The sequence below is a fragment of the Alosa sapidissima genome, chromosome 3, assembly GCF_018492685.1.
Source record: "Alosa sapidissima isolate fAloSap1 chromosome 3, fAloSap1.pri, whole genome shotgun sequence".
In the NCBI taxonomy this organism is placed as follows: Eukaryota; Metazoa; Chordata; class Actinopteri; order Clupeiformes; family Clupeidae; genus Alosa; species Alosa sapidissima.
The window spans coordinates 8,716,933-8,854,432 of record NC_055959.1 but is presented as its reverse complement, the minus strand read 5'-3'; the positions used below and the strand labels follow the sequence as shown (position 1 = coordinate 8,854,432).

Sequence of the window (137,500 nt, the reverse complement as noted above, 5' to 3'; positions counted from 1 at the left end):
CAACTAACTCCCCTCTCTTGAGTGCAGAATTAATTGAAAATACAATCAGCAAGTAATTGAAGCTCTGGACTGAGTGTGTGTGTGTGTGTGTGTGTGTGTGTGTGTGTGTGTGTGTGTGTGTGTGTGTGTATGTGTGTGTGTGTCAAGACAGGAAGACAGAAGAGAAATCTTTGCTTTTTCGTGCATTAAATTAATCCAACCCAACAATTTGTGCTCAATGCCATGAGATAATATGACACACACGCTTTAATCACACTTGTCGTGCTTGGCGTAAAGTATTATTTTCCTGCATTATCTTGCATAACAACAATGACCCCCCCCCCCACCCACCCCTCACTGACAAGTGGCTTCAATCATCCACACGGCTGCCTGGCCTAGCCTTATGCTCAACGCATTCTGATGGCAAGTAACCCACATCAGAGGAATGCGCAGATGGCAAGGTCACCACCAGTGAGCGTGTTAGCTTTCACACTAGAGAATGGGGGGGGGGGGGGGGGGGGGCACAAAGGAACCACCCGCTATGTTTACCAGTGGCAGTCGCCGCGTGCACGCCAGAGGAGCTGTCTCTCCTGTCAGTCCTGTCTTACCTCATGAGACTCAGGAGCAGCAACACCTACTGAGAGCAGGTTAGCATGTGAGATATGCTGCTATTCACCAGTGGAACGCCAAGGGGATTACATTGTCAATCCTGGGTTGGGATGCTAGGAGCAGTGTTATATTATAACAGTGTTATTTTCTGTGGTGTCATTTTTTTTCATTTATTTTCTGTATTTCTTTCTGTGTTCAAGTAATAAGAGAAGCTCATAGTACAGTATACAGTCATAGGCTCGTAGCCTAGCTTCCATTCATCCAGTGTTTGACGATGGTGTGTCAACCTCAAAAGAGGCAACAACAAGAGGAGTGAAGACATAATGAAAACACTCTTGCACGCACTCATGCTTGCCTTTTGTACACATGCAGACATGCAGGCAGATAAACAGGCTACTATTCAACTCTTCCCCTGACTTCCCACTGAAAGGCCCTAATTACAGGGAGAGAAAACAAAACACCAAACTCTCCCATGATGCAACAGTTCCTGTGCTCGTGTGAATGGCACGACTGTGTGCGGGGGGGGGGCGCGTTGTCGTTCTGCCGCACTACTGCTCTCATGGATAACAATCATAACACAGTCGCTGCCAAAGTCAAGCTGCGAACACGACCCCCATTCACATGCACACACACGCATACACACATCACTGTATGCTACTCCACTGGACACACCTTCGAGTCAGGAAGGTGCTTAGATTAACAGAACAGAAAATATCGTCAACATAATATCCAAAAAAACGGAACGACACACATTACACACACTTCTTTTGGGAGGCGGGTAAAGACCATGCGTTTTGACAGTCCAGAGCTCGCTTGAGCAAACCGCTCCACACAGAGGACTTATTACATCAAGAACCCCCCCCCCCCCCCCCCACACACACACACACACACTCTTCCCCTCTCCCTCCTCTCTCTCTCCTTTGAGGCCTGGTGGTGACGATATCAGTGAGCTTCTTCTCCCTGAGAGAGCGGGGGCCTGGACTGTGACGCGCCTGCTCAGAGCGCACTCGGGCCCAGGAGATAAACAATGGAGAGCAGGATCTATTTCAGCGCTCCACTCTAACACTTACTGGCTCTATTTCTGGCCCACAGGCTGTGGAGGGGATGGGACTGCGAGGCAGGGTCTCTGGAGGGGAGGTGGGGTGGGGGCAGTGGAGGTGGCATTTGATCTAAATGCACGTGTGTGTGTGTGTGTGTGTGTGTGTGTGTGTGTGTGTGTGTGTGTGTGTGTGTGTGTGTGTGTGTGTGTGTGTGTGTCCGTCCACATGGGTATGTAAAATGGGCCTGAGTCCATGTGAAAGCATGTGTGTGTTTGAAGGTCGTATGCCACACACATGACTTGTGAGAATACCCACTCTTACTCATACAATATCCTCTCTTTCTACACACACACACACACACACACACACACACACACACACACACACGCCTTCAAGCCTGACCTGCCACTCATTCTCTCACTTACACACAAACACACACACACACACACACACACACACACACACACACACACACATGCCTTCAAGCCTGACCTGCCACTCATTCTCTCACTTACACACAAACACACACACACACACACACACACACACACACACACACCTCCAGAGCTCTCAGAGAGGAACTCTCTGGTCCCATTATATTGAGGTGTGGCAAAACAACTCGGTGAAAGTGAATTGTGGTAAAAGGTTGAAAACAAATTGCCTTCACACACACACACACACACCACACATCTCCCAGAGATTTACAATCAGAGGAAATGAGTTTGTGGACATACCCCCCAGTGCTGACGCAACCCTCACCACCAGCCCTGTCACCCGTCCAGAGAGTAATCTGCTGCGGCTCAGCCAAAAACATAAATAAAAAAACAGAGATAAAGACCTGAGGGAAGAGGAGAGACCTGAGACCCTCTTCATGTTTGCTCTGCATTGGGAAACAAAAGCCCCCTCACCCCACCCACACACACACACACACACACACACACACACACATACACACACCAGGACAGGGATCCTTCCCGTCCTTCCCTCTTTTGGACGCAAGTCCACTCCTGTGGGGGTCAGGGCCAGTCCACTCATTGCACATTGACAGCCGTTTTCCGAAGAAAAAAAAAACTATTTTTCTTGGACTACTTTCCCTTTAAACACACAACCTGGACGATGAGATAAGAGCCGAAACGTCCCAGTCTTAGGCCTGAGAGTGAGAGAGAGGAAGAGAGAGAGAGAGAGAGAGAGAGAGAGAGAGAGAGAGAGAGAGAGAGAGATACAAGAGAGAGAGAGAGAGTAAGAGGCAGTCTTAAGACCAGGAGGAGCTGCAGTAATGAAAGTCCTCTGGTCTGAGGGGCCAGGCCAGTGAGATGGATTAAGCTCAGCCATCCATGTAATGAAGCGGTATCAGGGCATCATGCTGCATCAGCAGGGGCCTCCCATAAACACAGCTGATTAATCGTCCCCTCCCACAGCTGCAACGTGGTCCTCATCAAGACCCCGCGCAAGGCAAGCACCACACCACGTCACACCTCCGCTAAATTAGCTGTGATCTTGGAGAGAGAGAAAGAGAGAGAGAGAGAGAGAGGCTGGGCCGTTTCAAGCAACAAGCCTGGCAGAGCATTAATAATAATGTTCTTTTGTTTCCTAAAGCATGTGATGTTGTAGCTGCCCCCCACACACACTTCTCCCCCACCCCCACCACTATGCACATACAACTTGTCCATTCTGAAATAATAGCCTGATTCCCCCACTCCCATGTCCCATAAAGGATTAAAGACTACAAAAATGAGTATACACGCGCGCGCTGTGTTTTTATAAATAACCCATTTTTATCACAGAGCTGACAGGGTGCAACACACACCAAGGTTGTAACCGGATGCCGCCTCTCAGCAACCCGGCATTTCCAAACCCACCATTATCTCGCTTTGCCATCTAGCACAGAGATTATCTCTCTCTCTCTCTCTCTCCCTCTCTCTCTCTCTCTCTCTCTCTCTCTCTCTCTCTCTCTCTTTCTCTCTCTCTCTCCGAGATACAGCTGCTGGGGAATACCACATGCTCTGATCAACAAAATCTGTCAGACCTACATCAATTGACTGTGCCAGCTAATCCCTGTTGCCTGTGTTCAATGATAACACTCAATGATATTCCCATCCAAATACAAGGGTCATAAACAGATAGATATCTGGATATCCGTGGCCCAGGGCTATTGATTTTTCCACTGAGGCACGTGGTGCTGCTGCTGGTGGTGGTGGAGCACAAACCCACGGAAGACTGCTCGGGGCTGGGGGATGCTGGGGGTTGGGGTGGGGGGTGGACATGGAGGTGGGGGGGGGCAAGAGGCCCGTGCAACCCAGACAAAGCAGGATTATTCTGCAAAGCTGGACGGACAGGTTCGCACAATAACCTAGTTAGCATGCAGGGTATCTCATTAGAGGGCCTTGGGCGAGAGGAGCAAGGCATTATGGTCAGACAGCCAGAAGAGAGGCTGCCCCGAAGGTGCTGGTGCTTTAGAAGGCTAACGGCACCGCTGAATGCTAAAACACTCTTCTCTCATCCCCATTCCCCTATTTATATATTTATATATCCTATTTATATATATATATATATATATATATATATCCTATTTTAAACACAGCTGAAGGCAAGATGGCAGCTGAATGGTAAGCGGTTCTGGACAGGTTCAGGTCTAGATCTGGTCTGGATCTGGCTCCATACCCTGCAGGTGAGACTGGGTGCTATGTGGGAGGTCCACCCCCCATGCTAACAGCACCCCATCAACCCCTCTCCAGAGGCTAAAACGGCTCGGACAGCTCTCACAAAGGGGTATGGTCATACATATGTACACGTATCCCCAGTAACAATACCCTCACTGTGGGCCATTGTGCCACAGGCATGACAATTAAATGATAGATGGGGGCTTTTGTGTATCACCACATGCTGTCTGTTTACGTCCAAAAGATCTCTTCTGGGACCATTTTGAGCCTTTTGCCGACTATATTATCACATGAATAACATTGCAACTATAACAACTATTCATGTTATTCTCCCATATTTTCAGCGCTGTGTGCGGCGTTGCACACGAGGAGTATCTCCTGTGCGCTGGGATCTCCGTACGCCCGCATCTCAACGCTCCGCAGCCCTGTTGTTGAAATAGCCGGTACAGTTACACTAGGAACAAAAGCTGTGCTGTAACTGAGAGTGAAGTAGACCTGTCTGCCCCAAGGGGGGGGGGGGGGGGGGGGGGGGAGCTTCTTTGCCCTTATTGTATGAAGAAGAGCCTCTGACCCCACAAGAAAAGAGGACTGAAATGGATCACCTTGAGACTTGGGTGGACTAGCTCACTAAGTGCACTAAGGGCAGTGCAGGTGAAGTAGTGAGGAGGACCCCTATTTCTGAAGAGGGCACAAATCTGGGTTTTTTTTTCCCCTGTCTAATCTTTCAGATGAGTACAAATTTAGGTCTTTGAGGGATAGGTGAGATTGCTTTGAGGCTGATCGATCTTTCAGCTGATCAATAGTATGCCTCTGCAAGCACCGGAGAAAGGCAGCAGATGTAAGGGAAGCGGGAGGAGGGCACAAATGGCCCCCATCCTGTGGCGTCCCATCGCGCCGCGTCCCGTATGCTGCTGCTGCGTGCGCTGGAGGATGAGTCAGTGTTTCCTCTCTGACAGAGACGGAGGGGCCCCGAGTCGTATGTGCCCACATCGTGATGAAAAACGTCGATTGTCCTGTCCACCGTAGGGCTCCTGCAGCGTCCTGGAAACAGGACAGCTAACAAACAAGTCTCTCTCACTCTCTCTCTCTCTTTCTCTTGGCTGTGGGCCACCTCATCGGCCCAGTCAGACAGCCCCACCGCAGGACGGCTTTTAGCTTTTATCTCGCTTCCACTAACCCCCAGACTTGCGGCACGGGAGCACCTAGCTACTGGCCTCTGGTGCCCAATTAATGCCAAGCTGAAAGCTCTGGTCATGCCATCTCTTTGCCCTTGTGCCATCTGCCTGGCTCCACCCTGCTGGTCACCATTAACACATGCAGAGGCCATCCATCCATTTCCTGTGTGTGTGAGTGTGTGTGTGAGTGTGAGTGTGTGTGTGTGTGTGTGTGTGTGTGTGTGTGTGTGTGTGTGTGTGGCAAACTACACTGTTGACAGCAGCACTGACATACAAGCCATCAGATAAGAGGCTTGTTCAATTTTGAGAGATTTGACAGACTAGGGGTATATGAGAGCAACTGGTTTTAGATGTTAACATGATGGGTCAGAGTCGGTCTGTGGTAACTGCCACACTGCTGCCATTCACTGCCATCTGGCCCGATGACAGTAAATGGCAGAGCAGAAGAGGGATTAAATGTTTTACTAACCGTCAAACAGTATAATTCATATATTTACACCATATAAACACACACACATGCACTGGAAATATGAAAGTGATTCCGGGACAGAAACTGCAGCACGCTCAGTCAAAAGCTCACTGTGCTGCTTCCAAACCTTCCCCTGACTCCTGAACAGGGTCGGCTGTTAGCATGGCATTAAATCCAGGAAGGAGGAATTTCCGCCCTGCATCGCAGAGTTAAGAAAATCTGGGTAAGAACAGAGCCTCTGTGAAGAGGAGGAGAGTCCTGTTACTCTCTCTCTCTCCCTCTCTCTCTCTGAAAACCCCAAATGCAGCGTGCTGGCGGTTTGGCCCCCTTCGGAACAACCACACGGAACCACTACTGCCAAGCCACATGCAGTCCATATGCTGGAGGCCCACACTGGCTACACACACTGTCTCAGAAATAGAGCGGAGGCCACCCCCCCCCCCCCTCCCCCCCTTTGGAGCGCTTACAATCAAATTTGCATTGACATGGAATATGAGATGTATGGAAACAAACAGGGTCGACGGAGGGTGGGGTGTGGTGGGGGGGGGGTTGATGGAGGGGTCTGGAGAGGAGGGGGTCAGACACAGTGGGAAATCTTGTGTGAGATGCCAGTGGGAGATTCTAGTCAGTGCTCTAATGTTTTCCTCCATTTCTTAGCAGACTCCTGTGATGCCATGGGATAAAGTGGGCAAGACATCCATATTGAATCAGCATCTCTTCACTTCGTTCTGGTCTGCGAGCGGTTAAAAAAAAACAACATATCTGTTTGTGCACAGTGCCGGGAACATCCGCAATGATGAGGGAGACGGGAAGAGGCAATATCTCCTGAGATAGACGCGAATGTAATATTACAGACAACGTCCTGCCCAAACAGAATTACTATGATTTACACACCAAGCACTAGCGTGCCACGGCAGCACACGCAGGAGCGTTTATTCTGTTACAATACAGAGGAGCAACGGGGCACTTTCGGCTTCACAAAAAACACACAGTGCCCGAGCTTCCCTGCCTTGTTTCAGCAAAGATCAATAGCCATGCTTTAGACGATGCCTTGGTGGCTGGGGAGACACACACACACACACACACACACACACACAGAGTAAAAAGAAGCCTAGAAATATAATGGGTATGAATGTGTGCTGCGGGAGGGTATATTTTCTCCCCATTACCAAAAGGGCTGTTTAAAAACATTGCCAAACAACAGAGTGCAATTGTTGCCGCTGTTTGTTAGCAATTTTATCGGAGGCGACACAAGCACACACACACACACACACACACACACACACACAAATCCAGAAATTAAGCCCCCCCATCCAGTCCGGAGAGATTAATTCATTTGTGTGTGTGTGTGTGTGTGTGTGTGTGTGTGTGTGTGTGTGGAACCACTGCAGCATGCTCCTTGCTGAGGAGAGCAGGGTTATGAGTTATGAGTTTTGGGTTATGATACATTGAAAGCAGACTGGGGTGGAAAGAATCAATCCAGCGAGTGGAATGAATTGAAATAAGATGGAGCTGCTTTGTGTGTGAGAGATTAATCTCCGAGTCATGGGAGGGGGAAAGGGAACAAATACAGTTTCCTTTCACAGACATGGCACATGTTCCCACTTGCCACAGTCTAATGGAAGTGGGAATGACATGTGACTTTGGCTCAAAGGACCTGAGAGAGGTGGTGAAAACAAATTACCACAGAGAAATGAGTCGTTTCATCATCACAGCAGTCTGAGGGAGGGGGAAAAACGTGTTTGATGGTGACAGACGACATTCCAAGATCCCAAGTTAAGCATGTGACATCAAATCAAGGTTCAAAGGTCGAGTCAAGGAACATCAAAAGTATACATGCACACAAATAGAACCATGCACAGATGTGTCGTTCCGGTGGCTCTATGAAGTGACCCTGGGGCCCCCTCTGTCTGTTGGCTTATCACACTTGATCTATCCAGGAGCTCCACTGGATCCTGTTTAAGTCCACAGCTCCTTTTTACCTCCTGGTACATACCGCATCTTTCACTCATACAACCCACTTGTCCATCCCACCCCATTCCTACACACACACACACCCAATCACACACACACACACACACACACACACACACGTGCCCACACATGCACACACACATGCACGCACAGAGCTTCCATTCTCTCTCATTCCATGAACAAAACACACAAACATCCTGTGAACAGAGCTGGCAAGAGCAATAGAGGTCCAGACACCACACAGCTGTGCAACTGCTGTCCATAGAGCCAAGATGGCTAATTCCAGCCCCATCCTCTGGCTTAGTCCTCCATCCACATACTTCCATGACTATATCCTCCTCCTAATATATGGCTGCAGGAGGCTGCCGTGACACATCACATTCAGAGCTAATCAGCATGCTGCACAGAGCTGCACAACAGCAATGGCTGAATTGTAACAAATGTATGTATGAACCCAGTAGACTTATACCAAACATCTGCAACCAGCTTTCTGCAATGTTCACTTCTCCCATATTGAATGAATACAGTGGATATTTCACACTGAGAGATAGAGATGTATTCGTTTTGATATTGGATAGCTACAAGGTGCTAGGGGCACACATTTTTTTTGTCTTTGAACAACAAATGAGGCGATTAAGGGACAGATGAGCGCCTCTCTGCCTCCCCTCTGTGTTTCATTATCTCATTTGCCAGACAATGATGCGTCTGAATATTCTGAACTTGTAACGCATGATTTAATAGGCGGCCAAAGAGAAAAGTCTGTCATGCAAGGTTCTCGTGCATGAACTATAGCTATCGTTTCGCATGTGGGAGGATGGAGCGGACATGTCAATATTTGCGCTTAAGATCTTACTCGCAGTGTTAAATAAGTAAATTGATTTTGCCTTGTTATTAAAATAGCTTTAGTTAGACTTAAGACTTTGCACCTTGGCCAACATTCAAATTAGGGCTCTGGAAATTGACATGACATGAAGGTGATCCAATTAAAAGCAGAGTACTCTGGTAACCTCCATTTATTAATGGCCGCGTTTCTGGCCAGAACCTCTACTTGGGTGTGCATTCCTCCTCCATGATTTTTCATGGCGTGAAGGTGACCCATGAATGAACGACAAAGAGTTGATTACCAGGGCTGCACGATTTGGGGAAAATATCTAATTGCGATTATTCTGACAGATATTGCGATTGCAATTTGCGATATGATTTTTGAATGTCAATGAATTGATTCAGTTCAATATTCCAAATGTCTCTTAAATTTGCACCACCCCTGATTGGTGAGCATGCCCATTGCACAAGCACAGAAGCACAGCACCCCCCAGCCAACTGTGAAGCTCACCAATTAGAATTTCAGTGCCCCTCATGCACCAACCAGAAGTGGCATAGGATGAAATTAATATAAACGTGAGAAATGTGACAAAATTAACTGTGCGCGATTATTTCTAGCTTCTGCAATTGTATACCTGCTGTAGCCTACCCATCCGCAAAGCAAGCACAGCCTCCCCTCACCTCACCTCAAGTGGTTGCTGAAGACACTGCTTTTTGAGACTGGGACAGCATGCCATATGCCTTCGTTTAAAAAAGGAGCCTGAGTTGTTGCTCAGCTCAGATGCATCATTCATTCATGCAGAATGTGGATGTGGCACTGGGACATCCTTGAAAGGCGGCTATGGCAGCAGCAGCACACGGTTTGATTTGGCTGATGGGAATTAGCCGTCGTCTGTCAGTTGTGTGATGATATGCGCTGAATTAACTTTTGAAACTGCACGCTCTTAATTAAAACACATAACTGCACTGTTTTCAATTATTTGAGCATATGAATTGTTTCGTCAAAAACACTAGCTCCCAAACATTTGTTTTCACCAGAGAACACTAAGCAATTCAATTAATTTATTCTTTAAAATAAGTCTTCATTTCATAAGTATTCTTATGAACTATTCACACGATGTCCCATAATTATAACCAAGATATATTTAATCCCCAAATCCATATTAATATATCCTGAATCATTCTCCCTAAAATAAAGATTTCTCTGTCATCATCACACATGTAAATCCCCCCTTTATAGACTATGCTGCTATGAGTGGTGCAAGTTCAGCTTTATATTTTTCCACAAAGCAATGCACCAAAGCTGAGGCCCTAGCAATCATAGTCCACTCTGTGACCCCCCCCCCCCCCCCCATTCACTCACACATCTTTGTGTGAGGTTACATAATAGCCCTTCCCCTGCTGCTTCTTTCCGCCCCCCACCCCCCATCACCACAGACATTCATGCCGCCTGGCAGCACCTCACTGTCATGAGGAGTGCAAACGAAGTGTTTCTCTTGCGCTGCTTCACAGTTCTGCGTATGCCACTCGTGTCAGTTTGTTCCTTTCCAAACACTTCGATTTGTTGTTTTGTTTTGTTGTTGTTTTGTTTGTTCTTGCTGTTGTTTGTTTCTCCCCATCCATTGGCAGGCTGGGCTAGACAGGACCTTGAGTGTAGAGGGATGCAGATCACACGCAGCTGAGCCGAGGGCTTCAAATTAGGGTATCCTCACCCAAACAACAAGCCGGAAGACGGGGTTAGAAACTTTGAATGCTCATGTGGGCACACCGCATGGTTAGTCGCATGTTTACTTCGTTGGGTTTTGCCTGGGTGGTCTCTTGCTACAGTGGAAAATAGCAGGGTTAAACATGCATGCCCGCTCCCTGTCTGTTTTGCAGCTTGCGAAGGACAAGATTGAGGTCAGATGTGTAGTAAGTGTCACAAAAGGAGCGCAGAACTGTTGTAAATGCCCCTTCTGTAGCGTATCCACCCGCAGTGAGGCAACCTTTGGATGCTGGAGATCATTGCCATGGAAACCAGCTACTGGAGCAGGAGCGGAAGCAACAGAGATAGCCAGGGACGCCTACGAACACCAATCAGCAGCAGAGAAATCTGCACACCCAGATGAGCTCTCTGACCTGCTCCCTCCTCCATTCAATCCTGCCCTAACTTACATATGCACACACACACACACACACACACACACACACACACACACACACACACACACACACACACACACACACACACACACACACATACACACACACACACACACACACAATCACATGAACAACGTTCCACTATCCATCCCACACAATTGTCACAATGTGGAGTCGAGCAGCGCATTTATCAGCTCTCTGCCTCAGGCTTTCATTCTCACATCGAACTGTTTCAACAGAACTGCAGTATGGCGAAGTGGGAGCCAGAGAGATAGAGATAGAGAGAGATAGAGAGAGAGAGAGAGTGGAAGAGAGAGGAAGAGAGAGAGAGAGAGAGAGAGGGGAAGAGAGAGAGAGTAAAACTCTCCCTCACAGCATACTGGCCTCCAGTGGGAGAACAGCAGAGATGTTAATCACATGAGTAACTTCCCTGCTTTCAGCTTCCAGATGTTCCCTCCCCTCCTTCTAAGCTGTCATGTCTAAGTCCAATTAGCATCAGGACGCCTGTGCAGGTGGAAGAGGAGGTGGTGAGATGGTGTGAGAGAGAGAGAAAGAGGAAAAGAGAGAGAGGGAGACAGTGGAAAGGAGGAATCTTCATTTCTTCGTCTCCCGTCGTGGCTGTTTAGCTGGCTCGTGAGAGGACGATGGCGGGCTTTCAGCTTCTCCGAGAAGGCAGGGCGGGGCAGGGCAGGGTCGGGTAATGGCTAACCTCTGACCAACAGTCCCAGGCGTGTAATGTCCCTCTAAACCTGCCAATTTTTTAATCCAGTCACTCTTAATCGCATGTTGGCTTGTCCAAGGGGGGGCTTTGGCTTTGGAGAATTAAAGCTGAGTTTTAATTACACACTTAATGTCCTCATAAATGTTCCTTTTTTTTGGCCGAGAAATGACCCCTCCATATGCCTGAACTCAAAGATGCACTGGCACAGCACTACATAGCTCCATCCCCACAGCTCCGTTAACACTTACCAAAAAGCAAATCCTGTAACTCTTCAACAACCTGTAATTGCATGCAAGGCTGACACTGTCCTGTGATTTATTTCAATGTATAGGTCACACAGAGATGAAAGCAACCAGATGTGCACCCCACAATACTGGGCTGAAACTGAGGACCTCGTGTCATGCTTTTCTCCCCTTCACACAATGTGTTCACCAGGAACCTTAATCTCTAGTGTGCTTTGATATAGCGCAGTCCAATACAAACACAGCTTCCTCTGCAGCAACCCCCCTCCCTCAACACACACATACACACACACACACATGCACAAATACACACACACACACACACACACACACACACACACACACACACTGGGTTTAAGTGTTGGCCAGAGGAGCAAGGGCTTTACGGTGGACAGAGGGGAGAAAGGGGATGATCTGGAGAGTGAGAGCTGGCAGGCAAAGGTTACATAAGAGGCAGTCACAGCGACAGAGAGAGGGGAAAAAACTGCTTTTGATGTCTACCCTCCGCTCAGGCCTATGTCATTTAGTTCATCTGAGTTTCATTTATGTAATATATCCGACTGAGAAAGGGGAAAAAAAAAAAAAAAACAAGAACAGACGATAAATGCTTGTGTTGATCTTAGTGATGCACGATATATCGGCCGCCGATATAATATCGGCCGATATGGTCATTTTTTTACACATCGGTATCGGTCCGATGTCAAAATAGGGCCGATGTGAACAGGCCGATAATCATTCCTGTGTATTTGACGTGTGTGTAGCGATCCAAGCGTGTTATCTGTCTACACTGAATCCGTTAAATATGCCCTTCTATTGCATCATATTTCTTATTTAAAATAGCAGGGCAACAAGACTGACAGAAAGAAGACACATCAGCATCTGACAAAAGTTCTTTCAAAACGTTGCGTTGTATCGCGCTGCTCGCGTTGCTTGCAGTCAAGTTGATGGCTGGCTTGCATGTCATGTCACGCCTAGCACATCTCTCGCGGTAGGCTAAATATAACTGTGTCAGGCAGAATGTAGTTATATGGTCGTAATAGGAATTTAATAGGGCTGTAACAATATGCGATTCAAAACTGAAATCGCAACACTCATATCCACAAACCTGTGTCGCGGTGTGAAAAGGCAGAACCGACACACCCTTTCTAGTGTCTAGCAGTGCTTTGCAGCTTACGCGGCCGCATAAACAACACACATCTCCCGCTTTACTTGGCGGTAGCCTACGTTGCTTTCATTGTAGACTTTACCAAACAGTATAAACCCCCTGTTAACCTTTCCTGCTTTGTAGTCAGAAACGCAGGGGAGATTCGTTATTCGAGGGCCGATGTTATAAGATAAAATAACGTCGGGGTCACGGTCCCATTTCTGATGAGCAAAATACACGAGCTGAACTTTATGGAGTTTTATTTCGGACAGTAACACCGCTCACACTGTGTACAGACTCCAACTTGAACTTCCACACTCTCTGCTCCAGTCGCATGCATACACTTCCTCACTCTATCTCCCTCCTTCCCAGCTTCCCCCCCACACACACACACACGGAGCTCTCTTAAAGGAGCCGCAACACCATTTTACAACACCCCTCTCTTTGCCCCGCTCTCTCTCGCTCACTCAATGGACACGCGCGACTGGGCCAACGCAATCCAAATAAAACATTACAATCGTGAAAGCAAGGACTCATAGAAGACGACTAGCTAAATTACTATTAAATCTGCTTAGCAACATTAGCATGCTGCACATATTTGTTTAAAACTCTTGGTTTCAAGTTGACTGATCATCTCAATACCAATGTTTCCCAAAAGTGCCTGTACCAAGGAGAACAAGTATTACCTTTAAACTTAAACACACATGGGGAAACTGAACAGTCCAATCAGTAGACTATGATAAGCTAGCCAACTATGCTACTATGCTACTTTGTTTACAATATTTCCAGGCTTCAACCACACAGCTGAATTAAAGAGGGAGAGTTGTAATATAAATAGTAGGCCTATAGTGTGCCATACCTACCTAGGCTAATCTGCATAAAGTGCTGTCATAAATATCAGACATTCAGTATTCTCTCTTTTTATATCAGGATATAAAATAATACAGATATATTCTATTATATTGTAATCCTCTGGTGTTCTAAGGTAGGCTATTGAAACGTTATTTAAAAAAAATGCATTTTGGAAAATAGCTCTTTATTTGATTATCATAAGAATGTGTTTTCTATACAGATATATCGACATCGGTAAATATCGGTATCGGCCATAACAGCAAAATTAATATCGGTTATCGGTATCGGCCACAATTTTCACATCGGTGCATCACTAGTTGATCTGGAAAAGGTTTTCTGGGAAAATGGCTGTGTCTGTGTGTGTGTGACAGTGAGAAGTTTCATTGTGATGCTCAGCTCCCAATTTTAGGCTACCGTTGAGCCCAAGGGGGCTGGGAAGACACAGGGCGGATGTGACCGCGATGTGATAATACAAGATTGATTTGACATCCTCCCATGATGCCTCCTGCTTTCCACCTCTCTCCTCCTTCCATCACTCTCTCTCTCTTTCTCTCTCTCTCTCTCTCTCTCTCTCTCTCTCTCTCTCTCTCTCTCTCTCTCTCTCTCTCTCTCTCTCTCTCTCTCTCTCTGCCATCTGCTCAGTAATTCAATCATCACACAAACCGTTGGGAGTAATGATTCCTTGGATTAGGCGCAGGGACTCTTGCCAAAGTCGGAATATTGACTAGAAATGAGTGCAGCGATATGAACTGATGTATGTGAGGAGAGGAGGAAACTCCCCTGGCTATTGAGCGGCTCCTGCCAGTAATGCCCCAAACAGGGGTATTACTCTTCCATCCACTAATCCACCACTGTGGTGGGTTTCAAACGTAATGTGACAACCGCTGCAGTTCCTAAAATAGGGATGAACTGAGTTTTGCAGCAAACAGACATTTTTTAAGCATCTGATGTGTAACAACAACAACAACAACATCAGCAAGGCTCTAATCCAGATGTGCTCTTAAAGATGGCAGGTCAGGAACATCCGCATGCAGTTTCAGAAGTGAACCTGTTTACATAAAAGAGGATTTTTTTTTTGTGGCCAGTGCACTGAACTTAATTTTCAGGAGTATTTTTGGCTTTTGCATTAGTATTGTTCCTGGCCTTACATAAAAGCTGTGGGATTTTCCAACTCTTTCTCTAAACAAACAAGATCTCCAGCAGATAACAAACAACAAGGCTTATTTCCTGACATGTGTTTTGGCTACACATTCTTTGACCCTACCCCTGCCACATGTTCTCTTTAATTTGAGAGCATGGCTGTCTTTGAGCTGCAGTTCATTAGCCAGACTTAGCATAAACACCACTCCACAGGCTAATTTCCCCACATGAGAACTGATGCCCAGTCTCCCAACCCTTATATGATGTGGAAATTAAATGTAGGTGGTGGGGGGAAGGAGCTCAGCCTGTCTTTTTGCTTGATTGAAGACAAATCTCATAGTCATACAGTAATAAGTAGTAGGGTTGTTGTGCTTAGTGTGAGGAGATAAGTTAATATTAATGAGATATAAAATGATAGCCACTAGCTATTAATCTGGTAAGGTTATTTTATACTTCTTACTGTATGGATATGGAAAACCTTTCAAATGCAATATGCAATAAATTACTGCTTACTGTGAATTATACTCTTGATAAATGCTCATCAGCAGAAATATTCTGGCAATAGGTCAGACTTCCACAAACCAATCAAGCTAAATCACTGCTTCCCAGCTGAAAATCAATCAGCAACGTGCTTCAAAAACTGGCACTTCTAAAGGCTCTGTGAATCTCAGGAGAACTGGCCCCACCCTCACTGTAAATGCAAAAGCATATCTGGGTCATGGGCACATGCCTCATTCAAGATAATAGTGTGTGAGAGGTTGGGTTACACAATATGGATGAAAACAACACAGTGTGTCCACATTCTTTGGCGCCAGACTTGTCTCTTTTTGGGACCAGAACAAACAGTGCCACCAGAAGGACAAACACAACGCGTTCTTCTGCTCACGTGCTGGCAGCACAGCGAGTGGAAGGCCTCTGTGAATGACCACGCCGGTCGCTCAATGGTGTTTTAAGCCTGACCGTGGACTTCAAGGCAGGGCTGCGACCGTGGACTTCAAGGCACCTAACTCTAACCCTAACCCTAATCCTTGCCTAACCCGCCTTCCATGCAGCGCTGCCTGGAAGACGACGTTAGGGGCTTAAAACACCATTGTGCACACCGGTCAGCATGGAAGGCTACTACCGCACATGTTGCATGGCTCCCTGTCAACATCACATTCTCACACACTCGGCCTGGGGATAACCACGAATGCTTTTTCCTCTCCACCTTTTGTGAAAGTGCACTGATGCGGATGCACCCTTGTGTTGGCAGCACCAGGAGGGTCTTGCCGTGCTGGTGTGTGGAGCAGGAAAGGAAGGGAAAAGAAACAGCAGCAGCACAGCGAGAGATGATCAAGCTCTGTCTTTTCACGTCATGTGGATGACGTAATTCTCTGCTCTTCTACTCTACTCTACCCAGAACCCCTGAGGGGGGTGGGGGGGCTTCCCTTATCCTGGGAGAGTGGTGCACAGGGAAAACAACACCAAAGATCAAAGCAGCCAGGCACGGCGGCTGTTACAACGGGAAAGACATGCAGAAATGATTCAGACAATGATGTGCTGATGTCCTGCAGAGTAATTGTGTATGTGTGTGAGGATGCAAGATAACTGAGCTTTCAAAAGCTTTCAAAAACTAAGTATGTGCACACCTTAGGAAGGCTCTACAAAAGGGCTAGGAGATACTGAACTTACAGCTGCAAATTCTTTCTGTGCAGCTTTGTGTCTGTCGGAGTATTCCTTGCTGATCACTACAGCTGTCTAGAAAATCCACAGATGATTCATCAGTACTGTGCCACGTGAGGACTCTGGTCCACTGTCAATTCAGTATGATTAAACGGAGAAACAGACAGAGACAATCAGGATGATTACCAGTGTGTCCTAAAAATTGAATCAGTATGTCTGATGTGCATTTCAAACACAATCCAATTTAGTTTTGTTCAAACAAGTAATAGCCTCATGACCCACACACACACACACACACACAAGGGAACAATACAGATGCAAAAGCTAATTGGTTATGTTAGTAGCATCTATCCTCACTGCATGGACCATTCAAAACCAAAACAGACACTATGTTATTGAGCATGAATAAGGGGATTTAACCCCAAAAACATAGACTAAACAATGAGCATTGACAGTAGCCTACTCCGTTCACGACGACTCCAGCTGTATTCTAACTTGGGGGCGTTCACCTCCACTGAACCGTCATACACAATACATTTTCTGATAGCCTACACTAGGCATCTCTTCTGAAGATTATTGATGCGTTTTTCAAACGACCATGGGAGCGCTCACGGAACGCCTGGGAGAGCTATATGATTATATGACTAATGACATTTAGAGATATCATTTTGAACCTTAAATAAATATAAAGGTTTCATTGACGAATGTAAAGGTTGGCTCAGATATTAGACCTGCCCTCCATGTGGAAACAGCAGGCATATCACCCACAGTAATGCTCGCAATCAATCAGTTTGTAGGCCTACAGCACTGGCCTGTTTGATACGCCAAACATAGGCTAGCCTACTACACATTTCAACACACCCACACACCGACGAGTCGTAAAGGCATTTCGACGTGATCCTGATATTGGAACAATGAAACTGGCTGATTGGATGCCACAGCTTTCAACCCCCCCCTTTAAGCTTCAGGCTTCACGAAAACATGCATTCATTTCAAACACTCAAAATTCCCTACTTGCTTTCCCGGGCTTGGGCCTCTGCAGGAGCTTCTGCACCGTAAGCAGGTCCTCCGTCTTCACTGCTTGAAGCAATTCCTGGTCTTTCCCCATCTTCACGTTATTTATTTATTTAGTTTTACATCCAAAACATCGTCTGTGTGGAGTGCGTTCTAGCCCAAGCGAGTTCTCTGCCGTTTCCTCCCTATATTGCGGTGTGGTTTTGCAGGGTGCAAAGAGGCTTGAGTGCTCTCGGATGGAAGGATGCTCGGATCCCGAGAGCTGGTTCACACACAGCGTGACGAGCAGAACAACAGATGCAATTCCAGTTGAAAGCGATGAATGATCACTGTGCTCATACGCGACGTACGCCCAAAGTGGAGAATGTCTCACACTTTTGCTGCAATTTTCTTACAATAGGTATTCAGATGATAAGGCTGACGGCTTCCACTCCACTTCAAACAACAATGCTTCCCATCGCAGAATCAGCTGCACGCATGATTCTGGCTGCAACAATGCAAGTAAAAACAATGCATCATTAAATAGCGAAATAAAATACCTAAAATATACTAAACGTGTTTTCAAAAGCCCTTTCGCCGTGGTTGTTTCTTCATGAAATTCGGAGCCTGCATTAGATAAACAGAAGTCAGCCCTGCCATTGCTGCGTGAGCGCCCCAGTCGGCTATATTCGCTGCTTCGTCTCGCCAGTATAGTCTCAGTGCTATGATGAATCTACATGGAGCAGGCTGTGCAATCGCCCCGCCGTGAAGCTGGCTGAGATTGCAATGTTAAATGGCTCCGCTGCATCCATAGGGCGGATCCAAAGGCACAGGACCACCCCTCCTCCCTCTGCCCGGCACTCAAAGGCTGCCAAACGGAGGGGATGCGGAGGTAGGTTCACTATGCCGCTACCATGGATACAAGCGGTGAGAAACGACGCTCCTCATCATATTCCTGTAGGCTACGTTTGCGTTGAACTCAGAGCCCATTGATTCTGCTTTCAGCACCAGTGGCATTTCTCTCCAGAATTATAGCTTAGTCTTACTCCTTCGATCTGCTCTATAGAGCGCACAGGTCTGGCATAGGCTAGGCTATGTCATAATTATTGGACCATGCTTCCCACCGAGGTTTTGACACCTTGATTGTAGCCTAACACCACTTAATTGATTGTCTTTTTGTGCCCTCTGATCGGCAAGACCTAATTTACGTCTGCTGAGGAGGTTTATTCTGGGGAAATAATTAGAGCACCGTCTGTTTCCATGTTTTCATCAAATTCATAATATAATTTGCAAATGCAGACTGAAATAGGCCTATGCTTATTCTTCAAGAGGCCTATCGATATCACCATAGGCCTATAGCCTCAGTCGATGCCTCCCACCTGAAATATGACAATATTTTGACGATGGCACATTGGCCCTCTTCTTAAATTCCTCTCTTTATGTGATTCCATATTTCAATAGCATTATATGAATGTGTGCGCATGTAGGCCTAGACTAGCCTACTTGAATATTAGGCTATGTGAAGGAGACCTATAGTGAAACAGCGTTTTGAACTTTTTTAAATTACATTTTGAACTCTCAAAACAATTGATCCTTCAAAATGAGACTTTATGGAATCAGATAAGGCTTACTAAAAATAACAGTAGCCTACTTTGTCGTTTTTGACGACATCTTGTGGTCAGGTTGAACGATGTCACACGACAAACCAGCTGTGACAAACTGATCAACAGTGACCTCTAGTGAAAGGCTAGCAGATTGTTAGAGAATCCGATAAATATAGTCGTGTATCAGGGTTGATCATCCATATTTTATTTTGGACGGAATGTTGTCGACTATCCATCTTACTTTCCTCACTGCAAATGCAAGTGGTCTACCAACATACATGGCAATACGTTTGTAAGTCTGCCAAAGCGCCATTTTGGTTTCATGACATTTACGTCATTCTTACGGCTTTCGCAGAAGTGTGTTGATTGGTTGAAACTCGTTGGTTTTGGTTGGATAACAGCAGAACAGGTAGAGAGGGTTGCTTCTCCAGGGTAGGCGAGGATATTAAACAAAGAACACAAACTGGTAAGAATTCAATTAAACTTTTCTTTTTTAAATTATTTTAAGGACAGTTGGGCGTAAGTAAATTTTAACGCACCAGTACTTTAGAGAAGCGATGCTGTCCTCAACTGAACGTGAGGATGTGGTGAAGCTCATGCATTAGACATAGAAAATGTTCTTAGCAATAGCTGATGTTAGCTAAGGTTAAGAGAGCTTGTTTCATCTAATGGTAGTGAAACTACTTCTCGTTAACACGTCGGTTTGGTACAGAATTGTAGCCGTGGTGTCTAGGCTCTTATTCATGCGTCTTTCCATCACGCAATTGATTACTGTCAGTTAACTAGCATGTCACGAGGAATGCGTTAGCGTTAGCTTCCTAGTTAACCGCCGTGTGAATGAACAACAGTGATTAGCTACTAGCTAGCGATGTAACGGTAACACTAGCCAGTAGCCACCACTGTGCAATGGCCCAGGCTACTAGCTGGATAGCTTTGCTACAAGTATGGTGGCTTTCATCTTTCCCTTTTTGTACCTGAGTTCAGTTGTTATTTTAAAAACAGCAACAGTGCTTAAAGTGAGATAATGGCTCACAAGTTAGCATTTTCTTACTGTGAAATCATGAATTAATTAGTGTCATTGCAAACGAGAGACGCTTGACATTAGCTGTCTGCGTTAACAGGAAGGGCTCAGCAGTGCCTGGGCGCCCAGGGAGCCACTGCCTGAGTCTGTGGAGGCGGTTTCGAGGCAACGAGTGGACATGAACGCGACGAAAGGAGGCCTGGTCATCTTCTCCGCCAACTCAAACCCCGCCAGTCGGGAGTTGGGCAAGAGGATTTCAGAGTAGGTACTTTTTGTAAATATTGTTTTCATTTTGTCTGAGTAGATTCGTTTAATCTTCAGTGCACACATAATATCTGATGCTTTAGATATCATGCCCTCCTCCCCACAACTTTGTGACCACTTGACCATTAGTCATCGTTTTAGTCAGAGGTCGGTATGGCTTGATATAGGCTGTATAGTTGTCTTGATTTGCTTTCATAACACCATGTCCCTCATGACTTGCTTTGTGGTTGTTGAGCAGAAACGACATGATGTAACAGTAACAGGCCTTGGCCATGCCCATTGTCCTGTTAGTTTACTTATGAAATGTTACATTACGCCTGACCTGTCTTGAGAACAATTTTGCCAATGTGAATTCAGTGAGGAAGAGCCAAACATGCCATTTGATTCATATGGTCTACCTGGGCTACATATTTGTAAGAAGCAAATTAGCTAATTTTCCTATGATCTTTTTCATGAAGTTAATCATCTCTGCCCTTCTGAGTTGTAAGGCAACTGGCAAATTTCTCTTCACTGTCATCATGGACTGAAAACCACCCCCTTGTCTAACAAAGTGGGGTAAGGTAACATTTTGTCTCAGACAAAATATCCTTGGATACTGGAAAAAATCTACACTGTCTTCACAACAAGAGGAACCACTTCTTGTTCTCAGGCGCTTGTCGAAAAAAGCCCACAGTGTCTTCCATTCATTTAGTGTTGAATTAAAAACAATTGTCGCAGCACTTAATCATAATGTCTGTTTTTGGGGAACAGATGGCACATGCCATGTGTGCCTCAAGTGAGTTGAAATTTACTGGAACTTTTGTCTAAAGTGACTTACAAGTGAGGAATAACATTCAAGCAAAAATGTAACCAGGGATGTTAGAGTGACAATAAATACTATCTTACCAACTTTTATCTGTTGTTGGCTAACTACTGCTTCAGTTGTCATTTGCTGCATGAAGGTTGAAAGTGTTTGACTTTAGCTGTGTGTGTGTGTGCGTTTCTTTACAGACGGCTGGGGGTGGAGCTGGGGAAGGTGCAGGTGTATCAGGAGGCCAACAGAGGTGAGACTCTCAGACTGGTGAGTTGTTATCGCTGGGAAAGCAAAGAGTGGGAACCGCAACCCCAAAGCTTACTAAAGGCATTACAAAACAACAGCAAAACGGGAGGAGAGAGTGTGTGAGATTTTGTGTGTGTGTGTGTGTGTGTGTGTGTGTGTGTGTGTGTGTGTGTGTGTGTGTGTATGTGAGTGAGTGGGAATCGTTTAGATGTGCTAACAGGATGATTGGTCCACTCCTGGCTCTGCTTAGCTGACCTTGAATTGTTGGTTTTGCATTTCGGCATTACCCGCCGGCCCATTCTTTGCATGCCTGAACAGTGGATAGACAAAACATGTTGTGTCAGAGACCTGCACTGGACCTCTATCTTGTAATTGAACTGACAAGCTTTGTGTAGAGCCAGGCTGGCGTAGGTCTACGTTTGTGTGGACATAACACACGGTCACGGTCGCCAGGGTGACTCTCGTCACCAAGCTTTGTTTGCATTCGGCTCAGAATCGTTGAATATCAAGTTATGTTATAGCTCCCTGCCATTAGTTTAGGACAGATCACGTACCACAACAGTTAATCTGTAAGTGTGACTTCACTAGCTGTTACTGATTGCCACATCTTTGTCTCCATAGAAACACGGGTACAGATTCAAGAGTCGGTTCGAGGAAAGGATGTCTTCATCATCCAGACAGTGTCCAAGTAAGAAAGATTTGATTTGCCTTCCTAATTGCCCTCCGAAAGGCCCAGGGCAGAGACAAGCAATTAAAACTTCCCTTCGTCTAAGCATTGATGTAAATAACTGATGGAAACTCAAAGTCAAATCTGAGGGAAAATCTCAAGGTAACCACCCCACTGCCTTCCTCCCCTCCGCAGGGATGTCAACACCACCATCATGGAACTCCTCATCATGGTGTATGCCTGTCGGACATCCTGCGCAAGGAACATCATCGGCGTCATCCCCTACTTCCCCTATAGCAAGCAGTGCAAGATGAGGAAGAGGGGCTCCATTGTCTCCAAGCTGCTGGCCTCTATGATGTGCAAAGCAGGTGAGGGGAACGTTCTGGTGCCTAGAACTCACTGTCCATTGTTGTAGGAAAATAACAAGCTGTGATGTTCTACTTTAACTTCTCCCAAGGCAGTCAGAGACTTACCACTTGTGTATGTTGATGCCTAAAAATATTGCACAAGTAATTGTTGCATGGAAAATTAAAATAAGCTCAGGCTGAAAACATTGCCCTCTGCAGGTCATACTGTTTTTGGGAATATTTTTGTCATAAAGCCTGTAGTCCGATGTCAATTGGGTGGTTTGAAAATGAAGGCTTCAGTTATACTCTGATGAATTAACATCAAAGGTTTAGGCTAGGTAATGCCTAACCCATAAATTGCATTAGAACTTCCATATTATGCAAATGTGTCCTTAGAAGTAAGGCTTTGGTTAAACATTAAGATCCCTGGCTGCAGGTCTTCAGAGATGAAGGGGGGAAATTTCAGCGTTTGTTGATAAATTGTTGTGACTTGAGTCCCCTGTCAGGGTATGATGGGGTACACTGAGATTAATATTGCATGCTTTTATGGCTGTCTTTACAGCCTTGCTGTACAGCACTTTGCTTTCTGAACTTCTTTGATACATTCCCATTAATTTATTTAAGTTGCATTTACATTTCTTTCGTTCAGCAGAAATTCATGCTGCGAATTGTGTCTGTGGAGCTGTAGATTCAGCAACTCTCTGCAGACTTAAAAACGGTTTACAATATTTATCCCATGCCAGCATTTGAGTTTTTTGCATTTTAGATAGATGTTTATCAGATGAGGAAGGCCTTACTGGGTCAATAGCTCCCCTCCCTGATCTTTACACATGCAGTCACCCATAGGAAGAGAAAGTGCTCCATGCTAATACAGGGTCTGCTGAATAGCGAGTGTCGGTGTTACTAAAAATAGACCAGCGCATAATGCATCACGGATTGACCGGACAAGACGGGTAGTATCAGGAAAGACCTGCATTTTGCGCCTAGGTGCAGTCAAAAACAGGCACGTCACTGAATCATTTAATTTGCTGCAACAAATAGCTTCCATTATAATCAATGGAACTGGTGGCACACACATGCAAACAAATTAGACCGGTCTTCTAAAACTATTTTCACACTCTCAACCCTTCAGATGTTGTGCCTGGTGTAGCCTCCCTCTAACTTCTACGCCTAGTATGGAGCTGTGTCTTGGACTTTCCATACCACTGCCCAGTTTGAGTGCTATTAGCAATGTGCAGCAACCAAGTAACATTGATCCCATCAAATCGGGGGGGGGGATACTTTATTAAGTGACAGTTAAAAGCATAATAATGACAAACACTTCCATGCAAATTGATTTTACAATGGCTGATTATTAATGCTGTTTTCAGTAACCAACACAGTGGGCTACTTGCTGTGTCAGTTTTGTTTACACGTGACAAAGGTTGCTAAGGAGACAAAACGCATGCTGTCAACCCACCACTGAAGATGGTAATCTTGTATTTCGATCTCTTAAGCAAGTCATTCTATGTGCATTCTAAGCTGCCAAATCGCTGGTGCGTTGGGGTCCTGTTCACCCTGCCGGGACTTATTTTCCTATAATGACCTGCGTTCTATATATTATCCCTTACGTAATGACCAGGCTTAGGAATACTCCACATCTCTAATGCTGTCGCAAGTGTCACACATGAAGTTGTCCGGCCACAGTGTCACACCCATTTTCAGGACTGGCATCTCAAACAATGCGCTATAATGGTGTATAAAGGTTCTGCTCAGCAAGCTTCTTTGGCATAAACTGCTGCAAAAAGGGCTACTCTTTCACTTAGCACTTTAAGGTACCATTTCACTGTAAGTTCAGTTTTGCTGGGCTCATCTGTGCATCTTTTCATATTGTTTTTTTGTAGTTCCACCACGCACCTGTGTATGGACTTAAGTGCAGGGTACGTGTGTGATGTTTTTAAATGTTTTGAAACATGATTCTTGTGCAGGCCTCACCCATCTCATCACCATGGATCTGCACCAGAAGGAGATCCAGGGCTTCTTCAACATTCCTGTGGACAACCTGCGTGCATCTCCTTTTCTCCTACAGTACATCCAGGAGGAGGTAGGTGTTGTGTGTGTCTGTGTGTCTGTGTGTGTGTCTGTGTCTGTCTTTTCAGTCTAACTTTTGTTTTGGTTTCCAGTTGGATAGTTTGGTCCTGGAAAAGTGCGTCGTGGACACCTGTTTGTTTGGCTTTTTATTTTGTGCCAGTTATGTTGATCTTCTACCCTTCAGCTCACCATTGAATCGTACGTGCTTCTCATCCACAGATTCCTGACTACAGAAACGCTGTCATCGTGGCCAAGTCTCCAGCCTCGGCCAAGAGGTGAGTATCCCACTGGTTGAAGAACTGACTGCTTCCTGACTCCAATTATCTGTCCCCGAGAGTGGAGGCCCCTGTAAGAGAAACAGCTCATGAATAGATGGACACACGGTTCATTGTTAGTGTAGCCTACAGGATGAGTGAATGCATCAGTATACTTCCTAACTTGCGTCTTCACTTTGCCATGTACAAATGCCATGTTGTTTTTGACATGATTTTACTGTCATTATTTCAGTTTTCCACTAGGTGGCTCAAGTGAGAGGTATGGGTTGCCTGGATAACAGATGAATTGAGAATCTTTGTAATGCTTTGGTGAAGATTTGGTTTGAGTTTGATTTGGTTCATCTGAAACCTGCAATTCTGTCATTGAGCCTAATATATGTATGCACAGTCAGTGCCGTAAGTTCGGGCACCTGTTCACATGCTTAAAAACGCCACATGTTCACATGCTTAAAAACGTTATTGAAACAAAAAATGCCCACGAGTAATCTAGATTGCTTGCTGCCATATAGGGGGCTTTGTACACAGCTGACGTTGTAGGCTATCCTTAGCCTTAGGCCCGTTTCACACCGGGAACGCGGCGTGAACGTCGCGCTGCCATTTTAAAATGTCTCCTTTTCTCACATCGTTTTTTTTCTTCACTGTTTTGAATGGAAACGCTTCCAAGATGCTTGTGTGTGGTGTGAAAAATAGGAGTGAGTTCTATTCCTAGCATGCACATGTTTTCGGCTCGGCTCGAGTCGTGCCTGAGACGTGCGTGCCTCACGCAGGCGGTGTGCAAGGTCTAACCTGTTAACATGGAAGCCGAAATAAAAACACGTCACGCAGCTGACATGCTCATGCCACGCACCCGGTGTGAAACGGGCCTTAGTATCTCTAATTCATGACAACAGTAACACAATCCAATAGTTGTCTGAATCAGTTGCTTTCCGAGCTGGACAGACAGCCTGCTTGTTCCATCTTTGCCTGATTAATTTCCCAGCCCTATCAAATACTGATTGCTCTCACTGCCTTTGCCGAACTGAAAGTCATTCTCACACGATCGACTGAAGGCCTCGGTAACACCGACAAATAGGCGAGCATTTAAACTGATGCACATAACTGGCAACTGTCTGTACTTCCCTCAGGAGCATCAGTTACCTTCCTAGTTACCAGTGCTCCCTGACGATGATTTAGTTCCATTTATTGTAAATGACCAGCAGGATTTAATCTGCAGCCTGTAATGTGTCTGACGAGCCCACTACTCCCCCCCCCCCCTTGTATTCAGGGCGCAGTCGTTTGCAGAGAGGCTACGGCTGGGCATCGCGGTCATCCACGGAGAGGCGCAGGACGCCGAGTCGGACCTTGTGGACGGCCGGCACTCTCCTCCAACGGTCAAAAACGTCGGGGCCATTCATCCCAGCCTAGAAATCCCACGTAAGATGAGCTGTCGACGTCTCGCTTCCTCATGTCAGCCGCTTGGTTCCTCAGTGTGCAGCTTAAGAGAGCTGGTGATGAGTAGCAGCCTCTGCAAGGCAGCTTTCATTTCATCATGGCTTAAAGCTCTTTCTCTCTCTTTTTTTTCTTTCTCTCTTCTCTTTTCTTTCTTTTTTTCTTTCTTTTTCTCCCCCCTCTCTCCTGTTGTCCAGTGCTGATCCCCAAAGAGAAGCCTCCAATTACAGTGGTGGGAGATGTAGGTGGGCGCATCGCCATCATCGTGGTGAGTACACGCACACACACACACACACACACACAGTGCTCTGTATTCATGGCCGACATCCTCCTCTCTATTTGTCATGCTGGCTTGGATTGTACTCGGTTCCAGCCAGTCTGTTTTAATGATGCACTGGGCTCCATCCTGTTCTACCAGCCACCTAGGTTTCAGTTATTTTAGCATACGTGTTCACACTTTGAGGCTGGAGCGTACTTGTGAAACTGTTACATATTTAGACTTAAACAAGTTTATTTTTTATGCATCGTCAGGATTGTGTGTGTGTGTATGTAAGCCAAATGGTGCAATACCCACAGAGTATAATGAAGGAAATGATCTCTTTTCACTGGAAATAAAATAAATAAATAATAATAAAAAAAGATTTTTCCTATTTAATCTTTGAGTAGAGCAGCTGCTGATCAGAAATGGCAAGAGGAGAGCAAATGTTCTGACCGGAGGAGCATGACTGTCTCCTCTTTCCCCCCACAGGATGACATCATCGATGATGTGGACAGCTTCCTGGCCGCAGCAGAGACTTTAAAGGAGCGGGGGGCCTACAAAATATTTGTCATGGCGACGCACGGCATTCTGTCGTCAGATGCGCCGCGCCTCATTGAGGAGTCCGCAATCGATGAGGTGATGATCTGCACGGCTGGGCTTAAAACATGAATAAAAGCTGAAGTAAAACAAATTTTTAACTATTCCTGAAGAAGGTTACACAGGTAGATTTGGAATTTTATCCACAAATGACAGTGAAAGTGCAAACACAAATTACAATGTCATTTATTTATCAATTACTATATCATGGATGTGGTTTGGCATCAGTATATTTATCAGTTTAACTGAAGATTCAGAAATGGTGGAAATAGTGTGCCGGCCACTGGCAGGTTTTAGTGGCATTGGGTCTCTGTACGTCATCGTGTGGTCATCTCACTCAGCAAGCTGAAAAGCATGCATTGCTCTAAGCCAGCGCTGTAATCCACTACTTGAATCCTAACGCACCTTCTTATTTGTTGAATTTGAATGTTTTACTTGTATAATATGTGTGTGTAGTTATCTTTATATCAAGAATGGCAGATTAATGTGATAATATGATGGTCAAAGCAAAATTACAACTTTAAAAGCCTTGTAGTAGTTGCATTCACTATGTAAAAGACTTTAACCACTGCCCACAATGAAATGAGTCAGATTTGCAGCTCTGTAATATGATGGTCAAAGCAAAATTACAACTTTAAAAGCCTTGTAGTAGTTGCATTCACTATGTAAAAGACTTTAACCACTGCCCACAATGAAATGAGTCAGATTTGCAGCTCTGATGCACTGCACCTGCCTGATGTTTCATTTCAGTGGAAAGCAATTCAGGAGCCTAGCTTTTAAAATATAAATAATGTCCTTGATACTTTAAGGTGTGAAGTGCCCTTGACGTTTCACAAAGGAAACTGTATGTACTACGCACCCTATTGAGTGGCCTGGTGTTCATGGCTAAGTGTAGCCTGTGTCCTGTCCTGTGCAGGTGGTTGTGACCAACACCATCCCCCATGAGATTCAGAAGCTGCAGTGTCCAAAGATCAAGACAGTGGACATCAGCATGATCCTGTCCGAGGCCATCCGCCGCATCCACAACGGAGAGTCCATGTCGTACCTTTTCCGCAACATCGGCATGGACGACTGACAGAAGCTCTCTAGCAGGCATCCCAAAACCCAACCACCCACCCACCTCCTCCGAACTGCCAGACAAATTGTGTGCGCAGAGGTCAAGGCTTTACCCATCATGCACCTCTCATTCAGATTAATTATGTGCTGCAGGGTCAATGCTTGTATGTCTTAACCATTATTATATTGTTTTTGTTTTTTGTATGTTTTGATTTTTAGTTCTAGCTAACTTAAAATGTGTCTGTGTGCTAAGCGGACAGGTCAAAACTTAGTAGCATGTATGACAGTTTTTGGCGAGCACTAGGATAGACGAGCTCACAGTCGTAATGCAGTGCAAGATTGCAGATGGTTACACTTGAACAGAAATATTTCACATCAGCTTATTTATTTTAAACTAGCCCGCCCCGCCCCACCCCAACCCCCCACCCCCGATGTCACACACTCTTCACAATGCCTTTAACTTGTACAATGGGCGATTAGCCACTGGATTTCTGTTGGCCATCTCGACTCTGCAAGCGCTCATTTCTTTTTGCGTTTGACCGATAGTGAAATATGTTACAGCAACTGGGCACTCAGGCTCTGTGCATTCCACCCTCCGAGGGACTGTGCGTGTGCGCTATAGCATTTCTTCAGTCACACTTTGGTGTAGTGTACCGTAGTGACCATGACCAACGATAGTGCATACAGTATTGTGCTGCTGCCATATGCCAGTCTTGGGTGTCAATACCTTCATATCTTTCAGTGTAATAATGGTGCCACAATATGTTTTTGTTATGTGATAATGTGGAAGCAGGCTGGAGCTGCACTTAAAAAAAGTTGAAATAACTGTTTAATATTAAGACAGTTTGGGAAATAACTGTCAAAAGATGCATAAACTATATGATCACTGCTTTAAGTGAAAGATGACAAACTAGACTGAATGTGTTTCTTTTTTTGTGTTTAGCCCCCCCCCCCCCCCTTTCTAACTTGGTCTACTAATGCTTAAAATGTTTGCCTGAAGAATTCTTGCCACTGATTACTGAGACCATGTGTGTGCACTGTAGCTTTGGTGATGAGATCGTGGTCGATATTTCAGGATTTCCTGTCTCAGAGAACTTCAAATGTTTCATTTAAAACTAAGAGGCGATTGCAGGGTCTTTGTAACTACTAATAATTCAGGCTTTTGTATTTATTTACAGCACTTGATGGTCAAGAATAAAAAAAAAAACAAAAAAAAATGAATGGAGACCAAAAGTTGAATTCTATTGTGTGTGATTTCATGTGGGACACAGAATTCCCCAAAAAGAGAACATGCACAATTTCTGAAACCTTGCTCCGTTTTCTTAAAACATTAAACACAAAACCTCAGCTTCAAGCACCATTTACAAAACCTCTGACTCCTCTTGAAAAATCAAACGTTTGCTTCAAAACAGTTTTACTTGTGCTCAAAATCAAACACTGCTCTCAAATCATAAACAAAGAGATCAAAATTATATACACTATCAAGCAGTCAGTAAACAATATACTAGAAAAAATAGAAAACATATTGTTCAAAACATATGGTTCTCAGGGAGTACATTTTTAATTTCAAAACAAATTTCATATTTTTCCATCATTTGTCTTTTGATGAACGAAAACATCAAGTACTACTTTGCTTTGCATTGTCTTGTTCTTCCTCCTCCTTGTACCCCTATTTTTACGGTATCCTGCATCTCACAAACTTGTCCTTTGATTCTTGTTCTTTGTTGATATGAACTTGCAACCAGTCAAAATCTATTGAGCAGTCAGTACTGCAAACAAATGGAAAGCACAATGTTCAGGGGCCATACAATAACTTGTTTACAGTATTGTACAGTATACAGCCTACAATGCACTGAATGCATGCATGAAATTTTCACCAGACATTAGTATTAACTTAAGTAATCCACACATATATAAAAATCCAAACATTAATGTCTAAAAGTAGAGTTATGAGTAAAAAAGTGGAATGGCACAGGGAAAAAGTATTGAACACACTAAGATAAAGCAGTACACAAAGGCAAGGAATGGCAAGGAACAAACTGGAATCTATAAGTAGTTACAGAAATTATCCCTCCTATCTGCAAATTTATATTAGCTGGGTTAGTACATACTGGTAGGCTATAAAGTTTTTTTGTTACCAAGGTGTCACACAAGAAACATTTCATGATAAAGGGTAAAAGCAAAGAGCTCTCCCAAGACTTGCAACCTTATTGTTGCAAAACATATCAATGGGACTGGTTACAGATGTACTTCAAAACTTCAGAATCATTCAGCGAGCAGTATTGTAGCCATTATCTGCAAGTGGAAGGAACATCACTGCATCATCAACTGGCCATGCACAGGATCTCCTTGCAAGATTTCTGACCAGGAAGTCAGAAGAGTAGCCCAAGAGCCAAGGACCACTCGGAGAAAGCTCCAGAAAGACTTGGAGGCAGCAGGTACAATTGTTACAGAGAAAATAAAAGGTAATGCACACAACCGCCATGGCCTCTATGCACGCTCATCCCGCATGACTCTATTGCTGAAGAAAAAACATGTCAAAGCTCGTTAAAAGTTTGCTACACAACATTTGTACAATCCTATGAAATACTGAGAGAATGTATCCTGGTCAGGCAAGAGCAAAATGTAACTTTTCGGATGTCATACTACACACCATATTTGGAGGAGAAATGGCACTGTGCATCACCGTAAAAATACCCTACCAACAGTGAGGTTTGGAGGTGGTGGCATCATGGTGTGGGCTGTTTTTCATCTCATGATACTAGCAGACTTCATACAATTGAAGGAATGATGAATGGTGTCATTTTGTTCCGGGGGAATCTACATCCACCAGGATGATGAGGATGAGACATGGCTAGACCTTCCAGCAGGACAATGATCCAAACCATTCAGCAAAGGAAACTCTCAATCAATTTTGAGTGGTTCTGTTTAATAAGTGACATGTGTATGTCTATTTCTATTTAATTTTTGGCACTTGTGTTTACCAGTATGGATGCATGTGCATTAGAGTGCAGAATGTGTTCAACGTTTTGCTAAAAATTGCAAGTGAGATCTGCAAATTGTGTTTTACCATGTGAAATGGTTAAAGGTATTGACAACAGACTGAACAATTAGCTTAATGAGTTCAAGCAATTGGGAACTTTTTTCAGCCAATGGGTTTTAGTGTTTTAGCAACTGAGAAAAACTAATTTGAAATCACCCCCTTTGGCTGCAGTACTAATGTCATACAGCAGGGGGCACCTGATGCAATGTTCAGTGTGCAGATGTTTTCAGATAAAGTGTCTCGCATACATCTGACTTACTCTGTGCTCAGCCTCGCCTCCATCTATTGTTCTTGAAAGAATAATGATGCCAAAAACACAATGTGTATGAGTTGCTGCCTGTGTTTCAGGAAAAGGTGTGTGTGTGTGTGTATGCTTGAACGTGTGTGTGTGTGTGTGCGAGTGCCCCCCCATCTTCATCCTCCATCTGCCAGTATGGTCTCCTGAGCACACCATGTAGGTGCTTACACAACCCAGCTTGGGAATTAATGAGGAGTGATCTCCATGTATTGTTTCATAGCTCTTAGGCACACCAAGACTGTGAGGCAGGATTAAAGCAGACGAGGATTGCTTTAGCGCAAAACAAATACACACAACCCCCCCTTTTTTTCAGTTGCTCACCTCACCTTTGCAAAGAACGCCGACCACACGTGACAAGACAACAGTGTTATTCTAGTCAAACAAGGTGCTTGCTTAATCTCTTGGTGACTTTGCCCTTGTTCATGGGGTTACTTCTTTCACGTGTGAAAAGTAAAGGTGTTTGAGTCGTGACTCACTCGGATCTTTCACCCGTGTCTTTAAATTAACCCATGAGTCGCGAGTCTCTAGTATCATTAACTCGGATCAGTTGAGTCCTACTACAATTCAATCTAAAACGATAAACAGCGCCACACACAAACCTCTTGCAACATTAGCTAGCCTCCTAGCCCTAGCCATCATCATAGCTGCCAACTCTCACGCATTGGCCGTGAGACACACGCATTTGATTAGTTTCACACACTCACACGCCACACCCACGATTTCTCACGCTGAAGTGTCAACCCGGTCGGTCAGATGCCTGAAAAATGAGTTTAGCCTATAGATCTACCTGTTGAGCCACGGTTATGCTTTCAGAGACGGTGAGAGGGTTCAAGAGCACCCCCTGTCTGTGGAATTTTCTAAAATTTCTCTCATTTGCGATGCTACTTCAAAAGCCATCCCAGGCGCATTCCCCCGGCTTCAGGTAGGCCTATGCTTTGAGTATTTTTCACGCTGAAGTGTCAACGTGGTAGGTCAAATACCTGGCAGATGAGGTTCAACTAAACTAAACCTATACATGATATCACACATCATGTGAACGAGCGGAATCTAAGCTTTCCAATGATATTAGCGCGAAGTTGCTGTGATAAATGGTTCGCGAGAAAATTATCATTGAACCGACGTGCAATTTAGGCTAATCATATTTGCATTTTGCACACAGTGCACACCCATTACTCTCGGTTGTAATATCTCACTAACCCTTCACACAACATGTGGCAAACCTAATATCATAATAAACAGCAAACCGTACCGAATACGAGGATATAAAGCATGCCTCTGTTTTTGAAATTGCAACACATTTCTACATAGCCTCATTGGGGCGAAATTATAATGTATTCTAATGTAAACTATTTGTCAGTAGGCCTACATACATATTTGTAAATTGCTCAGTAGATTATCCCACTATCATGGTTCTTATATTGTCAGGTTCCAGCCAATCCCACTTATACAGATAAATGAATATATTTATATTTCCATGCTTTCTAGTGACATTAATGCAAAAATATAAAGAAAATCAAATAAGGAGACACAAATATTGATATAAAGCCTGACATAAGCCATATGCAAACATTCACATCATGCAGATATGGGTACATCCTGAAAAAGGAATAGCCTGTAGGCTATGGCCATTACAATGACCAATATATTATCTTAAATGAACTAGCTGAAAAACACAGGTGACCACTTCTGCATAATTTCATGGAGTGCTGAACATTTCTGAACTGTGAAATGGACCATATGTTTTTGTGGTTGTGAACTTATTGCAATATCACCATAACTATTCCACCTGTGTATGCATGGTTATAATTCTGAAGTGCAAAATAGCTTAGGCTACAGCACAAATATTTCCATAAAAATAAGCAAGTCTGACATCTGAATTTATTTTTAAAAGTGCACCAGATTGATGCATTTAAAAGTTAAAATATACAAACATTTCTTAAATTCTTACAAAACACCCACCCACTTTTTAAAATTGTTAGTTTGGACCCCCCCACTATTGCCGTGCGAAATACCAGTGCTGTTTGTACGCCAAATAAATAATAACCTATAGGTTTATGTAAAACTCCCCATTAACAGCATCACGTCACTAACCACAGCTAGACTGCACAATGGTAGGCCTTCAAAAGCATGACATTTTCGCTTTAGTTTGATATTTAATTTACTTGATCCGCTTTCATGCGTTCATTGAACGTCCGCAGTGCTGTAATGGAAACCTTATTGCGTAGCCTAGTAGCCTATATATTGAGTTATTTTTAAATTATGCATGATTTACTTTTTATTAATTTCGTAGGCTGGCTTTATTTTGTTATATAGAAGTATCTAAATAACCTGGTAAAATGTACCAGAATTCAGGAAATTGCATCTAGTCCAAAAAAAAAATTCTGGGGGAGGACCCCCATACCCCCCACTGAAATGTCCCACCCACTTTCAGAATGCCTCCATCGCCCATGGTCCTAGCATTAGGCTAGATCCCTTTGATACCAATGTTAATTTAACTCTGGGACCCTGGTCCCTACACCTGAGAACCAATGTACTTTTTTTTTACTGTACGGTATAATGCTGAACGAGCCAAACAAAAATTTCCGCAGCAAAATTTTGGTTGGCCCCACCAAATCTCATTCCAAGGTTTTTTGAAAAGTTGGCAGCCCTGCATCATAGCTGCCAAAAATGTAACAATTTCGTAGGCAACCACAACTCCACAAATCAACTCAAGCGACTGAGTGAGCAGGCAGTCCGAGATAACTGGTTAACTTCCCGCAGAGCCGGAAACATTGCAGACTCGCAGACCATGGGACTCAGATTGGAGCGGCTGAGGCCTAGTCCACACGTACCAAACCGATCTTTTTTTCCTCCGTCTTCCCTGGAACCGTATCAAGAATATTTGCGTCCAAACGGATCCATCTCAACACGTTACTTCATACCCCAGGCTTATAGGTGGCACTGTGTCTTTACAGAAATTCACCAAAACTTGCAAAACTTGCGCTTTAAAAACAGACAGAATAGGCTACGGCGAAATGGCTAGTGCAAGGAAACCAGAATTGTTTGTGTGGACTGATGGTGAACTGTCAACTGTAGCCAACTGTAAAACTAATAAACTTTATTTTACGGTTTGTGAAGGGTGCAGTCCCGTCCTTTATTTGGCTAACGCAGGTAGGCCTACTAATCACCTTTACTTTCTTTGGTTGTAGGATAGTCCGTGATTCACATTAGTTTTGGCCTTCACCGCAATTAGGCTACTAAACGCAAGGCTTACCCAAGTTCTACTGTAGGCTATTCTGTCGCCACATTTATAATATTGCTATAAAACCTTCGTTAGTAACAGTCAATACTTTTGCCTGCATCAAATCGTGCATTCGCATTCAGTGTGCTACCATCGGCTTAACGTGAGTTCTAAGCGTCTTTGTATGCTTATATCTGATTTCACTCGACTGTGAATGCATGTCTATATATGTTGTAAGACATGTAAAATAAATAAATGAATGACACTGGCACTACGCACAAATTAATGTAGCCTAAACTTACACCGCACTTTCCTAATAACTTAAGTTCTCTCGAGTCACTGACAGTAGCTAGAATTCATAAAAAAACACCGGGAAAAACAGTGTTCAGTCCACCAAGTCATAAGCTATCGGCGCTGCGCAGGATCAGTTGTGATATTTATCTTAACGGAGTGTAATCGTAGGTAATGTCATGTATGAAAACTAGTATTGTTAGGCAATACTATAAGTGCAAGTCCAGGGCAGCTGAGGTGTGGCGATGACATCATCAATACGCAAGCAGGATGTGCGGTTTCGCTGTCTAAACGAACTCAAACGGGCTACGGTTTCAGATTTCTCCACTCTGGGACCAGGTTTCAGAAAAGTGCGGTTTCGGGCAGTGCGTTTACAGGATTCGTTTGGACGCTCGGCCAAGACGAAGCAAAACCTCTGCGTTTAACCTAAAAAGCGTCTCCGTGTGGACAGGCCCTGAGTAGCAATCAGGGTTAGTCGGATCAGCCGGCCGGTTAGGCTACGTTGAGTACGAGTCAGTTGAATCAGCCGGCTACGTTGTCATGAGTGGATCTGCGAGAGCGAGTAGCTCCTCCTCGAGGTGAAAAGCAATTCCACAACAAAAGCCATTCTTTCACTTCTGAAATAACATTGTTCTGCATGTAGCCTAGACATAATTAGATTTGGTGTATAGATGTAGCATATTAAAATGCAATTAGGTCGTGCAGACAGTCCGAACTGCACGCTCATGGAACTGCTTGAGTATCTACCCGGGTCAGTCGAATCAGCCGGGCGGGCCGGTTACGTTGTTATGAGTGCGAGTCAGCCGAATCAGCCGGCTTAGGTCTCAAAAAATTCTGAAAAAATTACCAGGTGTACCTATGTTACCCAGGAGACACACTGTAAAATTACTCTTATGTAAGATCAATACTTTCCAAGATACAGCCAGTTTTACAGGGGGAGGCGGGTGTCGATTTTGTTTGGCCTCTTTTTTTTGTCAAAGGCCACAGCACAAGAACTAAACCATGTAGGAGGCTCAAATTTTGCATGCTGGTACATAAATAGGAATAGTATGTAGCAAAATCGTCACGTTTGGTCTGGATAATCCTGCATGGCCATAGCTGTCCCTCAAAGTTGATACAAATTTTATTGGAGTTTTTGGCTGGGCTCTGTTTAAGCCTTCAGAAGACATATTTGTACTCAACATAGGCTCTTGATTTATTTTCCTTACTGAGATAAGTAGAAACACTCTCACAAAAACAATGAACAGAAAACAAATTCCTTCAGGGTCTGAACAGCAGACTTTACAAGTCTAAAAAATCATTTTGGTTCTCATTTTCAGAGCACCCAAACACCTTGGGATGTTCTGCTTTGGTTTTGATCCAAAAACCCGCCAGAGAGGTTTCCTTATACACACTCTTAAGACCACCGTCATTTGCAATTTCGATCAACTGCTCTTCCTCCTGCGCTGACAAGTTAGGACTATTCGGGATATTGACAAATGGGTTGCGGACCCACTCATTGGTTTGCCGTGGATCTTTGGAGGATGGAAAGTAACGGTCCACTCGTCGTCCCCACAAATCAAGCTTGGCTTTAAATGCAGCGACTTTATCTGCCAGTTTAAAGATAGTCGTCATTCTCCCCTGGAGTGACAGGTTGAGGTCATTATTAAGCAACCCGAATATGTCACACAGGTAAGCGAGTTTTGACACCCAGTCCTCATCACTAAAATGTGCAGCTAACGGTGACTTTTTTTCTGTAAGAAATCTCTGCAGCGGCTCTCGCAACTCAAACACTCTGGCCAGTGACCTGCTAAAGATGCTTGTTTTTTGTTGCTCATTTTAGCAGTTTAGCTAACTTCGTGTGACACTACCGTTTGCCAAGAACTGATCAAGTGAAGTGAGCTGATCTGAGCCTGCGCAGCGCTGAAGGCAGTACTGTATGTAAAAGTGTTGAAGGCGGGAGACAGACGTAAGAAAATAGACCTTGCAAAATCCAAACATGCGTGCAATCAAACAACTGCATATAGGCCTATGCCATGTAAAAACGTGACATTATTGCAAATTAAATTTAGTTTGTATGCATTTTTTTTTAAACTCATGTCGTAGGCTACGGCCCTGTTAGGAATGTCCTGGCCCGGTGGTTGGGGACCGCTGACTTAGCCTACATTTATAGTGGGTGCTAATGACCATGAATTCCAAAAATAATTCAGTGGAAATGCATGGATTCCAGTTTCTTCCAGTAGCAGCAACTGGAATCCATGCATTTCCACGGAATTATTTTTGGAATCTGAAACCTTATCATACCTGTTCATTCTTACTGGTAGCTCGACTTATCGTGACTAAATTCAAGATGGCTGCAAACGCTAAACTTCGTGAAGATACTGTCTGTATAAATCGTCTTGTAAGTAAACTACCAGTGCTTTTTTTTAAGTTCTCAATGTCTCGTTTTAAATGTCAGGGCCCTCGGAATTCTACCAATGAAGTGTGGAGATACATTGAGCCTCGTAAATGGTGTAAAACAGTGATTTATTTGCATGGATAGCCCGATGCCGAAGCACCACCATTGAAAAAGCTGTTGGTAGCATCGGCTAACTAGCCCCAGATTTTGGAGTGCAGGGGACAAGCCAAGATGGGCTATGAGACATACGTTCACACTCGGTATCATGTTTCAACACACTTTAGGTCAATATCACACCGGAATTCTCCTTTAAAAAAACTCCAATCTTTCCCAAATCTCCAATCTATTCTGGTGTATGGGTAGCATTAGGCAAAATATTCTTCATTTCATAGCCCTTATTTGGTTGTACCTGGGTTGTGCCAAGACGTGTTTATTTAAGATACATGTGAGGGCAGTAGTGCTTCAGTGATGGTCTTTTCATGTTATGTGTATTTTGCAGTTTATTAATCTTAATTTCCCTCTGTTCCCTGTTTCCAGGCAGTGAGTTGTGAGGACTGCTACCCTGAGAACACTGAGTGCATTCTGGAATATTCCAAATGTGTGCCACTTCCATACAAAAGAAGTTTTGAATCCTGCAAGAGAGTTCACTCACCAGGTAGAGACAGACACACACACACACACACACACACACACACACACACACACACACACACACGTCCATGTATTTGTGTCTGTTACTGTGTTTAGTTTATCCCCTTTTTTCATGTGTCTGTTTGTTGTTATGACTGTAGTGGGCTCCATCAACAGACCAGGGCAAAGTCGGTCTTTCCTGCTACTACTACATGCTACTTGACTATGTCTGGAAGCCATGGCTGCTGCCCTCAACATGCTGTAAGTGTTTGTGTGTTTTGAATGAGGGCTATGGGGTATGTCACTGTGCACACTCTAATTTGTTTGACAAATGTGCAATGTAATGCATTAATACAGAAACTAATCATCATTATTGTAGCTTTTTATAATAGTCTTGAATTTTGAAGTTTAGCCAGGTTTACCATTATGTTGGTGGTAATGTAAATAATGTGTTGAATATATGCCAAACTGATCATAATCATAATTTTGTTAAATATTATTTTCTATTGACAGAAACTGAAACCCTCACAAATAAAGTCACAAATCAAGAATTAACATTGACGGTGATGGTGGCAAGGGTGCCTTCATAAGGTAATTGTCATTTTTGTTTGTATACCTGATTGACTTACCAACTTATTTTTTAATGCTTTGATTTTTATCTTAATCAAAAATAACATAATGTATAGCAATTGCTGTTTTATTTTTTTAGATGCCATCCAGCAAGTCCCAGCCTGGAGCCAGAGGCTGGCACTGCACGTCAGATGGGGGAGGATCTATGTTAGGCATCAGAAAGGTGCTTTAAGCAAGAAGGCAAGAGCTTCTGCAGACAGTGTTGCAATTAGGTATGATACTTTTGGAAATTGATCTTAATGCCTTAATTAAAAAAAATGAGGAAAAATCCAGCTTTTAAGGACAACAATTATTTTTGTGAATGAATGATGTATCGTAAATAAATAAGTGTTCCTTAAAGGTTGGATTTTTCCTAATTTTTAAAAAAAATTAAGGCATTAAGATCAGATGATTTTTAAATGTATGTGTATGCTAAGGTTATGTAAACTTATGAGCACAACTGTAATACATATCTCTATTACTTCTAACTATTGCACCTGACTTCTAGGCTGCTATTGTGGGTTTGCTTTTATTCGATTGTAACATATGCTTTCTTTCTTTTTTTACAGACACCTGACTTTAACTGCCAAAGGGACCATCAGAGCACCTCTCCCTACCCTGCCGGACATCTATACCAGAAGAGTACGGATAAGGGCCCAAAATGTTTTAAAGGACATTTCACGCCCAGACCATGGACTGTTTAAACCACTGAGGTCAAGCAGAAGTCTCTGTTCTCACTTGAGGCAGATTATTGAGAGGGGGCGAGTGTCACTGCGTAAGGCCCCTACTGCAGGCAAGAAAGCCATGTTGATTTGAACATTGATTGATAAATACAATAAAGGCCATGTAACAAATTTTATTGCCTGTCGCATATGAATTTTCATGGTAAAGTAAAATAAGTCATTGGGATTTAGCAGGTGTAATTCAAAGTAAATAATGTAATTAAGTGTATGTAAAATTAATATGAAATATTATTTAAGTTAAAGTTGCACAATAAGCTCAGTGTTGGTTATGTAAAACTATCTCACGTTTAAAACCATTACATAAATCACATGATTAATTTTAAAAATTAAAAACATTAAATATATGATATAAGCATAAAGCCTATGGAAAAGCAAATAAAGGCATACACATAAATGCCTGCGAAATTAGCTGTGCCTGGCAGAATATGGGCAGTATATGTGTAGTTCCATGTTTGATATATCAGGGGGTATATGGTAACAAGAACAAGAGGTGTCCTGGGTCATATAAGTAGCTAATACTTGAAACATGGATCATATCAGGTGAGAATATGAAGTCTGGATATCTTGCATGTCGTCGCAGTCCCATTCAGGACTTTTGATATGCTCCTGATATGAGAATTGGCACTAAAATATCAGGAGCACATCAGAAATATATCACTATGAATATTCCCTGATTCAGAGCCTTTTCACCCAGTGTTTGGAAAGGGAAAACGTCAGGACTTTGGGTGTATCCCTTCCTGTGAAAGGTGGGGTGTACAAAAACATCCAAATAATATGTAAAGGGCAGTATGTCAAATTGATATAATTCCACACAATCAGGCACTTAGTTCTCAGGAAGTTTCTTTTGATTGGTTGTTTTGTCATTCTATCCTCAAGTCAACTTTATGAAACATACATGGGAGTCCTGGTCATAGGAGTTGGCCAAGGTTTGAAAAAAAAAAAAACTATCAAAGCTGTTTTAGTTCTTATGAAAGCTATTATTCCACCTCTGTAGTTGATCACAGAATTGATATTATTACAGTTTTTTTTAAATCGCTAAGAAGCGCTTACCCATACTTCAGATACTTTTTCTAAACTCTTAACACAGACTTACACCTACAAAACACAATTGGCCAAATGGATAATTTTCTTCTCAAAAACACATTTTGTATACTAACTCTTCATTTCAATACAGAACACATCTTTCTCTGCACACACTAACTTTACCAAAACACTGGAAATCTGACTCAAAATGAAATTATTCTGTCAAAGAATAACACTTGTTTTCACTTCACAAGGTACATGCAGTCAATCAAAGTACACCCGGTTTCAAAATACTGGCTATTGTTGACATTACAAAAACGGCATTGTATGTTTCAGTTTTACAGGTATTTGCATGCAAAACATGCTATCCACCGTTTTTATTTTTTAATTTCTTGGTTGGGAACTGTATGTCCACATGTAATGTTCACATTCAAAAGCATTCCAGTAAAAAGCAAATTTTTTTTTTTCCTTTACTGTTTACAGGTACAGTAGAAATACTGTTTACAGTATGATAGAACAGAAAAAGTTTTACAGTATTGCTTACAGTGAACAAAATATCCATGAAACACATAAGACCTGAACAAAAAACAACAGCAAAAAGCCCAGATAAAAAAAAGGGGGGGGGGACTAAAAAAAACACAAAATTACTGTATCTAATCTCTGCAATCTTCAGAGTTAGGCCACACATTTTCATCAACATCACATCTGATATTATTCAAGGCGATGCACCTGGGATAAAACTATTTGATAGCAGAAACAGAGCAGAAGCAGAGGTTTTTATACTGTATCTAAGGTTTGGAATGTTGTGTTTGCTACTGTGGGATGTTGCAGTGTGTTACAGTAACATTTGTAAATACAAAAACAATCCATAGTTTTGTTGGGAGGTATAGCTTGTCTGTTGAGAAAATGTAAGCATTGTGGAAATGTGTTCACTGGCTGCATATTGTGTGAAAACGACATGAAATGTGTGCAGGGTATGGCCACAAAAGACCGATGCTGTGCTAATTGTGTTTAGAGTTTTGAAAATGTGACAATTGGTTAGAATTGTCTGAGAGTTCAAGTTCAATTTAAAAGTTACATTGACTCATGCAAGCATAACAGGCAGCATTTCTTTTGAACATTATCCTGTCCTGCCTAGTTCTTGGGAAAGTAAATAATGAGGGGCTAGGTATGTCCTTCCAGTGAACGACATGTTGTACAGTATAAGGGCAATTCCATGCAAAACTGTCACGTCCATAACGGCAATTAAATGCCATGGTATTTGTATGATGTGAATGATTATGTAAGTTTTTCATCTATGTTCTACAACCAAAAAGAGTGAATGCTCCCACTTCAAGTAATCATAATTCACATCATACCATACCATAGCATTGTGTTGGCGTTATGGACATGACAAGTCTGTTTGGAAAAGTCTGTTTTATTGCAAGTATATTTTATTGCACACCATCAATCACTGTCAACAACAATTGCCTCACATGCTCAGCTTTTCCCCATAGACTTAACATTGAAGCTTGTGTGTATACAGTATATGTTTGCATAATAATACACATATATGTATGTGTGAGTATATCTAATGTTTATATTTTTCAATACAATGCAATGTAAACAAGCGCTATAAAAAATATGTGACAGAAAAGCATGAAGTATATGTGACAACACAAATAGTGGAAAAACTGCATTTTTCCAGATCTGCATGCATGCAGTCTCAGGTCTCATTTTTGACTGTTTGCTCAGTACTCTCGTCTCGGTGGGAAACTACAACATGCCATACGCTGACTTTGGTAATATTTCTTAAAATGGCTTAAGGAGTTTTGTTTTTTTTTGGCATAAGAGGAGGTTTTATTCAGTGGAGCTGATCTCATAGAATTTGCTTGGTCGGAAAGATAGGAGATGGCTTTGCATACAGAGCAGCTCTGAACTGTTTTTCTCTTTAGTAGAGTTGTTACTGAGCCCATATTTAAGGAGATCATTAAAGTCCCCATTTGACATGAGCATACACATGTGGAATGAGACAGACCAGAGGAGGGCCTTTAGCACTAATAAACCATAACAACATTTTATCATTTACATGACCGTCACTCAGGTCAGAGAGACTCCCAGCTCATCAAGCTGAACTTTAATTAACTTTGCCCACTTCTGACCTAAAGGCTACGTCTTTATGGAGAGCATATCCACTTTCAACTTGTCTCGGATGCAGGTGTGTTGAATTTGATCTTATTTTGTTACATTTTTCCTTATGTCAACCTTAAAGACTTGATTAGGGTCTGTGAAATAGTTACAAAGCGATCATATTCATTAAACGTCCACAGTAGGCCCACACAAAATATTCAGTCATAAAACAGTATTTTAGGGTGATTTAGGACACCAAAGCCAAAAAACATTAATATCCAAAGCTCTGGTTTTTAATGAAAGAAGTTTATTGACAGCACTTGTCTCACACATGTTTGATCAGTTTAATTGTTTACTTCTGTCTTTCAGTAAGAATTTCAACACCTTTAAAAACACTATACAATATTTCTATATACAAACACACACAAAACAGTCACTGTCTAGTGAGATGATAATGTGACAACCACAATATAGGTACAAAGGCCTTGAGTTAATTTTGATAAACTGAGTCAGTATTTTTACTGCATCGTCTCAACAAGCCCAACCACAATGCAGAATTTGCCTAGTGCAACAGATAGGTAATCGCTTTACAAACAAAGCAGCTCTACTGTTTTGCTTGGCAGTAAAGTCATTGCCGATCACACATGTAAGAAGCCATCCAGTTCTCATTTGACATGTGCACCAAGATCACGTTTAATGAGTGTCTCAAACCCTCAGGGCCTCCATTAAATCTGCATGCCTCTTGAAGTATGGCGGCTGTTTGCTTTTTCTTGCTTTGCTAATGTGCGTCAATGGCGGTGCTAAAAGCCTAAAACTGCAATCCACAAAGCCGTTTAAACCCAATGGTAATCAAAACTTTTTTTGGCTAGCATGAAGAGCTGCTTCCAGAACCAAAAGATGGGAGCGGTGATAGCATAGTGGCTAAGGAGCTGGGCTTGCATGCAAGGGCCAGAAAAGTTATGGGTTCAATTCCCAGCTTCCACCATTGTGCCCTTGAGCGAGGCACTTAATCCCAAGTTGCTCTGGGGACAGTGGCCCTTGTAATATAATTGACATAATGTAAAATCGCTTTCGGTAGAAGCCTCCGCTAAATGAATACATGTAAAAAGTTCTTCAGTTCTTCTAGGTATAAACATCAGATAAAAATGAGGCCAGGCACCAGGTTAGACGGTGGTTTTCCACCATCTCTGAACATGCTGACTGCAGCACAGCTGACATTCTGACAGATGTTCACTGTGAGAAATAGTGTTTACTCAGTGAACCCTGAGATTAGAAGGTGACATATCAGGCTCTGCCTGTTTCTTTATTAAAGGTTAAGCACCGCAAAGAGGGATGATGAGCCATCTTCTTCACCGGCGGCATGTCTTTCCAGATTCCCACAACCCACAGTGATCCACAATTGAAATGTTTCTTCAAAACTACACCAATACTTGTTTTTAAGGCTCAATATAAAAAAAGAAAAGCATGAAAATAGAATATAAGAGATGGTCCTGTAACTGCATATGTATCAAACCACCACTCCAAACTTGGGATGAAGTGTTATTTTGGGTATGGTAATTTAATCATCATGTTTACTTACGTTCAACTAAGCTTGAGCATTGCAACACCCTTAATTTGCATATAGAGAGTCTGTAAGATACTGGAGTGTCTCCTCTCTCAGAGATATGTGAAAAGATTGTGTCCTTTTCTTTTCATTTATGATATAAAATCAAATGATGAAATAAACTGCAGGGTCCCTCCACCTGCTAGGTAAAATCATTAAGGGCATGCACAAATCAAACCATTTTCATTTCCTTATTTTCCCTTCAAAATAAACAAACATAATTTTACATTTTGGTAAAAACATTGCACAAACACCATATCTGATTATGGAGTCTCAACAGTGAGATAGTCAACAGTCAGTCACCCCTTCAAACTGCATCTTTTACCCCCACCGTAGTCAACTTCTTCTGACTTGGTGTTCTAGTCATTCTCTCTTTCAAGCTCCTCAGTGGTAACAGTCTTTGGAGCAAAAGGGGAGATTTGGAGGTGGAATTACTGTGCTTCAATTTATCTAAGACAGACGTGGACTGACCCACGGGGGAGTTGGCCTGACCGGCCACCTGGCATACGAGTTCAGGTCTGTCAAGCGAAGCAGTCGAAGTACTGGCTACTTGGTCGGGAGGCAGGGCACTTGTTGCACTGGTCTTGGTTGAGCTGAACACTTTTCCCTGGAAGTACTTTAAGGAACTTTTCACGGGCGTAGTTGTCATGGCAGTGGCAGGGGTGGAGTCGGGTTTGACAGCAGGACTTTTGGCAGGCCCCTCCGTCCGGCTGGCAAGCGGCGTTCTGGAACCTGGATTGGGTGAGGCTCTGTACAGCTGCAAGAAAAGAAACACTGGGTGTGAGTGCAAAAAAAAACAAAACAAGTCTAGGCTATTTTCTCTCACACAAAGCACACAACTAATCCTGATGATGCTGGTATAGTTAATTGCCCTCAAACAAATGTCTGGGCGTTTCGTCCCAGACAGACCTACCCCAAAATCACCAGGGCCTAAGGTAGCTCAAAAAACGGCATACGATACCTTCTTTCCATCGCTCTCCGTCTTGGGTCTGGCCTGTCCCTGTGCATTCCTCTCCTGGAGATCCCTATCTCTTTCCTGCCCTGGTTTATCGCGAGGTGCTGGCATCTGGCATCCCTCTTTCCTGGATACTTGCAGGCATGCTCCAGACCTGCTCTCGGCTTTGAGCTGTCTGGCGATATCTGGTGTTGATGTGTAATGGGATTTCTCCACCTTCTCTCTCAGCTGTCTGCCTGCTTCATGTCTCACCTTTGAGGCTGCAAGGTTGCTCGTGCTTATTCCATGGGACAGCTGCTGGTGACCCTTCCTGTCCACCTGCTTTGCAGTGTTGCTCCTTGTTGTCGCCGTCGCCATCGTTGTTGTTGTGGACTCCACCTTTCCATTTGACTGTCCACTGTGCTTGCCTTCCGTTTTCATTGCTTGATCACGCTTGCTCTTCGGAGATGAATCGGAACGTTTTTGCCACACATCTGGCACTGCTGCCTGCTCTTTCTTTTTCTCTAGTCCACGAGGCTTGTTTTGCACAGCAAGACTCATTTCTTTCTGCTCATCATCCTCCTCTGATATAAATAACACTTCCTCTGGTACCAACTGTGTATCTTGACAAGTGTTTTTCCCTTCCTTGGCTGACAAAGCGTGTTGTTTGTTGTTGCTCGTCACTTCAGTCTCCTCTTTCCTCTCTTTCAGCTCGGAGGAGTTGAGTTGCGATCCTGCCTTTTCGCACTGACTGCCTAAGTCCTGCTGCATTACCTCCAATTTACTGTTTCTCTCCTGCAGTGTTTGCTGGCTAGCTTTCTCTTTTGCCCTGAGTGAATTTTCATCGTATTCATTTTGTGAGACTACAGATGCAGTCCCATTCCTCTCTGCCTTCAAATGATTGACATGTCTTTCCACCATGTCTTGCTTTTGGCCTATCTTCGGATTTAAGTGTGTTCCAGTCTGGCTTGTATCTTCTGGCCGGAGATGATTGTTCTGAAGTTCTGTCTTCTGTGTGCTATTCTCGTTCTGTCCAGATATAGGAGGCTGAGACAAAATTGGCTCCTTGATACCGTTTTGGTGATTGTTGATACCGTTAAGATTGTTGTTCTCACATTTGTGCTGTTTGGACTTAGTGTTTGTGTCACCAATCGTCATGGACAGAATGGTTGTTTCTTTAGCAGTATTGCTGCTCTGAGTGTGCTTCTTGTCAGTCTGTTGATTGCCGTTTCTAACGTGTGCATTCTCTGAATGTGTATGTGGCCCATTTACATGTACAGATGACTTAGATTTAACAGGCACATTGCCATTACACTGAACATGTTTATCAGACATTGAGGAGTTTTTAGCCGACTGTGCTCGAGAGTCATTAACATTGGATTTGCTGTCAGTCCTGTCAATGCCAGTGTCCATGGCTCTGGTTTTCTCAGTGTCACTGTCTGGGCCTTCAGTTCCTCTGTTGGGTTTGTTAGAAGCAGTGGAACAGGGCTGTTCAGACTTGGCGCCACAGCCAGGAGCTGAGTGGAGATCCTTAGGACCCTGTGGAAAGACAGAAATGTCAGCCCCATCACATGAAGTGGCACATTTTGTACATTTAGTAAATGAGCTATGTTTGCTAGGAAATACCTCAGCATTCACCTGTGGTTCTTTATCCCCATTAACCCCAGCCGTGTCACTCTCACACTCATTAATGACATTCAGAGGAACCATTCTCGGGTTTCCTATTGGTGGAGTTAATACACTGTCCTGATCATGCTGTGGCCTAAGTGGTGCTTGCGCTATTAGATCAGCAATCCGTAGCCCCTCACCCTTGGTCTTCAGTGGCTGCACGGATGAGAGAAGGTCCGCCAGTTCAAGGCGCGATCGAGGGGTGGCCTTCTCAGGCAAAGGCTCCTCGGGCATGTGGAATGGCTCCTTGAATCGGATCGCCTGCGACGTCTCAAAGAGCTCGGAGCGCATCAGGTGAGCTTGGAAAGGCTTGCTGGAGTCGCGGATGTTGATGATGCCGATGACGTCGCTCGGTGGATCTGGCTCGGGCCAGGTTGGTAGGTAGTTCATCATGTTGGCCCGCTGCATGTCCACCAACCCGGGGTGGATCCTCGGCTCCTCCAGCAGTCTGGGCTGTCGGAAATATTTCGGCAGTTGTTTCGCATTTCCCGAGCTGTTCCTGCCTGAGTAAGTCCCAGTGCTCTTTAGAGAGGAATTGGACACCAAGGCGTATTTTGCGCTGTACATCTTGCGGGCCAACGCAGCAGCGACTTGCGGATTTTGGATAGACTGTTGGAGAGGTTCGACTTCGGGCTCCTCATCCAGTTTAACGCTGGAAAGGTTCACAGCTCCGGAGGTGAAATACAGATCCCTGAACAGCCTGTCGAAGGTCTCCACAGCCTGACCTGTGAGCATTGTGACGACGCTTCGGTCCAGTCTGGATGCAGTCCATGTGTAGCTGAAATCACACCACAAATAAACATTATGAGGTGGTTTGTGGATTGTGGTTGGATTGGTTAATTAATTAGGTTGTAAGTGACTTATGATTTTCAGAAAAACAGCACACTTTAACCATCTCACCTGTAGGAGCCGGACACTGACTTGTCTCCATCGACAAACATGAACTTCTGACTTACAACGCCGCAAACTTTCTTTGAAGAGCGAGTGTAGAACTCTGTGCCTCGCGTGCAGGTGACCCGTAAATTCTGTGAAAGAAAAAGTGAAAACGAAATGAAAATGTTGTTTGTGAACATGAGTGAGGTGAAGTAATACCTTTTCCCTCCTGGAAAAAAACAACCATTTGCAGAAACAAATCATATCCACATCAACAAAAGCAGTAAGTAAATCAAGTCTGTCACTAAGCTTTTATGGCTTAACAAAAAAAAATGGGAGTTTCAAAAACTCTCATGGGAGTTTCTCAGAACAAACCGAATAAAGGATCCTATTGTGCTGTTTTTCAATAGTTGTGAACATATTCAATCCAACCTATTCAACAATTAATCATTCTGAGATGTGTCCTGTTGATAAAAATAACGGTGCACTCTGTGGCCATATTAGGGACTTATTATTAATCTTATCAGACTTATTAATCAAGTCTGCACTTGTCCTCAGGTTATTCAGTAGCACACAGCATTTTCCTGCCAGAGAAAATAATTACGTCAAGGAGGTGCCAGCAATGTGAGTCATATTGGGATGATTCAAATCAATTCCATAAATACAGAAGAGTTTCATTACCAGGGTTGGTAATGTGGCTTGTGGGCCTTGAGGCCCAAACAGTCAACATTGGAGGAAAGTACAGAGTGACGCACAGGATAAGTCGGTCCAGGAAACCATAATTCACCAGCTCTGTCTGGACCGCTAATGTTTCATGCTCAGTGCACAGACAATGTAAAGGCATTGTAGGTAAATGGATATCATTTTATTGCCGCTACTGTATATAGGAATATGAATATGAATAAAATGGAAAATTGAGTTGAAGTTGAAGTAACTCTAGAGCCCTCATTAAAATGATGCAAAGTCTAAAGTCAAACTAAAGCTAGTTTAATAACAAGGCAAAATCTATTGGCTAATTTAATACCATGATCAAGAAATATTGGCTGATCAGCCTAATGCTCCCAGATGCCACAATATTGCTTTAGTTGATGCACGAGACATTTTGCCCATCATTTATTTAAATTATGGCTCAATTCTGGAAACACTAACAGGTTGTAGTTTTTGTGGTCATGTGATAAGACCTTAAGATGCCTGTTTGTGCCTTAAGATGTCTGTATGTCTACTTCACATCAGACCTAATACTGTTCACAAAGTTCACAACTAAACTGACAAGTTCTAAACTGACATTTTCTTCATCAGATGATCAACAAAGACCTGTTCATCTTAGTCTGTCAGACCATGTTGTGAATAACCTGCTATAGTAGCACTGAAATCAGACAGAATATGGCTAGTTGCCTGCATTCATGTCAGACATAAAAATTGTCTACAATCTCTACAATCAAAATGTCTCCATCTGGCATGAAATACTACAATAACTCCAATAAGACTACCAAAGACTAAGATAAAGATGATTGTTTGACATTGAGAATGCTTACCGGGCCCTCTGATCTATGTGATTTATTACCAATCATCTTTGGTCTTGGATTTGGGCAGAATTAGACCTCTGAAGTTCACCTACAAAAAAGCTGCCACCATTGCCCAAATAAGGAGATCTGGTATCTTGCGTTTTTTTCTTCTGAGAAAATAACATGGGGATTTTGAATTATCACCGCATTTTTGCAGGGACAAAGAATTCTAGAAGGCAGACGTTTTGCTCTACACACTTTTGTCCTTTGCCTTCAAGTGGGTACTGTGATCTTTGGGATGTTAAGACAGCAAACTTTGATTTTTGCTACCCCAGAGGTAACTTGCAGTGCAACTTGCCATAGGTAGCTTCAATTAACACCCGGATCTCCTCATATTAGCAAAAATGGCAGCTTTGGGTACTTTTTGTAGACGAACTTCGAAGGTCTATGGAACATTCCACTTTCTCTACTTGTCACTAGTCAGACAAACAACTTTGCTTACTCATTTAATCAATGTAACTTATACACGTCACTGTAATGTAGAGTATCCTGTTCACCGTGGGAAAATTAACTTGTGAACCTGATAGGCGACCTTCAAAACTATACAGGAGGTGGAGGCCTAAAGGTTAGTCTGACCGGAGAGGTTACATGCCTTGAGGTGTCCCTTATGCATGCCTGCTCTCTGGCACATTTGAAGGAAGTGGGGGACTCCTGTGGCGTCTAGGAGGATGTACACAGCCACCCTCCGCCTGTAGCTCATATCCAGCAGATCCTTGAATATGTCCACATCTGTGAATAGGTCCATGACAATTCCTATGACCTGGTATGGAAAAGACCACATGAGCTGTTTTAACCTTTGTAAGGTGTTCATATTTTTGTTACACAGCCAATGTTCCTGGGTCTGGTAGACCCACCACATTACTAGGCTTTTAAATCAATACAGCCATTTCAATTTATATAAAACACTTACCAGATCTTTACTTAAAGGAGAATTCCGGTGTGATATTGACCTAAAGTGTGTTGAAACAGTGTGAACATATGTCTCATAGCCGGCTTGTCCCCTGCACTCCAAAATCTGGCGATAGTTAAAAATAATTCAGTGGAAATGCATGGATTCCAGTTTCTTCCAGTAGCAGCAACTGGAATACATGCATTTCCACGGAATTATTTTTGGAATCTGATCGCTTATCATACCTGTTCATTCTTACTCGTCACTAGACTTATCGTGACTAAATTCAAGATGGCTGCAAATGCTAAACTTCGTGAAGATACTGTCTGTATAAATCGTCTTGTAAGTAAACTACCAGTGTTTTTTCAAAGTTCTCAATGTCTCGTTTTAAATGTCAGGGCCCTCGGAAGTCTACCAATGAAGTGTGGAGATACATTGAGCCTCGTAAATGGTGTAAAACAGTGATTTATTTGCATGGCTAGCCCGATGCCGAAGCACCACTATTGAAAAAGCTGTTGATAGCATCGGCTAACTAGCGCCAGATTTTGGAGTGCAGGGGACAAGCCGAGATGGGCTATGAGACATACGTTCACACTCGGTATCATGTTTCAACACACTTTATGTCAATATCACACCGGAATTCTCCTTTAATCTCTACTTCTACTTTAATTTCTTATTTCTTAGAACTTAATCAGAACAGGTGAAAGTGCTTGAAAAGTATTGTGTAACTTTGTGTGGGAATAGCAGGTGCAGAAAGACAACATTCCCGCACACAGACACCTACACTCAGACATGCATACAGGCATACAGACACACACAGATGCACACACACACACACACACACACACACACACACACACACACACACAATGAGTTTGAGTTAGGTCACTTTCAAATATTTTTTTTGAAATTCAAAGGAAGAACTAATGCAAGGTGTCAAACTCATTGGGCGGGATCATTATCATTTTCTGCATGGGTATGCAGTGTTGCTTGATGATACTCCTTTAGTTTACTATTTTTGAGCAACACGTACTGTCTGCTGTCATAATAGGCTACTGCTTTTTGAAATACCCTACTTCCATGTCATGTTTTTTCAGCCTCTTCCTTCCTAAGAATGCTCTCGGGCCTTATGTTTGACACCCCTAATGTTATTGTCACTGGGTCTCTAAGGAAAATAACTTTTCTTCAACTTCTCACGACTGTGCTTGGACAGTGGCTATTACAGTCTGTAATAAAGTAGCCTACCTTAACATTGTTTTGAGCGTCAAAAACTGCCGTTTTTGACACTCGTAGAAAAATTGCATTACATTGAACGCACTTTAATGCAGAAATGCAGTATTTTGGACATGAAAAAGCCACTGTAGTGCATTTTACTGTCCCATCACTGCAGTTGTGTTTTGCAAAGGTAATGCTATGATTAAAAAACGTAGCCTACCTTTTGGGCTTGCGTAATCGTCTTTCTAATTACTTCTTTAATGTGCGGCTGTCCATCCATTGGTGGATGTGCATAAACAGTAGCACGGGTGACTCCTCGGTAGGCTGTGACGTCTGGCCAGCCCAATTCCAGCTCGCAAAGGGAATGGTCAGAACGATCAGGCCAGTACTCCGAGGGCACGTTGGAGTCCTCTCCCGCTTCATTAATTTGTGTATGGCCTGTAATACCACCAGGGTTGTATACCGTCACGGTTGTAGTCAGATATTCCAGTTCATGGTCTGATAAAAACCCCCGCATGTCTTGCGCTTTAAGATATGCCCCGTATGCTGCTGGTCCATCCTGGAAAAGTGTCTCCAACGCAATTCGTTGCTCTTCGCTGTAGAGAAACTCAGGTTTTGATTCAGTAATTCGCGGATTAATATGTTCATTGTCCATACATTGAATCTGAGATAAAGCCATTATCAAACGTTACGTTTTAAATAAAAAATAAATAAATATATAACGATTTAAATGTTACAGCCTCACATAGTTTAGGCTACTCAAGTAATCTATATAGTTTACTCATTTAATCAAGTATACTAATGATATCAACTACAATTTCGGAGACCACTGAAATGTCATAAATAACAGATTCTTCTTGCGTGGACTCAGGCAATTTGACTCACATTGCCCCGAAAAGGAATAGAAACAGGTAAAGGCAGGTACACGTTAGTCATGTGACTAACATCCTCCCAATGGAAATTCTGGGAAGAAACCAACAACGACATGCCCCTAACTTCGCCTTTTTTCAGAACTTAAAAATGCTCAGCCATTGGCAGACAGATTTTTCCTGAGACAGCTGTAAAGGTCACAAGCGCATTCCTGCAAGGATAATAATCACGTTTTGGAAAAGAAAAAAAAAACTGTTTCTTTGTCATACAGGCTCTATGGCTTTTGCGACCCAGTTCGTATAGATCAGATAGGCTAAAAAAGGTAGCGATCACGTCAGTTGTGTACCTACAGATAATACCTCTATGTGAAACTTTTAAAATTCATTGCACATGAAGGGAATGGACAAGCTTATGATATGGCTAAATTGTAAGTAAATGAAAACACAATGCACATATGCCTCTGTACAGGCAGAATAGGAGTCTGGGAATGGTTAGAAGAGAACATAATTTATCTCCAACTGTAGGCCTAATCAATAAGCTATGGAGAGTGATTTAGAAGGGGGTCATTCCTCTGTTCCCAGGGTGGCACATAATGAGACCATGACAATGGTCTTATGTTCCCCAGTTCTCCCAAGGTCCTATTTTCCAGGGTCCTATATGTTCCAAAGCTCTGTAAAGTACATGATGTGAACCTGAAAAAGATGTTTTAAGGCTGAATGTGCTTAAAAGAGAAATCCGGCTATTTTTCACATATATCTCTGTTTCTCGAGGTCACTGAGTATTGTCGGTACGGAAAAAACGAAAACAATCGGTTCTACCTAGCTCTAGTTGCTGCATCCAACAGCTAGAGCTACCAGGCAGCTACACTGCTACAGTCTGGGGGCATGTTCATGAGCCCCCATGTTCCGCTGCCTTATACACACACACACACGCACACATACACACACACAAACAGACACACACACACACACATATACACACGCACGCACAAATACACAATCACACACACACTCACACACACACAATGCACCACCAATTCCAACTATATCTAATTAAAACACAAACGTACACAAGTACACTCTGCAGTAACTTAAGTGCAAAATATGAGGGGCTCATGTGTGCCTCATCATCCTTGAATTTTGGTGTAAATTTGGCAAAAAAGATGAAGCTTTGGAAATGTATCTGAAAGCTTTGTGTACACCACTTCAATAAAATAATACAGAGTAAAGATTTCCAGTAATAGGTACCAATATAGGCTTTACCATATGTTTCCATAAGATTCCATAATATTTTTATTATAGTTTTGGATGACAGAAAACTGAATTAGGGGACATAGGGCCCTGGGAACACTGGACACTGGGAATGTAGCTACACTCCTGGAAGATAGGCCAGGGTAAGCATTTCTTTTTGAAATCCAACTGACAGTATGTCTGCTGTTCAGTTTGAAATGATGCAGCGCTGCAATTGGTTTCATCTGAAGCTATGTGCTGCGACAGTTGAAAAACAAAAAGAGAGCGCCAAGTTCTCAGCTCCCGATAGCTGTGACATCAGTATTTGTGACTTGCACAATGGCCTGAACAATCACTTTCAGTGTAGGGTCAGACCTTTAAAGCAACAGGTCAAGTTCCCAAAGACGAGGTGTGCTAATAACGGCACCCTACTCTAGAATAGGTCTAGTTTGAAAAATGTCAAGTTAAATTCACATGTATGTAGGCTAATAGCCTATGGCATAAACTGTTCCTGATTCTATATTTACTATCTATCTATGTCACATATTAAGGAACATCTGATCATTTGTTGAGACAGAAAAGGCAGAATGTCTCATTGCATTTAGGCTAGATGACATCACAAGATTGTTAAGACTGAACATGGACTTGCCAATAATTTCCTTAACATGTGATTGCAGCTTAGACTAGCCTACTGTTGATAAACAGCATTAGTTACACTAATTAAAAATAAACATATGAATAAGACACAAGAACACACTGGATGACCTTCATGAAAGCTAAATGATCTGTCCTGCAATGCTACGGGAACTGGAAAAAAAACATCCCAGATCTGCTCCTGGATTCAGATCTGAGTCTTTCTCAGCCCATGCTACACCCCTCCACCCAGTTTTATGACAGTGGGCCCGGTAGTTTTCACGCAAGGCTGCTGACAAGCAAACAAACAAATCAACAAACGGCATTAAAACATCAGCTCCTTGATGGAGGTAATTACGTGGTTTTAAACATGCCCACTGTTTCTGAAAATAGCGCTGTGCATGTCCTGTGCACCATAATTAATGCATATGGTTCATCGCTTCATTGCTTGCTGGGAAACCCAGAAGAGCGCATTTCAGGTCAACTTGTACAGAACGAGGGACAAATGGGGCTTCCCACAGATTTGGGGGGTTCCCTTTCTTGACAGCTAGACTTTTCCATTGTGATTTCACAGCACAGAGAAGATAAACATTGCCATTATTTTGCATCTTATAGTAAAAACTGAATCTTTGGTGACACAGCTGGTCTTGTTCATTAGGCAGTGACGGTCAGATTGTCCGTTTTCTTAGTTTATCAACTTCTGTACAGTGTGTGTTGACTTAATGTCTAACTTTAGATATATTTTATTTTGTGATAGACTTTTTTTTTACAGTAACAACACTCACAAGCAATAGTAATCTCTTACACAAATATTCAGGTCCCTGAATGAGAAACAGTAGATTGTTGTACAGTTAATAAATATGAATAAACACTGAATAAGTATTAGATTCAATTATAGTAAAGGACCAATCATACAGAAGCAAACAAACGACTACTAATGGGACCTAATTGCACAATTTGTTTGGTATCTGTGCTTGGGTGGTTTTTGATTTCTCGCACACAGAAATACAATCCTTTAGCAACACTGCAAATAATCCTTAGTGTCAACATTGAAAGCATTTTTAATTGTTACTAATGTTTAAAATGTTCCTCAAAGCTTTCCAATGTCAATGAAAATCCATCATAATAATATCATAATAATATCACAGTCTTATTGTCTATTCATGTTGAAATATTGTAAAATAAACCAACTTAGAGATGCAGTCCGGAGTTCCGCTTCGGTTTTGTCACAGGTTGTCCATAATTAAGATCAACAGTCTGTCAAATGACACCACTCTCCTCTGTGCTGCTGAAGCACTACCCTGATTGGCTGGGATTGTTTACAGCCCAGTCCAAGCCATTTAGAGAACCAGGACTGTGCTTTTTGGAGGAATGTGAGGAACAACTCACTGAGTCTGACAAAAGTCTCTGGGATTGGAATCGCGGACTGCACCTTTAATGCACCATATTTTTAGATCATTATCAATGAATCCCAATATCATCCATTTACTTCCATTCATCAGTTGAATTATGACAGTGCATTGGATGGACGAGCAGTTCAGTGAGCAGTTCATGGGAGATACGTTGGTTTCCTTGTTCACCACCAGTTTGCTTGTCTGTTATCTTGTGTGTCCCTGGTGGTCAATGGTAAACCGGCTGGACATACTCTGGAGGGAAGAAGCCCACTCGTCCGTGACACCGGCCCTTCCACCGCTGCAAGTCGGAACAGTCCAGGAGGTCGATGACGTCACCGCGCTGGAAGCGCAGCTGGGAGGTGTGCTGGGGGTGGAAGTCGAACAGGGCCTGGGCGTGGCGAGGCCGCTGAAAGAAGACACAAATAGCAACATGTCACATGCGACGCTACACGTGGAAGCGAACCCAGGCGGCTGTTTGTGGCACAGTGTCTTACAGAGTGTTCAACAAAAACACATCCTGTGTGTTTCAATTTGATGAGAATCTCTCTTTAAAATTTTACAGCCAAGTGTGTAGTCAATGATTTTAATTAACATTAATTGCTGAAATGACTCATGTTCAGACTACTAGATGGGACAGCAGTTGCAACAGGCCTGAGCATGACAGTGAAACCAGCTCTCACCTCTTCTTACATTATCTGTGCCGCTGTGTTTTTTTCTTTCAATGTGGTTTGTCACTCCGCATGCAAGTTAGGTGTTGGCGGGTTGTGCTAAATTAGAATAGAATAAAAAAAAAACTGGCCTGTTTTTTTTTTTTTTTTTTTTTTTTTTTTTTTAAAAGATGACAGCATTTTGATATTTCTGCTAAAAGTATACAGTGCAGATTGGTGAAGTTAAGATGTTTTTGGTGTAGGCTCTATATATTTATTTTTTCTATGGTAAGAGAAAGCATAATTGGTAAAAGATACTAACCCTTACTGAGTGTTCATTGTCCCTCAGGAACACAGTTCTCTCCTTGGCGATGCTGTTGGTCCGGTAGAAGTCCACCAATTGGTTTAGGGAGGGAAAAACTTCATCCCAAACAAAATAATGGGATCCCCTGTCTTGAAGGATCTTAAAGTGTTGTACATGGTCCCCATAACTAATAAAAAGAGCAATTGAGAGAGAGAGAGAGAGAGATGGAGAGAAAGAGAAAGGGAAGGGGGGCAGAAAATGAATAAACTATTAAAATGTGTCAACAGCAAAACATGACGAAAATGTAAAACCCTTTGTGTTTACAACAAGTGTTGTGTTGCGCAACACCATACCCACTGCTCAAAGCATTAAGATTGATTGCACTGTTATCATGGGTGATCTAGCTCTTATGAGACTGGCTGTCGAAAAGTAATGGAAATAGGGAGGTTTGGCCCTGTGTATCAACAACCCACTGCACGGTAATCTCTGTAATGTCCTATTCAATCCATCACTTGCGCTAAGCCCAGGGTGCTGATTATTTATTTATTTTTGTTTCATGAGGAAAATAAATTGGCGGTGCTACGAGACAGCACACCAAAACAGTGCATCAAGACCAACTGTGATTTGTGATGTATTTCCCTCTCACCTATCTGACTTAACACTGAAGATTCACCACTATTTTCTTCTTTACTGTTAAAGCAAGTGGGCGTCCTGGTTCACTTGGTATGGTAGGACAGCAAATTGTGTGATTCCACTGTTACGTTTCTCTTTAGAGGCAAAGACACCTTTGCCAAATACCCAAGAACTACAACTGGTTACAACTAACTAGGAACCTTGAGGACAGACAAATTAATCGATTTACTTATTATCGAGAGGCAAAAATACAAACAACAAATACTCAAGAACCACCACTGGTTACAATTTGCTTGGAACCTTGAAGATAGTCTATCAACAGAATGTTTGAGGACACTCTGCCGGTTAGGTTCTGTTCTGTCATAGACAAAAAGGTCTAGACAGCGAGTCGCTTCTGGTCACTGCAGGAGACAGTGACCTACTGTATTGACTGAGTGATTCAGTTCTGGCCGCTGGCGAATCAATACAGCGAGTGGAAAAGGTAGCGAGGAGATGGACGGCTTCTCTGCACTGATCCGTGTCCCTTGTATTAGCATTTCAAGACAAAGAGAGATCGTTGAAGCCGTTTGAAAAGCCCAACCTGGCCCTCCACAGAGGAACCACTGATGCTGAAGCAGGCATGGGAAGGATCCACATGATAGTTCTGCAAATGTGAGTAAACTGAAAAAAAAAGGTCCATTCCTAGAGGAGCCCTGGGCAGGGGTCTGAACTGAGCTCCTTTGTCCATTGTGTGTGCGTCCGGCGAAAGTGAGCTGGCACTCTCAACAGCAAAGCATAACGGACTTTCCCCCACTCTCTTCTCTCTCCCACACACCCAGCCTTTGTCTTACCTGAACTGAAAACACACACACACACACAAGAAATTTGATCGCAGAGAGGGTCCCCTCGGAACACTTTTGTGTCAACCGTTTTGTGTTTGGCACGGCTTTTAAAAACCCACTTTGTGGCCTTGCCCATTATCCAATGTACTTGTACATTGCACTGAAAGGCACCTGCAGAGGGGAAACAGTCCTCCCGGAGAGTATACTTTCACACAGAGGAGTGAGAAAACAGACCGGTGATTTATTGTCAGGCAGCTTGGTGAGAAGAGTTACACCTCGGTGGGCTTGGAGGGGCCGTGCGTGAGGAGCGAGGGGCCACCCATCTGTTTAGATTCTTATAAATGCCTTTAATAATGTATGTCCCAGGCTTTGTGTTGTTTCCCCCTTGTCCAGTGTGATTAAATCCATGCTTATAGTCTACACTTCCACCATGTCCTGAGGACAGAGGAGACACTAATGATGTATGAAAGCTCCATGCTGGAAACATACTTATCCTCACAAGGTTCTGTTTCTGTGATCAAATGCAATATGCCAGCACGATTTGCTTAAGCATTTAACTGGGCCCTGCTCTCAATGTGCTTCCTCCCTGAATTAAAGACAAAAAAAAAAAAATATGCCATGTGAAGCTTTTATCCGCTGTGTCAGCCTTGGTTTTCTTTTGGCAAAACGACTCTTTGCATGTGTAATCATGCTCATGGATGGTGCAGAATTGGCGCAGAGCGAGCTGACACGAAGCTGAAAGCTGGAGAAGAGCCCAGAGACCTCTTAAAAAGAGACCAAAGTTCCACCCTTGGGTGCTTTGGAAACTTGTACAAGAAACATTCAATACTCAACATTGGCTAAAAACCTGTTTTTTTTAATTAACTCACATAGAAACATATGGGGATGAAACTTGGCAGTGCTTCACAGAGGCAGTTGATATGTGTGTCGTTCTGAATTGGAATGCTGATCCTCAAGGCAAAAGCCAGAGGTGGCAATACTCGGTCTCTATTAAGAAGTGTAAAAACATGGTGGTAGATTGCAGTCTGCAGACTGCAGTCGTGCATGATTCAGATCTATGGCCTTGATATGTCTGCCTGAGCCTGAGGTCTGTTTCTAGAATGCATAAAAAGAGGAAATACGGAAAGAAAGAAAAACGAGTGAGAGAACTAGAAAGGGGAGGGGTGTATGGCTAGCCTGGGTTCAGTGGCAATCTGTGACATTAGGATGAAGTTATTGGTTTGCCTACAAACACCGGTAGCACTGTTGGCAACCAGCGAGTGTTATTAACACTGACCTATATACAATGTCCTCAGCATCAAAGCAGTTCAGTTCCAGCTTGCACACACGCACACACACACACACGCACACAGACACGCACACAGACACACACACACACACACATACACAAACCCTGGGCTGTGGGCTGGCTGGCTTGTCTCTGAAGTTATTTTGCAGGTTCACGACACCCAGCTAATGAGCAAGAAAATGTGTGAAATCGCTGTGACGGTCACCACCATCCACCTTAAACTGTGCCCTCAGTCAGCTCTAAGAAGTGGAACTCCAGAGAGCTAGCGCGGTAACACTAACAGGTTTTCCCTCCCCACCCAACACTGTCCGTGCCATACGTGTGCATTCTCTCCTGTCTGGACTTGATGGGGAATGACAGCCAAATTGCACTGACCTGTCTGTCCTCGTCATCATTTTAGTGGAGACACTAATCTCTAAAGGACAAAGTACTCAATGACCATAAAGATACACGCGGCCATCTATCTCCAAGGCCTCACTGGAAAACAAAACAAAGGGTGTGTTGGAAAACACTGAACTCAACGGCAGTGTTAAAAAGACTATTTAAAAAATAAATAAATAAATGCAATAAATGTCGAAACATAAATTAGACAGATGCGTGGCTGTGCTGATTGGCCTTACTGCCATCTGGTGGAGGGAGCGCCCTCGCATCAGGCTATGGCTTTAGGGGGCCTAGATTTATAATTACTATAACATCCACCATCCCAGATGCTCTGCGTCCCAGTTTTTCACTCAAAGCAGATGGCACACTTAACACGGCACAGCTGACTCATCAAGCCCGAGACTAATTATTCCAGCGCCGTGGTGTTTAGACGTGAGCCACCACGCTACACTGAGGCCCCAGACATGCACAGTGGCTTTCCCGTTATTATTGTGACACCGTGAACCAAAAGACTCACCAAAGAGTCTGATAGAGCCACGAGACCGAAGTCTGTGTGAAAAGGGAAAAGGTTTTTAATGTGGATGCTTGTTCCCCACCACACCCCCGTCAACGTACTGTCATGGCACATTGGGATTGGGAAAATAGAACGTTTTATTAAAATAGCTTTTCACATCTCTTAAAACATCTGGCAGCACCAGGCAGGCACACACACACACACACACACACACACACACACACACACACACACACACACACACACACACACACACAAAGCAAGCTTCTCGTCTCATGATTCTGCTCTGAATGCATCCATATTTAACAGGCTCTTCACATCCTGCTCAGCATCACCATCAGCGATGTTAAGGCCAGTCTTCAGCCCTTTGAACAGGATCACTTTTGTCAGATGAGATAAAAATAAGTAAACTCATCTTCTGTGGCTCGTCCATGTCTTAACAAGAAAGCGTCGAATTCTAATTAGAGCCCAAAGCAATCGAGAAGCACGGATGTGGGAGAGGGGGTGTGTAGGGGGGGCAGCGAGATCATGAATTCATAGGAAAAGCTGACAAACTAGTGCTGAAGTGTGTCAACAGCAGGCAACAGAAGCCGTTATATTTATAACACAGCTGTGAAGAGCAGACTTCATCAAACAGGAGAAGCTGAGGTCGCAATAGAACGCTGCCTTCCTTAAGACCGCTTCCTCTTTCCAGTCTTCCACACTTCCTCCAGTTGTCCCAGATCTTGTACAGACAGCAAGGGCTAAACATGTTGTGCCAGCATCTAAAAAATCCCCATCCATTTACACTATGACTCACCAACATGCCAATACACCTTAAGTAATATGCTTTTGGTTGAGAGGCTGATGTATGCTTACAGGTGTCCCTCCACAGGATAAGTCTAGCTGGTTATATATGTAATATCCATTATGTCCTGCGTAATTAAAATCACTCAGGATAATCCCCCATCTCCCCTGATGAAAGCCCATTTGGTTGATAACTCCCACAACACGCTTTACATAATTTGTTGTTTGGACAGGAGGAAATAAATGCCCCCAAGTAGCCATGTTTTTTTTGGCCAAGCTGCAAAACCTGTCACTGATTGGTATGCTGTCAGAACCAAACCCGGCCGTCTCTGATGGAATGCAGAGCAGAGGCAGCCAGCCACTGCGTCACCATCTTTCTCTCCCTCTCTCTCTCCCTCTCTCCACCTCTCTCTCACTCTTCATCTCTCTCTCTCTCTCTCTCTCTCTCTCTCTCCAGGAGAACATGCCGACAGGCTGGCAGCTCCAGCTTCCTGCGGCGCGCCACACAGACTTGTAATCTCACAATAACAGGAGAGGCTGTCTCCACACCTGGGTCCCCTGGCTGCCCTAGGACGGCTGCACTGATTGGGGGGGATTTTGAGAGCCGGATCGCCTGCCTCGCAGGCCCTTCCGCGGGGATCCGAAACCATCTACCCGAAACTAGCACTCGGCCCCAACCCAGCCAACCATAAAGCCCTTAAGTAATTTCCACCAACAGATAAGATAGTCAAGAGTGATGAATCGTGATGCCCTATATAAGCATGTGCTTCCTCCTACAACATTTTAGATATACTTAGCCAGTCACAGACACAGAAACACCAAAGAGGAGCAAGAGAGAGAGAGAGAGAGAGAGAGAGAGAGAGAGAGAGAGAGAGAGAGAGAAACCGCTGGAGCGAGTATGAACATGACGTACCTGACAGACATGGAGAATTCCCCAGGTGCGCTCTCGCTCTCCCGCACCAGGAAGGCTCCACACTCGCGGTGCCTCAACCGGCCCTCTGCTACATTCCGTGAGATGCGGCCAGCAAACCACCTGAGGATACAGAGAGTCAGCCTACCCATGCTGCCTGAAAAGCATCCAGAGTCCGCACTTGGCTGTAGTATCATACACTACATATGCATACAGCTACAGACTACCTTACAGGGGCACTAAGTAAGCAACTTTGTTGGTTGCAATGCAATTTCCTATTGCCAACCAACTAACACTAACCAACTACCAACTAACATGTACCTGTTAGCAACTATGGTTTTGGGAAATGCACCCCAGACTGTTGTACATTGCTGTGTAGCTTACCCAGCCACATAACTGAGATGGCCTGCCATGTTACCAGTTGCCATAGTTTGATAATAACTTATTGGGAAACAACATTCTAATTATATCCATAATTATCATCCGAATCATGTTGAATAAGTATAAGCAGTGTTATAGTGTATAAATTAAGAACTGGACGGCCCCTAGTGGTTATAAAATGGAAAATCTGCCAAAAGATGTCACATATTAAACTACTTTTGAACCTATTCAAGAGTTTATATCACCATAAAGTAGAATGTAGGAAGTTATATCTCCCTTTACTGTCAATTCAGTGCATATAAATGTTGCTTTATTGATAAGGTTTTTTTTTGCATGTATCAGCATTACACTGCTGCTCACTAAATAATTAATGTGAGTTTTTGAGATATGTCTTGCGAAGACAAAAAGTCACACCTAGGGCTGTGTTAAAAACAGGGAAATGAGGAAATCTCACAGCAAGAAGCCATGCACAGGATGCAGCTCACAGATGTTGTTTGATGTAGAATTACATCACACTTAGCAGCTCAGTATGTATCGCAGTAAAAGATCATGGCCTCTCGCAACGCGTCGGCAAGTAAGACTGATTCCAGATAAATATAGGCAGCCCACGGGGGGACTGCCCACGTTGTGCATAAGCGCAGATACTTACGTGTGTGGTCTTACATTGATATAGTTCTTGGGCACGTAGCCCTTTCTGCTCATCAACTCTGCTGTGTACCAGTTAGGATCATCCTCCATGTTAGTTATCTGGTGAAACCAGGAAACAATCATTACAGAGTTCTAACACAGTATGGCCTATAGAAGTTCATCACAACACTACAATAATAATACAGAATAAGTGTATTTGTTTGTGCGTGTTTGTGTGTGCTTGCTTGCTTCCGTGTACACACATGTTGTAGTCTATAATGAATCTACTACACTACACCTTTAAAATATCTATGAGCTACATTTTTATTTAATTTACCAGGAGCACTCAGTGAACATGTTTCGGGTCACAGGACTAATTTCCACAAACACACACACCACCGCAATCTTCCTACCTAATTAGCCATGCCAGTGGGATGTGTGATGAATTTGAGAGGTGAGAGAGCTGCTGATGAATGCCGGGGCTGCAGGCCTCGTTCTTACCTTGAGGATGTCGCCCTTCTGGAAGCTGAGTTCGTCGCTCTCTGTGGCCCGGAACGTGTAAAGCGCCACCGCTTCCATCCTGGGACCCACTCCGGTGTGGATGCTGGAGTCCAGGGAGAGGGGCGCCGGGGTGCGGACACGGGAGTGGGACTCGGAGCAGCCTGACCTGGTCCTTGTCCTGTCCGATTCAAAAGCAGCAGGAGGGACAGAGGGGAGAGAGATCCGAGAGATCCACAGCCTCAGAGCGGTGCCAGGCTATGAGCAGCTGCAACAGCGCACACAGTGAAGAGAGAGAGAGAGGCAGAGAGAGAGGCAGAGAGAGAGAGAGAGGGGGGAGAAGAGAGGAGAGGGCACCCGCGCTGGCTTCGCTGATGAACTGGCGTCCGATCCGTCACACACCACACACATACATACACACACACTGAGAGAAAGAAAGACTAAGCCGACGGAGGCACATCTGACTGTGAGTGAGTATGTGAGAAAATCAGAGAGAGAGAAAGAGTGTGTGTGAGAGAGAGAGAGAGAGAGAGAGAGAGAGACTGACAGAGTGTGTGGGAGAGAGGGAGGGGGAGGCAGTTCCTGTCTGTGTTATGTGTGTTCTCTCTTACACAGATACAAGTGGTGAACTGAGAAACAGGAAAAACAGAACAAAGAGGGAGGAGAATAGAATGCACGACCCCACACAAAAACTTCCCTTACGTGAGTATGAGCACTAGGCTGGGCATCACACAATAAGACCATAAATCACTTCATCATATTAAGAATGTATTGTGTTGTATTAAGCATGTTGTATAATCATGTTTAAATATTTTTTATTTCATATTATGTACGTGCATTACATATTACTCATGGTTTCAGATTTTTCATGCATTTACTTTTTATGCATTTTGTTTTGTTCTGTTTTGTTTCTAAGAAACCCAACCTGAAACATATTAAAAGGACTGTTTGGAGTTACGTCATTGATGTATGGCCAGAGACAAAAATATTTTGTTTTCAAAACGAAAATAGCTCCTTTAAGAGAAAAAGATTGATCCAATTACTGAATGTGTTTAAAACTACCCGTGTGAGAAAGAAAGAAGTGCACTGTTTTGTCCAGTAACTGTCATTTTCAGCTCATTTATTTGCATTTGTGAGGACACAATATTTGTGTTATTGTATTTTCATCTCGTGATGTCTGTATAATTGTATCTTTTCAGTATGTCATTCTTATTCATAACTATGTGTGTAGTTTAATGGATCCCAGCATTGGATGTCATCAATAAATGATCCTCACCTCATCTGCAGGAATCTGATTTGATCTGTCTGACTCCATTTTCATCTGCCCACCTGGAACAGCATGCACAGGACAGCAGAGCCCTTATCATAGATAGATAGATAGATAGATAGATAGATACTTTATTGATCCCCAGGGGAAATTCAAGGTCACAGTAGCATACAGACAACACACACACACACACACACATTCACTAACAGCAGAAAGTAATTAAAAGTATATAATATAAAAACACAACTAAGCAATAAGGACAGTAGAACATAAATATATACTAAATACTAAATATACTAAAATACAAATTATACTAAATAACACAATTCTAAAAAAAAAAAAAACAGTATCCACATAGTGGGTGATTAATCAAACAAGATGCGCTTGCAATGACTGAGGCAGCTAATGCTACATTCGTTAATTAAATATGTATAACATTTGACATTTCCCGTGCCAGTATATATGGAAATCTTCAGAAAGAACTTGATTATTCTTTGAGTCCCTGGAGATTGTGAAGTTAATGCTCGCAAACCACTAACAAGGCCTGTTGAACCTTTCATCAATTCTCTTTGGTGTGTGCCTTGCAGGCACAGGAACGCAATATGATGAATGTGTGGAGCTACACTGAGCTCATCCTGAGGCTTTGCATCAGCTTGATTTAGTGCTCATATTAGATGGAATTGCTTGTTCAGTCCATGTTTGAACTGTAGAAATACTGCAGATATCTGTGTTGTGACATATACATCTACTTTCTTAGTACTTGTTGTCTGCAAAGCATTATGACTCAGAGGATTAGTGGGTGAAAAGGCTATGAAAAACCAGGATAATAAAACTGTTATGGGTAAAAAAGTAAAAAAGAGTTTAGAATCTGCAGTTAAAGGTTATGGGATAATTCATGTTCCATATCTTTGAATGAAGCTGAAGACTGAAAAACACCGGAAGCGTCTGGGGGACTAGAAGTCTGTCCCGAACCAGATCAGACATCAAAGGGCAGAACGTATGGGTAACTCTGATTCATTAAGTATTTAAACTTCACATAAATTACCAAGCAACCTAGACACCCCACTAGAGGCATCATGCAAATAAAATTGGTGCGAACTGGCTTGAAAAAAGGTTTCCTTCAAATCATTTGGCTTGGAATGGAGGGGCCTGTCCACAAAAAAAGTGTTAATCTGTGAGGGAGGGTCTGTCAAATCATGGCACGAAAGTACTCTATCTGTGACACTTCTCATTTGCCACTGCTCTCTACCTCACTGTGACTCACTGGTGTGTGTAAAAGGATCAAACCAGTCAAAGAGTGAGTGTTCATACACACACACACACGCATAACCCCCGCCCTCCCCCCGACACACACACACGCATACCCATACACACACACACACACACTCACACATACAAACTCACACACACATGCACGCGCACGCACACGCACACACACACACACACACATGCATTGTATCTGGACTGTAAAAGTGTGTGACTACTCGCAGATGGCTGAACAACACTAATGTGTGCTCTCTCAGGTGCAATGTGAATTGCTGGCTGAACAACGCAAGGCTGTCATGCAACAGTGATGGGACTTGCACACAGCGCGGGCAGTTACAATATATAGACATGTGAAAAATGCAGGGGGTGAAGGGAGAAAACCGTGTTTCCTGTTAAAAACCACATCCAACATTAAAGGCTGCCTAAATACATCAAGTGAAAAAGAGATAGTTTCTGCATCACTCTAGACTGTCAGGATTAGTCACTCACTCCTCTTCCTATTGGCTGACTTAGCCTGACATCAGGCCCCAATTTATACAGAAAGGAATCCGACATTCGGATTTAGTTTTTAAGAACGGCAGCAAATCAATGAGAACAGGGGTAACAATACATAACCGAACCTAGGCTTGCTCACTTAGCCTGTTGGCCATTGATATATTTTAATGTCCTCATTAGACTGCTACTGAGCTACATGCCAGACATTAATTTTTATTGCCTCAAAACAACCCTGTTTCCCCTATGATACGCTTAATGTGGGGGTGGGGGTGGGGGTGAAAAAGCCTGGGAGCAGGAAGCAGAGTCTGGTTTCTTGGAAATCAAGGGGAGGTAAATAACAATGCAGTCACATCCCATCCGTGAAGTCCTCTCCCACAACAAACTCCTCTACCAAATAACAACAAAGTCACAACAGGAAAGTTTGCTCAAAACAACAGGCGTGGTTGTGTTAGAGATGAAATAGACGCTGTACTATGTACAGCCATGTGTTAATAAGAAAATGTATACTGAAAAACAGCTCATTCTGACCACCATCGCACCAATTCTGAGTTCCTTTTCACAGAAGCAAATCGGTTTTGCAAATGAACAATTGTCTGTTGTTTTTTGTGTGGTCTGTATAAGTGGGTGGATTGTTTCTCTGGTTTCTCATTCGACCTGTGGCATTGTGTGTGGTGTGTTCATGTGCGCTGTTCACATCCTGTTAACAGAAGCGCTACGCCACCACAACTTCACCTTTCAATGTATCAAGCCGTACTCACAGTGAAGCCGGATACAGATCTGTAAGGGTCTCATGAAACTGAGGCATCGGTGGGAGTGGGAGGAACAGAGTTTTACTGCCACCATATGGTAGCTGAACAGTGTTTAATTGCAGAGGTATTTTCACCATTCAAAATATATAGTGCTACCAAGATATGGTGGTAGACATTACATACACTGTGCACCTTGCACTCTATGAATACCACAACACTAATTGGCTTCTCTGTTTTAGAGAAATAAACATTGCTTGGCATCCTGCCAGTTAACCATGTTATTCTCTAACAAAAAACTGAGAGAGTACTTTGTGTGTTGCTCTCTTCTGGATGCACGACTTGTTTGGCTTCATGCTCCAAAGGGTCTGTCAGAAGATGAGCACCGCTCACTTTCCAAACCTCATGGCGCTACTTAAATGAATGTGTGCCGGGGAGAACAGAGCAGAAGAGGCTGAAATTTTCTGCACCCCCACCCCCTTTATGTTTTAGACATTAAAACAACAATAAGAAACCAACAAAACAACAGAAATATTAGCCAAGATATACATGTGTCATAAGAATGGTGGTATTGGAACACATTCTTTGAAGTTTTGCTCCATAAAAAGCTTTTTTTATCTGATGCAGTCTATTTTTATGCTATTAATATGCGCCATTATTTCAGAACCACAGAAAGCACTGTTGTGCACCATTAAGCCATATCATTTGTTTTCAGTGCAGGCAGTACATGATGTGATACAAAGTTAAAGCTCATTGACACTAGTTTTCTTGATAATTCTTAACCATATTTCATATATGTTGAATGATGCTTTGTTAACTCTATCCACATATAATTCTAGTCGGTTTTTAATCTACTATTGAATTGGTTGATTATTACAACAACAGGAGTAATTGTAATCTTGTAGTTGTAGTAGTAGAAGTAGCAATAGAAGTATTAGCACATATGCATAACCCCTCCCTCCATGCCACAGCCGGCCACACTTATACCTTTTCTTAATATAGTTTTATATATATATATATATATATATATATATATATATATTAGGGCTGTCAAAATAACTGATTAATTTCGATTAATTAATTTGAGAAAAAATAACTGATTAAAAAAATTAGTGCAGATTAATCAATTCCGTATGACCTTTGACCCCGAGCCGTTCTAGTCAGTAAAAATTAGACTGTAAAATGAAGGAGAGAGAAGAAAACGTGCTGCCTGGATCATTGATTGGAACATTTACGTTTAAAAAATGGCCTGATAGTGTTGATAAAAATAAAGTGTTGAAAATAAAGTCCTCTGCAATGTCTGCAGCAAGGAATTTGCATATCACCGGAGTTCATCAACTCTATAGTCGCACATCAATGCAAAGAAATAAGTGTTGACATTGAGGGGAGTGTTAATTTATTTTCATTGTATAAGTATAAGTATAAGTATATATACTTTTTTGATCCCGTGAGGGAAATTTGGTCTCTGCATTTAACCCAATCGGTGAATTAGTAAAACACAAACAGCACACAGTGAACACACAGTGAGGTGAAGCACACACTAATCCCGGTGCAGTGAGCTGCCTGCTTCAACGGCGGCGCTCGGGGAGCAGTGAGGGGTTAGGTGCTTTGCTCAAGGGCACTTCAGCCGCGGCCCACTGGTCGGGGCTCGAACCGGCAACCCTCCGGTGGTGTCCCCTAAGTTATATCTGTGGCCTGAAATGCCTTGTATGTGAAAAAAAAACTTCTTCCCAAAGCACTGTTGAATTTATTTCCTCAGCATATTAGGTCATATCATAGATTATTATGGCCATTATTTGAACAGTAAAAAAAAATAATGAAAGAGTTTTGGAACTTTAATGTCAGTAATGCTGATTATTCAATGATTCATTTGAATTTAAATATTTAAAATACTTTCACAGCAAAGATTATATATGCGATTAATTTAGATTAATTAATCACAGAGTATGTAATTAATTAGATTATTTTTTTAATCGATTGACAGCCCTAATATATATATATATATATATATATATATATATAGTTTTTTATATTACCTTGCCTACTCTACTCTACTCTCTGATATGTCCATATTTATTTTATGCTGGTCTCTAGACTTTATTCTTGCACTGTTGCACTGCTGGACTTACTCATTTGCACCATCACCATGACACTCACTCACACAGAGCACCTTACCTTACTATGCACAGAGAATCACAGGCTCAGTCCCTGCCTCAGTCATTGCAAGCGCCTCTTGATTGATTAATCACCACTATGTGGATACTGTTTTTAGAATTGATTTAGATTAAGTGTTAGTTAGTATAATTTGTATTTTAGTATATTCTTTATCTTCTACTGTCCTTATTGCTTAGATGTTTTTTTATATTATATACTTTTAATTACTTTTTTCTGCTGTTAGTGAATGTGTGTGTGATGTCTGTATGCTACTGAGACCTTGAATTTCTATCTAATAGTCTGAGCAAGTAGTCTCATCAACCAAGAGATAAGGAGTAAAAATGTAGCCTTCTGAAACTGGCTCGGTTATGCAGTCTTGAATTACCAGGTGTACCTATATGTTGATTAACATATAGGTACACCTGGTAATTTTTTCAGATTTTTTTGAGACCTAAGTGCGTGGGCCCTGGTTGAATTGACGTAGAATGACCCTGGTCCTAATATCTAGAGCATGCTATGAAGGAAACTAGGTTCATTATAATCATACAAATGTTAAGTCCTTCTAATTGTTTTTTTTTGTGTCTTATCAAAGGTCACTTGAGTTAATTACATGATGGGACTGGAGGAAATTGCGTTCAAGTGTTTAACTCATTAATTTAAATACAACACTGCCCTCTATAGGCTTTTCAAAGAACTTACTAGGCCTTTCCCTTAACTGGGGAATTTTCTAGGCCTATAGCCGACCCTGCACCAGGCCAGACACAATCTTACAATAATAGGCAATGAGCCATTGCTTGCCCTAACTTAATGTTTAATATTGTATTTACGTCACAAAAACCTAACTGTTTACATATAAGTTTACTTGACTTGTTGTTTGTTGTTGAAAATGCTGAAAATGTAGGCCCTTGTCACGTGCATCAATTTTGCTGATCAGTGTTAGTTTGGAGAACACTAACAGTATTGTTTTAATATACAGTTAGGTCAAAGTCAGTGTACAAACTCAAAGTAGCTTAGTCTTTATTTGGCTAATCCAAAGGCTACACAACACGCTAAAGCCAGTCTGACAATCTGACATGGCCATATTGATTTTAGTCAATGTTGCCATCTGCATGTCAAGAATCTTTTTTTTTTTCATTTGCTGTCATCAACAGTGAATTGCTATTGACAATTAGTTTGTGTTGACCGACAGGGTTATCACTCCTCACTTGTTAGACTCTATAGTCTTCTACGACAACCACTCGAAGATGCTAAAGAAATAAAGCAAAACAGCTGGGGAAGCCAACTTTGTCACAGAGAATGTTTGTTTGTATTTGCTGTGTATAAGTGCAGTTAGCCACAACAAATAATAGCTTGCTCGCGGAGCTGCGGAAAGGACCAGTAAGCCGCTTTCATGTGTAGATTTAACATTTGTTTCTAGCGAAATGTCTGACGATTGTTTCAGTCACCTCACCATGTCTTGCATTAACGTCTATGGTCACACCCTTTGCCGCCTGCCCCCTCCTGGAGCGAGCGTATGTATCTGTCTGTCCGCCATGTTGGGCAGTGTGGGTGTCACAACCCAGTGCAACCGGAGACGTGTAGCCTTGCTAGCCCGCTAATCACATAAACACTAATACTGAGCGCCTATGATTTTTTCTCCGAACAATAAATAAGTTTAATTTGCAAGTAAACTTAGATTTTACTTGAATTATTTTATAGTCACTGAGCTACATAACTTATGCCGGGTTGTATTCCCGGGCGAAAACTGGTCTGAGTTTCTACTCGAGGATTGGTAAGTTACTGTTTTGCTTTTAAAGGGGTAACGTTAACATAGCTATGTGATGCTGTCGCTAACAGAAGAAGAGAGATTTGTCCAACAGGCGCAGTGCTGAGCAGATTCAGCTAGCATACTGTTGGGTAGTTGTAGTTTTGGGAGATATGTGGGTTTCAAAATCTTCTTTTACTTTGCGTAGCCATGCAAGCGTTTATTCTGAAAGAAGTTGCTTTGCTAACGCTAGCAGGCGGTCCTAGAAATACATGATCAGCTAGCAACTATTGGCTAGGCTAGCTAACTTTTGCCATCGAAAGCAGCCGTTGAAGTGGATAGCTTATGTCGATCAGTTGACTGGATAAATCCACGACGACAGGTCTTAGAATCAATTAACAGATTGTTTTGTGTCGTTCAAGATGTACACATACAGCTGTATGTATTTATTAAGAAACGATTTTAAATCAAATAACTGACATGTTTTTCCTTCTAGCTAAGTTATTACCACTGGGCAGCTAGCACGTTAGCACGCATCCTAATGTTAGGTCCTCTGAAGTTTTGTTCATTTGTCTTTTCCTAAGTTTCATTGCTTGTGCGGTTTTGCAGGTGCGGCTAAGGAGTAACTAATATGTAGATTATTCGATCTAAATCCATGCTGAACTTAAAGTAACTTAACTTTGAAATGAATAACTCGATGAATTGTCTTGTCTTATCGGACCGCATCTTTCTGAACTTTGATGGGAGTGATGTGTAGATGGATACCCTTGCTAACTACTTGTTCGAGACCGAGCTAGCTAGCGCGCCTTATGAACCTTGGCTAACGTTAGCTAGTTTTGGCTTCCGACGAGAAATGCTGCTAACGTTAGCTTGCTAGTATGCAATCATGGTGTCCTCGCCCTTTCTCCTCCTGATAATCTTCAATTTCAAATAGTTTTAGTGTAGTATAGTGGCCGAAGAGACATTAGCAGAGAACCTTTGACAATATGGTGATTCACCGTCTTGCCATTCCCAATTTATGACAGGGTCGCAAGGTTGGTTGTGCTTCAACTTGTTTTCAGGATAGTCTAGTATGGATTATCGTTAACGTTAAGTTGATGTGTTGTAAACAAACTAATACATGTCTTTTACCTCTTACGATAATGTGTATCCCCAGTTACCAGGCATTTAACATATGTCCTGTTTCGTAATGTTTAAGTCTTTGCGGCTCACGTTAGGCTACTACAGTGTGTGAGTGCCCAGTGATCAATGTGAGCTTTTTAGTACTTCTGCGTCTTTCTTTGGAATGTCTGAACGTACCCGTGTCCGTGGTAGATCTTTGTCTATTGTATGGTCAGGGGGTGACAGATGCATCTCTTGCTTGATCCCGTCCCGGGCTCATTGGCTTTGTCTTGCAGAGCACACGGGTTCTTAGTGAGACAATGGGTAAAGTGAATGTTAGCTTGTAGGGTGGGTAGCCTATGTATGTCGATTCTTAGACACTAGCAAGGAATTTCTGAGAGCTAACAATACCTTGGGGGTTTAATTGAATATTTCAATCGAAAATCTACAGTGTGTAGGTTTACTGACTCTTATATTTATCCCTGAGTTTATGTTTCTATTTGCCAAATAACTGAAAATGTCCATCCCTTTATTGAGCAATAGCAAATCTGAGTAACCAAACCGGATAGATTACAAATTAGTAGTGAGGGGCCACCCAGAATCTGATGCAATTTCACTGCAGTTTTTGGTCCTGTCTTCACTGACACTTGGGAATTTGTCTATTGCTGATCCTCTCCCAGTTCTGCCCCATTAGCATGACCATCTACAAGTATCCATTAACTGTTATGTTACCTTTCATCTGAGAATGTGTAGGGTGTGGCTGCACACCTCAGCACCCCCTGCCGCCACATACACCAAGGCAAACTCACACACAGGCACAGACAGACACTCGTCTGCTTGATCCCATTCGCCCCCACATGTTGTTCTCGGCAGTAGTTTGCAGGCTTGCAGCCACTTGTCTGTCCGAGAGAGTGTGGATTCCAGCCTTATCAGGGCAACAGGGTCGCCCTTCACGCCTGTGCGGTTGTGGCGCATCAAGCTTTAGCGCAGAGTTGTTAGTATTCACAACAGAGACCTCGGGGACCAATACTGCCCAGTGCCAGATCCTCCTTATCTCCACATGTGACCTGTCGAGCCAACAGTAGATGTAGGTTAAAGCACTAGCACTAAAAGTTGATATTGAGTTGGTTATATAGTTTGATTAAATCTGTTGACTCACCTTAAAAAAATCACCAAAACACCAAAAATCACCTTAACATTTAGGTAAATTTAGCCCTGATAGGATTTCTAAAGATATTTTGAGTTTGTGTGGCCTTTTAAAAGTGAGCTAACGTTTGACCTCAGGGTCCATCAAGTTCTTCCACAATTTTGCAAATATGTTTCAGATTTATTTTGTCATCAGACTCTTATCAGGCTGTGGTTTAGAGTGCTGCATACCTATAAGACAATAGTCCGTGCTTGTTCTAGGCAAATGTGTGACTCAAAATTTATTGTCAGTGGAGCAAGCACCCACTTGCAAACTGCCATTTCCCAACAGCCCATGTTAATGACTGGTGTCATATTTAAAGTGAGCCCATACCAAATGTACACCACCCCCCCCCAACACTGATGCAATCACTTGCATGCAATCTAATATTTGTTATAACTCTATTGTCCCAGGGTGCACTTGTAGCACACTGTCTACTACATCTCTCTGCTAGGCTGGTAGTGTTGTGCCTTTTTCCCATGCTGTGCTTGGCCCGTGGAGCCACGCACACACAGATCCGGCTCTGTGTGCTCCACTAGCTTCCTGGGTCCCCTGATCCACCCTCCCTCCCTCTCTCCATCCATCCACCTCCCCCTCCCTTCACAGATTTCTGGGCCAGTAGAGCTTTCTTTCTGCTGTGATATAGTTGCCCCTCTCTTCCTGTTATACACTGGCTCTGAATAGGTGATTAAAGCAGCAGATGTTTCATTAGGGCCTCGTGGCATTCATGCGTATGCAGGCCCAGGGGAGCAGGATGGATGGAGGGAGGGAGGGGGGAGCTAGGGCCCAGTGGCTGCCAGGCAGGGGAGAGTCCAGCACTTGGTGGGAGTCGCCTTTCAGTGATTTCTTAATGAATTTTTACGGGATGTGGCAGCAGACAGCTCTCTGTGTTGTCTTGACCAGAGTGCATGGCCCTGCTCGGGTACCCCGGCTCTGTATCCCTCCTCTCATCTATTTTTCCTTTCCCTTGCCCACTTTGCCTTTCTTTTTGTCCTCCAAGCTTAAACACAGGAAGCGCACAGTACCTATGGTCTGTTCAGACAGGTGGGTCGTGGCTCCCGGCTATTCAGAGGGAACTGTGTGGGAGCAAGTTTATCAACTCCTAATAGCTTTAAGGACAATGTGGTCGAGGTTTCGAAAAGTCAGACGTAAAATACATGAACTAGGTGAACTGCTATACTAGGTTTGGTTTAACAGAGAACAGGGTAGAGAACACTGTCTATTTCATTGTATTGACATCATTGTACATAAGACAAATAAAAGGCAAACCAGACCATAAAATGGGTCATTTTTCCATATCAAGATATTACTGATGAACGTTAATGCGCTGTCCTGTTTGATAAGGGAAGCCATTCAATTGGTTCTTCCTTTTACGCTGTCAGCCTTTGAGCCTCTTAGGCGATGACACGACAGGGTTTTATTAGAAATTCAGTTGTGCTAAGTCATGCAATGCAGACCTTACTGATGTTCCTTCCCAGGAGCAGAATCAGAATCCGGAAATGGGCGTGTTTGATGAGCTATATTTAGCTAGCCTGTGCGATGACAATGAGGGTGTCTGCATCCTGAATCTCAGAGAATGCGTGACAAAAACATCAGAATATTCTTTATGCTTTTCATCACAAACACACACACACACACTTGCTCACTCTCGCAGCACGCAATATTGATGTGGTGTGTGCTGCAATCACAAGTGGTAAATGGGTGTCTATGCTCATACGCTGACTCTTCACTGGCAATGTCTTCACTTACCGTAACAATGCGTCACAGAAACCATGTCAAGCATGGAGCTTCCCCAGCTCTCTATTTCTCTCAGTATGTGTGTGTGTGGGTATACACACACACACACACACACACACACACACACACACACACACACACAAATCACTAGGATACTTCAACCCAGATACCTGGATACAGGCCCACATGTCAAGTCTGTGCTAGCTTGGAGAGGTAGTGTGTGTGTGTGAGAGAGAGTGTGAGAACAGCTGTGACCTATTTCTCTTTATCTGACTGGTGGGATCGTTTTAACAGTAGTGAAGTGCAGGTGCAGACAGGAAGTCTGCTATATGCCTTCTTCCTAGCTGCACATATTCCAGTCCACACATTACCATAATTGCGCTAGGACCTTTTCTCTTGTTTTACAGCCTACTTCTGTTGGTTTGTTTATGTTTTCAGTTTTTAAGTGGAAAGCACGGGGGTTAAGACAGAAGTTTCCGCCAAAACTAAATGAACAAGCAGCAGAATTGTTGAGTCAGCAGTGCACTGGGAAAGTTAGATTTGAGTATGTGTGTGTGTGTGTCTGTGTGTGTGTGTGTGTGTGTGTGTGTGAGGGAGAGAGAGGGAGTAGTGCCTTCTCATGCAGAATGTGTCATTCTGCTTCAGTCAGTGCATCACCTCTGTGCTCTTGTCTTGCATTTCAGGTAATGGAGGAATTTGCTGCGCCGACCCCCTTCTCTGCGTGGAAATGATTTTAACAGGCTCTGCTACAGTGCAGGGATACTCTTAAAACAGGGAACACAGAACTGGACTTCTGAAAGCTCCCAAAACACACACACACACACACACACAAATACATTTTGGAACTGTCGAACCCTTTCTTGTGAACTCCCTATAAAGAAGTCCTTTTTTTATATTTTTGGACAGACAGACAGACAAGCGAGCACTACTTTTATTTTTTTTTATTTTTTTATTTTTATTTCTGCACGTACACCTACACTAAAAGACCATCACCATGCCGAGCTCAACCATCCGCAGGCAGATGAAAAATGTAGTGAACAACTACTCGGAGGCAGAGAAGAAGGTCCGGGAGGCCACCTCCAACGACCCCTGGGGCCCCTCCAGCTCACTCATGTCGGAGATCGCTGACCTCACCTACAACGTGGTGGCCTTCTCCGAGATCATGAGCATGATCTGGAAGCGTCTCAATGACCACGGCAAGAACTGGCGGCACGTCTACAAGGCGCTCACCCTCCTGGACTACCTGATCAAGACGGGCTCGGAGCGCGTCGCCCTGCAGTGCAAGGAGAACATCTTCGCCATCCAGACGCTCAAGGACTTCCAGTACGTGGACCGCGACGGCAAGGACCAGGGCGTGAACGTGCGGGAGAAGTCCAAGCAGCTGGTGTCGTTGCTGAAGGACGAGGAGAGGCTGAAGGGCGAGCGCTCGCAGGCGCTCAAGACCAAGGAGCGCATGGCGCAGGTGCCACCAGCGTGGGAAACAGTGGCAGTATGGGCTTCGGGCGCGGCTCCAGCCAGCCAAACCTGTCCACCAGCTACTCTGAGGAGTACGGCAGGTCTGAGGGGTCGCCCGCCTCCTATCATGGATGTGAGTATACATTATAGCCCTTAGGCTCTCAGTGTTTCCCAGAGAATTGAATTTGTGGTGGTTGGTTTGCAGAATTAACTTGAATGCAATAGTTTGTAACAAATTAGCACAGCGTGGTTATGATGCTAACCAGATTTAAGCACAATTTAGTACAACCTGGAAAATCATTGTGTGGTGGTCAATGTTGATATTGTGATGGGCCGCCACAAATAAGTCAATGTATGGGAAACACTGGGCTCTCCAGGTTAAGTGTCTTTTTTTAATGAAGAATTTTGTGTGTGTGTGTGGTGGTATAGTTAAGTGTATCGACTACATTGGCTTGTGTTATAAAGGTGAGGTAAGTAATGACAGAAAGAAATGATTATACAATCACTGTTTGCTGTCCTTTTGTACTAGACCTGCATTGGTAGTAGTGTTGAAATTGTATAGTTCTAATTAGGCACTAAGGCGATAGTTACAAACAAAAGACGGGAGTGTACAGATGCTTTCAAGCCTTTGTATGTTTCGTGCTTTATTGTTACTTGTGGAGTGTGATGGAGGAACGTGGGTGTCCGCACAATTGATGCTGAGCAAAAATGATTGATGCATCAAAGAGAACGAGCCTGTCTTTAATCCAGCCCCTGAGGCAGGGCATCCTACAAGGACAAGTGCTCAGACAGACCGGAGTATTTTAAGCCAGTCGCCTGTTGGGTTCAGGCTGTTGCAGACAACATTGTCAGTCATCAGTGCCTTAAAGCAAGTGTGTCTCAGCAGTCTCTGTATGATTTCATCTGTGATTGATGAGCTCATCTCACTTAAATCACGTCGCATCAGCTTCTCAGACAGATATAAAGCTCGGATCACAACTGGATTCTAGTTTTTTTGATTGAATGAAGGGCCCTCTACACTGAAATCAGACACAGGTCTTTGCTCCGCAAAGGAATCAACAGACATGTCTGTGCTCCGAAACAGATTCGAGAGATGAGTCTTGCTCCAAAACATCTCTCAGTTCAGAAGCTGTCCCATTGCGGTATCCCAGAATAAACTTTATTTTTGGATCTGGGATAGTTTAGCGTTTTCTGGTGAAAAAGCCACGGTGGTTTCCCATGCTGCCATCATGATCGGTAATACCCTCCTAGCCACTGCAGTGCTTCAGATATGGCTGTTGGTTCAGTTTCACCCAACCGGTAACCTCCCCACTCTCAGCCATCCCAGTCTTCATACTGTCTGTTCTCCATGGGCCATGGCCATGACTACATCGGGCAGGCTTTGGAGAGCAGTTAGCTGCATGGGCTAATCCTTTAATCTGCAGCGCTAGGAGACCAGGAGAGACTGCATGTCTGTGGTGGTCTGACGGACTCCAGGGGAGGGAGTGGATGGTGGTGGAGGGGTAGGGGGTGGAACACCTTTAGCATGTCAGCTGGTGTGGTGTGTCGTGTGCGCCCTGTGCTGGGCTAGCGCTGTGATTCGTAGCTCCCCCATCCATACACACTCCCACACAGCTTATGGAAACGGGAGACACTGCTGAAGGCATCCAAGGCTCATGTCTACATATGAGCCTTGGATGCCTTCTGCAGGCCTCGGCTGTCTCGTGGGTCGGTATCTCTCCCCGTCCTGCAGGAAGAGAACATTCCTGAACCCCCTGAAGGCACCGTGCTCTCTGCTCGGGGTCACTGTGCTGAGCCAAACAGGAGGAAGGAGGATCACCCCCCCCCCCCCCCCCCACACACACACACACACACACACACACACATATCCCTTCTCCCCTCCATCCCCAGCAGACAGAGACACATACACACACACACATGCACGCACACAGGCCCTACCCCCACTTCCTTCTCCAAAACCTCCAAGTTCCCCTTCCCCCCCACCATTGACTCCCTACATGACAAAAGAATTTGGTAATCTTTCTCATGGAGCCTCACCACAGATGTCTCCAAGGGTTTTGGCCATACGACGGTGGGCTCTCAGGAGGAGATAAGCATGGCAGCAGCAGGGAAGCAAGCTAGCAGGGGCTGGACTGTCCTTGATTTACCACTTCAAATGCTTTCACAAAAGTGGGCCCGTTCAACTGAATTATGCAGAGGCCTGAGAGTTAGTGGGGAGGGGAAAGTTTGTGTTGGCTCTAGCCGTTCAAACTCACCCCTCAAATCTGTGAATGGAGTTCAGAAACCGAGGAGAAAGTGAGAGGGAGTGCTGAAGTTGTCCCTGCACAACTTTTGGCCTTCCTTCCTCCTTCGTGCAACTCCCGAGTGTGTGTGAGAGGGAGAAGTAGATTGCCTGTGACAGCACTTTGGCAGTTGGGGAGGGGGTGGGTTTTGGGAGGGAATTGTTGGAGGGAGGGAGTGTGTGTGTGTGTGTGTGGAGGGGGGCTGGGGGTGCATTGGGAGGTGTTATTGTTGGCTCTGGTGTGTGTGGGTTTTAATAGAAGAGGCTGAAACGGAAGTGCAAGCAGCTGAGTCATTAACAAAGGAGAGGGAAGGTTGGTTGGGGGGGAGTGGGGTTAGCCCTGTGGAAGAAAGGCTGGGGTGTGAACTGTGGAATTTTTCTGCATTCCTGTAGAAGTTTCCGGGTATTGTTCTGCAAATGACCCTTCAGTTACACGAGAGTCTTTTGGGAGAGGTTGGAAAAAAAGCTGTTTTGGCACACAGGGCTTTTTTTTTTGGCCTGATCTTATCAGAATTTTTCTGCTCCATATATCAGGCAACAGGAAACTCAGCTGAGTGTGGTTAGTCATTTGCGATACTTCTGGAAAATTACAAAAATCACTTCCACTTCCTCTTTACAAAAGCAATCCGCGTTTTCCAAAGCCTATTGTAGCAGTGACAGTAGTTCATCTCTCTGTAGTAAAGTATGTTAATGAGTGGATGTACAGTGTACACAAGGGCAGGTTAAAAGTAAGTTGAATCCAGCTTAGTGTTTCTTCCTTACTGTATAGGAGCAATTGGAAAGGCAACATTGTGCATCTTTGTCTGTGTGTGAACACAAGGTATGAGCCCACTCAGGGGTGCAGTTCCCAAAACCATAGTTAGTAGGGAAATTGCATTGCAACCAACAAAGTTGCTGACTTAGTTAGCAACTATGGTTTTGGGAAATGCGCCCCAGGCTAGCCTTGATTTACTGGGTTGGCTGTCCTATGTGTTGTCCCTTCCCCCCTTTCATGCTTAGACCATATAAGGTGAGGTGACACAGAACATGGAATGCCGTAAAGAATAGTCAAGGTTCTTGGTTCATCACTCGAGTCAGATAAACAAACAAAGCTCACTCAGTCAGAGAGATCAGCGGCTATGTTTAGTTATACCACTGCAAGGGCTATTTGCGTTCCATGCCATTTGTCCTCTGGATAGCATGGGATGGTGACCGTGGGAATGCGATCAAGTCAAATTGTGTGGCCTTGCTAAATGGTGGGCGAATTTGTGACAAATGGAACAAAAAATGTGCATATCTATGCAATGGTTGTTTTCTGTTTGAGATGTTGTCACGATCAGGGGAGGAGGTGTTAGTGGTGGTGGTGCTGTTGCCTAGAGACGCCTTGCTGGCGTTATGGAAAGCAGCTGATGGAAACACCTGCACTAGTTGGCCGCCGTTTACCGACAAGCCGCCTCCACGAATGTCCGCTCCACTTCCTCTACCCTCACAAAAAGTGTTCGAAACACCTGTGAGAGAAGGAGCCACTTTCTGTCATCAGTCTTCCATCACGTTTGCTTTGTGGTTTCACTGCTGTGCTTTCACTGCCGTCTCAGTAGTAGTAGTAGATCTCCTAAGGACATCTTTACAATACCACTAATCCTAGATCAAAGGCCCTTGGCCTGCAAGCAGGTCTATGTTTTGACCACTTGCCAAAGAAAACCCAATCAGTTGTAATGCCTCTGTATTCATACAGACATGTAACAGTAGTTATCTCTCTTATCTAACCTCTACAGAGAGCCTCTCTCTCTCTCATTCTGTGCTATGAGGAAAAATGCAACATTGAGTTATTACGACAGACATGTAGACAAACTCGACTGCAAATTAAACCTTGACTCCGAGCCAAGTGTTATGGATTATAGAACTGGACAGAGTGAAGTGCATGATGTTACTAGTACGCCCATTTAGATAACAACCATTCCAGATGACTATCTGTCTCCAGCGTGCATATTTTCCATGTCGCCTAGGTCTTTGTCATTGGTGTTGAACAGCAATGACAGGAGGGACACTGACTCTTGCTATGAGGTGTTCTCTCAAGGAGACTGAAACGAGCTCTGGCAGTGACTGGGGAAAGCAAGAGGGGGACGAAGGAATTTATAAATGGCCTGCTGTGAACTCTGTCTTCGTAATCTGTTACTTTGGCTGCACTTTGCTTTTGACTCACACTCTAGCTATTCCGCTGAACTGGAGGAGAGGTCGGATACAAGGAGACACCCATGACGTTTCACAACCATACATCACGTCACAGCGGTCTACCCCCCCTTTTTCTTTTTCTATTTTTTCTTAAACAATTGCCTGGTTCTCACACTCGGATGCTTTCAAATGGCCTTTGGCGTGGTTCTCACACTATCAAATGCTTACGTGTTTACTTGCTCCATTAACCACATGCCAATTTCACAGCATACATGCCCATGCCAGGAAGGTCCTCTCTTGCCACAGCTTACAGTCCCCCTGTTACTTGAAATGGAGTGTTGTCAGGTGAAGCGTAGCTGGTCGGGATGATATTGATTTCTGTTCTGTTCCACAGCGCCCGAGGGACCAGTGGTGACTGATGAGGCAGCTTCTGCAGGTCTGAGCTTTGTCTAGCCACAATCCCCTATTCTCATCTGGTGTAGGGTTCTCTGCAATTGTCTTCCGAGAGAAATGGACTCCGATTGTTTGTTCTCTGCTTTCCTTTTCCTTTTTAAAATGGTCGATCCTCTTTCTTGTTTGGATCATAACGGTGTGCATATGGCCTTACTCAGTCTTTTTTTTCTGGCACACACACACACACACACACACACACACACACACACACACACACACACACTCTCCCCTTCTCTTTCTCTTCCTTCTCTCTCTCATAAACAGATGTCTAAATCAGTGGGGACCCAGTTCTGTCGTCTGCCATCTCTCTCTGTCCTATGGAAGTGCACTGTAATGGTACACCCCCCCCCCCCCCCCCTTCTCTCTCAGCTTCCTCTCCTTTTCCTTTCCGGTAAACCATCAGAGTCAGTAGCCGAGAGAGAGGGAGAGAGAGGCTAAGCTTTTCCTGCTCCTTTCTGTCCTGCACCTTCTTCCCCCTCCTATACGTGTGTGTGGTGATGAGTACCGATGTTTGTTAAATTTGCCTGCCTCTATTTAGCCTTCCCTTCAGTGTGTGTGTGTGGGTGTTTATGAACACATGGACTTATGTGGGAGTGTATTTTGTCTTTTTTTCTGTGTCCGTCCGTCCGTGTCCTGCCTACTCTCATCCTCCTTACCTCCCTCTCTATTTGTGTGTGTGTGTATTGTCTGTCTGGTCTGGCCTGTGTCTCTCTGGGCCCCGAGTCGCCCGTGCTTATTTCAGGGCCGCCAGCACATGGCCTCTCTGCCTTAATCCAATAACACGCCAGAGGAAGTGCTGCCTCCATTGGTACAGCCGCAGGCTTATAATCAGGGCCGGCCGCCTGCCACAAGTAGGAGCGCTCCACGTTGGACAGACCCGTGCTCCCTGCTACTAGACAGGCTCCCTGGCTGCTTGGTTGGCTGTCACATTTTACAAATGTTTCTCCTCTGTGCTGTTCCCTGTATTGTTATGTGCTTTCTCTGTCAACTGTCTAATACTCTTTGACTTTTATCTCTAACTTCTCTCTGTCATACTCATTTTTTTCTCTCTCTCTCTCTCTCTCTTTCTTTCTCTCTCTCTCTCTCTCTCTCTCTCTCTCTCTCTCTCTCTCTCTCTCTCTCTCTCTCTCTCTCTCTCTCTCTCTCCCTCCCACTCTGTTTTTCCCCTCTCTCACCTTGTCGTTCCTTCATCCCATGTATCTGCCATGAGTGTTCCTCGGCTTAAACGAGATCCCTTGTGCTTGCGCTCAAACAGGATCGGCCCAGCCCCCAGATTAGAAGTCTTGCTTCCTACAGACGTAGCGCTGCTGCTTTTCCCGGACAGCCTTTTCCCCTGTCCCTTGTTGTGCACGCCTACCCAATTTAGCCTTTTAATGCACCGCTTTTGTGTTACTGGCTTAACGCAGGCAACCTGACCCGACGTGACCCTGTAGCTCATTGGGTGTGCGTTCAGAGAGGGTTTCATCATGAGAGGTCTGAGCTGAAGTGTGATCTCAGAAAGGGGGGGGGGGGGGGGGGCGCAGCAGCAGCAGCAGAAGAAATGCTGACTCGGTTGATATCTATTAATCGGAACCAAGCAGATGCAAAAAGAGGAAGTGGTGACTCACGGTCCAGCAGCACTAGTGAAGCGGTGACTCACTCTTCCAGGCAAGGACACTCACTGTCCTGTCTTTGATGAAGTGATGAACACCACCACCCCCATCCCGGCCACATACACCCTCCCTCAGCTCAGCAGTAGTCAGCTTTGCTGGTCAGGCCCGACCCAGCCCTCTGCTGTCTCCCTCCGTGATGGAAGCATCTCCAGGGATCTGACAAATCCCCAGAGTCTGGGTTGGACACAGCACTGGTAATAGGGCCGTATGATTTCCGCAATGTGGAAAACGTGGACGGAATCACGGAATCTACACATGAAAACGGAATTCTCTTATAAACACGGAATTACACAGAATTTTGAAGATATTCTGTTGACACATTAAATAAACAGGAGTTTTTTTTTTTTTACTTCTTTTATTTCAGTTTACTTTAAAACAAAAAGCATATACAAAGGTGTCTGTCTAAACCGTGGCCGAAAGACATTGTTGAACGTTTTGCGTAGCCTAGTAATCATATCTCGATAATTCACGTGCGTTGAGTTTGTTGATTGGTTTGTGACAGAAAATAAGCGATCAGTGGCTCCTGACAACGATGGAAAAACACTAAACTGCTTGACTGCTAGATAACAGGGCTGAACAATACCCCAATGAGTACTATGAGTCTGAAAACAACTAGTTTGGAAGTTTTGTCAACACATAATTGACCTGACTCGTAAATACACATGTAGCGACCATAGAAATCAAAAGGGCAACTTAAGAACAAAGCTAAATCCATTGCGGGCAAATCCCTCCAGCCAAGGCAATGACAAAATCAGTAGATGCAAGACGTGAGTTTGTGGATTGTTGCAATGTGTGCAGAAGCTGACATACCGCTACAGTATGTCAGTTTCTTGAAACATTGCAAGCAGTCACATTCCCAGACGCAAATGTCAGCAGCCTCAAGCAGACGCGCAAACCCACCTGCTGAATATTTAAAAAGCTGAATTGTGTCTGTCATTGAGTATTTATAGGTGAAGACTGCTTAGAAGTAAAAAAAAAAAAAAAAAATACTAAAATAAATCCGAAAATGGAATTTGAGAAAAAATAAAACGGAATTTGGAAAATAATAAAACAGATTTTTATAGGACCCTATGATAACTGGGAAAGGAGACGATGGGAATGAATCAGGAGGAGGTTGTAGATGAATGATTTGTATGTGCTTATTTGTGAAGTGTAGGTGTTGATACACACACAAATCATATGTATAAAAATAAAAGACATTGGAACAGATATTGTGTACGTATGCTTGATGTGTTTGAGGGTGTGTGTGTGTTGAGTCACAACAGATAATAATAGTGTGTTTGTGTGTGTGTTTCAGCTACGTCCCCTAATGCAGGCTCGGAGCTGGAACAGGCACGGCCCCAGACAAGTGGAGAGGAGGAACTCCAGCTGCAGTTGGCCCTGGCCATGAGCCGAGAGGCAGCAGAACAGGTAACAGATATGCACTCCTGACCTGTGTACCTTTTTACACACACCTACTCCAAATCAGGCCACTCCCAAACACACACCTACATACTCTACTCAGATGTGACTGCCAATCATCTTCACCTGTGATCTAGCACGCTTTAAATAATGTTTTCACAAAATGTTATGATGTCTACCTGCATGTCATCAGCATCAGCGAGATGATCAAGCTTTCCATTTGTGGATCAGATAACATGAGCTACAACCTAACTGTAGGCAACCCTCCTCATGTATGTGGGCTACTGTCTGCAACCCCCTGTGAATATTTGGTAACGTTATGGCCTTCAAGACAGAACAAGTAACAATGTTCTGAAATGGCATCCTTAAAAAGTTGAGGTGGACTACAAATAAAAATGGTTGGTGTGATGTTGTTTATCGCCCACTGGGTTCAGATGTCTTGTACACTCTGCCCTCAAATATGCAAGCTTCTCCCCAGCGGAGTTCAGCTTTGTAGGCCTACCTTATCTCACCTGAGCTCCATGCGTTGCTGGAATGTTCTGGAGTGCCTTTGCAGAGATGGGGCCCCACTACTTGTTTTTTTCCCTAAAACCCGGCAATACTCCCGCCCATCTGTATGTTTATGCTCCTTGATTACAGATTAGAGGATCTGCCGACCACCACGCACACACACACTCCCCTCCAGTGAAAGCAGACAGGAATAAGGCTAGTGTTAAACAAGAGTACAAATTAGACTGGAGGGGCTTCAGTGGGGAGGCTGGAAGAAGCAAGAAGGAAATGAGGAGAGCTGGCTAGCGGGCGAACTGAAGGACGGACTGACTCACCTGGGTGTGCTGGCGTGGTGATGTCTGGTTTCCCTGTGGTTTCCCTGTAGGGACTGATATTTTGCCAGTGGCCTGTGTCTATAGTCACGTGGGCTTGCATGGGCACATGTCAGGCTGAATTGTCGTGTTGCGTGTCTTACATGCTGTGTTTATATTAACTTTACATAAGGTTTGTGTTAGTATAGGTTTGTATATCTTTCGTAGGGTTTATTATGTAGTGTATGAAGTATGGCATATATTATCGGAATTGTTGTTGAGTCTTTTGAGTGTCTCTGTGTGTTAACACGCCTGCCTGCCTGCCTCACTGCATGCCTGCATCTGGACATCTGGATTGGATTTCCAAATGGAAATAGGAGGCAGGCCCTGCTGGTTATTGTGTAAAAAGTGAGGCACGTCATAGGGGGTTCCTGCTGTCTTTTGCAGCCCAGACCTCTGCCGCCCCAGGGACCTCTGGCACAGGCCTCTTTTGCTCAAAGTTCCTAAAGATTCAACCCCCCTTTTTACACCTGGATTACCTTGAGCCTGGTTTGGTAGAGGTCGGTTCTCTCCTCCTCTGGTTTTGTGTCACCAGTGTTTATTCTACTGGTAATTGTTTAATTACATTAACATTACAAAGTCTCTGGTCTTTATGTGTGAGTGGTGCTTAACCCCGATTTTCCCTTTTTTATGGTCTTTCTGACTGGGGCACCATTCAGGTCACAAACAATGTGCTTTAGATCTACTGAGGTTCCTCTGGGTCAAACCCATTCTGCGTTGCTTTACCCGTGACAGGAACAAATCAGAATCCCAGTACACCTTTGAAATCATTGGTCTGATTTTATCCTGTTTGCTTTTTTTTCTATCCTAGGTGCTTTTTTTTATTTGAAGAATTGGGGTTAATACCATCCACATTCTGTGGAGTCCCCTCTAAGGTCTCCTAATCTTGGTGGAAACTTCTCTTATAGTTAACTACTAACTAACTAGTTAACTACGCTTATCTCTACTATAAACTCATCAGCCAAGGAGTCTTCCTGCAACCAGTCCCTTTTCCGTGGCCCCCTCGTTGGCTTTGCATGAATTCAGATGAGCGGGTCACATCAAACGAGAGTGCCTTCAGCAGCCTCCAACCCAATCTGTCCCAGGGTTCCTGGGTCATCTGTAGCCCCAGTCACCAATCACGGCTCTCCCCCCTTCCTCCTCCTCCTCCTCCTCCTGCCCTTCCCAGCATGACTCTGGTTTGTCCTCGTTTCATGTCCGCCCTCTCAGAAACCATCTCTCTTACTCCCACTTCCACCCCTCCACCATTCTGAATGAAACTCATTATGGCCTATCAAAGCTACTTCCTCTGTCTGGGAAGCCCTGTTCCAGTTTGGGCTGTTTTTTTCTGTGTGCACGTGTGCGTGTTTATGTTAGAGGAACCTGCAGATGACCCCCTTCAGTGAATGTAAAAGCTGCTTGCAACTCATATCGCACCAAGTGGGCTTTAGCTATTTACATACCTATGTTTTGTGTGTGCGTGTACAAATTAGTGACCAATGTTCCTTGAAAGTGCACCAGTGGTCAAAGAAAAGCTTAACAGAGGCTGGCTGGTGTCGTAGACATCAAGCCCCCATCCCATCCACAGTAAGAAAAGAAAGAGAAACACTAAAGAAAAACAAGAAACTGAGATTGGAGCTAAATTACAGATAAGCCTCTGTAGTCGTTTCTCTCCCTTCTGCCTGCTCCTCCTGTCTACTCTTTCTTTCTCTTTCTTTCTTTCTTTCTTTCTCTCTCTCTCTCTCTCTCTCTCTCTCTCTCCCTCTCCCTCCCTCTCTCTCCCTCCCTCTGTTCCTTTTCTTCTCCTCGTTCTGGGCCACTGTGAATGGCAGGCTTTGTGTGCCCCATCTGGAGTGGACAGAGGGGAAAGGGGATGCCAGGGCCTGGCGTTCTGACAAATTGAGCGAGCGCTCGAGATGACCCACCAAAAATGCCTGCATGGTGCTCGCCCCCAGCCCCCCCCCCCTGCAGCATACCCGTCAAAGTGACTTGGCTTGCCCATAATTGATTGTGGTTGATAGAAAATAAACATGCACTGTTGATAAAGCCTGTGGCAGTTGGAACTGAACAGCTTTGATATTGTAGCCTTTCCTCATAGTTGACCTATTGGGTGGTTGCATCAGATGCATATAAACAGGTTTATCGTGGAAGGGACAGGCTGGGCAGTTTTATGCCTCCCAGTGGAATGAGGTCTTACAGGTACAACAGCTGACTAATCAGAAATAAACTTTATTATAAAGTTCTTATAGTTATTATTTACCCTAACGAGCTTTAGTTCATATTTTTAATAGCTGTTTTTACCTCATCTCATTGCTAATTTACCTGGTTATTACAGTGAAATATATTAGGTCCTTATGAAATATATTAGGTCCAAACCTACTTTGCTGTAGGTTTGCTCTAGGTTTGACTTGACAAATCAGTCAAATACGTTTGATTGAGGTCTGTCTATTTTGCTTGTGGTCTGTCTACTGTATCATGTGCTCAATCCCCCTAACAGTCTTGAATTGAATAAGAGCTAATTGTGTGTGTGTGTGTGTGTGTGTGTGTGTGTGTTCAGGAGGAGCGAATGCGACGCGGGGATGACTTGAGGCTGGCGATGGCATTGGAGGAGAGCAAGAAAAACTCAGTCAAAGTGACTAAGAAAAAGAAAGAGGTATGTAGTCATCATAAATGCACATACATGCACCCTCCTCCATAAACAGACTCTCACATAGATCACTACACAAGCTAATACAGACTTCAATTAGATCAGTTTGATTAAAAATGTACCTTTAAACAAACACACATAACATGTAGATCAACAATATAATATGTAGATCAACAATGGTAATGATTCACACTTGGAAACAAGTGCACCCTTTACCTTAACTTTGATACTGTAGGGGAATTTGTATGGATTCTGATTCTCCCAGAATTTTAGAACTGTCCAGTATTGTGAAGCGATTGCTGTCCCTTACTTGACTGCACAACTCGGCTGTTGGCCGTTGCCTTGGCTTAAGCTGTGTGGAATTTTAATTATTCTGCGTCCACCATTCTCCATATCCCTGATGGCTTGGCCACAGCCAACTTGTTTTTGTAATGGTAACACAGTTTCTCCTAATTCAGGCCATCGCTGGCAAAGAGACGACATCGTTTAGCTGGATGTTGATATGCGAGTGCCGTTTCCCTTTGCCCACTACCCAGAGCAAAAAAAACCACAACAGCAGTTTGCTTACGGAGTTATTTGATCAAGCGGTCGTACACAAGTGCAGCCCTTGGGGCACCAAGACATGATTGATTCTGATCACGGCGGTAGCACACAGCAGCGCACAAAAAAACCCTCACACAGCTCTGTTGCCTTAAGTCAAGTGCTGGCAACGCGGAGGTCATTAATTTCCCCCCCAAACAGCAGGAGGAGAAATAATAGGAACGCAGTAATGTAATATACATGTACTCACTGGGCTGCAGATGTCTTTAGATAGAAAATGAAATGATCCTATAAAGGGGTTGGCAAGAAAGAGTAAAATATTGCCCAATTGAAAGCATCTGCCAGACGATAAGCGCTTAGCTGATACATGTGATTTACTCAAGACAGAAAGTTCACTGCAAATATGTGCCTGGGAGTTTAGAGAGTAGTATTAAGAGCGTGTGTGCGTGTTTACTCACACACTCATTTTCTCTCTGTGTGTGTGTATGTCCGCATGTGTGTCCTCCACAGCCTCAGTCGTCTCTGATGGATCTGATGGCCCCTTTGCCCGAGGGGTCTGCCGATCAGGCAGCTGACCCCTGGGGACCACCACCAACAGGAGCAGCTGCAGCACCAGACCCCTGGCAGGCATACGGTAAAGATTTGCAATACACACACACACACAGATTGACATGCGCGCGCACACACACACACACACACACACACACATATACAAACTGACGATCACACACACACACAAACTGATAACACACATACACTTATGCACAAGCTGATACACACACACACACAGAAACTGACATGCATATACACACACATTGGCACACATAAACACAGGACACACGTTGATAAATACCCAAATGGTGTGCACGGCACAGAGAAATTCCAGACAGCAGACTTATGCTCGCATAAGCTCCGGCACACACAGACCACCAGTAGGCACAAGTAGGCAAGAGCAGTCCTACGCACCTACTTCTCAATAACACACATACACACACAACGTACATTTCAAATAAACACAACCATATTTATCATAAATGAACAGGTATCACACACTAATTCCCAATCATAAGTCACATACACAGACTTTTCAGAATTGGAGGCTTCTTTCCACACACGTAGCTGTAAACAAACATACGCACACACACAATTTCTTGATGAACTTGTTCTTAGTTGTGGTCATATACAATCGATGACAAATGTACACACACACAGACATGATTGTGTCACAGCCCAAGTAGTTTATGTTCAGACGCATGTAAATGCATCAGGCCGAGTACACACACTCAGACCCTGCACTGTGTGATGTCTTCTGTTATGATCTGAGGAGAGGCTAAGAATAGCGCAGTGATAAGTGTGTGTGGTCTGAAGGAAGAGGTGTGTGTGTGTGTGTGTGAAGCACAGATGTCACGTCCAAGATTCGCAAACATTCCTTTTAAAATGCTCCTTAAATTTGTGTAATAGATCCTTATTATTATGACCGCCGCGCAGCGAAGCGGCGGTCATATAGGTTTAGTCAGAATTTTTTTTTCTTCTTCTTTTTTTCTTTTTCGCATGCCCAAATTTCCGTCAATGATTCCCGGGACACTGAAAGACCGGGGTACACGAAACTTGGTGGACATGTAACCCCACATGGATAGCATGGAACCATCGTTTTTCGTTTTGATCTGTAGCCCCCCCGCTGAATTGGACCCCCCGAAAGGAGGGTAGGGCAGACACAGTTTTCTGTGAATATCTCGAAAACCGTAGGGTTTAGGAGGACCATTTTTTTTTTTGTATGTTGATCTCAAGGGGCCATGTCAACCCATTCCATAACCACTCATTTCATGTATAGCGCCACCTAGTTAAACACAAAAAAGTAAAAATGAGGTGGTGTAATTGAAGGTATCTGTGACCTAACATAGTCAAAACTGCACGAAATTGGAAGTGTAGGATCATTATGACACCCTCTGTATGCACGCCAAGTTTTGTGGAATTCCGTTCATGGGGGGCCACACAATAAATTAATTTATGTTACTATACACCAACTGGCCTGTAGGTGGCCGGAGACCGTTTTCTGTGAATATCTCGAGAACCGTAGGGCCTAGGAGGTCCACCTTTTTTTTGTATGTTGGTCTTAAGGGGGCATGTCAACCCATCCCATTACCACTTATTTCATGTATAGCGCCACCTAGTTAAAAATTAAAAAGCAAAAAATTAGGTGTTTTCATCTCAATATCTCTGGCTGACAAGGTCAAAACTGCACGAAATTAAAAGTGTAGGATCATTATGACACCCTCTGAATGCATGCCAAGTTTTGTGTACTTTCGTTCATGGGGGGCCTTACAATAAAATAATTTATGTGTACATTTAGTGACGTACACCAACAAGGATTCCCGGGACACTGAAAGACCGGGGTACACAAAACTTGGTGGGCATGTACCCCCCACATGGATAGCATGGAACCGTCATTTTTCGTTTTCATCTGCAGCCCCCCCGCTGGACTGGACCCCCCGAAAGGAGGGTAGGGCAGACACAGTTCTCTGTGAATCTTTTATGGTATGTTGGTCTCAAGGGCCCACATCAACCTGGCTCATAATCACTCATTTGTGATTCCCCCCCTCCCCCGGTAAAAAATGAAAATCAGTAGGATTAAAAGAAAGCCAAAATAAATAATCATCATCATCATGGCTGCATTTTCAGTATTGGCGAGAAGTAGTCGTTTGTCCACTAGATGGCGCATCGTTGCAGTGAGACGTAATTTTGTTGGAAGTTAAAAGTGGGTTGGAAAAAACAATGGACGCTTCATACAAGGACTGTAATTTACCGCAGCGAACATCTAATAAGGATAGGACGATGTTCACATGAAGTGTAATTCCCATTTCTTCTTGAAGCCGAAATAAATCTGAGGATGTTTATCGGACATGCTTGGTTTTTACTGCAGGTACGTTAATCTTGTAATATCAATAAGGACCTAGGTAATGTTACCGTTAGCGTTGGTTGAGTGATGGAGGCATTTGATTTATTGCATTTGTAGAAAACTATAAATGCGGTTATACCAAGCAAATGTATAGCAGCACTGTTTGTATCTTTCGACTGTCATTTATTGCACGTGCTACAAAATCATTCTGTGCAATGGAAGATTTACCAACGTTACACCGGTCTGATACAGTTTTGCCTATACATGCGTGAGACTGAGACGCCTGTTTATTTTGTTTTAAGTGCGTGCAGGGTGTGAGAGGGGAATCGATGTGCTTTGATTACAGCTTGGTAGTTGTAGTCTGTGAAATTAAAAAGCACGTGTGTGTGAAGTATCCAAACAATGACACCTTCATTTCATTATGGCTGCTTTAGCAAAACACCTTAAGCTACTGTTTAGTGGGTCCCATTTAGAAGTGGCTACTTCATTCGCGCTTTCCTTGACTCATGGAGCTGCGTGAATGTTATTACAACTTTTCGCCACGATATGACAGTTTAAGTCCGCTTGATACTGTAAGGCGTAAGCCATTGGTTTCCAAAGGAGATTTTATTTGTGTCGCCAGCATAGCCTATTGACAATTTATGTTGTAAATAGGCCTACCTTATAATCCTACCTGTAGCTTAGGGAAGCTAACAGCTTTCTATTAGGATCTAGTTTGTTAGTTACCGTTTTTTCATAACTCCCTGATGCATTTTTGCATTTAGAATAGCCAGAGCGTGTATATCTCAATCGGAAAATTAAACAATATCGGGTGCCTATGGACTAGGCTGGGTGAACCCAGCCTGATCTGCCCGCTATTTATTTTTTGATTTCTTAAAAGATTGAGCTTGGTCTGATGAAAGCCAGACTAGCCATGGACCTCAGTTAAACAATGCAAGGGAACATGAATCAGCCTATATTTGCACTAACAATAACGGACAAAAGCTCTTCAACTTTGGCCCGTTAAAATGTGTATGAACAGTCTAGCGACGCATTTCATCAAGGCCCATTTGGACATGTCAGTTATTTGCACCACTGGTTAGATGTAAAACAGCATTTCGTTTCAGACTAGGCTACTGTTACTTAATTTGTGCATTAACAATAACGTTTCAGACTACTGTTACTTAATTTGTGCATTGACAATAAAGTATTACATGAACTAAAGATGACTAAAATCTTATGTAGAAGAAGAAACATTCACAAAAAATCCATCCATCCAAAAATGACCTTTGTTTTTGATAGCTGTTGAAAACGGCATGGAACTGACAGAGATGTTTTTGTTTAAAAATACATAAAAAATAAATAAATAAATAAATAAATAACATTATGCTGATACCTTTTGCTTTTCCCAAATACAATGTAGCCTACAGGTGTAAGTGACCTTTCATCAATCCAGTTGCAATGGATGAACTGTGATGAACTGCCCTACTTGTGATTGTTTAGAGATTTTAAAGGTTTTATAACAATTCTACATCTTCTTTGGCTATTCTACAATCTATTCACCTTTTCAGCACCAGTAGGGTACTTTCTGTGCAGCCGCACACACACACTCAGGCATGCCAAACAAGCATACACAAAAGTTTCAAGAGTGGGGGATGGAGTAAAATATGGAGACAAATTGAAGTGTGATTTATTTTCGCGGAACGGATGTACAGGACTGAGCGGCGGTCATATTTTGTACCGCTATGCGGTACATCTAGTTAATAAGCTTATCGTTGCCTTTAGTGTGTGATATCCAGCCATTGTAGGACTGATCTGCCCTGCTGCTTAATTTGACTAGTACAAAAAGTCTGGTTATTATTGGGACTAACTAGAAGGGCCCTTGGGGGGGAGCACAGAGCCAGTATGCCAATATGTTTTTGTATATATCTCAGTATTAAAGCAAGCGAAACAGATCCACTCCAAAAATGTAATGGGTTCCTTGGCCCATGCAACACCACCAAGTTTCCTAAAAATCTGCCGTATAGTTTTTGCTTAATCCTGCTGACAGACAAACAGGAGGAATTACATGACACCGGGGAGGGAAAATGGCTAATTGTGCACAATTTGGACATTTTCACTTAGGGGTGTGCTCACTTTTGTTGCCAGCGGTTTAGACATTAATGCCTGTGTGTTGAGCTATTTTGAGGGGACAGCAAATCTACAGTTATACAAGCTGTACACTCACTACTTTACATTATATCAAAGTGTCATTTCTTCCGTGTTGTCCCATGAAAAGATATAATTAAATATTTGCAGAAATGTGAGGGGTGTACTCACTTTTGTGAGATACTGTATATGACGTCCTCATAAATGTCTGATGGTTTCAGGCACAGGAATGTTCACTGCTTTGCTTTAAGCCCTGTAACCTCCTACCCTTCTGCTCAGGGGGACCCACGTCAAGATGTTCAAGTGCTGGCTTTTCTGCTAAATAAAGTTCTTCTGCAGGTGTGTGTTTGAAACTCGTGGGGCCATTCTGAGATATGTGGAATAAGCCAAGGCCAGGACTAGAAGGGACCTTCGGTGGAGACTTCCATTGAGAAAGGCCTTTTAGCTAAGGACTGGATGTAATCCATATACAGTGAACAGCCTTTGTTGTCTTGCTCAGAGGATGAGGGTTATGGATGAGCCAGTCTGTCTGTCTGCCACTGTGTGGGGACGGGCTAGCCTCTTGCCTGCCTGTGTGTGTGTGTGAGTCTGTCTGTCTGTGTTGGTGTTTTTGAACAGGGTGTTCTAGCAGATACTGATGGCGGTCATCCAGGCCAGCACAGGCACTGTCTGTCTCTTTCTCTGTCCTCTCTCTCTCTCTCTCTCTCTCTCTCTCTCTCTCTCTCTCTCTCTCTCTCTCTCTCTCTCTCTCTCTCTCTCTCTCTCTCTCTCTTTCTTTGCCCTTCTTCCTCGCGATCTCTTCACTGCTCCTCCCTTGGCCCATCTATCTGTCAATTTGTCTGTCCTTTGCTCTCGTGTCTCTCTTCATCTGTTGCTGGCTCTCTTTCTCGCTTTCTCTCTCTCTTTCTCTGTCAGTATCTCTTGCTGCATACATTGTATATTTGTATGTATATTCTATTTCTCTCTTGTTTATCTCTTTCGTCCTGTATAGCGTCCCTTTCCTTCTCTCCTTCACCATTCTGTGGAGGTGAGACTGTGTGTGTGTGTGTGTCAGAGAAATGTGGCCGGGCCGGTGGAGGCACATTCCAGCGCGGGCCACAAACAAAAGAGGCTCAGTATGCAGATCTGCAGGTGGAACGTCCGCCCGCTGTGGGGCCCCCGCCACTGTCCCTCTCGTGCGTCACCTCAAAAGCGACCCCCTGCCTGCCTCTCTCAAAAAAGGCCTCATCAGACAGACGGGCAAGGGGGCACCGCAACCACAAGGGCCACCACTGACCCTCTGTGTGGCATCTACTCTCACTGGTATCAGAAAATGTACGAACCAGTTCAGTCATTATTCCATGACTGCTTGTGTGAAGTAGGCAGGCGTGGCGTCTATGCCTGGTCCTGAAGGCATTCCCAGATTAGCGGACAACTGGTGCCACTTTGCCCGCCGCTCAGCTGTGCTACAGCTAACGGAGTGGAAGCTGTGGAAAGAGTGCCCCTGTGTGGCGTAGTGTGGTCCTATCAGCAGATGGCAATGGGTGGCGAGCTGGTGGAGGTCGCCAAAGTGTCGTTTTCGTTACCACTGTGAATAAAGGGCCACTAGGGTTCAGTAGCCAGCTGCCAGATGCGTCCCATTACAACCCATTGATCCAATTGCCACGCTTGCAGCAGCGTGAAAAAAACATGTCACAGGCAAACACAATCAGTTGAGCGAACAAAAGGTTTGGGCCATTATCTGAACATAAACAGTTCTGTGTGGCGCCACTGATATTAAGATTTGTTTTTGTCCTGCTTTCTGACCTCCTCTTCAATTTTCCTCTCTCTCTCTCTCTCTCTCTCTCTCTCTCTCTCTCTCTCTCTCTCTCTCTCCTTCCCTCTCTGTGTCTCCCTTCATCTCTTCTCATCTTTTTTTCTTCTCCATCTCTCCAGGTGCTGCCCCTAATCCAGCTCCCCCTGTGGACCCATGGAGCCTTTCTGGGCCCGGGACCGGGGCCTCGGCCTCAGTCACCCCAATGAAGAATGCTGACCCCTGGGGGCCAACTGCTGCCCCTGCAGCTGATCCCTGGTCCACTGTCCCCAAAGCTTCTGCAACAGGTTCTCTCATCTCTTTCTCTCTCTCACACGCACACGCACACACACATGCATAAACACCGATATTCTCACACTCATATTGATGTGAGTTATTGTGTTCCTTTAAATTATTTAATTCTGTGTGCTGTTGTGTACTACACACATTACAATTGCAATCACCTCCCCTGAGAGAGACACAGACAGACAGTCTGTAGCTATTACCAAAGGTGATGAATGGAAATCTTGTATCCTGCAGCTGTCACGGTTCAGTTGGAGCCACATTCAAAAGACCAGCTCAGATAATCAAATTAGGCGTGGATTTGTATTCCATTTCAGGTTGACACACGCGAGTTACATGGGAAATTAAATTTGAGTCCAGAATAGGACATGAATCACGTTACCACTTGGCAGCATTGACGTCATTTCTGCTTACAGCAGAACGTTTTGTAGCCATGGACTCTGCTACACAACGCTTTGGTTTCCGATATGCTGCTGATGACTGCCAATTATGACAATGTTTTTTTATTTTTTTATTTGCCTTTCCAGGAAGCTTCGACCTGTTCAGCACATCAAACGGTACTTCCAGAGAAGACCTGTCCGAGTTTGACAGTCTCCGCAACTCGGCAGCAGCTGGTGAGTCACTCATCGGTCCTGGCTGGAGATTGCATCTCCCCACACACACACACTCCTTCTCTCTCCCTCCCTCCCTCCATCTGCCTTGGCTGGGGATTGCTGCAACCTGTGGAGGTTGGCTCCTGGGGTAGCCGCCTCTCGTGTGATTCACCCATTTCATCATGCCTACCTGGCTGACTCCTTTCCTCTCCCCAGCTCTCCTCCCTTCCTTCACACCCCGCTCTCTACCCCCTACCCCCACCCTGTTTCCTCTTGTTGGTTCAAATGATAATGTGTGTGTGTGTTGAGTGAGTCAGCACAGACTGAATGACAGCCTGGTAAGATGAGCCAATACAGACAGCAAGGATCAGCCCCAATCATTGCTAGTCTGATATCAATGATACTTTTCAAATAAATCACTTTCTCAACACAAGTTGTGTTGGAGTTGAGACTTTGATTAAATCATTTACCAATTTGTAAAGCGCCTTATACAGGGAGCTTATGCTCCTATGTAATACAACTTGTAGTATTGTTGTTAGTGCTGTGTCTAAAAATGTAAGATGTGATCAACGTGTCTGGCCTGTGTGTGTGTTTGCTTGGCTTGATTTGCCAACCTGGAACGGTGCCTTCTTTTTTCCCCTTCCCTGGCAGGCGACCGCAAAGGCAGCTATGGGCTCCCCTCGCAGACCAGCATGTCTGGCAGTCCTGACCTGTTTGACATGCAGCCCGGGGGCTACATGAGGAAAACCCCCGAGTCCTTCCTGGGCCCCAACGCTGCCCTAGTCAACCTGGACTCTCTGGTGACCAAGCCTCCACCGCCGGCCCCTGGGCCCAATCCTTTCCTGGCAGCAGGTAGGTGCAGCCACCTGGCAGTGAGCCTCTGACGCCATCGCCATCACAACACACCTCCAATTAGTAGCCAGACTTAAATGGACTGAATTTCCCACTGGATCAATAAAGTATCTTTCTGTGATATCTATCTGCCTGTATCTTTCTCTCTCTCTGTCTTTCTCTGTCCATGTACACATAAAGCCAGGTACAAATAGGCATATTTAAGGTAAAAACCATCTCCGGCCATATTATCGTTCTCATCGTTTTTCAAAAGTTTTGCGTCCACACGAGATCAGTGAAACACCGTAGAAGTGTTTGTTGTTGGTGGTGGTTTCTGGAACACCAACTTTTATCAGTGTCACTCTTCACACAGTTTTCACAGTAGACAATACAATGCGATCCTGACGTTTTCAAATTTATGGAGCAGCCAGTAAATTAGTTCTCTGTGACTATTAGAAGGTGTAATTGTCTGTCTGTCTGTCTCCCTCCTTGTAGGTGCAGCCCCGGCCCCTGCTCCTGCACCCCAGAACCCTTTCCAGATCAACCAGCCGCAGCCCCCCACCCTCAACCAGATGCGGGTCAGCCCCATGCCCGGTTTTGGCGGCCTGTCCCAGCGGAGTGCTGACCCCCTGCCCCTCTCCTCCATGCCTCCCGCGGCAGTCCCCATCTCCATGGTGCCCATAGCCCCACTGGCTCCCATGATGCCCGCCATGGGCATCCCGGCCTCCATGTCCCTGCCCCAGCCCCTTATCAGCGGCGGCATGCAGCCCACCGGGCCGGCCGCCCAGGCTGGAGGCGGCGCCACCAACCCCTTCCTGTTGTGAGAGACACTCTACAAAGAGCTCTACATGCGCCCCTCCATTCCCTGAACCATGACCCCCGAGCCCTGAGAACCCTAACCTGCTAAAGCCACCCTTATACTCTCCCCCCACCACCCCCTCTGATATGGTATAGACAGCATAGTCTGTCGAATCCCCCTGGCCCCAGTCTTCCCCCCCCTCAGCTCAGTCCAGACCATTGTGCTATTTGAAGACTTTTTTTGGAGCAGCAGCACTGGTGTTTACAGTTTTTACACAGGCAGGGGAGCTCTCTTCTGTCTGTCAGAAGCAGGTACCATACATTGATTTGGTATTTCTTTTGTTTTGTTTGAATTTCGTTTTTTTCCCTTCCTTTTCTAAATTTTCTCAAACCGTCGATGATAACTGTGTATCTGTAGGTGTTATTTCTCCCGCCCTCACACTCTCCCTCTGAAGTGTGCTGCAGCTTTCCGTTAAGCCAGCATTGAATTCAAAAGGAGAACCGATTTTGTTTTCTTTGTTTTTCTTTCTTTTTGTTTTGTTCTTCTCCAAAAGAAATCTAGAGGGCTTTTTCTTTGTATAAGAGGCTTTGAAATTCAATAGTTATGTTTTTAATCGTCTTATGAAAGCATTGTATTCACTAAAGCTAACCCTTTTTAATCAAAGCAAAACTATATATGTTCTACGTCAGTGCATATACACTATGTGTATTTACAGGATACTTAGGTAGACACCGTATAGAGAAACCCTATCAGTTTACAGTGGTATTGATTTTAATGTTCTACGCAGGGATTTTGCACACGCTCTGATTTATTTACCCGTTCCCTTCTGATACACTCTTCAGTTTTTGTTTTGTTGACTGTTGACTCACCATTAGTCCTTAGCCTGAGGAAAACAACGATCAACTTCTTTGTTAGGATGTGGCACTTGTAACAAGCGTGACTAAAAATCCCTCGGCACACACTGTGTGTTGGTTTGATGAGGACTTGGAGGAAGTGTACGCTAGCATGAGTTAGCAAGTGGTGTCCAATATCCGAAGTGTTGGGGTATGAACTTCACAGTTAAGTTAAAATGAGTTCTATTTTTTTCCTTTTTGAATGCATGTTAGGGAATCTGTTTGCATACCCCAATATGGCTCTACTTTTCTACAAAAAAGCCTCTGTTTTGCTACTGCTTGCAATCCCGAGTGATTGTGAATGGGGTGAGTGGGTTTCTTTTCGATTCAGTGCTATCGTAAAGCTCGACTCTTTGCACAGCTTTTGTTTCTACTTCTCTTCTCTTAAAAAGGTTGACTGTTTGACAGAGCTAATCAATACTAATTTTTAGTATTCAACTGCCTAGCTTTTCATAAGGTGAACTGTAACAAGTGAGTTATCAAAAACATTCTGAAAGGTTTATTTTCAGTAATCCTCATTTTATTTATATGTCTGGAAAAAAATATATATTGTTGTCATAGAAGGAACAAAGGGAAATAGGGAAAAGCTGGTATGTGTTAAAAAATATCTTCATCAGGTCCTAATTCATCTTACTCAACATTATTAGCCTACTAATCACTCCTATCCACTCCTACGGTTTATGTAGCTGTAAATGTATTTTGAGAAAGAAATACATTAAATAAATTTCGCTAGTTAGTTCATGCCATTATGACAAGAACTGATTGGGGTGGAAATATCTTAACCAGTTGACATTGTCATCTTGCAGATGTTTAAGTGTATGGGCTTTGGGACTCTTTAAATCGCTTACAGGAAGAAGATTGGTATGATGAAGAGTTGGTGGGGGGACTCTGTTGATAGATTTCATCGTCTTTTTTGTCTTTCTTTTTTTTAAATCATGCTTTTCTCTTTCCGTTATGTCATCTGATCCATCATGAATTGTAATTCCTAAAACTACCCCCACCCCCCCTTTTTATTTTTTTTGTTTATCATTTCCGTACTGATATTTTATGGGCAGAGGTGGCCCATGTTTTGATATCACCACTTGCTCATGGGCCAACTCTTTATCCTGAGGCTGTTTCAATTTTTGTGGCTGTGAAATTGACCTTTGTCACCAAGGCTCCTGTCATGGGGTCACACACGCGTGCAGTTATACCAAAGGGCTTTGACACTCACTAGCCTATGTGAGATGGTCACACCATACACTAGATTGCCTTTTGGAGACGCAGGCCCCAGGGACTTAACTTTTTCATTCAGTCACATATGAACAGATGTTTTAAAATCAGTTTGGTTTTTATGGTTCTATCCCTTTTCACATCAAGAAACACATCTTTAACGTTTTTATTTGACCCTAAAGCATAACTGACATTTGTTTTTTGCCCCGTTTCTCTGTTACGGTGTGTTAATGATGCATTTAGAGAAGTAATTACCTTTACACCACTGTGGAAAAACCTACCGATGCACCATGTCAGTTTGGCACCTCGTGGCTATGTAGTGTAATCTTACAAGCACAACCCTCGCAATGTCTCTTAAGTATCTGTAAGGGAAAAAAAATAGCTACCAAAGTCAGAACCGTTGTGATTTTATTTAAACGAGGTGCTGTAGTCTGAGAATTTTCTAACTCCTATGTAGATAAAACGGTTCATGGGCCCGTATGACTTTTCTGAAAATCACTGCCAATTTATAAACGGTAACATTTTTGTTTTCCATGAATTGTAAGCTACTGGCCTCTACAGGAGCCGTTGTGGTAGTGCTGCCCTTGTAGAGCTTAGCAAAAAATACTGGGTGTAATCATGACCTAGTGGAAGATGCACCAAGGCATGTTCTGTGGCATCTTGGGGAAGATTGCCGAGAGGTAAGCTCTGTGCGGACATAATGCTGTTGATCTGTGTTGTGCATAACACACCCAGAAACAGAGGTGGACATCCTGACTTCAGAAAGTAAAAGTCCTACCATACATTGGTTCTACTTGTGCTTGTTAACACAGGGGATTTAACAAAAAAATGGCTTTTCTAGCTGGATGAGGGGTTCTGCTAACTAGAAGCAGCTGGTTTAGTGAATTGTTGGAACAAAAATGTGGTAAAACTTCTACTTCCTGGAGCCACATGTCCACCTTTCCCCTCAAAGCAAATTAATCCCTGCGGAGGATCATCCTAGAGCTACGCAACAAATTGGCTGACTGCACTGCATCGAAACTATTGAAATCTGTCAATAATACATTGTGATGTGTGAAATTTTGATTTCTGCAGCATTTCCTCATTTCCATAACAAAAATATGCATTGCTCATCCTGGATCCTCTTGTTTTGGACGTCTACCTGTGTATCACCTGTTTCTGTTACAGTGTATTAATTATGCATTTCTTGTGGTGAACTAACCTTGTGAACATGCATAAACACATTTTATTTGGTTTTTCTTTCCCCCTTCCATGTTACTGTGTCTGTATATTTACCAAACTGTTTCATATTACTGGGAGCAGGCTGCTTTTTTATGGATATGTGCTCGACTTGTTGGCATTATAACTGTATAATATAATTTATCATTTGTTCTATTGTAACATATTGTTCTGTACCTTATTTCTGTGTAATGGTTTTTGTAGGAAAGTCACATGGGACGGTGTGATTTTGTTTTAATGCCATCTAAAGCGCAGCAAGCGATCAAGGACCTGTAGCTGCAATGGTAAAAATAAAATGTATCACTCACACGGGGCTTGAAGTCTGTTGATATCACCAACATAGGAGTACAAATAATGACCATAAAAGACACTAGCCTAAAATGTTACATGGCTATTGAATGATGCAGAATAAATATGTTAGTAAGTCAAACATTACACAAGTAAGAAATACAAACCACAATTTTAATATATAAATATATACAAAAAAAAAACTCTGCTTCATCAATTTCAGTGAAACACAAACACTGTTAATGTACTACAGTAAACGGTTCCTATAATTCGCTGAATTGATTTAAGACATTGTGGATGCACTGGAGCTGCCTCCCTGGGTGCTTAGCTTTTAGTGCGTATATGGTAATTGGTGCCAGTAAGGCTGCTCTTGGTTAGGCAGGGCTATCACAATGTGTATGGCTGGTCCGTTCCAGACAGGCCTGTGATGGGAGGCGCCTCGGAGGATCCGGGGGTGGTGTCATAGCCCAGTTTCTTCAGGTCCTTGGTCACGATGTTGAACTGAAGCGTGACAAAGCCTTGAGAACGCACCCGCGTTACTGTATACAGACATTGATTTCATGAGTGAGCCAACAGTCTGTTGCAGTTTATTACAAGGTAAATTTAAGCAGTTATTTTTTGTTACTGAAATTCTTTGAAATAATAATAAAAAAATCCATTCCCAAGGAATTGAACATGACCTGTAATAAGGAGTATGTGGGGTGGGGTGGTTGGGGGAATTAAGTTTGACCATTGATCCAGAAGAGCATTTTTGAGGAAGGTGGACGAGAAGGCCTGGCTCACAATCTCCATTAGTTTATCTTATTGGTGCTGGATCGAGTTGAAGACCGGGCCCGACCCATTGGGCCCTGATTTCTTTGGTGTGCAAAGTGCAAAATTTGTCGGCAAACAAAGTTCTCGTGCATGAAATACACGCATTGAGCCGACTCATCAATGTCTTGCCCACTAGCAAACTGATTTTGTCTAGTTATCAAATTAGCTTTAGTTAGACTAAAGACTTTGCAATTTGCCCATTATAAATAACTGGACTAACACATTCAACACTTTAGTATAATCTCAACAGGGAGGCTTAATCCTTTTGAGCATCAATAGAAACTTTCTAAATTATGGATAGCACTCACAGTTCTTTTTTTACTTTTTTACTCTCCACGGATATTTCGAGCTAGACGCCCTTCTTCAGTGTGACTGAGGCGATTTGCAACATGAGTCAGGGCGTCTGGCCCAAAATATCCCAATACTTTTGTCCATATAGTGTAAGTCTAAGTAATAATCAAAATAGTTCCTACCTTCTCTTCCTTCTCCTTGAGCTACCACTTTTGGGTCCGTGAACTCAGGACGTCTTCCCATAAGCCAGCTGTAAGAGGACCCATTAAAAACCCATTTGGTATGGGAGTTACTTTCCTTCCCTAAATGAATTCTGAGAGCCAGCTCAGACCACAGACATACAACAATCCATACTGCGGCTTTTGTTTCCATATAAAGAAACCATAAATGGTTCTGAACTATTTGAAAAAAAAAAATGTAGTGATCTATTAGTGATGTTTGTTTGTGATTCATTGATTTTATATTCAGTGGAAATCCATGTGTTCCACAAGATGTTTTATTTGCCTCAAGCTTCAATCGAAATGGTTAAAAGTAACCACCAAACATGGTTCACGCTAATGTCAAAAGTACTTCAAAAGTTTCCTTCATTGTTTCTTTGGAGCCGTTGGTTTAGAGAGTACTTTTAGGGCCATTGCCAATATCTTCATACATCTTTCAGAATTCAATATTTTACCTTGTAAGCTTTTGAAGTCTTGATGTGGATTCTGGAACAAACATTGGTATAGTTCTTGTGTGTCTGGGAAAATAATTGGAGTCATGTTATACAAGACCATGGGCCCTAATTTAAATCATGGGCAAAAAGCAGTCACTCAATGAGTAAAGTGTCTCGTGCATGAACTACAGCATGAGATATTTGGGAGCATTGAGGTCAACCAAGTATGACAAAAGTATTTCTTGACCGTTTTTTGTCCTGCACCTGGGATGTATTAAGGTGATTCACCTATATTTTCTCATTGTGTTAAATAAGCAAATAGATTTTCCTTATATGAAATTAGCTTTAGACTTTACCTGCCCTTTAAATTAGGGCCTACTGTTTTGTTTATTTTTGTTGAAGTTGACTATTTATATTAAATACTTACTTTCCAGGGGTGAAAGGGATGTGAGTGGCACCATAACCTCGGACAACATCATTTGCAAAGACGTCGGGACCATAGACACTCACCACAATCTGTGGCCCTGTGAGAATTGACCAATAAAGTGAGACTATTTGGCCACTTTACCAAAGACAAGGTGAGTACATTTCTCTTCATTGTAGGTGTAGGTGCTTCATATTTAATTACAACATAATGTGTTATCAAACTCACATCCAAAGGGATTGGTGCTCTTAAAGGTGATATCCAGGGGGAAGTTCCAGATCAGCTTATGAGATTCTCTGCTTTTGCATGTTATCTGAGAGATGCCCTCCTCCAAACCCTGCGGGAATGAAGTGACCTTCCATCCATCAAGCAGTCAATTGCATTAACGTTATAACACATTTACAAGCCGTTAACTCACCGACGTGGGAGCCCAGTCGTGTCCATACACAAAACAATACTTGCAGTACAGGTCGTCGTACTCTGGAAACTGAAGAAAACTTTTAACGTTATGTTTCTTACAAACAAAGCTAACGGGTTATTTACTGTATCGAAATTAATTTACGATATCTAGCATTACATGAGCAAATCTACAGTTTGTGAGGACTAACGAAGTTAGCAGCTAGGTAGGCAGTCAAGTTAATTAGCAAGCCTTCGGGTTGGCTAAATTTGTGTTGTACGTTAACGTTACTCAAGCCACATAATACAACCAAAAACAGTGATTTTCAAGGGCATTTTTCATTGTTGTACATCACAAAATGAACAAAGGCAATTAAGTTGGACACTTAAAACGTTAACCAGAGAGCCCTTTAACGTATTATCCAAACCTGAATAAATTAGCCAGTGCTTACATTGCCTCCCTCTATTTGCCCGTTGATCATTAGAAGAAATACAGACGGGTTGCTTGATGCCATTTCCAACGATGCAAGAAAATAGTCAAATGTGTCCTTCTATAACTACAAAAGAAATCCTAAAACCATCAACATACTTTTGCTGTCAAGAGTGGGTATAACGTTAGCCAATTAACAAGCCAACAGATTAACTTTACATGCTACGTTTCCTTTCGTTGCCATCACGGACTGTGCTGCCAAGGACGCTTGGGATACGGTTCTTCGTAAGGGCCAAAATACTCGACAAAAAAAGCGATTAGTAATTCTCTTCTCCACTAGGTGGTTGTCATGGACAAAGCAACACAATCCTTCAACATCCCAATACTTTGATCAATTCCATTGTTGGTATTAGGTAGTATAATTTTTATTTGACCTTACTGTTTTGTCAACTGTTGCAGGTAAAATCGTGTTATGTATATTGTTTGAAGCATCATCTTGTTTGTAATTGGTTGTAGGATTAGGGTTAGAGCCATACAAGTGTTATTTAGACCTGTACAATTCCTTGAGGAAAGAATAGCATGAAATAGCTACAAACAGAAAGAATTGATGTTACAACTGTTTATGCAGAGGTCCAAAAATATGCTACCGAAAAAAGTATTCAATATAAAAACCCATGTTTAGACATGGTAAGAAAGTTTATTGACACTTAAGATTTTGTAATCCCTCAAACAAAACTGAAATCCCATCTTTGCCTTGGTTTTCATGGTATTAAGGCCTCAGCCTAGAGTGTGTGAATGTGTGTGTGAATGTGTGTGTGTGTGTGTGTGTGTGTGTGTGTGTGTCTGTATATATGTCATGTCATCCTACGGTTGTTGAGTGACATTCAAATGAGTTGACGGTCATATTCAAATTTGCGGTGGTCTCTTAATTTTGAACATGACCGTCAACTCATTCGAATGTTACTCAGAAACTGTAGGATGACATCATAATTCTTTCCAGAGCTGTATATGCACCCTTAAATCCCTTCTTGTCCTCATCTTTTCTTTTCATATGTCAAAGTTCTGGGATATCGTGACTACAGTCACCCTCCTCCTCCTTCTCCTCCTCCTCCTCTACTGGCTCCTCAGCTTGTGCTCTGCCAGTGACTGGGCTGGGCTCTGACGGGAGACAGCCGTGGCCCTAGGGGTGAATCAGACCTTTCCACAGTATCAGCAGCCCCTTTGCCATTTTTTGGGAAGCGGTTCTGAAAACGAACTGTAAATAAACAACAAGCACCACACCCCCAAACCGAAAAGGAAAAAAAAAAAACACCTCAGCCTGCTCAAAATTGTGTGGGCCATGGTGGCAAATAAGGGTGGGGACATATATTTTTCATTGCACACTACTCTCAGCCTCTCAAAGCTGTCCAAGGGGCAAATGCTCACTCTTCTGTGACATTTAAAATGCAACAGCTGAATCACTGATACCACCATGTGAAGAAGGATCCTTTGTTTTTTTTTTCTATCCTTGCTACCTTTTTTCAATGTGTAGGAACATCATTACAACTGATGATAATGATAATATGGATGAATGGCAAGTGTCCATTGTGTGTATCACAGATTTTTTAAATGGCAAAATCAAGATGTCTTCCTCGCTGTTGAATGTCACCAGAATTGGCTGCACTTAAAGCGCTATGCCATATGGCATTACTTTGAGGTGAATGACTTGGGGAATTTCTGTGTAGTCAGAGCGCTCATTGCTTTGCTCCTTATCAGCAGTTAAAACCCTACACACACGCACAGAGAGAGAGAGAAAGCGAGAGAGAGAGAGAACAACAACAACAAAAGCAAACTATAAGAAATCCCAAGAGATATGACTGTTGTTCTCTATGCTTCCCTAAGGTCTGTGGGTAATAGTCTATTTCCGTCACCTCATCTGTGCAGAGAGAGGAGTTGGGTCAGCGCTAGTTACCAGACTGAGGTTACGTGACTGGGGTAGGGAAATGTTTACTTAGTATGCCATCTCATTGCTGATTGGACACTGATGCCGCATGGTGTCCTTAACTAAGGGATGATGTTAGAAAGAAGAGCAGAGTCTAATCACAACAGCGAGAGAGAGGGACAGAGAGAGAGAGAGCGCCTGGCAGAGGAGATTAATGAACAAGCCATGTGAGAGACTCCACAAGCTGCTCTGCACCTGACAGACCCATGAAAGCAGAACTAAACAGGACCAGTGAGTCAGCTTAAAGAGAGAGAACAGGAGTGAAAGAGAGAAAGAAAGTGATAGAAAAACCATGCCATGCATCAATATACAACATAATAACTAATGTTTAGATATGGTAATTGAAAGTTCGTTGGTATTTTAGCCTTAGTAATTCGAGGATCACTCAGACAAACCTGTCTATGCCTTGGTTTTCTTGGCACTAACAGCCTCCGGACTGCACAGCGGAATCGATATCACCTTCAGTTGTAAAATGTGGAGCTTGTGCTCCCACTCCATCTCAGCTCATGATGAGCACAGTTGTTTGGGTTTATGCACAATGCACAGTGTCCTGAGAACAGGGCCCAACTGGCTCTGTGTGGCCTGCTGTCTGATAGTGTCCCAGTTTGAGCAGTCCTCAACTGTTGCCAATCGTTCTTCCCTGGGACTGGGTCCCTGACTCGCAACACCTATTTTTAGGCACATGCTTGTCTGCACTACTTAAAAGTCCTCTATGGAACCTGCGTCTACCATTTTTGAAGTCAAGATAAGGCTGTTGTAGTCCCCTTCCTGTTGTCACCTCCCCTGTTATTTTTGGGCCGTTCAATTTGGGAAATTGTGCGGAAGTGAAAGTGTTTCTAACATAGAGTGGGCCACTCTAATGCCGCCCTTCACGATGTGGCATGGCGCGAACAGGCTTATTGTTTCATCACACATATCGATAAATGTGGGAAGAACCATATCCATCTCATTGACATTTCTCATCTGCTGACATTTGCCATAATATCCAAACCAACCACCAGCTCGCCATAACAAATACCATGGAAATGTCATGTGCCCTGGGCAGTGTGGACGGAAGGGTTTGGTCCGCGTCGCCAGTCTTTTCATTTCACACGACAATCCCTCGCTGGCTTCATGGCTCCGTGTGTCCCGTCGCAGCTGTGGAGATGATTAAGGGCACACTGACGGGGGGCATATAGGGAGCCAGGGAAGTTCAAACTAGGTCCGGGACGGTTATTGCCCCGCAGAGCGTTTGTCAGAAATGGCAGATCCCGGACCAGCTCACCCAACCCCTGTGTGATCACAGTGTCCTGAACAGTCAGCCCTGATAGAGAGATGCTTAGATTGCTTAACTCGTCTAACTGAAATGGGTTTAATGATCCTAGTCAGCTGTATTAGGGGGATTATTTGTGTACTCCCTTATATGTGACACTGATACTCTGTTATATTGATGGCCACTTTAGCAGTCCTGACCTTTTTTGTTAACTCACGACAAATAAAAAAAAAAACAGTCAAACAGTTAGAACAGCGGCCACACCTGGAAGGCATAGATATTTCATTATTTATGATGCACGTACAGAATAATAGATGTTAATAATTAATGTAATTTATATGTCCTTGTATGAATGTTCAAGTTTTACGCTGTAAAGTTCATATGCTGTGTGCCTCTGTTGATTGATACATGAATATGAACCAGAAAGCTACACAAATCAGTTTGATGAATTGCAGAGTGAAATGACTGGCTTTAGTCCCAAGTCAGGTACAGGGCATTCTTAGTTTACCCTTCAAAAGAGCACAAAGGAAGAAAAAAAACGGTCACTCATTTTCTCTGCTGGAGCATCTGACAAAGTAGATTCTTAATGTATGTCATGTAAAATTGTCATCGATTTATGTTCTCCCAGCTTCAATCACGTTAAAAAGCGGAGTGCAATTTATTCCGAGAGGCTAATCATTAATATTGCTTCTCCATTAGGCGAAGTGCAGCAATGGGACAGCATAATGGCCGACTTCAGTCTGGGAGTAGGTCACCGCAGCCTACCCTGCGCGTCAGATTACGCTCATCTTCCACTGTAGGGACAGGATGTGGGATGTCTCTACTCTGGCCGGTTGTTAATTATGCATGCAGGGTAAGTGAGTGGTCTCCATGCTTTCAGGATTTTTGTTCTTGTGATAAATAATGAACAAAATAATTTGCAAAGGAGTGTGGGAGTGTACATGCATGTATGTTTGTGTGTATGTGTGTGTGTGTGTGTGTGTGTGTGTGTGTGTGTGTGGTGGTGGTGGTGGGGGGGGGTTCTTTTGTCGTGGGGGTGTGGGGCATCACCATACGTGCTGTCTCATGACTTCCTGGTGCCATCAGGGTAAAGCTTTTCTCAGGTGTGCGCTAGGTGTCGTTGTTAATAAAGACGAGCAGGATTTATTGCAGCCCTTTAAAAGGTTTATGGCTCTCACAGAGCGCTGCATTAGTGAGCCGAATACTATTGGATTCATCACCACGTTACGTGACCTTTCACCCTAGATCACTGGAATGGGATCCAGAGGACACTGAGACCCATGCGCTGATTTAATTTAATTAAATTGGATTGCGAATGGGATTTCGTTACATTGCTGCAAGGTCCTCGTCGAACACTGAATAGCAGCTGCACCATATGTTACACATCATATGCAGTACAATGTCCAGGATATGTTTCTATACATCCTATGATAGAAGGTGTATGAGCTGATTGCTCAGGGAGTAGTAAACTGACTTGATTATGGAAGGTGTGGTGTGGAGCTGTGAGTCACAGCAGCAGGCCATAAAACGTCCACACGGTACCCACAGATTCACCTCACTGGGGGTCTTAGTTCAGTCCATTTGAGATGAAGCACCAGTCCGTCACACAGCAGGGAAATGAGGGAGGGACGACCTGCACTTTACCTCTGACCTCGCCATCATTTCAAATTAACGACTACTCTCTGAAGTGGGCTGCTGGTGTCACCGTGACCTGAATCACTGTAAATTTGGACCCCGTGCAGGAAATTCTCCGCCAGCCCACCTTCGCCCCAACCGCCCCAACCGCCCCCCACCCCATCCACCACTTTCACTGCTTTTTCTTCTCTATGGCTCATAGAACTGTGGTCTGGGGTGTTTCAGGCCTCCCTGCTGAGAAAGGCGGAAATAAAAATGGCGACTCACACCTTTCGGGTCAGTCACGTTGTGCGCTGTTGCGCTGCGTTATCTCCCATGTGAGACGTGTGTGCCACACAGGGGGACACAGAGAGACACGCTGCTTTTACGTACCGCAGTACCTCTGCTCAGGCCTGGATGAATGCTGACATACAGCCAACCCATAACCCGGGAGTCACTCACTCTCTGCCCTTCCTTGGCAGAAGACCGTCCTTCTGCAGTCAGATAATGGAAAGGCTGGAAAGTACTGTGTGCCTACTGTGTAAGTACCTGTCAAGAATGTGTTGCCTCTTTCCAGGAAAAAATGACTGCAGGCAACGAGTGGAACTCCCATTGGGTAGAAAGCTTGGATCACCCTCCAGATGCATACATCGGGAAAGGATCCAATAAAAAGTTCATAATATTGAGAGACTGCCTGAGGATAAACTTTATTAGAGCAGAATATATAGCTCTGCATTAGCCGTCCCAACCAACCAACCAAGGCAAGGCTGGGTCCTGGTGAATTGGCTGATATGAGAGGGAGCAGGCAGGGTCCCATAGGCAATCAAATCTATATTTCACGATGCTAGACGGCCACTGAGAGCCTGGCCTGCCGGTTTTGAAGACGGGGCACTGAGAGCTGGGAAGACTCCTTTGAATAGCCTGCAGCGGTCATGCCAAATTATTGTCTGCTTTCTCTCTCATAGGCCTGGTATAGTCCTGCATCTGTGTCCCGAGAATTGTGTCATCAACGCAAGGCATGCGGGGAGCGTCGTGTGCCTCCCAACAACTCCCAACGCGCAAAACAAATGTGCACGGAGAAGCATACCACTTTCTTAAGTGTCTCCTGGTCAAGCCATCCTTTTTTCCCCTCTTACATTTCCAGGAGACTAACTGTTGTAGTAGACACTATCAGTTGGAGAGAGAAGGTGTTCCACGATCTCATTGCAAGGCCCTCAACAGATGGTAAATCCCTCTCGCTGGACAAGCAAATTAAAACTGAACTGCTACCATTATTAGGCTGAGGTTGTGTGTATGCGCGTGAGTGTGTGAGCGTGTGAGTGTTTGAGTGTGTGTTTTCTCTCAGTATCTACATCTATTTATGCATGATGTGCTGTTGTCTGTATGTGCCCGCCTCTGCCCTCTTGTGTGTGTACGTGTGTGTGTGTTTAGGCGTTCTGCTTATGTGCTTTGACAGCAATAATAATAATACACAACCACACAGTCCCCAGTGTGAATTAACCTTGTCAGCAGGCACATTTGCCATCACTCTCCCAGCCATCCATCCCCCACTCCGCGGCCGCACTCTTAGAGACTGGATTCACATAATACCTGCAGCCAAATCCCGTATACCTGCAAGCGCCTCTACATTATTGCTTTTCTCACGCACAGATACAGCTTCATTTCATTTCTGAAAAGAGGGCAGATATACCACAGAATGCTTGCAATTACTGAGAATTCTAAAATAAGAAAAAAAAGGGAAATGGTGAAACGGAGTAGATGCAAAGCGGATTAGAAACATGACCCTGTTTTCTAACCAAACAGAAAGAAACGAGTAGACATCCTCCATTTTAAACTGCTTGATACCCATGTTGGTTATGTTGGATATTCCAATTATCTTGACAAATTTTTCATTAAATTATGTTCAGAACGTTCAGTGTTATCACACTGAATGAGGGGGAAGCTTCCTTTTAGACATTCAGAGAGAAAGAGAGAGAGAGAGAGAGAGATTGAAAATGGCATGGTTACATAACATGTCCAGTGCAGATTGGCACCCATGGGTCAATGTGTTGACATGTCTGTGTCCTTGGTGCAAAAAGGTATGGGTAATAGGCTGGAGGGGGGGGGGGGGCGCTGCTGAGATGGTGAGAAGTTTGGCAGGTGAATCATGATAGTACAGCTTTTCTCTCTCTCTCTCTCTCTCTCTCTCTCTCTCTCTCTCTCTCTCTCTCTCTCTCTGACTGTCCGATTATCTATGTGTGTGTGCTCTCTGCTGCCAATGCTTACACGAATATTCCTGTGTCTCATCATGTGTATCAAAGCTAAACACAAACAATCCCGCATGCACAGTAAATGAAAGAAAGGATGAGTGACGTGAATGACAAGTCTGATGAATTGTTTTTGATGATGTTCTCATGAAATTTGAAAGGGATATAATATATAATATATTAGAACCAAATAAGAACCATACCACACCTATGTTTTTTAACTGAGTGATATAACACCAAAGCTGTACCATAAGAGGGTCAAGATATGTACATATTAAACTACTGACATTTGGAAACAGAAGATAAGGCAGCGGAGGATGCAGGGGAGAACTGCTGAATGACTCTGTTATTGGTGGAGGGTTTCCCATGGGAAAAGTGGATAATTGCAACAGACCCTTTTTAGTCCACTTTTCTTTGTTCTCTCCCTGAGGTGTCATTGACACACACACACACACACACACACACACACACACACACACACACACACACAGTAACTTGGATGCGACACAATTCTAAATCCTGCCGTTTTGATGATATTGAGGCTTGTTTGAAATATGTCGACTACGCACTGAAGTGCTGCAGCATTCAGGCAGAGTGCATGTTATCTCAGCACTGAAGCACCCTGCTTTGCCTCTCCCAGGTTTCTGCACGGCGAGGATGGTAATGCTTTCATACAGAACCGTCTGGTTGCATAGCAACAAACTTATCAGACTGAGCACCCCCCCTTCCTTTCTCCCTAACCCCCTCCTCCCATGCTGGTACAACTACCACCGGCGAAAAAAAAAAAAAGCTTTACTAAAGCATCTCTTTCAGAAGGTAATTGAATGACATTTGATACACTAACCTCCTGAGAAAAAATGTAAGTTTTCAACTTTTGTACTCTGTCCTTCACCATTGAATGATAGAAAGAGAGAGAGAGAGAGAGAGAGAAATAGACAGAGAGATGGAGGGAGGGGGGCATTGGGCGATTCAGAGCACAATGGGTAACATCACTGTGGTTCTGCAGAAACACAAATAAATAAATAAACAAAGACGAGAAAGAAACAAACAAAATCAACATTTCATTTTGGTGTATGACTGTCAGAGGGAGAGAGGAGAGTACTATACTATCGCTTCTCAAAAATCGAACATAATGTTTTTTGTCTTTAGAGTACAGGTTACATCATCCAGGACTGTTTCTGAAGACTTACTTCTGAAGTGCATTTTCCATCTATCCATATTTTGTTCTCTCTTATATATGCACTCCGTCCCTCCCCCCTCTTGGCCTAATTTGTCCCAATCTGCACACTGTAGTCTCTCCTGCTGGTGTGAGGACTCAGCTGTGCTGAAGACCGTTGAGTTGAGGACGCACGAGTGTGTTGCTCTGAGATGAGTGGTGGTGGAGGGAATTGTGGCGTTTATGGTTGCTGTGCACAGTGGCTCTGCACTACTCCTAATTGTCACTTCAACTCTTGCGTCATGAGCCTTTTCCGTGTGTATCCCCCTCACCTTACAAAAACACTCATTCACACACACACATACAGTACACATGCACGGACACAATTGATTCCTGGCATTGAGACAACGTTGATTCCTGGCATTGAAACACGTATTGGCCAAATATTACTGGAGCTTATAGTCTAGATGGAACAGTTGAAGAGAATTGGCCTGAAAAAAGCAAGGGGAGAAGGAGAGACGCATTGAGAGAGAGAGAGTGAGAGAGAGAGAGACAGACAGACAGAGAGAGAGTAGTGAGGGGGAAGTAACTTCTTTTATTTAAACAGCTCAAACGCAAAGTGGAAGAGGACAGAGGGAAGGAAATGAAGAGAGAGAAACAGGGAGAGAGCGAGAGGGAGAGATAAAAAGACAATGAGGGCAGCACAGAGCTGGGAGGAGTAGAACGAAAGGGGAGAACGGGTAGGGAGGTATAAGGAAAGAGGGAGGGAGACAGAGCAATAGAGTTGAAAATCAAGAGGGGCAGGAAGGAATAGAGAGGCAAACTGAGAGGCTAGCAAAGAGGTGGAGAGATGTAGGACAAGACCCAAAGAGGTGGAGAGATGTAGGACAAGACCCAAAGACAGACAGGGACAGGAAGGGGTATGGCTGGTAAACAAGCAAGAGAAAGATGGAAAGAACGAGATTTAGACACAGATGAGAAGGTGTAAGCAAACAGAGGACAAAATGTATCTCTACAGATTTTGAAGGAAAAGTACGGTGGAGGGGGAAAGTATGTGAGGGAGTGAGATGAAAAAGAGCCGGAGCGAAGGGGAGGAAGGGCGAGGAAGAGCTCTTCACATGTGAAATATAGCGCCATGGGTCCTGCGTGGCAGACTCCACCTTGCGGCTCAGTGCCAATTCCCAAGGACACCGCCTGGCCTGACACACACAGCATTGCCCACTCCATTTGTTAACCAGCCACAACCTACATTAAAGGCACAATCTTTGATTCTAATGTGATAGACTTTAAAAGCACATTTTCCATACGTGCCTCTAGCTCTTGGCTCAGTGTGAACACTCATAAATAAAAGTCTGGTGTTTGTGCCCAGTCCTGGCGCTGTAAAGGGGAAATGAACATAAACAAATTCAGGCAATCAAAATGTTGCTTCACAATCAGAGAAAAGGAGGGGTGTACTTTGATCAGCTGATGAGCGGAAATATCAGCATTCTTTCCCCCAAATCTGTTAAAAGGGCTGTAAAGAAAAAGGTATACTTAAAGTTAATTTTATCAAGTAAACTTAAGTGCAGTTGAAGTATAATTCCCTAGTTTACTTTAAGGTTATCAGTATAAATGTGCCTGTGGTATACTTGTAAATGTACAGTATAAACTTGCCTTGTCGATAGGCAAGCCAAGTTTATTTATGTAGTGCATTTCATACACAGGGGTAATTCAATAAGCAAGCAGTTTAAAGATTAAAAGTAAATTACATAAAAGGACAATAGTTAAAGTGTACATAAATTACATAAAATAGAATAATTAAAAAGCATTAAAAGACACAAAGTGGAATAATTAAAAGACAGAGGGCCCTATTTTTGCAACGCAAAACCTGGCGCAAAGCGGATTATCATCCCGACGCAAAGTTTATTCCTATTTTACACTTGAGTTTTGCGCCATGTACTTCACTTTTATTAAGTTTTGCGCCCAGGGGTGTGGCAATTAACGGCCTAAAGTGGGGTCTGGCGCATTATCTAAAAATCGCTATCTTACACCTAAAAAGCATTACGCCACTGACAAGAAGTTGGTTTCACAGTGGAAACGCCATTTAAAATAGAGTATAAAAAAGTATAACGTATCAAATATAGCAGCTGCAGGGGCGTAGCACAATATCCTGAGCCCCTGCATAGGCAGTCCTGATGGGCCCCCATGTTTCTCAACCCAGGTCAAATAAAATATATTCCTCCCCACTCTCCCCATGGGCCCCTATAATCAGTAGTGGTTTTACCCCCAGTCCGACGCCCCTGAGCAGCTGTAAGCATTGCCTACACAAATGGCATGTAGGGCCATCACCAGTTGTTGTGACTACAATGGCACATTTTTCTGAATGTGGTTAGTGAAAATAGTACCAAACTGTGGGAAACAGTGTCCCTATTCCCTAGTTGTGGTCTAATATGAACTTGTAATTTTTAGCTGCCAGTGGTCAGTTACCCGAAAGACATTGGGCTTCCCGCACATAGGTAAGAGAAGTGGTTATGGTGCTCTAGTTTCTGAAGCATGTGAGTTGAGGGGACCAGACATGCATCCGGTTATGGTGTAAAAACACTTTTGCTTTCATTACACACATTTTTTCTAGGTGTCGTACATGTGTGTTTGAGCCATTTTGAAGTGGTGCATGGACAGGTGTTTTTGGGGTCGGCTTAGGCAGGAGGCTTGAAGCATCTGCAGGGTCAACCAAGGGGAATACACTTCAAAGGTATAGAAGAGAGCTCCCCTCCCCATATACTCAACTATTCCCTCAGACATACACACACACACACACACACACACACACACACACACACACACACACACACACACACACACACACACACACACACACACACAAGTCCCTCTCTATCTCACACAAACACACAAAGCCCACTGACTCACAAATAAAGCTCAAAATATGCACATAACAAAATGATATATAGTTATTAAAAGGATATATTAATATATATAACGTATTAAGTATATTGATACATATTAAGGATAACCATAGCCTCTACACACACACACACACTCATCAATCAACGGGACTATTCAGAGCTAAGTGCCAAGTCAAGTCACATACATTTACCACCCCAACCAGCACTCGCCAAATTAATCCACTTGCGCAGTAATTGGTTTTTCCTTTAGTATCCATGAACATAATCCCTCTCTATGTGTTTGGAATGTTGATGTTGCCATACAACCACTACCTCCCCCCCTCCCCCCTCCCCCTTCCCCCACCTTCACCTCCACCTCCACCACACACACTGTGTCTTTTTTTTACCTAAAATAGACCTTTTATATATTATCTTCCAGGATAATATAATGCTCTGTAATCCATATGTGTAACTGAATGGATTGATAAGTGCCGTATCCTGTAAGCCACATGACCACTATCGTGTCTGAAACTTTCCTCAGTCACGTGGCCCTTTTTACTGTAAGACTTCTTCGTCTTCAGGTTGGCCAGGCGACCGAACACGAGGGCCTCGTTTCCAGCGAACGGCCCCGCTGTGAGCGCCACTGGCTGCGGGTGTCAGCTCCGATCAGATCATGACAATGTGCAGAGTGCGAGGGAGAGAGAGAGAGAAAGAAAGAGAGGGAGGGAGAAAGGGGGGGGGGGAGAGAGAGAGAGAGAGAGAGAGAGAGAGAGAAACTGTGACCTGAGAGAATGAGTTGGTTGGACCTGTGCTCGGTTCTGGTTTGGCACGCAGCATAAGAAAACCCAGAGATTTTCTGCGCTTCTGAGGAAGTGTGCTGCTACTGAAGTGTTTACAAGCGTGAGGTGTGTGTGTGTGTGCGTCCCATTGAGGTGGGGGCAGAGGAGGAGGAGGAGGAAGGACAAAGAGAGTGCTTTTCCGCCCCCTCTCAGAATTCAGCACGGAGGACTGGGTCTTGTTTGAATTAAAACCTGTAAATAAATGATGCCTCGTTGTTTGAGGCACAGCAGTCCCACGTGAGACACACGGTCCTTTCCTATACTCTTAAAATGGTGGTGCAATCCCATAGCATTCCAATTCATCTGTCTTCGCCTCACTCTCTCTCCATGACTTCATCCTTCTGGCCCTATTGGGCCATGATATCTGAATGAGTGTGTGTGTGTCTGTCTGTCTGCGGTATTCCTCGTGGCATTGTTCCCATCTGAATAGGGCATGGTGTGACAATGTACCTCTTTGCGTCTGCGGTGTGCGGGAGCAAGCAGGCTCCTTTGGCCGCATTGACCGCTTTAATGGTGATTATGCCTCGGTGACGTGGGTGTGTGGGGGAATATCTAATTAGGACCTTTTACAAAACCACCTGCCCCCTCTGCGCCCTGGTCAGCATTTGTGTGTGTGTGCTGATGGTAATGGAAGATTTCGCAGGCTGGCCATGGGCGGGGGTAGACAGAGAGGGCTGGAGACGTGAAGGCCCACAGCTCAGTGCTGCTGCTGCTGCCTCTAACCCCCTCGTCCACCCACACACTGTCCTCTCACATCTGACGAGTGATGGCTTCTCTTGTGGTGATGAAAATCCCCCTTCCCTCCCTTCCCTCTTCATTTCTCTCTCTCTCTCTCTCTTTCTTTCTCTCTCTCTTTTCTATTACTTGCTTTCTCTTTTCTTTATTCTGTATTCTCTTCTCCCCCTTCTCTTTCTATCTCTCTTTCTCTTACTGGCTTTCTCTCTTCTGTATTCTCTTTTTTCTCTCTCTCTCCCCCATCTCTCTCTCTATCCCTTTTTTCTTACTCTCTTTTTGTCTATTCTGTCTGTGCTTTGTCTCTCTCTCTCTCTCTCTCTCTCTTTCTCTCACTCTCCTTCACTCTTCCCCTCTCCTGCTCTATTTCTCCACCTCTCCCTCTCTGCTTCCCGCCCGCTCCCCCTTTCTCTTTCACTCATGCCGCAAACCATGGCAAGACTGCAAATACAGCCAGTGATTATGTTCACGGTGAACACCAGGCAAAACGAGTCATTCTAACGGCATGCAAACCACATGCGATTGAATATGAATGTGAAGGGGCTTGTGTCTGTCTTAAAATTGTTTGTTAATACATTTTGCGGGGAGGGGTGGGGGTACAGAATATGATTATGTATTCATCCATGGTTTTGTTTAAATAAAAGATGAGTCTTTGCATGCCCCCCCCCCCCCTCACACACACCTCCCTTTCCCCTCTACTCCTCTCCCAACTGCAGCAGTGTGGGGAGTTGGGAAAAGAGCGAGAGAGATGGAGAGGAAATGGGGGAGAAAGAGAAAGCTTTAAAGCATCCAACAGAGAGTAAGAGAATGTATGTGTGAGGGAGAGGTAGAGAGAGCCAAAGAGAGGGACAGACAGAGGGAGAGAGAGAGAGATAGAGAGAGAGAGAGAGAGAAAGAGAGAGAGGGAAGGCAAACCTTTAAGCATTCCAACAAACGCTGCACACACACGTGCTGCCGGAACTGCAGGGTAGAAAGGCACAGGCAGGGGGCTGGCTGACCCATATTGGGTTTGATCAGTGTAAACGCGAGGCAGGCGCAGCACAGCGCACGGGAGAACGAGGCAATTTCTACCGCGCTTACCACACGCCCCCGCACATCAACCCTAATACTCACCTCATGCGCTTGTCTCGTTTTCTAAATTAAACAGGCGAATCAAAACACCAAATATGTAAACAACAAGAATGTAACCCCATCAAACCCTTTTACACACACACACACACACACACACACACACACACACACAGTATCTCTTAGCCCCCCTCATTTCCTCTGTCTGTCTGCCTGTGTTTAGAGTGTTGAGTTTGGAAATAGCTCACTGTGCACCCACCCCACCACACCACACTCCACCCCACATCACCTTCCACTGCAGTTTCCTCCTTTGCCATCTGACATGGACCCCGAGAGGGGTTGATTGGCAACAGATGCCACCAGGTTAAAGATGCAGGTGGATTAGTGACTGATGGCTTGAGCACAGCCAGTGGCATTTGTCAGGGGCTGTCACATCACGGCCCGCCACCGCCATGCCACTCCTCCGTCGTCAACGCCTGCCAGCGTGTCCAACAGCCACATGCTGTCCAATTACCCAGGAGGCAACACTGTTCCCAGAGCTGTGTTTGTGGTGCGTGTCCATTGTTCTCTGTGTGTGTGAAGTACAGTGAGTGCAGGGCTGAGCGACAAGACTGAAATGGGCTAGATGGAGATTGTAATGATTGATTTTTCAGTTGTAGGAAATTCGAACGAAATAATATGATCATTTCAATTATAATGTGGCCACTTCCTGCTTTCGGTTGTTAGCCAGATGGATGTCACTTCCTAAGGGCTTGAAATTTGATTTGAAGCAAAGATTCATGTTTCTCATGAGGATTTGTGGTTAAATGGATTTCTGTAAGTGCAGCACTGTCTCACACAATCACAGCAAGGTATTCTATTTAAACCCTGCTCTGGTGGAAAAGAAACTGTCACTTCTCTCTACTCTTGTCCTGTCTAGTCTCCTGTACCATACAGCATAAACCCATCATCAATCCCAGTGTGGCCTAAGATCATTGAAATCCTAAGGATACACATAAAAACAGATGCTACAACGGTCTGCTTTCTCTGTGTTGTGTTCAGTTCAGCTCAAGACTAGTAACAGTCGATTCCTAGCTAAGGAATTAGGTCCTGATATGTGTGCCACGTACGCCATGCTGGAATTTCAGCGCAGTTCCTCTGTGGGATGATGAAATTACTGGTGGGCATGTCAGCGCCATGAAAAGATATTTCAAGGACAGGTCCTGGACAGTGGTTTCATCTTATAACTGTCCTGCTTGTGCTTACAAAATGGCCACATTGACCTTCCTCTCCAAACAATTCAAAGAATATTTTTCCCTCCTGATCAGAGAAACTTCTCCTCTGCGGTTCTCACGGCAACTCTATTAACCTTGGACTGTGTCACGACTTCCAGCAAGTCAAGGTGGTGACAAATAGGTTGTCTACCTGCTGGCACAACTGCATGGAGATTTTTTTAAAAACACATCAAATGTTCCCGTTATTGCTGAAGCGGGGGAGTTTCTCACGTAAATCAAGACGTCCAATGTCCACACGACGGAGTGGATCCAGTAAATCTACACGGCAGAAGTGTGCGGTCATCATATATCTGCGAGTGGCTTTGATGACATTGAATTACTCATGGATGACGGACTGTCCTCCTCACGACTGTGGAGGGTGGGGGTGTGGGTGGGGGCTAAAGGGTGCCACTGGGGCCATCCATCAGTGAACAATGATTAAACTAAAGGGTGGAGCAGGGGTACGTGACCCTTCATCACCATGGAGCTCTGCTGTTGACCACATCATGGACAGGGCCATAAACCTCTCCTACTGATTACCTGCAGACGCATCAAAACCCAGTGGTTTTGTGCTGGACAGCGGAGGAGAAGAAGAAGAAAAAGATAAAGAAAAAGAAGAAGTAGAAAGAGAAGAAGAAGATAAAGAAAAATATGAAGAAGTAGAACAAGGAGGAGGAGGAGAAGAAGGAGAAGAAGAAAACACAGCTTTGGTGTTTGTCCATATATTATTGAGGGTGGCTGACATCCTTCTTTTTCCGTAGCTTCTGTAATCAGAGGTCCCGGGGTTAAGAAACAGGCAACCTAGTTAACGTAGCGGGCTGATGATGTCATCTCACCCTATAGAGCACCAGCAAGTGGCATGGTGTCAAAAGGATTATGTCTTTTTCATGTTTGTTTGCGTGCAAGTAGCAAAGAGTCATACATGTGTGTATGTGTGTGTGTGTGTATGTGTGCATATATGCTGTCTTGTGTGTCATACGTGTGTGTGTGTGTGTGTGTGTGTGTGTGTGTGTGTGTGTGGACATAAATAAATGGTTAAAATGTGTGTGTATGTGTGCATATAGTTTTTCTTGAGTGTGCATGTTTATGAGTTGGAGAGTATATAGATGCAGGATGATAAAAAGACATGACATTTAATTTGACATTTAGCTCTGACAACGCAGTGAACTGTCCAGAGATGTTGCTGTGCATACTAGATGACATCTGCATACATTTTTTAACACACACACACACACAAGCACAAACATTGGGTAATCCAGTTTAAATTAGTCAGTTTAATTGGTGTATGTTACACGTAAGCTGGCTAATCATCTGATTTAGCCCTTCTAAACAAGCAGCTCGGCTCGGAGAGGGTAATAAACTGTGGATGGATGATGGTCCCCATGATCTGGACGGCATGTGTGGAATGCCGTGTTTACACACGGATGGGCCGTTGCACAGACCTGCAAGACCCTCTCTCCCTCAAGGTCTGGACATCCCTTTTGTCTGGGAAATCTCTAATGGGCGACAGCTCGGGAAAACAAATCTGCTCCTTGAGCCCTGCACTCTCTCTCTCTCCAACCCGCCACCGCGGCATTGACACTGTCCATCTGCGCTGACGCGCCTAAGGAAAACAGGAAGGAAGGATGGCTCGCTCGCTCGCTTGCTCTCCACCTGATGGCGAGAAGGGGCGAGGTATCCAATCGGACTTCTCTGAGAGAGAGAGAGAGAAAGAGAGAGAGAGAACGAAAGACAGCGTCAAAGAGAGAAAGCAGAGTGAGAAAGCAATAGGATGGAAGAAGAGCAGTAGAGCGACAAACAAAGAAAGTGTGAAAAGAAAGACACGGTATGTAGCTAGCAACCCTACAGCATCAATAGCATATAGCGACAGGATGAGAAAAAGAGAAGGGAGGAGGTAAAGAGCAGTAGAGAGCTAATGCGGTATGCTAGGCTAGCTGTTAGCCATGACTCTGTCCTGTGCTCTGCTCCACTCTGCTCTGCGCTAGTGACGAAAGAGGGGCGCTCTGGTGTGGGCTTGAGTCCCACACACAGGGACAGTCCACTGAGTCAACAGCTGACACACCGAGCGCAACACCAGATGCCTGCATAAAACTCTGCCAATTCAACAGATGCACCGGGTACATACGAGCCCTGTCACGGCCTCTCAGAGAGAGAGAGCGAGAAAGAGAGAGCATGACAACTCAGACATTCACTCTGAACACGAAAACACATGAAAACACAACCCTTTCCTCTCACACTTTCTGGAGAGAAAAGAGAGTCTTGTTGGCGCTAACACGGGTACGCCTGCCGTGAGTTCATTTCCCGGCGCTTGGTGTTGGTGTCTGTGTTTACTGCCCGCATCGCACCGAGCAGCAGTGCATGAGGGATTAGACTGACTTTACAAAGCTATTGTGAAAATCCACTCCACTTACTCAGCTCAGAGGTAGCTTCTAGTCTGGATTATAGTGAGTCAAATTAGTTTCATCATGAAGAATGTACAGGAATATGCATTGTTATCACCAGCATCGTAGTGATTTTATGATAGTTATGATATGAAGGCTGAGTCAGACTGATCAATCAGATTATTCAGGCCTACAGTTCAAATCTAATAACTATAAAGAACGTCCGCACACTAATTGCCCCTGAGCAAAGAATTATTTTAGTCCGTGTAATGTTTCGGGGCCTGATTGGTGTGCAGACTTTCTTTATAGTTATTGCTTTTGTTTTGGCCCAGCACTCATGGTTCAGATTTCTTGGACGTGCTTCCCTGCTGCACACTTTTCATGCTAAAGTTCAAATCTGACTTCCATCGTCCAAATGTCCATACCCCTCTGAGTATGACTTTCACATGGCAGCAAATTGGACATGCTTGACACAACGCCACTTTTAGATCGGAAAGCAGCCCCTGAATACTTTCGCTGAGCTGAGCTGGAATGTGCAGTAACCATGCGAAGCAGTGCAGGCGGCTGGACACCCCAAGGGTCAGGTGTGATCCCAGGCCAAACAGCCATTCATAATTAGAGCAGATGTTGGCAGCTGGAGACCAGCCGCAGGCCTGCATTTACTGTGTCCACTGCCATTGCACTGTTTAGTCTTTCGCCGCCGGTGTTCCCCTCACCCTGAGAGAGAGAGAGAGAGAGAGAGAGTAGAGGAGGGGGGGGGGGGGGGCAGAAGTCTAATGTGGCGGAGTGGACATCCACTTAGGTTTCAGCCTCTCCGGTATGCCCCACTCCCCCGCACCGCCCCTGGCCTGAGGTTGGATGATATCACCCCTAGGGAATTGTTTTTGTCTGAGAGTAAACCGAGTGTGTTTACCTACTTCACAACTGCTACTCTTAAAGAGTGCTGCCCCACCAGACAGAGAGAGTATGGGAGTAAAGAAGAGAGGGAGGGAGGGATGGAGTTCCTAGAGAAGTCTGTCCATCAGTGCTATATGCATTTTGGCGATGGTAATGCGTCTGTTCTACGCCATGACTTTCGGTAATTCTAGCCACTTTAGCATGGCCGTTAACGGACCGCAAACTGAATTTGCCGTAATGGCTTTTCCTCTCCTGGAGCACGGGAAGATTTTAACAAGCTGACACAATATCCAGGATCTGGGAAACTCTCTCTGATCCCCCCCCCCCCACCCCCACCCCCAGACATAGACAGCCACCGGCCACACAAACACACAGACACACTCAAACACCATAACAGCCTTGGTATTGATATGTGGGTCTAACCGTCTTACACATAAATCAACTCCCTCCCTCTCAGTCAGGATATGAAGCGAGAGTGAAATTATCTCATAAACTGTTTTAAGGGTAGCACAGCATCGCAGTTCTTCACTAGTTCTTCACCAGACGAGCTCTTCTGAGGCAGTTATCAGTCATTCCCGACAGCCTGAGAGCCTCGGAAGGCACTCTTCAACGCCCTAATGATGCATTTAAGAATATAAACACCCCCGCCGCCATTACCACTACAGACACGGCAATCATAACAACATAACAACAATGAGCTGGCCTTGGGACTAGAGCAGTGAAACGGGCCTTGATTGGTGGAGCTTTTACGGTAGCACCACCGTCAGTACGCCATCTGTCATTTGACACCGGCAGACCGGACCATGCGGCGGGAATCATAACCGATGGAGTATCTTGGCTAAATGACTCCATCTTATCTTGCAGTGATTAACATACTTGCTAATCCCCCCGGAGTCTGTGGATTGCGCTGGTTTTTCCTTTGCCCCCAACCCCCACAAACCCACCCACACACACGTACACACTCACACTCACACACACACACACACACACACACACATACACACACAACACACAATGGCTTGACCTTAGTACCTCCATTATATCACAGACACAGAGACTGAGGAGGAGTTTAGATTCATATTCACTTTGTTTGTTTTGTTTTGTTTTGTTGCCTTTATTTTCTCCCTTCCTTTTCCTGTAAGAGATGACACAGCTCCCCTGTACAACCCCTCCCCAAACACCCCCCCAAGCCCAACCCCCACGTACTGTAAGGATCGTGTGCCATTCCCATGGAGTAATCTGGGCGCGGGCCGAGAGAAGAGCGCGAGTAAGCGTTTATGTGAGCGCGGGTCCATGCGGTGCGGCCCATCGCACGCTGATGACTCAGGTGACCTCGGGCAGCTCGTCCGGCGTGCTGAGCTCCAGCAGGCGTCCTCTCGTGTCAGTGCTGACAATGATTATTTGGTTGAAGAACTACTCGGAGGAGAGAGTCAGAGCCAGTGACTGGGGTCATTTTCACTGTATTTAGACCATTTTCTTTGTATAATCCTTCATACAGAAATAATAGATGCTTTTGGGTCTCTTGCGATTTAAAAAACAAAATCATTTAAAAAAAAACCTTTCTATGCTTTGTATGCATTTTGGTTAGAGCCGTACCCTGAAAAAGACACAAACCAAAATGTTGTTGCTCTTTCTGCTTAGCCAAGTAAATAAAGGCTTTTTAATTATTTACAACACTTTAAGAGCCTGAACTTGGCTTTTAAGCCCATCTGTTTTCTTTGGTTGTGTTTTTGGAGTTGTGGCTTTAGGTGGTTTGATTGTTTCATGTTATTTGACACGATGTCAGAGGTATGTGTTCCTCTTCAGTACCCCTGGGAGAACAGATGCTTTGTCTACAGACTGGACTTCAGATGACCAGTCAGTATGGCTACACAAGCACTCTGCCTAAATATAGAAAGAGAGAACAAGAAAGAGTAACAGAGAGGGAAAGATAATGAGAGAGAGAGCAGGAAAGAAAAAAAGATGGAAAAAAAGGGGACACCTTGAACGCCTTGATCCCTGACTCACCGACATACTGCCTTGACAGAACTTGCAACCGCCACATCACGAGCAGATCATTTTAAAGAGAGGTGCGCAGGCGTGAGGAACGGACAGTGGAGAGTGGAAGGGAGGGGGGCAGGGAGAGGACGACGTGTTCTAGGAGCCAGTGACCCTGCTCTGTCCTCACCGCTGACAGCAGCTGATGAGGCTGAATGGCTTTTGACCTGAGCCTGACTTACTGATTATAGGCACACCATTCAGCATGGAGAGGTGGCGAGCCACTTGTTAAATGCATGATGGGAGTTGGAACGTGTGTGTGTGTCTGTGTGTCTGTGTGTCTGTGTTTGTGTGTGTCCGTGCGTGCGTGCATGCATTCATGTGTGTGCGTGTGCATCCACAACTGTTTTTGTGTGTGTGTGAGTGACATCCTGCTTTGCCTGCTTAGATTCTATGTGGAATTTTTTGTCATAATTAAAATATTTGTAAGTGTTGTGTGTGTGTGTGTGTGTGTGTGTGTGTGTGTGTGTGTGTGTGTGTGTGTGTGTGTGTGTGTGTGTGTGTGTGTGTGTGTGTGTGTGTGTGTGTGTGTGTGTGTGTGTGTGTGCGCGCGCGTGCGTGTGCGTGTGCGTGTGCGTGTGCGTGTGCGTGTGTGTGTGTGAGGGACCGGGGTGGTGGTGTGGGGTTATGCACGGGTGTCATTCCAGCATTCCCCGTCGGACAGGACCATCATCGTGTTACGATAAGCGATTCCTGAGCTGCTCTCGTGGAATGATGCTTTTGGATTCAGCTGTGCGCCGTGAGCGGTGCACATAGTCGTGCTTCCTCGCACCCCACCTCTCTCCCTTATCACCAACACACAGCTTCTACCCTCTCCCACAGGGGCGATTTATCACTCCACCACTCACTTTGTGCCAGTGGGCTACACATACATTTTTATGGCTCACAAAAGACGCCTTCGCTTCAGAGACATCAACAAGCTTTTTTCTCCCTCCTTAGGTACATTATTATGACTGGGAGCTGGATGCCTCGCAGGCCTCCAGATTACTATCTGGTTTATAGAATAGCCCAAGCTACAGAGTCATCCTGAACATTGGAGGGCAGGCCTTTGGATGTCCTAATATGGGAACCTGGAAGCGGTTCCCACAAGCACGAAAAGGGGAGAAAAAAGCTCTCGTGCTGCGAGACAACTGAAGGAACGGTAGGATCCACGTAGACTCCTGGTAGTTCAGACAGAGGGGACTGTACTGATATGTATCTTGTGTTGTTCTAGTGGCACAGAGAAACTATAACACAGTAATGGAGAAACAGAAGTCACTGAGGGAGGTGTTTTTTTTTGTAAGTTGTTAGAGCGCTGACATTTTCATTTGTCTCTTCCAAAATCACATAGCCAATTGTATGTATCAAAATGGCCCCCAAATACAAATGAGATTGTTTTTTTTTTTCTCCCATTTCTTACAATTTCATGATCTAATGAAATAGAGCAGGCACTGGGGATGCATGCGTCATCAATTTAATGGCCATTTCTGATTGGGTTCATGCATCAGTGAGCGAGTAGGAGCGCTAGCTCTCGGAGCGCACCGAGGCCTCCGGGCCGAGAGAGGGGGAGAGAGAGAGAGATGGAAAGAGAGAGAGAGGGAGAGACCGAGAGACAGAGAGAGAGAGGGCGACAGGCTCATTATTCTGTTCTGCAAGGGCGACACTTGCTGCGGCCGTTTGCCTCTTGTTTGTGGAAGACCTTGCAGGACCCCTTATTAGCTGATGGACTGTCGAAGAGGGCCAGGCTGCCATTTTCTGTCACTACAGTACACACACACACTTTCCTGGACCTCTGGGCAACTTTCCCCGCACACTAGGAGCAACCAATCCCAGCACATTCGGAGCAAACGCGGCCCCATACATCTTGTAATGAAAGCGCTGCATAATCTGCCTGGTAAAGCAGCCTCCAATCTTTGTTGTTGTTGTTGTTGTTCAATCGTTGTTGTTGTTGTTCAATTTTGATAATTCACACACTCTCTGTCACTCAACATGAAGACATCTTCATCAATGTTTTATTTATCTAAGTTTCTTTATTCCTTGTCAGCAGAATACCTGCCTTCGTTGCTTTGTTGTCAGGAGCAGTGCTTTGTATTTCAAAAAGCTCTCTATTCTACAGAGCGCAGTCCTATAATCGCTGAAATCATACTCTCAAATGTTTGGGAACCCAAACGATGACAGAACACATGCTGTCACTATGCTGCGAGCTGCTCAGAGTTGCAAATGTCTGCTGAGCTGAGCGGCTGCGTGTGGGATTCAACTATCATGCATAGGGCTCATGTCATATCACGTCCACAGGCATTTACACAGGGTGCTCTTCAGTGACTGAGCACCGCATTCTTTAGCTTGACGGCTAGTGCTGTGTCATGAAGTCATTGTAGACACACACACACATACATACAGGTCACACAGGTCATTGAATCCTGCTTGCACTGCTATGCTGGGAAATTGGGAAATGGCCTGTAAGGTCCGAGTGGTTCTGGGGCACGCCAGTATCTCAGGGGAGAGTTGGACATGTCCCATACTCTCCCAGAAAGCTGCCTCCATCCATATACAAAATTCATGAAATGTACTATAATAAAACACACATACGATACTGTCCTGTCCTAATGGCACCTTGCACACTGTATAAAGTATTTAAAAAAAAGTTGATATATGGATAGATTGGTTGGCAGACTGAATTGATGTAGACTGCAACCCTTGCAGATATGTAGTCTCTGACCACTACTGCCTCCCAGTGAACACACTGGTGGAGAAGTATGACGGTGATTACAGTATCACATTTCTTCAGTTGGCAGCGCATACTGTACAGATGTCTTACATGCATGTTGTCCTACTCAATGTGCTTCCATCCGTCTCTCAAATGCCTAGAATTATTAGGAGGTCATGAACTCTTTTGAGTGGTTTTTATGCTGTCGCTCACAGCAGCCATGGTTCCGTCCTCGTTATACTGATGTTGGCCATTGTGTTCCAGGATTACGGTGACATGTTAAGTAATGAGGTTAATGAGAGTGGCGGAAGTGACACAAATCCACTAAACCAGGCGGCTGCACCAGCTGAGGCGTGTTGTCACCTCCGTTAACGCCCCTCCCCCCCCCTGTTATCTTGAGAGCTTCCGTATGGAGCTGCCTTGACGACCCCCCCTCATCCCCTTGTCCGTCTTCGATAAGCCATATTTCATACAATATGGTTTGCAGCTTTTTCTTTGCTGTTGTTGATGCAGTCTGAACTGTTGTATATTTCTTTGACATGACAGCAGAAGAAAGTGGTCTTCCCCTGTCCAGATGGCTTTTCAGACGCCGGGATAATGAGAAGCATAGCCAAGAGACTTGCGAGTGCAAGGGGTTAAAGCTGCTTTACAGATTGGAATGTACAGCTGGTTCTCCGAACGTATAGCTGAGTTAAGTATGATGGAGTTATGACAAAATCACAAGCCTCTCCATGTGGCTGGCCAGTCACTGGAGTGTGTGTGTTTGTGGTGAATGCTGTAGCAACAGCCCACACATTTGTGTTTTTCTTTTTCTTTTTTTAAAAATCTCAAGGTGAAAGGCTTCAGGAAGCATCTACTTTTGTAGTGAGGGCTTGCCATGGTTTACAGATGGAAGGCCTCAGGAAATGGCACTATGAAGATGATGAGAAACAGGATTGCAAGCCAGTACCGGCCTGTAAATTGCAACTTCCTTCTGCAAGGAGTTCTGATTTAACACGCTGTTGTCTCTTGTCTTGCATCCCCCCCCCCCCCCCCCCCTATCTCTCCAAGATTTTGGACAGGTCTGCGATCGTCGCATAACAACATCCGCTCAAAAGATGTTCAACAAAGAACGTAACCCCAACGAAATAATAAAAAAACAACACACACAAGAATAGGGTAAAATGTACAGAAGGTGAGAAAGACCAGAGCTGTGTGGCGCAGAAACACACTCGACCGAGGATGTCCCTGTTGCCCTCAGTCCTGGAGAGATCCTGCCTCATGGAGGCAAGAATATGAGGACTTCGAATGAGGTGGATGATAGAGATAGACGAGCTGGTGGTGATGACCCACTGCCCCCCCCCACCCCCATCGACCCTCAAGAGCTCTTACTGGTCAGATTATAGAAGCTTTACTCCACACCGCACAACTGTTGGAGCTCCACCAGCTGCCTGTGCTGCGTTGTCATCCAATAGCCCCACCAGCCGTCCAGCCAGTGTCAGCCAGACAGCCTTCTCAAAGCATCAGCTCACGGTTGTCACCAAGCACCCACACCTGTTCTGCCACAATTATGGAGGAATGAGTGTTGGCGCGGCTTCGGCCGGCTAATCGTCATCACTCTGGGGCTTCACTTTGGCATCCTCCCAGAGCATGGGTTTTCAAACGATTGTGACCCATGGACCACCATTCTGAAAAATGAAGCAACCTTGGCGTCCACCATGTATTAAAAAAAACATTGAATCCCACATTGAAACTACATTATTTAATGCATGCTTAGGGACCACAAGTACTGTCTCCCCACATCATCAGTGTGCTGCGGACTATTGGTTGAAAACCTATATCCTATAGCTATGACAACAAGCCCTGAACTTGTTACCCACAATCTATGCCAGGAAGGAGAAACACTATGACAGGGGGGCTTATGCATGAAAATATAACAATTCTTTGTTGTCTCTTCTCTTGCGTGTGTCAGTGAATGGCATCCATGCGACTTTACCACTGGAAATATAATTTATGAAAGGTCAAGGCTCCCAAATGAGGATGATTCAAGATTTAAATCTTGTTACATTAATTTTCATTTTTTTATTAAATTATTATTTGTATTCACCGCTCATGAATAAATACCAGTGACCTTTTCCCTTAACACTTCTCCATGGATATCAGTTGCTTCTCTTTCAGGGGCTTGAACAATGACTTTTGCTTATTTCAGCGTTGTGCCAGTGGATGTAATGAGAACTAGACAAGTGTCACATATGCAAATGTCAGTGTTAATAACTCCCCGCCAACGAACCGCCAGGAGAGAGCAGAGCGGAGTCTGCCACGACTACATGGCCCTCACCACCATCCCGAGTCCATCTCCTCATCCGCTAAGGATGATTACACATCCATTTTCCTTCTTTATGTCCTCACAACTAGACTGCAAACACACACACACACACACACACACACACCACACACACACATACACACACTCACACATCCACACAGTGTTTAGATGCATCTCGTCAGCCCACCTTTTTGATATTCTAATAATGTGATTACTTAAGCGTGTCACGGATACGGGTACGTGTGTGTGTGTGTGTACATGTGTGTGTGTGTGTATGTGTGTGTGTGTGTACGTGTGTACGTGTGTGTGTGTGTGTGTGTATGTGTGTGTGTATGTGTGTGTATGTGTGTGTGTATGTGTGTGTGTGTGTGTATGTATGTGTGTGTGTGTGCAACCGCCCGGCCGCCCACTCACCTCCCCCTGCCTGGTGCCTGAATAATAGATTTGGTTTATACATATTTCACCTCTTTTGTGTGCAGTGTGCAGACGCTATGGATGGCAGGGAAAGCCTCTCGTCAGTACGTGGGGGGATTCCTTGCTTTTCAAGTTCTCCAGGATGCAGAGCACCTCCGCAGGGCCACTGATTTCTCCATCCCAATGGCATAGCTGATATATTGGTATTAGTCTGACTAAACAATATGTTGAATAACTGTGACTGTAGACGGACATTGTGTGTGTGTGTGTGTGTGTGTGTGTGTGTGTGTATGGGTGTGTTTGTATGTGTGTATGTATGTATGTGTGTGTGTATGAAACCAAGTCAAATGTTGATTGATTGATTGGTTAAATTGACATTATTGCTATAAAGCATCCAATTATGATCAACATGGATGAAGGCGTAATTTTTGCTCTACTTTAGGTTCTTCGAGAGACCATGGTCTGCAGGGCAACTTCCTCTTTATATGTTTCTACATAAAGAGCCCGAGACCCCCTTAACTGTGTCCAGTCCATGAGGAGCCATAGAAATGGACAGAGAGCGAGCGAGTCTAATGCATGACTGAGGAGCACAGTGGGGCATATGTGGGTGTTTCCGGTAGAGTAACGGCACGGCCCAAGAGGCCATCTTTGCTTTGTCAGCATAAACAGCCTGACAACATAGCCTTGGGACGAAACGACCATCAACAGCCAGATCCAACTCCCCTGTTTCCCACCGGAAACAAAAAACAAGAAAAGCACAACACCAAAATGATGTAATCAATTTTATAATTTTCTAGCATTGACCTTTTAAAAAGTCCAATGCTTGTCCATCACACGTAAAGACTGTAGGTTAATTATGAGCAGCGTTAACCTTCAGAAATCAGCCTGTCTCTCGCTTTCATGTTTTCCTGAGCAGTCAGGAAACCATTGGTAACCTGTCTGGGGGTTGTAATTACAGAGAAGAATGCTGTAATTATCTATTCTTAATCGATACAACAAACATGACATTACAATATGAATTACAATAAGTCAGTATCCTCATGTTCTTGATTGGGGAAATTGAACTGCAATGCAGCCATATATATATATATATATATATATATATATATATATATATATATATATATATATATTATTGATCAGTTGGGTTTAAAAAACAATTTTATAAACAGTGAAGGGAACGTTAAGCTGTAACAGGAAGGTTTGTGGGACAGCACATACTGAACTAGATTCAGCAGCTTTTCATGGCTCTCTGTGGTTATTTCAACTCATATATAGATCAGTTGTGCTCCTACTGTGATGCCCACAACCACAATGTGGACGTGCGAGGTGGTGATAGTGATGGTAAAAAAAGCACTCACTTGTTCACATTTTATGGTGTGGTTATGGCCGTTGCAATAGGTGCGCAACTAGAATGTCTGAGTTGAAATAACCACAGAGAGCCATGAAAATGAGTTAAATCTAGTTCTGTGCTGTCCCACATAACCAAACATGATTCAGATGTATAGTACATAATACAACAACTCTCTGCTCCTTAAAGGCAAAAAGATTGAGCACATTTTTTTGCAATACCCTCAATGGATAAGATTACACCCCATACCTGAAAGAAGTTTGCCACGGTGTGAAACGTCACCAAGGTAAGGTTCACTGAGGTTCTTAATCAGATTAATTTCTTAATCAGCTTTCAGTTAGATATCAGATGCCATCTTTAAAAATGCATTGTATTGTAAAACCCTGCTGTATTATCCACTCTGTAAAGCCTCCATCTTAGAACTATCTAGAAACTATTGCTGTCAAATACATGTAGAGGAGTAGAAAGTACCCTTCTAAATGTAGTGAAGTGGAAGTAGGCTTATTGTAAAATATATGTACAAGTACCCCAAAATTGTACAGTAAGCTATGTGTATTTCACAAGTACTATTCAATTGTACAGAGCAGTAGGCCACTTGAGCAAATGGCCTTAGTTACTTTTCACCCCAGCATTTTTCATAGTGTGCTGAAACAGGTTAAATAATTTCTGCAATATTGCAGATGCATCATTGAAGCAGCATCATTGGTTCCACAAACAGTTAAATTAAGTTATTTGGTATATATCCAAGTACATAATTACAATGTGTTTAACACATGTTTTTATGAGACAAGGTATCTCAAACAATTCACCCTCATTAGAACGGATCTTATTCTACCGCAATGATTTGAGTGGATGGTAGATGGATAGCCTACTTGCATGCCGAGATGAGACAACGGATCGCTGATAAAGGTTATCATTTACAAGGAGAGCAAAGCGGATTTGGAAACCTGATGATCAAAATTACCGAGAGAATCTGAACATTTCGATATGATTGCACATTTTCTGTATTAGATCGTAAAGACTCTATGTAATAGCAGGTTCGAGTACGTCTGAAACCACGTCACGTTTCAATGCTCTTGGTGGACCAGAAGTTTGGCGTGTCAGATCTGGAGAGACCCTCGAACAACACGGACGCGCAAAATCGGTTTGGCATATTTCTTGGGGTAGTGGTGGACATTTACTCAAGATGTCTCATTGCACTATAAAATAGTTTTTTTTCGACAAACACGGAAGGACCCGATAACATCGCAGGTTTTGCGCAACATTCGGATTATTGTATCTTCTAAGGAAAACGCACTGGGAGTAGGCAGTATGGATTGCAACGAAAGCCAAACCTTCCCCAGAAAGGATTTGCCTGCGGTACACTGAAAGTGCAGGAAATGCTTATGGGAACTATCAATTCCTTATCTATAAGGTGAGGTTTCGTATCAGAAAGTTTTGGTTTAAGTACATTTTAATTTTCTATGCGTAACAGAGTCCCTGGAATACTTTTTCACGCCGACAGAATTTAGAAACCCGCATGCTATTGTTTTCTGTGCCTACAAAGGCAAAAGCTTTCCAACTGATTAGTACAGAAACTTGTGATGAACCACTGGCATTTGATTATGCTTGTTTGTTTTACGCAGGAGACAAAATAGGCTAAAGTTGTTCCGATCCATTGTGTTACGAACAAATCGCATCCTACTGTAAATAGGGGACCTACCGCACAGCATCACTGGCTTTTACTGTAGCCTGTGTCACATATGGGTTAACAGATATCTCTCACAAAGTAGTTAGACGACATGTTTTGCTCTGAAATGTCAACTGGGACTAAAACAGAATGTATAACCTACACTGCTAAGTATGTTGGTTTGCTCAAAGCCACGGTTCATCTCCCTGTTTCCTGATCACCATCCTTGCAATTGCAGGATATCATTGCCAGACGCTCTATCATGACTGATGGCGAGGGGAGAGAACACTTTCACAACTTGGAGAGCGAGGGGGAGAGAGGACCCATTTCTGCTCTGTACCGAGCGCCTGGTCAGGGCGAAGACACTGGCGATGAGGAGGAGAGGGGTAGCACATGGATCCCTGTGCCCGAGTCTACTCGGGCGCAGGGTTCCAGCGGGCGCGACCCAACTCCGGATCTGGCGTCGGATGATGAGGAGCAGCCTCCTTACCCGTTACTTGCGCCTGTTGTGTTTTTCTGCATGAAACAGACCACTCGACCACGTAGCTGGTGTCTAAGAATGGTTTGTAATCCATATCCTTTCCATTATGTGCCCTCATGATGGCAGCCCTTAATTGCAGTTGACAGAGGTGAGAGGCTCCTTTGATTAATGTAGTGGGATACAGATATGACGGTGATACATTCCCCTATTTAGACCTAAGATATTTTGCCTCGCAGGCTATAGAAGATCTTATACACATATCAAACAAGTAGCCTAAACTGAGAGTGTTATTTTTTAAGCAAATAAGTTATGCTTATAAAATCCAGGAGCAATGATTCTGCTGGGTAAAAAAGTGTGATATTTATATAAGTCTGGATAATTATTTATTTTCTTTGCATACTATCATAATTATTCTATCTGAATCCTATGACATAGCTTACAAAATAATAGTATTGTTTTGCTTTTAGCATAATTAAACCATCAACTTCAACAACCAGAGACAATGGCCTTTCACTTCAGTAGCATGTAAGTGTAGAGCACAACTTTATAAACATTTTAATGATCTGAGGGGAGACTGAAATCCACTGTTGAATTGTTTCTGTAATAAGATACACAGTCTTAGTCTTTGGCTTTTAAGTTTACCTGGTATTCTGGAGAGAAAGTGTTCACAACATGGTAGTGGTTTCTGGCGTGTTACGGATCACAATTAATTTAAGACAGTGATGTGAAGGCCTGCTTAGATGTAAGCTTTTACTCCTCCATTTTGTCATCTGCATTTTGTTGATGTGTTAATTGGGCTCTTCAGTCTCCGTGGACTGTGTTCAGTGCTTTGCCTGGTAGTGTTCTTTGAATTCTGGTCCCAGCTGTCAGTCAAGCTATGAATCTGTTTTATTCAAAGAGTGGTTAATTTGCAGACATAACGCTCATCATTGATAACACAAGAAATATGTTGAATTCCTTTGACATACAGTATATTTACAACTGTTTGTATTTCTCTAGCTTTTCTTGTTAGCTTCTTTGCTCCAGTGAAATGGTGAAATGATACATCATGTGGCAGGGCTATAGTAACATGGCATTGCATGTGGTGAAAAGGCATACATTTTTCACAGCTCTCTTGTTATCATAATATTTTACTTGACCATTGCACTGGTAATGGCGGATTAAACAGACTTGTGGTACAATTGCTAATGTTGTCACAGCCAAAACCAACCTTAATGCAGTCAAAACAACATTGCATTGCTCACTTTGTTACTCTGGGGAGCACACATTTCCCTTAAATATGTCTTATAAAAACATGGCAGCAGTCTCTGACGTTTTAAATTTCTGCAGCTATGGGTGAACTGAAGTTTTGATTTTCAGTTATGGGTCAGAATGAATGAATCTAGCAAAATTAACCATTTGTATTCTCCTGTCGGGGATTGGATAGGGTTGGTGTGTGTCCTTAAATCCCAGACAGTCATTCTGGAGATTATTATTCATCAGTTAAGATCATTTATATTCTACATTTCCTCTCCCTTCAGGCCTCTTAACTTGGAAATGGCTTTTTGGCCCCTCAACTGGAAATTGTTTTTGTCAGATGAGAGTTATGAAAGTGACTTTTTGGCCCTGTTCGATGTGCACGACACATCGCCTTAGTGCGAGGGAAAAAGCAGCTTTCTTCACAAAGTCCTCTCTCACTCTCATTAGGAGTAATGAATGAGTTAAATCACACTGCCCCCCTTCTTTGTCCATGTTAGATTTCATGCATCATAGTCAGAGATGTTGATTTGAGAGATGCTGCGGGTTCTTGCCCTGCTCTCCTACCCTAGAGACAAATGCAGATAAATATTTGACATGGATAGTCAGACTAGCTTGCGTGTGCGAGATGGGTTGATGGTTTCTCCATGTTTTGATTAGTCATCCATAAGTGCTTCCCCACCCACGCACACGTGTTGAGCCGTAACACTCCCAGTATACGCAGCCACGATGACTAATTTGTGTACCAGTGTACATGAGATATTAATGGCAGAGCTTGACTTTGGTGCCCATTCTGCGTTGCTATTGTCATGAAAGACAGCTTATCTCTGAAGAGAGAGCTGTGTACTGTTAATTATGATGGCCTACTATTCTATTGAGAAATCTTTTGAATGAGATGAGAGAAAGCATTTTATATAATTAAGGATATCGATATGCAGATTTTTCTTTCCCTTGCCTGTTTCTTGTCTTTTGAAAAATTGTAAATTGGCTGTAATGCTGCTAGTTCCACTGTTATTCCAATAAACCAATCTCTGACACATCAACTCATGTTGAGTTACTACTGAAAGGCGTTCAGCATAGCAAATCGGAAGAGCATTATGACTGCGACTTTGTCGTGCATCACAATCGTTTGTGTCTGTCACAAACGTGAAAGCCCAAATCCGCATCACTTTTAAGCTGCTCCCAACGGGTGGACCTCAGCTTCTCTTCATTAAAATGTCCCCTCGCAGGGTGTGAGGTGCCAAAGGATCTTTTGACACATGCACAGATGGGGGGAGGGTGGGGTGGGGGTCTGCTGCTGAATGTTTTTTTGTGGAGAGACACCATGTGCTGGCGATGCTGAATGCTGGCTGGATGCAGACATGTGGCCGTGCTCGTCTCAGCCCGTCTCCACAGCACTCTGCTCTGCACTCCACCTCATCTTTCATGTCAGGATTTCACTGACGTTTTATTATGAGAATCGAATGGGGCATTGCAGGAACAGGCCAGATCAGATAGGGTTGAAGGCTGACTTTTATACTAAATAGTTTTAAGTGGAAAATATGTATGATTGTTATGTTTTGGAAGTAGATGGTGAAATATCCCAGAGTCAACCATCCACTGCGACACAGATTTCTCTCTCTCTCTTTTTCTCTCTCTCTCTTTTTCTCTCTCTCTCTTTCTCTCTCCCTCTTTCTTTTTCTCTCTCTTGCCTCCCTAATTCTATTTCAAAGACACGATGGTAGATGCTTCCAGGATCCCCCTTTCACAAAAGTCGATGATGGTCAGATGGTGCTGTGCCCTCAAACTAAAAAAAAAAAAAAAAAACTCAATATGTTTAAACCACTCTCACGCAAAATGCAATCACTCTCGGGCTTGCAAATCAGAGGAGGCAAATCCAGTGTGTCCTCCAGGCTCCTGCCTTTATTAGCCTTCTGTGGGCTGTGAGCTGGCTCTCCCTCGACTCTCCAAATCCCCAGAAGGGTCAGCAAGATGGAGTGAAATCAACTGCCATGAGGGCAACCCTTCACCTTGGTTCATAGGGAACAGGTGACACATTTAATTTAGGCCAAAGGGGCAACAGAAGAGCTGAGATTTAATTAGTGGTGTCCCGTTTATGAAAGCCAATCACAGATAAACACACTGATTAGGCCGATGTTTGAGTTTGATTAATCTCTGTGCAGCGGGTTTGCTGTATATCCTTAGGCCAGCTGTTTAGAGAGTGTTTAGGGAAACGACATGGAACTAATAAGACTTGTGCAGTCCACCAACTATCCTGCAGGGCTTGTTTTTTATTCAGAGGCATTTTTATTTCTAAGATGGTGCCTGAATGTAATGTTCGCTACACTACAGTGCCTCCAGGTCTCAAGGAAGCCAACCTTGTTTTGGCATCCATCACAAAATGATATTCATTATCGCACCGATGAAAGCTTACTCTGAAATACATAGGCCCTCGCCTGGCTCGCATCCAGACACCACACACACCGAATCAGGAACACTATTGCAAGCCTCTGTGCGGTTGGGATATTGGAACTGTTGGTTCTAATAAGTCTTTTCTCTCATGGGTTTGACATTAGTCTGTTGGCAGTACTGCTGAATGTTTCTCTTCTTTACTTTACCTCTCTTGGTGTTGTATGGATCTGCTCACAGGTATTTCAGCTTTATGTTCACCATTCCTCACTGTTAAAATGTTTATGGTGTGTCTGTGTGTGTCTGTGTGTGTGTGTGTGTTT

At 43.9% G+C, this 137,500-nt stretch overlaps 7 protein-coding genes and 2 long non-coding RNA genes across 21 annotated transcripts in view; 4 read left to right on the top strand and 5 right to left on the bottom strand.

Annotated features, from left to right (window-relative positions):
• caskin1 (CASK interacting protein 1) overlaps positions 1-18,500 on the bottom strand; it is a 97,708-nt gene extending 79,208 nt beyond the window's left edge. For all 7 annotated transcript variants that reach the window (XM_042086471.1, XM_042086474.1, XM_042086473.1 and 4 more), the window contains exon 1: positions 17,646-18,500. In XM_042086471.1, coding sequence (XP_041942405.1) covers positions 17,646-17,739 — 94 coding nt within the window. In that variant the 5' untranslated portion in view covers positions 17,740-18,500. The remainder of the gene's footprint in view (positions 1-17,645) is intronic.
• LOC121705494 lies at positions 13,956-16,136 on the bottom strand. The gene is made up of 3 exons (XR_006030814.1): positions 16,126-16,136; positions 15,171-15,174; positions 13,956-14,151 (listed from the first exon to the last, which is right to left on the bottom strand). It is a non-coding gene; the product is annotated as an uncharacterized LOC121705494 (long non-coding RNA).
• Positions 18,501-19,432: 932 nt separating the features above from the next.
• On the top strand, positions 19,433-29,152 carry prpsap2 (phosphoribosyl pyrophosphate synthetase-associated protein 2). 4 transcript variants are annotated; one of them, XM_042086485.1, is made up of 11 exons: positions 19,433-19,694; positions 20,350-20,510; positions 21,504-21,556; positions 22,174-22,240; positions 22,415-22,587; positions 24,534-24,649; positions 24,856-24,911; positions 26,176-26,324; positions 26,537-26,607; positions 27,088-27,234; positions 28,112-29,152. In XM_042086485.1, exons 2-11 carry the CDS (start codon positions 20,428-20,430, stop codon positions 28,268-28,270), a joined length of 1,074 nt encoding a protein of 357 aa, XP_041942419.1. In that variant the 5' UTR covers positions 19,433-19,694; positions 20,350-20,427; the 3' UTR covers positions 28,271-29,152. The 4 variants fall into 4 exon arrangements, with proteins under 4 accessions (XP_041942419.1, XP_041942421.1, XP_041942422.1 ...); XM_042086487.1 differs by lacking the exon at positions 19,433-19,694 and having other exon boundaries at positions 20,378-20,514; XM_042086488.1 differs by lacking the exon at positions 19,433-19,694 and having other exon boundaries at positions 20,378-20,514; positions 21,504-21,573.
• An 8,869-nt stretch (positions 29,153-38,021) lies between these two features.
• On the top strand, positions 38,022-39,493 carry LOC121705493. 2 transcript variants are annotated; one of them, XR_006030813.1, is made up of 5 exons: positions 38,022-38,135; positions 38,288-38,371; positions 38,624-38,701; positions 38,820-38,952; positions 39,289-39,493. It is a non-coding gene; the product is annotated as an uncharacterized LOC121705493 (long non-coding RNA). The 2 variants fall into 2 exon arrangements; XR_006030812.1 differs by having other exon boundaries at positions 38,272-38,371.
• A 4,627-nt stretch (positions 39,494-44,120) lies between these two features.
• On the bottom strand, positions 44,121-52,197 carry fam83ga (family with sequence similarity 83 member Ga). Of its 3 annotated transcripts, none has more exons than XM_042086478.1 (6): positions 51,562-52,197; positions 49,830-49,997; positions 47,700-47,824; positions 46,758-47,577; positions 45,159-46,670; positions 44,121-44,954 (listed from the first exon to the last, which is right to left on the bottom strand). In XM_042086478.1, exons 1-6 carry the CDS (start codon positions 52,018-52,020, stop codon positions 44,505-44,507), a joined length of 3,534 nt encoding a protein of 1,177 aa, XP_041942412.1. In that variant the 5' UTR covers positions 52,021-52,197; the 3' UTR covers positions 44,121-44,504. The 3 variants fall into 3 exon arrangements, with proteins under 3 accessions (XP_041942412.1, XP_041942413.1, XP_041942414.1); XM_042086479.1 differs by having other exon boundaries at positions 46,770-47,577; XM_042086480.1 differs by lacking the exon at positions 44,121-44,954 and having other exon boundaries at positions 46,530-46,670; positions 46,940-47,577.
• A 2,590-nt stretch (positions 52,198-54,787) lies between these two features.
• grapa (GRB2 related adaptor protein a) lies at positions 54,788-63,775 on the bottom strand. The gene is made up of 5 exons (XM_042086489.1): positions 63,261-63,775; positions 62,782-62,879; positions 61,755-61,874; positions 56,437-56,605; positions 54,788-55,873 (listed from the first exon to the last, which is right to left on the bottom strand). Exons 1-5 carry the CDS (start codon positions 63,336-63,338, stop codon positions 55,694-55,696), a joined length of 645 nt encoding a protein of 214 aa, XP_041942423.1. The 5' UTR covers positions 63,339-63,775; the 3' UTR covers positions 54,788-55,693.
• Positions 63,776-70,694: 6,919 nt separating this feature from the next.
• epn2 (epsin 2) lies at positions 70,695-101,322 on the top strand. The gene is given in 11 exon segments (XM_042086484.1): positions 70,695-70,956; positions 75,637-76,413; positions 76,416-76,541; positions 81,235-81,276; positions 84,243-84,355; positions 87,743-87,838; positions 88,883-89,006; positions 95,310-95,474; positions 95,997-96,083; positions 96,714-96,914; positions 97,389-101,322. Coding segments are annotated over 10 exon segments (1,749 nt in total). The 5' UTR covers positions 70,695-70,956; positions 75,637-75,947; the 3' UTR covers positions 97,718-101,322.
• Positions 101,323-101,456: 134 nt separating this feature from the next.
• On the bottom strand, positions 101,457-104,585 carry b9d1 (B9 protein domain 1). The gene is made up of 7 exons (XM_042086490.1): positions 104,332-104,585; positions 103,902-103,970; positions 103,712-103,820; positions 103,487-103,583; positions 103,081-103,143; positions 102,590-102,657; positions 101,457-101,842 (listed from the first exon to the last, which is right to left on the bottom strand). Exons 1-7 carry the CDS (start codon positions 104,392-104,394, stop codon positions 101,691-101,693), a joined length of 621 nt encoding a protein of 206 aa, XP_041942424.1. The 5' UTR covers positions 104,395-104,585; the 3' UTR covers positions 101,457-101,690.
• A 27,652-nt stretch (positions 104,586-132,237) lies between these two features.
• Positions 132,238-137,500, top strand: part of cacna1ha (calcium channel, voltage-dependent, T type, alpha 1H subunit a) — a 101,179-nt gene continuing 95,916 nt past the window's right edge. Inside the window, 2 exon segments of the mRNA XM_042087784.1 lie at positions 132,238-132,817; positions 133,311-133,645. Coding sequence (XP_041943718.1) covers positions 133,335-133,645 — 311 coding nt within the window. The 5' untranslated portion in view covers positions 132,238-132,817; positions 133,311-133,334.

Bases quoted from the DNA above. Each gene is read 5' to 3' on its own strand.
- prpsap2 (XM_042086485.1), top strand. From the start codon at position 20,428: ATGAACGCGACGAAAGGAGGCCTGGTCATCTTCTCCGCCAACTCAAAC. The intron at 20,511-21,503 runs GTAGGTACTTTT...GTTTCTTTACAG, and splicing joins TTGGGCAAGAGGATTTCAGA to ACGGCTGGGGGTGGAGCTGG. The intron at 22,241-22,414 runs GTAAGAAAGATT...TCCCCTCCGCAG, and splicing joins ATCATCCAGACAGTGTCCAA to GGATGTCAACACCACCATCA.
- b9d1 (XM_042086490.1), bottom strand. From the start codon at position 104,394: ATGGCATCAAGCAACCCGTCTGTATTTCTTCTAATGATCAACGGGCAA. The intron at 103,971-104,331 runs GTAAGCACTGGC...AGTTTTCTTCAG, and splicing joins GGCAAATAGAGGGAGGCAAT to TTTCCAGAGTACGACGACCT. The intron at 102,658-103,080 runs GTAAAATATTGA...GTCCTCTTACAG, and splicing joins AGACTTCAAAAGCTTACAAG to CTGGCTTATGGGAAGACGTC.
- fam83ga (XM_042086478.1), bottom strand. From the start codon at position 52,020: ATGGCTTTATCTCAGATTCAATGTATGGACAATGAACATATTAATCCG. The intron at 49,998-51,561 runs GTAGGCTACGTT...TTTCCATACCAG, and splicing joins CGATTACGCAAGCCCAAAAG to GTCATAGGAATTGTCATGGA. The intron at 46,671-46,757 runs GTATTTCCTAGC...GTCTTTCCACAG, and splicing joins AACCACAGGTGAATGCTGAG to GGTCCTAAGGATCTCCACTC.
- grapa (XM_042086489.1), bottom strand. From the start codon at position 63,338: ATGGAAGCGGTGGCGCTTTACACGTTCCGGGCCACAGAGAGCGACGAA. The intron at 61,875-62,781 runs GTAAGTATCTGC...CTGTATCCTCAG, and splicing joins ATCAATGTAAGACCACACAC to GTGGTTTGCTGGCCGCATCT. The intron at 55,874-56,436 runs GTTAGTATCTTT...GTCTTCTTTCAG, and splicing joins ACAATGAACACTCAGTAAGG to CGGCCTCGCCACGCCCAGGC.